The sequence below is a fragment of the Patiria miniata genome, unplaced genomic scaffold, assembly GCF_015706575.1.
Source record: "Patiria miniata isolate m_02_andy unplaced genomic scaffold, ASM1570657v1 HiC_scaffold_24, whole genome shotgun sequence".
NCBI classification, from domain to species: Eukaryota; Metazoa; Echinodermata; class Asteroidea; order Valvatida; family Asterinidae; genus Patiria; species Patiria miniata.
The window spans coordinates 2,969,076-3,109,243 of record NW_024037063.1 but is presented as its reverse complement, the minus strand read 5'-3'; the positions used below and the strand labels follow the sequence as shown (position 1 = coordinate 3,109,243).

Genomic DNA, 140,168 nt, shown 5'->3' with positions numbered 1-140,168 from the left:
TGGCATTTGGGTTTTTACACTGCTGAGGGCTTTGGATGGATTAGTGACCGCACATGTTGTAACGACTTGTGTTTCTTGCAAGACTTTTAAGTCTTGTGAGAAATACAAGTCATTGAAACATGTGTGATACATTCAGCATATCTTGTGTATTGACATCCAGCTATATTTAATGAATGGCCGATCTTGCATTTGCGGAGCCTATCTCAATTCTCATAAACCCAACTGCACGGTTTTTTTTCTCAAAAGATAGGGTTGCATTTGTGGGGCCCATCTCATAAACTTAACTGCACTTCAAATGAAAAAACTTTTTTTTTCAAAAGATAGGAACCAAATCTTGCACTTCATTTTTTACAGAGCCTTTCATGAAAAAAAAATTCATAATTTGCTTAATTTAAATTAGCTGTATCTCTATAGGATATTTCAAGTCATAACATTTTCAAGGCTCAATCACAATTTCAAAAAGACAATCCATCTCCAACTAGCAATCACTTCAAATGTACAGTGTTACAATAACTGAATTATAAGAATATAATTCTGACAGTGTTACAATCACAATTTCAAAAAGACAATCCATCTCCAACTAGCAATCACTGCAAATGTACAGTGTTACAATAACTGAAGTTTAATTTACAATAACTGAAGCTTAATATCAAGACTTTCTATGAGAACATTTTCAGCTAGCCAAAAATGTAAAAATATCGAGTGTTACAAAGAAGTCAATGAACTCTAAAGGAAACAGGTGTTCTTTTGTAGTTTGTGTAGAAAGCATGTATGTGTAAAATTCCATTGACATTTGAGGCAGACATTGATGTATTTTATACTCAACAAGAGAGTCCACAAAAAAATACAGAAAATGTCGCAATGGGTTGGTAACATTGGAGATATATAATTCTTATTATTCCTCCATGGGATAGGCCTAAAAAAGCTCATAAATTTTAGTGCACTAGTGTGAATTCAAACACAGATGGTTGACTAGAATGGCATTCATTTGTTCATTGATAGCCTTTATCTAAAAGCTTCTACCTAATCCAGCACCAGGCTAAACACAGACAGTTGTAAAGACTTGGCTACCCTATCAAACAGGTATCAACAAACAATGTTGGTAAACATCACCAACAAGAAAACATTCCAGACTGCTTCCTAGAAGGTGAGATTTTAATGACTTTGTTTACCTGGGTCGTTAACTGTGGAGTTTTTTCAATAAACAGGGCCAGGCCCACAATTGCTTTTGAGGTGTTAAACCAAGGGAGAATGTCAACCAATAACTGGAGGTCAAGTGGGTCAAGAAGTATGGCAGACTTTGACCATCAACAAACTGATCTATTGGAATGGAACCTTGAACAACTGAACAGAGGAATTTCAAATAAGCATTGAAACCGCAGGCCTTAGCACCCTCTTTTATAGCAAGGATTTTAAATAGGTCCCCAAAAGTCATACAATGATTCAGCACTGCAGCCTTGGCTTGTCTGGTAACTGGAAATTTGATCATTAATGTTGCCGTAAGGGTTTAAACATACTGATCTAAGTTTAGCGACTTGTTATGGTTGCCAAAATAACAAACCTCAAGATCAATTTTCATAACACTTTCCAAGTAGAGGCAAACTTGAAAACAGCTTTTGACCAAGAAATCAGCACCAATACCAAAATTATCTTTGAACCACTTTCTAAAGATTCACCGCCACACAAAAAGACATCCAGTGGCCAGATGCTGTCATATTTTCTGTGTCTGTAGCAGTTCCTAGATCTTATTTCAAGCCTGTTTCCTGTATGGTCAGACCGCAGACAAATAAAAACCGAGCCTCAGACGTAACTAATCCCTCGAATTCGGATCACAAACCATCGCTTCCTCGTTTGACCTTTATTAAATAGATTTGTTGTCTTAAATTAGTGAGGGCGGTGTTTACTACTACAAGGACAAGAATTTTGAGTGCGTGGTACTCTGAGAGTTGGGAATTGGTTGGGAGAGATACCGGTACAGGGGGATACAACTTCAATTGTGGTCGTTTTTCAGTGCTATAGCCAAGTCTATTTCACATCTTCACAAGTCCTCACAAAAAAGTGTCATCCAATCCCAAGTCAAGTCACGAGCTGTTCAAAAGATTCCAGACAAAGGCAATCCTTTGCTATTGTTCTCCCCTTCGAATTGTGACCTGCACAGCCAGTTTTATAAAAAGTGATTGGCACATTTAAATTAAGCTTGCATCTGGCAATAGAAAGTTGGGAAGGGGCCGAAGTGCATGGGCGCTTGCCCACCCTCCCCAACTTTCTGAAGATCATGACCCACCCTACTTTTGAATTCCATAACAAAGACATTTTACTGTACTCCCACTTTCAGAAACGCAATGCATCAGCTATGTAATTTCTCAGTGAACAAGAAATTGGACTCTTTTTGTTTTGAAAGGCACCAACTCTTAAGAGCAACATGCTGTTTGTGTAAAGTTGATTGGGCGACTTGATTGATTGATTGATTGATCAAGTGCAGGAAAAGGTGCCAAGTGCTTTTTGGAGGTGCCAATGGGCAGGGCAAGACATCAAAGGTTAGCACATAGGCCAGCCTGGGTGAGCACAGGGCATGACAGAGCATTGCATGTACATCCATCACTATACAAGCTCTCTGTAAACATGACGTATGGTGCGTAGTTCATGACCGTCTAATGACCGCTGTAAATCAGCATTCTCCTGACATGTTTGTTTGGTTCAACATGGTTAGGACTCCAGGCTGTGACACATTTGTTTGGGGGAACATTCCAGGGTTATGTGCTTGCCTTAAAAACCCCTTTTAATTTTTGTCAAACCATTCATCAATGGGTAAACAACCCACACTTCACAGGAGGTGTCTGATGAATTGGACTACATGTATGTTATATTATACTCTATTCCCCCTCCATTAACTAATTAAACACCAGAATTATAATAAACGTATCTGAAGTTCCATGATTCTTGGTTTTCAAAACAATTTGAAAAAAAAATAATCATACAGGGACTTGCCAGAAATTATCTACAGTTTAAACTGACACTTCTGAAGTCACAATGATGCAACATTAGGAAAAAAAGATTGAAATTTCGAAGTGCATTCTCACTTAAACAAATTTTGCAAACATTTGCAAAATTTGCAAGAGGACAGTACCCAAACACTGGCAATATTGACATAAGCAAGAGTGGACCCAAATTTCTCAAAAACCTACCGGTGTGGTCTCATCTTCGCAGTGGTTCGTCTCAGCCGGCTGCCCGTTACATTGCTTACTGCTGGACGACTCTGTGGCCAACTTCTCAGCAAACATGGCCGGCAGGCCCGACGTCTGTGGTAAACTCCTCTGAAATACCAAGAAAGAAAAAACCCAGACACTGGTTACTCTGTGATTCTCAAACAATCTTTACAGTCAAACTGTTCATGGTTCCGAGTACTGTGCTCTATAGTATTACAAAATTACGAGGTACATGTGTACTATACAGGGGTAATTTGGAGTCAAAATTGTCATAATGAAAACCTTGGTGATAAATGCAACGGCTTTGAATGGGAAAATTGTTGAGACCTTCGGATGGAAATAAAATCGCAGACAACCTTTCGCTTGGTGTGCTTTGTGTATGATTTATTCTTCCAAGGACTTGTTGCCACTGGGCCTGTTAGTCCCATTAACTGTAGACATGCACTTTTTATAAAAGGTGAGATTTTATTGCATCTGCAAGTATGATGAAACACAAAATTACCATAGTTTAACCAAAATCTTATATAAGATGAGCATTTTAAAATTGTGGCCACATTCAGCCATCCTGCTCCACTTAAAAAAAAAAAAACACAAACAAAACTAAAAGACAATTTAAAATAAAGAAAGATGATCCTTTTTATAGCAAACATTTTCCATTCAGGTTCTCAGAGCTTACTGAAATCAAATCTACATTTTACAAATTTATAGTACATGTACATAAATTTCTGGATAATTTTGAAATTAAGTCCTTATAAGGCAAAGTCAAAAATAAAGTTACTCGTCCAGGCTTTGTGAAAAAAGGGAGGAGGCGCCCTATCTTTTTTCCCCAAAAAGGCGGATTTTCCAAGATGGATTTGTCGGTTTTCTCGACTCCTTTGCTGATGCTTTTGTGCCATAAGGAGCTGTCACCCGTTCTACCAGATTCTTAACTTGCATGCATACAACGTAGCTACAATTTTGCTGGAAGCATATAAAAAGACAAATTATTTTGCAAACGTATTTTTTTTAATGCAAATCGCCCATCACAAAGCCAAAGGCCACTCAAGGTGTGGGCTTCAGAGCATCGAAGAGCCAGCTCCTCACACTGAAACAAGACAAGATAATCTAATCTCTTCACAGTATAAAGAGGGTATGAATTTTTTTTTTTAATTTTTTTTCAAAAGAGGCTGGCGGGGGAAAAAGGAAGCGGGCGGGGACTAAAAAACTGGTTTATTTTTTACTTGGCCTGAAGACGATTGTGGTAAAAGTGAGTTTATAAACTCATTTTTATGAAAACATGTTTCAAAGGCAAATCATAAAGTCTGAGCCCCATGCCTCACAATAACAGCACCCCCTCATAAACAGAACTGTAAAAGTCAGATAAAGTTTCAAAAACAAAATTCATCATCAATCATATTTTCCGTATCGCGTTTCTTTTCACCAGTCAGCTTATGCATTCCATTAGCGCTCTGTAATCACATCCACACTTGTAGCGTGGGGCACGTAAAATTTACTGTTCAATCATTTCCCCCCATTTCTCTATTTACTGTGGTAGGGGTGGGAAGAGGTGTTCTGCTTCACGTCAAAATTTGTCACATTTTTGACAACTCCTAGGGAAATGCCAGCGGCTCTGGGCTCAGCCACAGGAGAAATATTCCAGACGGGCAGGTAAACCGACTTCAGGGAATAGGTGCCATGCACGTTGAGTTTTTGGGGTTGTAATCACCTAAGAATGTTTATGATGTGTGGGGCAATGTAGATTGACAGCCGGGTATTAATCATGTATTGGCAACTTGGTTGAGATTCAGTCAGCAAATTTTTGCTTAGTGCTAATTTTACACCGATCACGTAGTCACGGATTTATAAGTTCATTCGATTTCAGAAGGAAATTAAAAGGAAGGAAGATCAAATATTGAGATGTATCACGAAAATGTTGAAACTTCACACAAGGGCAAAAGAACTGCTGATTCACGGAGGGTTTTTTTGTCAGAAAATCACCAATTCCTGGCAGGAAACCATGAAAAATGGCAGTCATGTCCAGATATAAAAATAAAGCCTGATCTGCTTCCATGCATTTCTGACGTTTTAGTTTGTCGTAAAGATCCTGTCAAGGAAACACGTCTCTTATCGCGGACCCCAAGAAAACTTCAAGGTTTCATTGATTCATGACCGCACTTGTCTGGAACATCTTAGGGAAGAACCCCCTCAATGATGACTACTGCCTTGGATTTCCTCCCTTGCATCCCTGAGGAGGTGAGTGTTATCCTGATACCATCGCGCCACCATGATGGATGGGTGGCATCCAAAGCAATGATATATCCTCTCTTCAAACGTCCTGGTTCCAAGACCCCAGAGAATAATTTAAAGCTCCCTGACTGTGGCCATTCAAGAAGCTGCTCATAAGCACATAATACTGCTAAGCAAATCTATGTATTTAGCATGGGTGGCTAGTGCATTATACTCGCACACACTGCTCATTCGCACCCACTGCTAACCTTAAGCACTATTTCATGGCATGGTTGTTCTAACGGTTAAGCGCACATGGAGATTTCTATTGTTGCGTCACTGATTTAAGCAACTTTTTCCTCTGGGGTTAAGCATGCTTTTGCTGTGCTTACTGACAGTCTCCACAGAAAAGATGGATGCTCTTTTAGCAGAAAAAGCATGTGGGTATTTAGCAGGGCCATTAAATGGGGCCCTGGTCCTAGCCTAAGTACCGTTAGGGGTGAAGTACTGCCCAGGAAAAGTACATGTATCACTGCCCGATTGTAACAGCCCAAGTTGTAGCATTAGTCTTGCTCAGAATTGGTGCACACTTTCTTAACATTATAAGTAGCCAAGTAAATAAATCCATCAACATGCCTGTAAGGAGTTGGATGGCTGCTTATTTGAAATATTGTAAATTCACACAGATTCTTTAAAACATTTTGGGGCAGGTTTGCACATGTTAAGTGTCTTTGTCACCTATTGGGTATATATACCAGTACCTCTAGCTGCAAAAGGGGGTCATGCAGTCCTAGCTTCCAAGAGGGTCTGATGACAGGCAAGAGTAAACTTAAGAACTACATGTGTACCTACGTTGCCGATTGACAGAAAAAGTACACAATTTAAGCTAAAATAAATTGAGTTCCAAGAATAGACATACTATCCCTCATCCATCCAGGCACTTCTAGGTTTTAAATGAAAAAAAAAACACTTCTCATATGGACAGATTTTGCCTTTGAAAACACCAGTTGCCACCCTGCCCTTCAAAAAATGGAAGGCCCACAACATTGGCAAAATACTACCTGTTCTCGACTTCCTGTACGCATTGGAGGAGGAAAACTACAAGAGATTGTGGTGAAAGTCCCAACCTGAGTAAGTCCTTGGAAACTTTCTTGGGAAAAGTGTCCAAGAATCTCCTACCCCAAAAACGCTGCCTCATATTATCCGAACGGAACTACCGACCACCCGCAGTTAAGTGGCGAGAAAAGTGAATTAGGAAACCGGACGACATGACAAATGTCGCTCCAGTCTCACTCCGACTTCCACATCAATTTGTGAGAGAAGGGGACATTACCACCACCTTGTGTCCCCGGAATATGGGTTACCTTCATATGGATCTGATGATAAATTTGAAGGAATCCCAAGCTGCATTTGAATTACTTGGCTACGACTGGCAAATACACATGAGTCTATGGAAGACGCCGCAGCCACTTTTATGCTGATTCATGTGTTATTGCTAGCCGGAGCCAAGTAATTCGGATGCAGGCTTCAGGTACATGGGGGGAGGAGGTGGGGTGGGGGGAGGAGATGAGGTAGGGGGGAAGGGTAAGGGATCCAATCTGTAGTGAAGGGGCTTTCCTTCCCCTGCCCACAACCTATCCCAACACTCTCAGCAAGATGCGTACTATAGGGTCAAACTTTTTTGGGGGGGTGTCACAAGGGCACCTGAGGATGCATCAACTTTTTCCAGGGGGACACCAAAGGCAAATAAAACGTATCATTTCAACAGTGCAGTATATGTTTTCTTTTTTCAATTCAAGATTTCAAATGGGGGCACCCGGGGGGAACAGGCATCGTCTCCCCTCTCCCCCTCCCCCAGTGCACCTCAGTAGTTACGCCACTGCTGTCCTTAAAGAAAGCCATGTTTGTTAGAAGTTGCATTTGCTGAGACGACAATAAATATGACATTACACTGGAGGCAAAACATATCTGAAACTGACAATGGCGGGAAGCAGGGAGCACAGAAAGTGAAGGGGGCACAGAACAAAGATTTCTGTGGCGCAGCTAGGGATCCAACAAAATTGTGGGGATCCCTTCCCCCCTCCCCCCCCCCCTCCCCCCCCCCCCCCAAAAAAAAATCCCCACCCTGCTTCTGCCACATCTGGCCTTTCGCCTTTTTTTTGCCACACTGTCGAAGTACACATCAAAGCATCTTGAAAAGTTCTGTCTGTCCCGCCTCGAACCATGAGTTGTGATCCAAAAGGGGTGAATAAAAGTGATGAAAGGGGGAAAATTCGGCATGGGATTCAACAATCCCTGCAACGAACAAAAACGGCATTATAGCGAGGGAAATTCAATCTGTTATTCTGCGGTTACTTATGAAGCTGTCAGACCGACGGACAAAAATGAATTCACAAGTCGGTTCGGCGCAAGAGATTTAATTTCCTCGTCTAGTGAAAAGTTTGAATGTCGATCTGCTTTTCCTTGCTCTATTGGTACATCGCTATAAAACATGATGATGTATCGTACTCGTACAGTGTATCACCACCGCTGTCACATGCAGCATTATGCAAATTAAAATGACTGCGCCCGATTCTCGCATGAGTAGCCTCAGAGTGCGTTGTCGCATCGTGTGCATGTGGGCCAGGCACTCCGGCGTCTTCATCAAAATTATATAAATCATGCATGCGTGGTTTATCGTGCCCCGCGATGGACTCACCATATGCTGATTAACACTCCAAACAGTGCTGGGGAATCATAAATGCAAAACACATACATGGGGCCCCTGGTGGGTAAAACGCCATGCAGTCCTATCACTGCAATATACACAAGGGCCATCGTAAAGATGTACACAATTCAATTCCAATAAGCTACAGGTACCAATAAATGTACAGTGTGCATACATTTGTGGAAATTGAGCAGCAAGGGTAGCATAATTTATAGTAAAATCGCAGAGCTCCACACAATATTAACTACATGCATATATATATTTACTTGTAGGCCTATGTAAACTGTATCTTAAAAGAAATGCAACTAAACTTGATGAAGAGTGAAATGGTATTTGTAAAGAATGCTAAGCATCTACATATACTTCCTTCTGAAATTTGTTCGGTGATCAGAAATTTTACGCTTCAGTCACGATATGTTTATTAATAACACCAGTTAAGCAACATCCATAACCTCCTTGGATTTTACCCATTGATTAAAAGAACATGGCCTTGGTCCATTGATCGTAATGATTTGTGTACAAGACAACTACAAGTGCATGTTCATGCACCTTGAGGAGATTGTACTTTTACTTAGGTGCTATCCCTCTAAAATATACACACACACCTAAAATATTATGCAATGAAATACATACAACGGCCATTTTCATTTCACAAGACGGAGCAGTGCACTCATGCTGATTGTATCAATACATCCATCAGTGAATCATCGCCATCTGGTGCTCGCATCATTAAAAAACAAAGAGCCATGCATCACCCCTTCTTGCCACGGTCAAAATCATCTCCCGCATCTTCTACAAGTTGATGATGATTATGATGATGATTACGATGACTACCAAAGATAACCTACGTACCATGTGGTCCTCCGAGTCCTTCCTACATCCCTGGCCGTGCTGGCAACACCGGCAGTAGCACAGGACGCAGTCCACACCACTGGGCTTCTGATTAACAGGATAGTCTGGCATCCACCACCTCAGATGCACCCGTGCCATCACCCCTCAATCAATTAAAATACACCCCTGTGCAGATCAGAACAGGTACCAGCACTACACCATCCTCATTAGACGCTTGTTAGCCCAAGCTGTCAAAAATATCCGCAGTAAAATATTCCAAGAGGTTTTCAACATATCATCAGCATCTCCCAGCATAGTGTCCCTCCATCTCCGCGTTTATTTTTTTGTCAGGCTGACACAGGCGAGATGATGAAGATATTTATAAACAGTCATTTTACATGATGGTTGTTTTGCGAGTTGAAGCGCGACTGGCAGGTCAGGTTTTCCTTTTTTACTTTTTTTTGTTCGCGGGCTTCATGCTGTCAGCTGATTGCCATTCCAGGCATGTTTGGGGCTCCAGGCTAGTTGGTTCTCTGCTCTGCTCTGACTCTGCCTTACTCCGCGGCTAGCTCCAAGGTTGAATGATGATTCCTGGAAGCTGTTCCCATCCCAGGGGGTAAGGTACCATCGTACCAGGCGGGTCAATGGGAGAACAAACAGGCAGATTGGCATTGACACCTTTGCTTAGCAAAGGGAGTCCCGGATTACCCATAATTGATTTCTCAGTGGCTGTTTTATGTGCTGAGTTCTTGAAATTGACTTTCGTTTTTTCTTTAAGGAAGTTGTTCATTACAAGATTCAAGCCATGATTCAATTTATATGAGTTCCAAGAAAATTGTTTTTTTCATTATGGGAAAGTTTTCCAAATGCAGCTTTTTAAAGAAAAACCAAGATTCACAACATGCTTCACGGTAATCAATGCTATTTTTAAACTCATTTTATCACAAGTTCAAGATAGCTTTCAAAATATAATGATAAATGACATACAAAGTCAACATTTTTGGAAAGCTTCTCACAGTATTCATTTTTGGGGATTAACACTTTAATAGTTTATTATTTATTCTCCTTTTTAGTTCATCCAAGAAATAGTTACTGTATCCAAGAAATAGTTACTCTGATGACCATAATTTTGTACACATATCACAATGCAGTACTCTTTACTGATTTTTCAAAATGTTTAATCTCATCTTAAAGATAACATTAAAGTAAAAGGTGAAAGTCATTATTATACTTGTGTTGTCATAAGATGAGATTAAATACCTCAACTGTTTCATGTGGTGATGTCCTCTCTCAAGCCATCAAGCAAGAGATGTACATGTACTACTGAGTTAATTAGTGCAATTTATCAACCTCCCCGTGGAATCAGAATGGCAGCATAGATTGTTGTTTTGTTTCAATGCCAGTTGAGTGAGCATCAGAGATAGCCGTGGCATCATCCGAAGATGCTGCTCCATGATTGGTCGCCGGGCTCTCGCACGCACGTCCACATGTCAACTGGCATCTCGCCAGGCCAAGACAGTGATGCTGACTATGATGATGATGCTGGTGTGGTTGATGAGGGGCCACGGATGGTGCTCGGCAAATAGCCTCAAGACGTTGTTGTTTTAAAGGCAACAGATACACAACGTCTTGAATACTAAAAGGGTCTTTTCTAAAAGGGTCGTGTTTGGATGACACTTGCTAGTTTTTCTTGAGCTTCGCTGCCAGGTCACAGCGTGTGACACATTTTCTGAGATGTAATTTATCACGAGAATTAATTTCTTGTCCTGTATCTGTTTAGATTTCATTTTTATATCTGATTATTTACACTTGTATTAAGTTATTCTTGCATTGAAATGTGGAAGTTCCTTTTAATAAATAGTTACGACAATACATAGATCAAAGCACAAAGATGACAAAGAAAGGGGAAAAAAACATTGAGCTATGCTCTTCATTAATTACTTGTAGCATGAGAAGCAACATTATCTAATTTCAAATAAGATTTGAAAATATTTTTGCTTTGATTTTGGGATTACTACAAATGTGTTCCTCTTCCTGAATCCAGATTTACTGTTTTGAACAATAATATATGGATCAATTCAGACAAAAGGGCGTGTATTTTTGTTGAAAACTGAATGTAGTTCCCAGTATACAACTACAAGTTACCACATTGTGTCTCGTTTACCCGAATGTCTGACCACAAATTGTCTTTAACGGTCACCGACCGCAGGTCGATCAAAACCAAGAAGAAAATATATCATCCCCGATGACAAATTCTCTATTTACATTTTTGACAAGTACAAGATTACTGACATTTTTGGATCATTGCATCAAGCCACAGTCCACATACAGATAGCTCTGATAGACTCAGGGGGGGAATATAACAATTTTTTTTACCATGTAATTTATCCGTTGATTAGGCGTGATCTATTGACCACAAAACATGTCCTGGGGTTACGGCAAACACAGCAGCGGATGTTAAATTTTCAACCCTCTAGATACAGTCGCCCGGTCGTTACACTTATCCACCAGCTCCTGAGCATTGCTCTTTTCTTTTCAAGCTCAAAAATAGACCGCAGATGGCCGATTTAAAAATATCTCTTTGGATATAAACATCCTTGGAAGATGCCACTTTACGGTAGGTATCTCCTGAAATGTCCTGATGATGTCAGCGTTCTTTTTTTGCTGAAGTATTTCAATATGTTTTAAGATTGTCCACAGTTATTTACCACATGTCTTCTGAGAAAGCTGCTTCGAAGCTGCTTTGTATTATATTGATGAACGAACGTAATCAAATAGAATAGAACAATTTAAATACAGTACAGTTTCTTTGTTTTTAGTTGGTCAATAATTTGAGCAGTAAATCACGTTTTGGTGCATTTGTCCAACTTTTAATCAATTTTAAAACAGTAAAAGTTGTCAGCTTACTTATTCTCAAGCAAGGAATGCTTGTAATGAATTTTCACAAATATTCTTAATTGAAATGCAGGAGCCAACCATTTCTTCATGAGCCAACTAAGCAGGGAAAGGCCTGCTGAACTTGGCACAAGTGCAAGACCCAAGCAAGAATAATCCTCAAGGCAGGCGTCTTTCATCTGTGGACACTGTTTGGACAACCCAACTACAACTTGCCAGGGGTCGCTAAACATGCTGTTGCCATGGCAACTGACCACATCAAAGACATTCCTACCCCATTAACAGCAGGCTGATAAATGTCACCCACAAGAAGGACAAAATATTGACAGAAAAAAAATTCCAGACAGGAAGTCTCAATGTTGAAAAACTGCCCAGGGAGCAGGGCATTATGATGAGTGCCAAAACGTCAGGGTCAAGTTGTCCACATTAGGTTTAGAATTTGAAATTAACCTTGCTGATGAAACAACCGGTCCCCGGTCCTCTGCCTTGCTAACCTGTTATTTCTAAGCCAGGTTACCAGCTAAGGTTCTAGAGAAGACAGTGTAGGGAGGGTTGCAACATTTTGTTTAAAATATTCAATTTTGGAGGAATTTATTTTCAGGGTGACAAGGAAAAAATGACAAGACCAGGATTCCAAACTGTGACCTCTAGAATTCCAGATGATGTCGCGAGTTTGGAATGCAAACTCAGAATTCCAGAGCGGCAATGCGGCATCCCAATTTTGCTGCCTCAAAATCTGAAAGTGACTTTTTAGCCCGAAAACCTACTTCTAATAACCCCGACTATCCTGGCTAAAACTCAATAGTCTCTTGTAGTTTCTTTACAGATTGAGAGCTATCATGATTTTATGCAGTCAGAAATTTAATGGTAGACTTCATTGGCACAGTAGTGAAGGGATGAATCATCTACCACCCAGTGAGTTTACACCTGTGAAACTTCAGCAAAACACCCTCTGCTCTGTAGTGACAGTCTGGTCTGGTGCAAAATGCCTCCCAAAATCGTAAACAGGGTTGTAAATTCTGTTCACAACATGAAATGAAGGGGCTGTCTTCTGACTCCACAATGCTGCTGAATGTATTAAACTTAAACAAAAATGTCTTTATTTCCAAATTTAAAAAGTTGATTGTCATCTATTCAACGTCCTCTAAAATGTTAGCAATATAGCTTGAACAATATTGTGTATTCTGCAAGTCTTGGTTTAATACAAGTTGTGTAAAATAAAATTTCAATTTTAAGTCAAAGGGATGGACGCTTACACGTTCATGAAAGCAAAATGGTTTTAATTTAATACACCCTGAGAACCATTAGCGGACCGGGGGGGGGGGGGGGGCAGCCAAACAATTTTTTTCCAAGGAAATAAATTCAAACATTGCATATCTCACTCTCAATTCAGCCATACTTTTTAGTTTTAATATTACAATGTATGTGGAAATAGCGCATAATATAGTTACTCCCCTTCCCCCGTTTGAAATGTTTTTAGGAGCCCTCTTGGCCCCCCCCCCCAAAAAAAAATGGTTCTTGATCCGCCTTCCCTTACATCAGGTTTTGGGGTTTCCCAAATAGTCCCCAAAGAACCACACATAGGACATGCATACAACTCAAGATTAAATGGATCATTTTTTGCCACCTTAAGTTACATGTACATCATTTCAGAATGTACACGCTGTGGTCACAAAGTAAAACGTCTCAAGATTGAATGACTTCATTTGATCTGGGGAATGACTCACTCAACGTGGATATTTGTCAACTTTGGAAACCAAAGACTCAAGATTCTCTTACATTGCTGTTGTCAACGAAGGAAACCAGCAGCTTTATATATCACTTGAGCAGAACACTTGTGTAAACAACATCTTAAAATAACTCGTGACAACCATCACACAAAAATGGTGCCATTTTTTTTCCTGGTGACTAATTGCACGGCCTAATGACGCACAACAGACTCATGAAAGTGTTTATGGGTTTCACTTACTGTGGTGCAGGAAATTTGTCCTTTTTGTTCATACTTTTGAGACAGTTGTGAGAAATGTGTGGTTCTAAGAAGGACTCAGGTTGTTAAACTCTTCTCAGAACCTCCCATAAACCACAAAAGAGATTTACTGTCACGAGATGTCGCTGCAAAATTCCACGTATCGCTGATCTCACTGTGCAAACTTGCAAATCTTATCTTTCATGCTCTTCACTGCCAAAATAGTTTCATTTTTAAGCATCCCCCTGCGTCCCACTTTAGGTTACATTACTGTTAAATTTATTTCAAATTAGGTTTTGCCCTTCACCGACATGTAAACACTGTATACTCAGTGTGTTACCTCCCGAGTGAAAGTTGGAAAAAGTTAACTTTATTAGCAAAATTATTTTTAGATTGTACAGTACTGCATGCTGTCATAAAGATCCACACTTTCACAGAGGAAATTGGCCATTTTGTTTTGCATTGGCATAAAAACAAGCAGATTAAGGAAGTTTATTTAACTAGCTGTCAGCTATATTTCCTTCATGCAAGTGTTTGTTTACAGGGTTTGTAAAAATAATTGACACATGTACACTGTACATTGAAATGTAAAGGGCAAGGCAAGTGGCAAACTACTCTCTATGTATTGGACGTTTGCAGCTCCGGCGGAACAGTTTTGAAAGTGGGGAGGGAGGGGGGAAGCACCAGCGGTACCTCCCAGACCTCATTTGTTGATAGGATGTGCCCTTTCCTAAGTTTTTCTTTCTGGTAAATGTTACAACCCTACAGAGACAGTAGACTAGAGAACTTTTTTTTTATGTTTTATGTTTATCCAGATATAGGGTCTAGAGGACACTAATTTGGGAACTGCCAATGTCCTGCCCTGTCTAACCGCACCCCTCCCCCCCCCCCCATGGCTCCCCAGGTTACACTGCCATTGGATGTTTGATGTATCGCCCAATAAGCATCTGAGGCTTTGAATTTCATAATACGAGACAAACTCAACAAAATGGCACAGTCCAAGCTGCCCAAAAAAGAAAACCACAGTTAAATGTCCACTTCTTCTTCAGGTATAATGGACACTGCCGATGGAAGTTGTGGAAATCTAATTTTCCCTTGATGGCTACCATAACGCTTCTTGAAATAACAGTTATCTAGACGACCTAATAACAAAAACTCTTCAGATTTCTCAAAAATACCTTTCTCTACCAACAAGTAGGAAATAACAAGTTACTGGTCACTGAGCCATAACCATACCATTACCAACTGGTCAGTAGTCAAGCAGTCTTGACCGCCAGTCAGTGGTCAAGCAGTCTTGACCACTTCTTGACCATAAACTAAAGACAACCGCTGACCAAATCCTCCCACACCCATGTGTCAATGACCTCAGGAGAGGAAGCAGACTTCTTAATAGGTGTCTGGTGGGTTGGGTTCAGTTACTGGTTAATTAGCTGGAAAGTCAACAGGGTGCTGGTGGGGCCACTGATACTGTGAAGACTGGGGAGGGGCGGGGATAAGCCATGGCGAAAGGTGTTTCCTTTCTCTATGGATAGACTCAGGAAGAAGAATCTGGGTCCTGTTCTGGAAAATATTTTGGTTGGGGGTCAAATTTATAGTGTCTATAATTATTTGAAAAATTAGTCATTGTGTCGATTAATATTTGATGTAGCTTTTTGAAAATTATTAATGCATTTTTTTTTCGTGGTGAAAACGAAGGTTTTTTTTATAAGGGGCAAGACTAAAAGAGCATGCCAAACATTCTAAAGCACAAAAACCTCAAAAATACAACTCTCAATTTTTTTTATTTTTTTTTAATCATGATCATACACATAATTTGTTGATGATATTGACAGCATTTCCTGTTCATGGCTGGTTGTCAGAAGTCGGTCACATGTAGAATTCTTTACATTTCCCTAAGATGACCTACGGACATCTATGAATATTGTCTTGAAATAAATTTTGTTTTACGCACGCGGACTCTGTGCGCGAATAGGAGATGACGCTTTTGGACAATTTTCAAGAGGCCAGCGGACATGAGATACGGCATGTGCATACAGGTTTGCGCCCTTATCACGTGAAGTACGCACGACTGATTTTATTCTGTATGTGCGCAGACCCATAGCGTCGTTGCAGAAACACACTGACGAGTGTATCTATTTGTAATTTCCATGTCAAAAAGATGTCAAAAACACAAGAATGTTTACTCACCCTTTTGCTGTCATCTTTAGGCGTCTTCTCCTTGGTGAGCGTCCCAAAGATGCTTGGCTGAAAAAAAAAAAACCAAGAATTGAGGATAGTTATTATTCCAATGTAATCATATAGACAGGAAATCTACGGTACCTGCAAACTGAATACCTGCAGTGAATAATTGTTGAATGTAAAGTCAACACTTTCATTCCGGAATTCCTGGAGAAGAAAGCCATTGCAGGGACACTGTGCAAAATGCTTCCCCTGACTTTTTTTCAAACCTAGATAGTTCACAAGACTCTGCCATATACATGTACATGTACATATGTACAAGTACCACAAGTCTAGCTAATTACATGTACATCTGCTGCAGTGCTTTTTTTTATTCCCGTAGCTTCGTTTTTCCTGCATTCTTCGTACCTTCGGCAATTCTCCGATTCCGTAAAGATTCACGCGTCTCAAGAGATTCTCGGGCAACCCGTTCCTGCCACGGCTACCGCTTATTTTCCTGACTGGGCCATTCTTCGGGGCCAAGACCACATCATGGAGCAGAGAGTATGCCATTCTAATACATTCTGGTATTGTACGATCAAACACTCCATGCAATTATCTAATGTAACTGATCTTCAGTCCTAGAATGATATTCGACTGTTTGGGGTATCAATAGCTTCCTGGTGCAGTAACTGTTGTCGATGAACACATCTCAATTTTTCTGGTGAAAGTGAAATCTTAAGAAATCTTTAAAAATAAACAATGAAAGTACATGTAGGTGATAAATTTGAAAAATTTGACTTTTTTATATACATATGTGCAGTCAGGCAATCAATTTTTAATTTTTTTCCTGACATTCTTGACATTCAATTGTCATCTTTGTACCCAGTTTTTGTTTGATATTTCAATTGTTTGAACAATCTTGCATGGCAGGGTTTTCTTTTAACATTCTTACATGTATAATAATACGATGTGTGTACCAGGAATTTCAACAATTTATAACTTATATTTTGTTTTGTTTTTCATGATGTCCAATCCAAAATATGTTTTGACTGGTATGACTGGAACGTACATGTATAAACAAAATTATTTTATTTTTTATAACAAAGCCTACAATCAGCTCCACATACAAAAACAAATTGAAAAAACGATTCTGAAACTGTTACCAGAAATCGCATACCTCTACAAATAATACTTTTATAAACAAAACACCTAACAGTACATGTTATATTGTCAATTAAATATTGATAATTCATTGTTATTGTAGACGTGATCATGCAGCATTTCCAAAGGAACTGCCACGGAAACAAATACTGCTTTCCAACAGGAAAGAGTCTGTACTTTCATAAACAAACCTCCATCACAATTAAAGAGCCCTAGTCCCCTCTACGTGTGACCCATTTCCAGCTAAAGACTTCCTCCTTTCATTTGAATGCTAGCAATGGAGAGTTGCACGCGGCATATGGACAGTGGGTTTTTCCCTGATACAGTTGGCATGGCAACGATCAAATGTCATTAGAGGTGAGCATTAACTCCTCATTGCCCTGATATTTTTTAATGAGGCAATGTAAAACTTAGGGATTTCAAGACAAAATATCAGCCACAAAAAGCCACTTGACAATAAGGCTTTTAACAAAGTTTTTACATAACATTTACAACAAGAAGCAATGTGATTGGCTGGATCTGGTACAATATGCAAATGAATTCTAAACTTGTTGACCAATCAGGTAATCCAGATTACATACATATAGATGCATGTACCCATTTTCAAGTTGACCCAATTTCCCCAGTAATCTCAATACCTGACAAGGTAGTAAAGGCAAGAAATAGATCTTAAGATCTGTTTTATTCTTTAACCCTAAACCTTCCTAGGGTGTGTAAAAAAAATTATATTACAATTGCAGGATTCAGGACTTGTACCCCAAGTACCGGTACAGAGTAAAAAACGTATAATGACAAAACACACTTTCAAGGGAATAAATAATTCCTAAATATTCACCTCATCCTTCGGCACTGTGCATTTCTCTCCATTAGTTTTCACACCTGAGTGAGTCAAGCTTCCCTTGTGTTGATTCAGCTTCTCACCACTGATGTGATTATCTTTCAACTCCGCTGATCCAGGCTTGGTTGGGACCTCAGTAACGTAGGTCTCCTCAATGCAGATCTTCCATCCTTTGGGACTCTGACCTTTGACCGGCTGAACTTTGACCTCTGGACTTTGTGTCCGACTTGGAGTTGATGAAGGAGGAGGCTTTGTTAGTGGTTGGAGTGGTCTTTCGCTGAGTATGCTAAGCTCTTTTAGAGGTGCGACGCAAGCTTTTGGTTTGATGTCATTTCTTCTGAGATCCTGACCTTTGATCTTTAAGCTGCTTCCTGGAGACTTTGCTCCTCTTGCATGTAACTCACTTGCAAGAGCATCGCTGGTCTTGAGGTCACCGTTCTGATGTCGTGACCTATGCCCATTGAAAAGAGCCCTGCGCTCATGAGTAGACTCCATGGGCTCACAAACCGGTTCCCGCGCTCTGTCGTCGTCTGTTGCCGTTTCCACAAAAAGCGATCTCCAGAGATCAGTCGGAGCGCTGGAATTCTCCCACAGGAAAAGAAAGGAGTAGAAGACGAGCATCCAGACTAGCCCGCACGTTAGGAGAAACGCCCTCCACACGCCATGGAGACCTGTTCGGACGGATCGCAGCGTGGAAGATGAGGCGAATGACGTTGGATTCATTATAAGGACAGTAATCAGCAAGGCTTGGCCGCCGATGCATGCAAAGCCTACTCCGAGGGTTTCTTCAATTTCACCGTTCACTACTCGCCGATCAATCACAACATGTGGATTTGGAGAGAGGCTTGGAATATTGGTATTGGCCGAGCGATGATGGAAGGGGGAATCCCTCACATGGAAAACTCTAAAAATAGAGTATACATGCAGTAGTTTGCAAGAAAAAAACCAACAAGCTTGAGTTCGGGGACCAAGGACGTAAGATATTTACGTGCAACACCAGTCACAAATTATCATTCAGTGAATTTGCGCACAATTCACTACTAAAATTAATCAAGAGGCTGGGAAAGAACACTCTTGAAGCCAAGATAAATATTGCTGCTGAATCGACTTTGAGGAGAGCTTTGCAAGTGCTAGGATATTCCATCCACGTCACCCTCATAGTTAAAGTGCCTCACATGTTTTTGGATGCTACACGATAACACAGAGTTTCGTATGGCCCTTACTTCAGAGAAAAGGGCTTAGGCCACTGGATTTAACTCCCACACTATGTCAATGACCTACACTGTGCCGTCACCCAAACAAAACCAACCCACTTGGGTATCCGATCAAAAAAGAAAAGAACTTGAACAGCTGAAATTTTATCTACACAACAGATTTGGAGCCAAGCCTTCTGGTGGGATTGTTGATTCTCTGTGAGGTTTCCTTTGTCAGATGCGGTCCCCTACAGTCTCCATAACAGTAAAAGAAATCCACAGTGCAATTTGTGATTGTCTGTGGTTGGGTATAGTGGTTTAAAAAGAACATCCACTTGTGAATGTCAGGATTAAATGTTATCGCATAGTGATGTGGCAGATGAAAAATAACCAGAGGCTGGTCATTAATTGCTGTTTCGGGCTGCATCAAAATGATACAATGAGTTTACATTTTGATGAAACGACCTGTGCAAAGGTATCATCCGTGGGGGATTGGGGGGGGGGGGAAATGACATGAGAATATTATATCCCAGAAAAAAGCCTTGTTTCGATTTGTCTCAGCAGAACCAAGAGAAATTCAAGCTCCAGGATTTCACCTTTGACCTGTAGAGGTCTCGGCGGAGTTCACATACAAAACCTCAGAGTCATCAAAACATTCTGAGAACAATGATATCAAGAGACGGAACTCAAGATGATAAGGTGAGGAGCATGGGTGACGAATTTGAGATCCTGTGTCATGTCACATGAGGTAATGTCATTCACATGTCATTCAGATGGTAAGCATTGAACCATCTCAGGTTTCAACGACGATGCATCTTCTTTCTTCTGGAGGTGAAGAAAATCGGAGAGAAACAGCTGAAGGTAATCAAGACAGCAGCTGAAGGTAGGATAACGTTGCTTACTCAAATTTGTCCAAGTGAAAGGAGTCACTTTTAGATGTATTTAAAATCCATGTCAATGTTCTTATCCACAGCTGGAAATTCTGTTAAACTTCCTTTCACTTTGTTTAAATATTGCAAAATGCTGTCGATCATATAATATTTTGCAGCAATTTAGTTTGTATCACTGAAGTGCTCAGTTGTGCATTCTGATTGATGATCACTATCAGTCTTGCTGATAACAGCAGTTCATCCAGTGTATAACTTGATGCCAGTCTCAAACAAAATTCAAAGTCTTGAAAAAAAATCACCACATCTGTATCTGGTAATATCCAGGAGTTACAAAGTAGGAATACAAATTCACTTCTCTGGAATCCACTGGGTGTTCACTTGAAAGGGGAATTATGGAGTTTTCAAAAGTTATAACAGAGAAAGAGACGTCCATATTCATCATCAAACTAAGTTTATAGGGTAAAGCTATAAGCCTTCAACATCAAGTCTTGAGACCAAAGTAGCAAAAATTATTAAGTTATCCAGAAGACAGGTCCTGTGCATCAAACACAACTTCTGAAGAAAAACTCAATCAGCTCACTGCATCCACTTTGAGTTAAAGCAGAGATGGTTGTAGCGAAATTTATAATCCTGTGGCACGTGCACGTCGATGTTGGAAGATGATAGATGCTTTCCTCGTGGGAAAACTCTGAGTTGTCTCCCTACAGCTGCTCCGGTTTGAAGATGCTGTTATCTCCAAAAAGAAGACCTCAGAGGAGACAGTTATAAGATGCAAATCCTCCAAAGCTGCAATAACCCAGATACAATACAGGATGTTTCTGCAGTTATTCAATGCACTGTCCTCAAGACTCCGATATAGGAGAAATGCCTCGGATGCAGATTACCAAAGCGCCAGAAGAAACCGGAAGAGGAGGGCATCCCACTGAGATGCTGCTTCGTTGCCGGGATCCGGTGTCCTCAAAAATAAACTCCTCCTTCCTCTGCCCTGGGATGAGGAGGATACATGACATACCTCAGTCACAGCTTGCTTGAAAGAAATAAATTATGCAAACATTTCCCAACACCATGTCCATCTCGACCTTACTCCATCACGGAATCTTTTTAATAAGATGCAGACAGTCATTATTTTTTTCTCTCTCTCGTTATGAAAGACAGTCAGGTATGCTGACAAGCATTCATCTTATCGCATGAGCCCCGCTTTAGTTTATTTTCACAGTCAAATATTTTCATGTGGCATTCATATCTAAAGGTCTTCTAGAGTAATTTTCCAAATTGCAATCGGCGCTGGCAAAACATTTGGAGAATTGTTGGCTCGGGTTTGCTCTGGAAAAAACAAAGATAAAGTTGTGACTGATTGATTCAATTCTATCCCTCCTCTGTTTTTGATAAAGACATCCAATTGACATCCCAGTGATCCACTCTGAAAAAACAAATCTGGCTCCAGTTTCTGAAGAAGGATCAAAGTCGATTGCAATGGTCCATGAGTTGTTCAAAGCAGACAAGTTCTTTCAAGTGCCCCGTAGTTGTTATTTCAAGCATAGCTTTAAAGTTGATAGCATTCTAAGGCACCATTAAAATGCAACAGCCGAAGGCACCAAACAGTCAAGACACATTTTCACCGTCAAAGGTAAACAATCCTGCTTTCCGGCACATTTAAGCAACTCTCCAGAAGAAGAAGTATACGTGCAGGCATGTGTGTATATTCCTCAGTTAAAAACATGACTGCTTGAAAGTTGGCATTAGAAAGTTCTGGTAGAGTCGACACATCATCCGATTGTGGTAATATCCAGACACAACATGGACTAACAACACTTTTTCCAGGTGCATTATTCTTGGTTACCATAGCAACTGTATCAACCCAACGCAGTCACATTCAGTCACATACGCTGTGCAGAACTTTCTTGAAAGCAGTGATTTTTCTGACCAAATATCCAATGATGCCCACACCGAGCTCTGTAAGAAGAAAACTTTTCCCGAGTGTCTAACAAAGCATTTTTATTAAAGATAAGATACAAGATGACTGCAAGATAAGTTTTGGCAAAACTGCTTCGTATCTAAAAGTCGGTTGATCATTTGGAGACCTGTGTACACTTCTGCCATAAATCAATACATAAATATATCTTGCATCAGACAGTCAGAGTAATCTCTGGGTACGAACGTGACATTCTTGAACAAAGCCAGGCCTCCGTAGACATTTTCTGCTCCCAGACTGATTTATCTGCTCAACTCTGCCTCTGAAATATCTTGGCAGTCTTTTTCCTCCTGTCGGCATCTTCAAGTTGGGATGCAAGCCAAGATGACCGCATTTCTCTCTGAGTTTACACCCACGCGAATCACTCCTCCTCCAAGAACATGAGTAGAATTGTTCCCCCAGGAATATTTATCCATCAGACAATACACGATTAGGGGAAATTAAATCTATTGGTCAGGGTTAAAATGAGTGGCCTCTTTCCAGTAAATTTTGGGAAAAATCGCTCTGAAAGTTCCAGGATGAAACACGGAGAAATGGACACAGAACTACAACCTTTTGTTTTGTTTTCCTTTACATTTTGACTGTACATGTATTATTGAATGACACTGTACAAGTAGATGGTTTGCAGATGGTTTCTTTTTTGTGTTCTTTTAATTTTTTCTCCATACATATTTTAAAGAAATTTAGATAGCCCTTTTCAACACTTTAGATCTGGAAATTCCTTATTGTCACAACGAAATATGACCAATTTTGTTAGGTTTGCAAAAGCAACTTTAATATCTATCTCTAGAAATTTATCTTTTAATGCAAAATGTAATCCATAAAAACTTTCACGACCAAACGTTTTTACATTACTTCATCCATGTCAAGACAAACATGTGCATACACGTATGTTAAAAAGTTAAAAGCTATGAACTACAATTTCCGCATTATCAAAGAAAAATAACAATTTGGTTAGTGAGAACGTATTAATTCTTAGTTTCTATCAACACGGTTTTTGGCCTACACTTACAAGAAACTGGCGAAAGGTCGATGAATGACATCATCCCACCTTCCTCTCAAAATTAATTACCCACACCTTAACTTGAAAACCCATAAGTTGTCACATACTTCTCTATGACGTCAACCACAAGACACATCTTGAGAGTTGGTGGCTAGGAAACGCCGCCTCAAGATGTTATCTCTGGTTGCCATGGGGTTTGTTTACATCTAAAATTGACCTAACCATGTCAGCAGCGCTTAAGAAGCGAAGATTATCGGTTGGATGACGATCTTCGCAAATGCCAAGCATTTGGAGTATTTAACCCACGTGTCAATAAATTTCACGTCAGGCTGCCAAACATTCCCTTCCTTTCTGATGCTGCATTACAGCAATATTTCTCAGAAATCGGGCTTTAATTAAAGTTTAAGTTAAAAAAAAAAGGATTGGACATGTACATTGTAGTCTTAACTGGTTCCATATGCCAATATCAATTTTTTGAGAGAGAGAGTGACATGTATGGCTGTATGGGATTAATTAACAGCAGCCATCTAGGTGCCATATCAAGGACATATCCGTTAAGGGGATGAAAGTGTGATGACCTGATTATTTTTCCCATCATAAAAGATATTGATTGCTGTCCCTGCTGTGCATTGGCCATCAGTTGACCCTGGCAAGCTTGAAGCTTGAATCAGAGGGGGATCCAGGGGGATGCTGATGGGCACCCCCCCCCCCCCTTCCTCCCGGCAGTGAACGAAATTTTCTCAAATAAGGCCTTTTTTCACGCCCTTCCCCTCCCCCTTCCCGTGCAGAAACCTCTTTGGATCCAACCTTGTGAATGGTAAGAGTAGTATGCAAGTAGAGGGTCGTGGGTTCGAATCCCACCTGAGTTAGCTTGTGAATTTTTTTGGACAGCGTTGAGGAACCCAGTCATTATAAAAAAAATTTAAAAACTTTAACATCTCCCAATGCAAAAGCAACTTATAAAAGACAATTGAGGTGCTTCTGGCTAGTTTCGACACTGTTTAATGTGTACGCCATTGCCCAATGCCTTCTAAAGAAAATAGATTTATGTAGAAAATTGATTTTGTTCTTAAGGAAATATTAACATAACCCAACACTAAGAGCTGCCCTTTAAAAACTGCCTGATACTTCAACAATTCTAGCAAGGCAAAGCAGTTCTAAAGCACAGTCAAGTTACAAATGGATTACTTATATCATGTACTTACTCTGACTTTGTGGGTCTGTTTAATTCCCAGGTGAGGTAAACTTCTTTGCGACTGTGAAAGTTGAAAAGAAAAGACAAAATACAAATTCAGGAATTTTGACTTGGGCACAGTGATACGATTTATATAGAATTACAAACAAGCTTTTAATCTCATCAACTATACAGATGATGTCAGAGTGAAAATCTTGTTATACAAAATGAAATGATTTCTGACAAATGAAATTGAAAAAGTAATATCCCAAAATGTATTAGTCCTGAGGGATTCCTTTTTGATAATGAAACAGACTCGGAGGGTTTTTGTGAAAATAACTTGAGCAGGGATTTCAGGCTGACCTTTGCAATTATCTCTGATCGTAAAAATACTTCAAGAAATAAATATGGAAGAGTTTACAGCTCCAAATTTATTCATACTTCTTATTCCTCCCTAAACATGGGACAATCTCTTTCATGTGGTGTGCATTTTTATACGAACGCCTAGCAGTAAACATTCAGTTAGTTTTCATTTGTCAAAAGAGGGCAGCATAACAGCAATAAGCTGTAAATCCTAGGGTAAATGAGAAAGAATAATGAATGCTCAGAATCAGTGGATAGTCTGCATGCAATCAGCCTGAACCAGGGACACAATGCACAAAGGCTTGGGGTGTTAAAGACTGCCCTCTGTTGCTCAGAGTCAGACATTTTCAGTCAATGGCTATTTGTGGTCCATGCAGCAGATCATTATCCTCAAACTGTTGAGTTTGTTTCAATTTTTGAAATGGAATTGATGTTTTAAAATGTTTTTGTTTTTTAAATGGGCTGTTTTACAATGTCAGCTGATAAACACTTCAATAAAATCCTTCAACCTCTGAGGTGAAGAAAGTATTTTGCAATCAAACTTAGACCGAGTTGGTTTCAATTTGTCTAAAAAAGTTTTAAAATTCCACTCTAAAAAGTCAAAGGCTACGTGTTAAATCTAACGACAGTGTTATTTTTAGGACACTTTAATCAAATCTTTCACTAAGACACGTTCAAATCTTTATATTTCCTAACACACTGGAGAAGGCCAAGGCTTCAATTATTCTCAGACCGCCTCAGGAATATTTGGTTAACCAATTAAGCCCAGACGCATTCAAAGCTTCAGTCAATTTCATAAAATTGCCCAGCCCACCTCTTGATCCGAAATTGAACGCAAAAAGAAGTACATAAAAATCAGTAATTTGCATTGACCACTAGACTAATTTTGGACTATCCCCTAGAGAATGTCTGCATTTCTAATTATGTCCAAACCAATTCCTACGGCAAAAACAACTTTGTCAGGATCAAAACCTCGTCAAAGAGAGAGAGATTAATCGGAGTGTCAGCCTAGATTTTGTCTGATCCTTCCAAGGGCTTGTGCGCAGCCTCCTCAAGTCAGGACGGGCCGATGCGAGGAGATCGCGACGGTGCAAGTATTGAGATTGTGATTCAGACCACTTCCTGTCTTTTCAGACAAGGGACGCTGAGGGAGTAAAGGAAAACTGTTGAGTCATGTGACTGGTAGCCCAGCGTACCACAGAGATCTCAAGACACATTATCACCTTGGGCACACAACAATATCCTGTAGGTCTGACTAGACATCTCGAAAATCATACTCACTAGGCACTTTTGTAAAACCTGTACAAATGCATGTTGTAACTTTGAAAAGCAGCCAGATCTTCAAAAAGTTTCTGAGACTCAACATTCTGCGAGAATTACAATGAGACTGTTTTCCTTCCATTTTACTCAATGAGGCTTGCATAAGCAAAATTAATTCATTTAATGTAGATTCGTAATAAACCAATTTAAGATGTTAATGCTTTATTTCTCAAGGACTTTTCCAGTCTCTTTTTCTGGGCCTAAATGATAAAATGATGTCCTCCAATGGTTACTTTTTACTTCGAAGCCTACAGTGGAATCCGGCGACCAAAATTAGAAGCTGTAGATTAGAAGCTGTAGTGGTGCCACGCTCACGCGAATGCTGCAGGCGTTCTTCAAGATGAGGCGCTCCTGCATTTTGGCAAGGGCGGATCCAGAACACAATTTTTTGGGGGGCCAAAAAAATTTAATCCCCAAAAGTTACGACGTGGGGTTCGGGGCCTGCTTAAGGGCCCCAAAACAAATTTGGATTCTAGATGCTCTGTGGTGCGATCTGAGGCAATTTCTGACCACTTTAGCCAATGTTTTTTTGAGGAAAAGATGGTGGTGTACTCATTGCCTGCCTTTATTGCGAAGTCATCTAAAATAAAAATTGGATTTGTTTTTGGGGGAGCCATGGCCCCCTTTGGCTCCCCCCTGGATCCGCCCTTGCATTTTGGTAACTCTATTGGTCGAAGGAGCCCAAAAGTGCATGCGCACAACCTCAGCGTGACTCGTGCGAGCCCGGTGCCAGATTAGTCTATTCCTGCAAAAGACACTTTGCTATCCACTGACTTTTTTAATTCATGCAAAGAGAGACAAAATTACAGCAGGAGTTGGATTTCAGCCGTTCACAGCAGATTTTTGAGCCAGGGATACAGTTCAAAATATGTTCCCACTGGATACATCATCAGACAACCAAATTTTAATTTGGACGGTTGAGACAATCAAGGCAACTTAGATCCAGACGAAAGGGTATCACAAGAGATTTGCTCACCTGGGAATCTGAGCAGCGCCTGGAAGGAATTAATCAATCGTAAAAGTCCAGTAAATTTAATTTTAAAACTGAAAGAAACTTTTTGGGGGTATGTACACGCATTCCTGTTTGCAGGAATAAATTCATATCACATCATGAGAAGTTCATATCACATCATGGGAGGTTTGAATACAAACTTGTGCACTGCGTGTACTGAAATAATAAGGTGGTGCCTATATAGTGCTTTATACCAAAGGTCTCCAAGTGCTTTACAATCTCAGGCTTTACTGCGTATTTTCTTCTTTTTTGGGGGGGGGATTGTTTTCTTTGGACAGAGCTCTCCAAACTTTTCTTCCAACATATTAATTGGCATTTCCTTCATTGTCTTCCCAGGAGAGGGTATTAGCTACACTGTAGCGCAGTGACTAATTCAAAGAGTTACTGGCTCATCACCATGAATCAATTAAATCATAAATCAAACAAACTGCTGCATTTCTTATTTCGGCATACTGGCAAACTTCAAGGTTTTTTTCTTTTCGTTTCCTTCTTGTTTAACCCAGACCCTGTAGTAAGGAAAGATTCTTCGCTTTCATGTAGGCCTATGCAACAGGGTCCACAAGTGTTCACAAGTCCAGTCATAAGTCCAGTCACAAGTCCTTTCGTATTAGTCCAGTCACAAGTATTAACGGGATGAACCATGACAATGGAATGCTTTTGTAATTTACTTGAATGGCGAGTGACTTGACTTGAGACTGAAGGACTTGTGATGGACTGCGATGGACTTGTGACGGACTTGTGATGGACTTGTGATGGACTTGTGATGGACTTGTGATGGACTTGTGATGGACTTGTGACGGACTTGTGATGGATTGTGATGGACTTGTGATGGACTTGTGATGGACTTGTGATGGACTTGTGATGGACTTGTGGGGACTTGTGATGGACTCGACTACCGATACAACACTGATACGCTAAGCAGCCAATATTGCTTGGTAAATTTATGTGCTAAGTTAAAATTGCTGAGAACCAGTCAAGAGCCAGCTTAAATGCATGACATTTGGCTGGTATTGTTTCGGCTAAGGAGAAAACACATGATCTCAGCTGAGCAAGTTTCCGTGCTTAGCAACTCTCTGACATCTGGCCCTGCTTATTTCTACACTTTCCATGCTTCGCTGCATATCCTTTGTCTGTCCGAAACATGCCACCAGAGCCTGCGGGTGAATCCTTCAAGGAATAACCTGTCGCTGGCAACATGACAGGTGTCAGAGTGAGTTGAGAGATGATGACAAGAAGAGGAAATCCCGTTAGCAAGGCTCAGTTATACCAGCTGCCATCCTCCCTCTGTGATATGGCGAGGCAGGTGGGGATCGTTGGGTGGGGGAGAGTTGACAATGGGGTCAGGACTCCATCAGCTTAAGAAAGGAACCCCACCCAATTTGAAGAGTTTCTTTCCACAGTGCAAAATATCCACTTGAACAAAGGTGGAAAATTTGAATGGTTTTGAAAATTTTTGAAAAATGCTTTCTTTGCTTTATCATATTCTTAAACTGTCTTTAACTATAACAGCTGTTGAAGCTGACTTTGGGCAGCCAGGAGAGGATGGTATTCTAAAAGGTACCAAAGCGGCATTTGTCGCATTTTGGAACCACGCTCTGCATTTATTTCTCAAAGTTGGCAGGTTTTCCTACAGGTAAGAGCACATGCCTTTTCTATTATGCTGAGGACCAACTCCATGATGAAATGGAAAACACACAAGTAAAACAGTCTTTCAATTTTAAATTGATTTTCCTTGAAAAATCAACTTAAACTTTCAAATCTTTGCAATTTTAAAGATGAACCTATGGATTGGAGAGAAATGTTGAAATTTGCGCCCAACAAATAATCAAACCAAACTTACAATCAGATGCCCTTTTCATTCCTAAGATAACAGAACTGAGGCCAATATCATAGACCTACTGAGCGCAAAATGTGGCTACGTACAGATTAGTTAGATGCCTTTCATTCCAATCTTTGCAGAATCTTTCTCTTCCAGGCAACAATTTTCAAGTGCTTGATTCAATGCATAAGAAATGATGCGATAGAAACCCAGCTAAAACAGTCCCAAGAACACAGTTACATGATAGGTAACTTGTCTATCACAAGAACTATTGATTTATTGTAAGTGATCTGTGGACTTGTGTTTCTATTAGTAGCAGACGCAAGGTGGAAGTATACGTTAACTAGGAATCTAATTTTAACAATGCTGAAAAAATAAGGGAGCAATGACTGTAACACGCAGCTGTGAACAGTTCACATCTGTTGCATTGTCACCGACAAAACACACGTTGCCAAAACAAACGTTGCGTGTAGTCAGCATTGCGTGCAGCCGTTAGTTGTCAATCCTGTTGACAAACTAACGAATGACTCGAATTCCAAGAAACTGAAGTTTCCTGAAAAAAAATTCTACTGTTGGTGATTCCCCTCAAGAGTCTAACTTGAAAACATTTGCCAAGTCAGAAAATAACTCTCATGAATGTTGACAAATGAGTAGCAAGGAAAATGCAAAGAAACTTAGTTTATTTAACTAAACAACCATGATTTTTTTAACATAATGGCTTGTGACAATGACTGATGTTCAAAACGGGAGGTCTATCTGGAACTATTCCAGAAAGCTGCAAATTTGTCTTGAAATCAAATGTAACGTTGACTAGCGGAAGTCATTGCACACATATCTTTTCCTTTGCAGACTAGTTAAGTTTCAAAAAGATGATAACCATCAAACATACCAGTTGACATGGTTCTTTCGGAAGTCACGTCAAGACTTACAGTACATAAAAAAAACCTTGGCAAAGTACCCAAAAAAACTTGAAGATGGCGACTGAAATGTTGATTTCAACCGTTGTTCTCATCAAGAAACTTTGGAGCAAAAAAAAACTTACCTTATCCTTGGATCCTTTGGAGGATTTGCTTCTTTTCTTGGGCCGTTTGACAAACATTACAAACATATTAAGAGCCATCATTACAACTGAATCCGTTGCTTTTTTTTTTTCTTGAGCCCAGTTCTCTGGTTCACACAGGAAATGCTCCCTCCTTGTTGACTAAACTTTGCAAAAAGTGTCGGCAAACACAACCGCTTTGAACCCGCGCCGCTGACCTAAATCAGTGCACCATCAACTGACAGTGACTCCCACTTATACAAATTAGTCACTTCTGATTGGTCGAGAAGTTGCAGGCAAGGAAACTGATTGGTGGATGAGTCAATGCAGAGTCAATGTAGACTATATGTCACACTGTGGCAGTGACTTTTGGGTACGCAAGTGGCTGACTGATGGATGAGGTACTACTAGAACTTGATTGGTCAGCCTCACCTTCTCATGTTTGTGATTGGCTAGTTTCACCTTTGCATATGAATATTCATGACCTGCACACTACACGTTTAACAAGAACAGATTTCTAAGTTGTTTCCACCTCAGCGTATGATTTGAGTTAAAAAAAAAGAAATCGGTTATGTTTTTCTCGTAAGTTGACAGCCCATCCTTTAACAGGCAACAATTTCATTGGCAGATAGATGACTCACCGCAAGTCTGTGATTGGTCAGAGCCTCCTGGGTTTGCACACATTTGTATGGGTCCCTAGACTACATCACAAGCTAATTTACATATTCATGAGTCATCAAATGTTACACCAACTGCAAGTGATCCTATGCACATACATGCGTATCCTGTTTGTTGTTTAGTCATATAGACTATCGGTACATGTAGTTTCCTAAAAAGAAATACATTTTACATCCTCTACTTTTTAAACTTGCAGGGTTAAGAGTTAATCCGTCTTTGACCATAACTGTTACAATAGAACTTGGCATGCCCATAAACTGCAAGAATATTCAATCGTCTCTTTTAAACAATTTATACCTGATGTTTCCACTTTAAAAAAAATACAAAATTTGCCTGTTTCTACGTAAGTATACAGTACTTTACGCTGTCAGTTACAAAACAAAAAGTGCCAACGCAATCAACCTTATCCAAGCAATTTTTCAGTTCCTTCATTTTGTTTTTCCGCTTTAATTGATGTCGCCTTGAAAAGATTAAGGCGTTGAGAGAGATGATTAGGAAAGAGTGAACGAACCCGAAGCTAAAACGTATCACGGCGGAGGCAGGCAAAAAAAAAGAAGTTTTAGTGAAAAACATTTTTAATCACAATGAAGAATGCAAAACATACCTTGACGTATCGGTGGTAACTCTTAAACATTCCCATGGCTGCTTCTTGGTATTGTTTCTCAAGCATGTCATGCTGAAACTGGAGACGACTGTTTGGATCCAACAAAAATGAGAACGTCGTCAAATCAATAAATTCCTCAAGTCAAACATGCTTGTATTGCACAAATCTTACTATACTGATATTTCTTGTTTTAGAAATCTACTTAAAGCAAAGTCAACTGTTTGTCAACGCCAAAAAATCTCTTAATCTGTAATACCAACGAGAGTGCATTGCTATGAGATCAAATTGTTCACAATCTCAGAAAGTAATATTTTGTGTTTTTTACCAAACCAACTAGGAACATACCTGATGACAGCTTTCTGCCTTTCAAACTCTCTTTGCTGCAAATTGAACAAATCAGACAATGAATTATTAAATAAAAAATAAACAACAGATATTGGATAATTTTATCTTAATAGATCTTATCCTTCTTTTGGTCCAAAACGAAAACATTTTTCAGATATTTAGCAACTTTGAACAAATTGTAGAATTTCACAAAATGCACCTTATTTATAACAGATCTGAAACTTCCATTATGTTTTATATTATACAACACCTGAATAAATGCCCGTCATCTGATTGGTTGGTTGTGATCATGTGTTATTAAATTATTCATCCCAGTCCACAGCCCGGCCACACCGCAAAAATAGAAGTTTTCTTCCACGGTAAATAGAAGTTCTATGCACAGTCAAACTATTTACCAATCAGATAACTAGGATTTATTCCCGCATTGTATATAAAAATGCAATGGACAGAATCATTTCATTTTGGTGACTGATGGCATGTACCATTTTATCTGTCACCTTGTTAAATTATTCCCACCATTGCAATCATAAACATTCATTATTTGTACTCTAACTCATGCTTTTGCTGTCATAAAAAAAAGTATGCTCAATATAACTGGATTTAGCAGATAAAGGATTTGTATAAAAGCCGGAAGTTTGAGCCACATGGCAGGCGCTCCTTAGCTCCGGGGTCCAGAGACTGACATTTTCTTATGGGGGTCGTTTTTGACATGCAACAAACTAGGTCAGTTCACACATCACGGCTGAAGTTTCATAATTCCAAATTTTCATTTATATTTTTTCTCTGACGTTGGGGAGGCTTTGTTCCAGTCAAGCCGGGCCTAGGGTATTGGACGCACGGCGGATCAGTTTGCACAGGATGTATTACAAGTTGTTCCAATAATAGGTTCCATGTGTATCGGCCGCTGATGCGTCACATGCACTTTCGGTTCACAAAACCGGGTGCTGGGAATAATTTGGTCGGACGGCGACAAGTGGAGTTGCCGGTGACTGTGTCAATGTAGCGAGTGATCTGGGGCGCCCTGCCCTTCCGATTGTGGACCCCTGGATGGTCACTGAGGGTGTGGGTGGGGAGAGGGTCCGGACAATTGATGGGGAGGGGTTGGGACAATCGATAGGGGGGGAGGGGGCCAGAGGGGGCGGTTGGAGGGAGGTATGTTTTGGAGGCCTGGGTGTTGACAGGATTGTTTCTGGATAACAACAATTGACTGGAATTTCCTTTGACAATACCCTCAGGCAACTTGCAGAGTAAATTACCCGCTATGAGTGTTTTCGAAACATAGGCATTGTCTCCAACTTTGGCTTCAAGAGGTTTCTGGCACCTTTTCTTGGGGGACACCTGTTCAATATAGTCCATGGTTTGTCTTAGGAACACTAAAATAAATCTTGTATTACCTATTAGGACACCATACAGTTTCCATTTTATATGGACATTCCAGGATTTTTAATTGATTCTGAGGCCAGAGATGTAGCCAAAGCCAAAGACGATGCCTGGATTTCAAACATGTCTTGAATGTTTGACAGGTTCATGTTCACTGTCGGTGAGCATGTACAGTGTACATGTAAATGGAATATTCTTCAGCTTTAAGATAAATTCATCTTATTTCTTGTTCCTTTTTTCCCCTGTCACTCCAGCAAGTTCAATTTAACTTTGTTTCAGTACTCTATGTTTATCTCCAGAACTTAATTGTCAAATAAAGAAGGGAAATGGGATTGTGACTGGCATACTTAACTAGCCTAAACCTGAAACCTAAAAACAATTGCCTTGCTCAAGGCTGCAATCATGTAAATGATGCCATCTCTTTGAGATTATTTTAGTCTTCGTGGGGTATCACGACCGTGGACAAATAAGAAAACTGACACTTTCAAATTATTTTTCTTCAGAGAATTATCTTCAAAACCGCTTCATATTCAGACAAATGTATTGCCTCTTATCAGTCGCAACATAATTTATCCATCGTTATAGTACTCTGTCATCTAACAGTCCCTCAGGTCATCTAACCCTAGTTATATTTACAACTGATCCCCGACAGCCTCCCCACAAAAAGGTCATCATGATGTGAGATTATGTCACTTGAAAGATGACGAGACTACAATGCCTTGCGGGTGATCTATGCAGGTCAAGAATCTTTTCCCAAGGCAGACATCAGTGAGTGATCAAAAGAGGATACCAGACATTGTCATCATGTGGACAACATTAAAACCATCCGGAGAATTAAAGTGGACACAAAGAAATTTGAATTTCACAGGGAATTTGGAGCAGATACATAGAAATGGCGTTTTCAGTTTGACATTCAAGGGTTGGGGTGGGACACGTGAGGCCACGGAAATGGAGCCCAGAATTCCTTTTTGGTATCTTGACAACCAGGCAAATGACCTCGGTTTCTGATCCAGAAAGGCTAGGGGTGCAACAGGGGGCCTGAAAGCTAGGGGAGGGAGAGGGGGTGGGTCGGAAATGGGTCAAGTAAGAAATCCAAATCCCCTGGTGATTGGCCCCTGCGCAGGAGACAAATTACCTAGTGATGTATCAGATGTGAAGGGGGCAGCAAGGGAGTGGCTCAAATTTTCAAGAATTACTTCTGTAAAAAAGGGGAGGGGGTGAATGCTCTAGAGAGCTCCTCGGAGATTTCATTTCTGGCCTTTTTGGGAATGAGCAATTGCATTGGTGGATTTAACACAAGCCACCTATTAAAAAAAACCACCTGACTTACCCTACTGTCCGTAGATGATAGCGTGCCACTTTGCTTATTTACTTCTCGCTGTAAAACATGTAATCTTAGCCCCTCAGCATCCAACAGTCGACTTGTCACCTGCAAACAAACAAGTATGTGATACATCAAGACAATTAATGATTCATTTGAATATGAAATATGGATATTGGAATATGGTTATCATTTTTAAATTGTTGTACTGGTTAACCAATTCATCAATTTTGACTTTTCTGAAATCAGATAATGGCAGGTTCTATTTTTAATATACTTCTTTTTGATTAATTAGTTCTTTTAAGATTATTTTCGTATTGTGTATTTCGTCGGATATATTATTTTTTCAATCAATCAACTCATCCAAGGGATGTGTATTCATCTTATTCATGAAAGATAAGAAATTGTTGGAAATGGTCAGTACTGTTAAAGATTTGGAAGAGATACTTTTTAATGTCCTCAACAATCACTGTGACAGGAAGTGAGTACCATCTGCATCACCTGAGCCAGTCGCCTAGCAACAAGATAATGCTTGCCAAAGCTGTTGCCTAGCAACAACCACCACCAAAGGTCTGAATGATTTGCATTGGGGCTTTCATTTATGATTGAATTGGAACGACATGGCATATCAGTCACACATCACTAGTTTAAATAAAAATCACACGAGTAATTCCCCTAATTAATTGTCAATATGTAATTGGTAGTTGTAGGGTTATGTAACAAGTACTATTTGATACTGCAGTTATCCATCATTATATTTCATTTTTCTGCAGAAAATACCAGTTATTGAGCCGTTTGGGACAAAAATACAGGCAAAACAAGCAGGATAATTATACAACCTACCTCTCTGGCTGGCAATTTCAACAAGGCCAGCCCAGCAGTCAAAATACATCAAGTGACTGTTTTTAACAGTTGACTGCTCCCTGCCTTCATAAAGCAGGATTGACTGACTGTAATTGTTATGAAACCTGATATACGGTAGCTATGCTTTGACTGTAGGAGATTGATAAGCCAGCTGTGCCTATAGTCACCTGCTTGTGTCTGTTGGTGGAATTTGACTGTCACAGTGCCTACAAGAAAGATGATCTGGCTGTTGGTGACTAGCCTGCGTAATTTTTTTTAAGGCATGGCAAGGCAAGGAACGTTTTTGACTGTCTGTGACTGATCAAACAAAAGGAGGGTTATATAATGGAATCTGACATTTAATTGCCTCATCAAGGTGGCCATTCAACCATGGAGGCAACCATGCGGTGCTTGACCTACTGGATCAGTGTTGTGCAACAATCGCAATAAAATATAGATCACGCATTCTAACGACAAGAATTTTTATTTGTTATTGGTGCGATTTCTTTCTGATCTCTATTAGTCTGTATTGTATCTCAATATACTTGTTTCTCCATGCAGATCCCTAACTGAAGTTCAAAGTAAATTAATCACCTACCTTGACTTTTAAGTTTGAATGTAGGCAAAGTCACAATTAAAAAAAAAATCTTCAAAAATGTCAATAAAAATTTGTCTAAAAAAGAATTCCCAGTGGCTTAAATGCTGGCCTAATACACAGGAATGATACATGCATACTGGTACGGTAGGTATTGAAACCGGGGAAAACAATTATCTGCCTATCAGAGAAATTTAGTTATGAAAATGTACACAGCTTGTGAAAATTGTGGGTCCGCATCCTATAGTTGAATGTTTTTGTAGACAAAGTTTTTTTATCCTTCATTACCTCCAGCTGAATCCCAAAGATGTCTTTGCCCTGTTTGTCTGTTGCCCTTGACGACGAGGTTTGAGTCATTATCTCTGGAAAAATAAACAAAAACAAAAAAAGGAAACAAATTAAGTATCATTATGTTAACATTTTTATATTAAATTTTAATTATTTTAGACAGTGTTTTATTGTACTGCCATTTTAATTCAGCGTTAGGGCTACAAGAGTGGCTTTAATATACCAGAAATGGCTGTAATATACCAGATGCCACTCCGACTGACACAAATGACCAAGATTATGTTAAAAAAAAAAAGTTAAATAAGCTCTTCATTTGTTTCAAGTGAAGACTTACTCATTGTGAGATTGGGCAGATACCAATCACCCTTTGTTTCTGTAGGATATATTCTTATTTTTTTTTCCAAGTACAATAATTCTCCGCAACTATTCTTTTAAACAGTACAAAGCACGAACTTGAAACGTGGAACAAACATTAACAACGAATGCCAAGAGTCTAGTTTTAAAAATTATATGGATTAATCTTGTTCCCTTAGTGATTTTTCCTATGAATTACGATTATAAACATGATTATATACATTATGTACTTGTGAATAAGATGTTATCAGCTATACATCCGGAATATGATTATAATTTGTGTACATGATTCTTTTTCTTTACACAGCTTGGCTATACACATGTACACACGTTACGACAAAGAGATGAAAGAATAATACCTAATGTACACGTAGCTTATCCAGTTGAGTAACAGAATCTATCATCCCCATCAATGAACTTTTTTATCTTTGTCAGTGGGGACAGTATAGTAGGGGCTCAGGGGTCCGAGGCAAAGGTTTCTTGGAGTCAGAGTTGAAAATGCCTCTGGCAAATGTCAAGAAGTCGAGGCAAACATGAAGATTTCTCCGAGATATTAAAACTTGTCAAATGATGGAAATGATGACATGCTTGTCTGGAAAATATTTTGAGATTCTACTGAAACTAAAATTATTAAGAAATAATAGAATGAAAATATTAATTTTTATTAGTCATACACAGAAAAGTTAAAGGCAAAAGTGTAAAGTGACGAAATTTCTGCTCTGTCTTGAAAATATACAGCAAGTTCTCAAACAGTATCAGGACCTACTGCCCAATTCCACAGTCCACTTTTATTTTTAAATGTTCGCTTTAATTTTAGAGCTCAATACTGAAATAATGAAACCAAAGCATTCAGGAACTGTTTAATGATTTTAAGGGGGCAGGATGTTTCTTCAGGTGTGCGGGTATAGTAAGTCTCCTTCCTTTTCTATGAGTTTTTTTTTACCAGTCAAGGTCGTCAAATAGCCACTCAATCATCTAGAGGAAATTGCCTGCAGACAAAAACAAATCCTTTAAAAAGACCGATGATAAAATACATCATGCAGTATCCTTTAAAGATACAGGACCAAGATATGGTTGTATGATGATCCAAGAAAATGACAGATAATCTGCTGGGATTATGTCAAAAATTAAAAAAAGTTATCAAAAATTACCTGTTACTCAAAAATTTTGAAACCCTCACGTTTGTGCTGGAATATCTTTAAGTTATCAAAAAGTACCTGTTAGGCCAAAAAAAATAAATAATCGGTCTCTGGCCAGACCGAAGTTCCGGAATTGATGCGGCGACGCAGGGTTTTTTTTTTTGGTGTTTTTTTTATTTCAAGCTTGAATTGTACGGACAAGGTGGGTACTTTGCTTTTTTGTGCCCTCATTATACATTGGTGTCCTCCATAATTTGCCTTGGTGCCCTTTATCATTTGCCTTGGTGCAATTTCCCCATTCCTTGGTGCTCCTTGGTACAAAAATTTGAGGAGGGGCGGCAATAGAGGGCGCTGTTGTAGCTTCCGTGTTTCTATGAAGAAAAAAAAAAGGTTGACGCGCATCGTTAAAATCGACGCGTGCGCTGACCAGAGACCGGAGTATTTTTGTTTTTTGGCCTTACTGAAACTTTTTGAAACCGTCACATTTGTGCGGTTTTAACGATACAGAAAAAACAGATATTTGTATGACAATCCAAGAAATTTATTACAGCAGATATCTGGTGTGATAATGTCATCTATAACTTATCCAAAGTTAACTGTTATGTCAAAATTTTGAAAACCACATATCAGTTTGTTACATTTTAAAACAAATTGTTTTCAAAAAGAAATCACCAAATTATAAACATGCATTACAGAAGCAAGTCAATTAACAAGAATTTCATTAAATTGACAACAAGCCACAAATTGACACCTGTGACAGAAAGCGTACAGAAATAAAATGATATCACTGCCTTGCGTCATCATAAAAGCAGCAGCAGCACAATAATAAACCACAATGTAAACAAACCTTGCCAGTTGGCCTTTAGACTGAACTGACAAGCAGTGAATATTTGCTGTTATCATTACTAAAAATCTGGCCTATTGTGTGTTATTTGTTAAGTGGTATTGTTATATTGTTTTATTGTTATATTGACTGTAACAATTGCAGACGCTTTATTAGGCATGTGGGCGCACGCATTGACAAACTCAGACTGGAACTAGATTTATATTTTGAGTCTTCATATAAATGCTAAAATATATAATGGTCTTTAATGCTTATGTCTCAGTAAATTAAACTTGGCATTAAAGCTTTTTTCTAATTTAATTTTTTAAAAATATACGAAGAACTTTACCTTAATCTAATGACCTAAATGCTTGATTTGTTTTCACAACCCTTTGTTTTCACAGCATTGATTTTTTTTAAAAGAAACTCAACAGGTTTATAACTTTATTTTTATTTAACTTTTCATTTTGCCAGGGTAGCCCATCAATTTTCAAAGAAGTGTTCTTCCTGGGGCCCCGGACTGTAACAACTGATATAGAAATTCCATCTTATACACAATGACTTTGATTGCTGAAAATATCTTTGTTTTGTTTTTACATTTTTGCTCTGCATATTTACTCGTTACCAATGATCTTACAAGCGTTTTCCCTTGCATTTTGGTCCATGTTACTGAGTTCAACTGCTCCTTTAAAGCAGTCTGTTCCAGACAGTAATTAGTGCGAGGAAGCAAACTTGCCTATTAAAATCTATTGTTCCTTCCTGAGTGCCTGTTATTTTGACCATGGAATTTAAACGAGCAGTATATAGACACATGTTTTGTTTTCTTTAGATTATCCAGCAGTAAACCCAAAATTTCAATGATTGACACTTTTTGACTGGGTTAACCTTAACCACAGATATCATTACAGAAGCAATTAAAGCAGCTTAAATGTATGCAAAAGATTTTCTGGAAACATTGTCCTAAATTTGAGATGGCAGGTTCACATAAATGGTTAGGCCTTGTGCATTATGGTGAAGTGTAAAGAGTAGGGCCTAATGGTTTTGTTTCACTAGGACAAGCATGAAACGTTTTGTACATTCATTGCTAATAAGCTAAAATAACAAAGAATAGCCGCAAGACACCTGCAATGTTTAAAGGGAATATACAACATTTGCAAACATCGAAAAATAAAACTACCAAGTTTTTGCGAAATACCTTAATAGGATGTTGGTAAATGACAGTCTAAAGCATCCTGTAAAATTATGGCACCTGGTATACTGTCATTTTCAAGAAAAGTGGTATTTTTGTATCAATTTCCAACGCTGATCGGCCGATCAGCGTTGGAAACAACTGGCTTTTTTTTCAAATACTGGCCCCAATTGACCATTGCACTTGTTTGCAATCGATTACAAACCTATGAACGGGTACGAGCCAGCTAGACTGGTTCCCTGACCTTACAATTCCCCAATGTATGTAAACTGCTCTGTTTCTTCTTATATGGAGGCAGGGGACCAGACTACAGGAAAATGATCGTTTTTCTTGGTTTTTATAGCATTTTCAGCAAAAAGTCAGTGTAACTATATTTGCTTTATATTTCCAACCCCCCAATTCCATCCATTTCTGAAAATTACAGCAAAAGCAAATGATGTATATTCCCTTTAAGGTCTATTTGCCAAGCATGGCGCAAAAAGGTTTCGCTAAGCAAAAAGAGGCCAACAGACCTGATCTCTCTGAGTCCTGATTGCATCTTGACACCATCCTTTAGGCACTTTGGACTGAACAGGGTGTAGTTAAGTCTAGATACATAAAAGTCAGTTGCCCAATCCATCACCATTGTGTGTCCTGGTATGCACTGATAAAGGAGCATCACAATACTCCAGGCTTAGGGGGATTTCAGCAGAGATTATCTGGATTTACACTACTTTTCAAGGAGGAATCGGGACTTTAATGTGTAGCACCAGAAGAACTTATTAGCACCTAGCGCATGTGAAAAAGTTCAACAGAAATGCGATTGACCTTAGGCTGACAAAGTTTGTACAGACTGTTTTCTGAAAAAAAATGAAACAAAAGTGAGCAAAAAAGAAATGAGATACAAATGTGTAGATGTAGCTTCACTTTACATGTTCCGTTACTTCTCATTACATTTTATGTGGTATTGACACCAGACACACAATTTTTACATGGTGAGGGCTAAACTAGACTGGTCTGCTTAACAGCGAGCAATTTTCCACAATTCGCATTGGAAAATGAGCTACAATTTTAACTTTTTGCTCTAAAGAATTAAGGAGAATACTTAACAAACATGTGCTTTTGCTTTACAAAATATAAAAACTCAGCATAGCATTGAATTCTGTACTACATTCACATATCCTGTACACACCACACAAAGCATGTTGATGTGGAATTTTGCACAATGGATACTTGACAATATATTGGATTGTTCTTTCCATCACAAAGGTTCAAGGTTTACACATCAGCACTCTTTCCATTTGGAAAGTCACAGCCCCACACAATGGCGATATTATCTACAAACTTTTTTTTCCAAATTTACATAACGCTGTTCAAATAAATCTGCAAAATAGTCAGTTCTTTGCCTTAAGCCATCCCCAGTCCACACTGTTTTCATTAATCCAAGCCTTCAATAAAAGTCAACTGGCGTGGAACAGGCGGAATTTACTTAAATGGAATGGCTACGTGTGCGAAACAAAACAGTCCATTTTTCCCACGAAGGTCTTCCTGAACGGTAACAAAAGCGATATTGCGGTGTGATGAAATGCTCCAGTGAACTGTGGAGGTTCTCTTGCTGAAGTCTCTGCTGCTTCCAGTGCACAATGACTGCACAGTTTGTTGTCCCTAAAAGTTCCAGCAGTCATTATGTGATCAAATTTGCATACTTTTCAACTTAAGAAATGGATAAAAGGAATTGTGTGGTTGCAAATTCCAGAACTGTGATAATGGGTATACATAAGCTACATTCTACTGCATCTATTGAGGACAATTTTCAAGAGAAGCAGTAGCACTGGTTAGGAAATTCCGCTTCAGTGAAGTGGGCAGGAGTTAATTTACAACTTTTATTTTTGTTATCTCCTTTTCTTATAAAAGATTTGGCCTTTCATCACCTGGCTCTTCAAATGTGCTTTCCTTTTATCAATATCCAAATAACTTGCTAAATGATCTCATCAAAAAAGTGAATAAAATCTTGAAAAATACATATGTAATTGTACATTATTCCACAGTCCTACTAGCCATAAAAAATTGCAATTTGCCATACAAAATTTCACATGAGTTTTTTTTTTACAAATTACATGATCAGCCTCTCAGAATAATGGCTTCACAACAAAGTTCTATTGTGTTCTCTCGTCCAAATGTGTTTATAACAAAAATATTAAAAGGTTCTCGTAATCAGGTCAGTATAGTTGAAAACATGAATGAAAAATAGACAAACTGCTCAGACATATCTATGTGAAAAGTTATGCAACATACCGGTACCTTGCAGTCTTAGCTGTCCCAACACAGAAGTTTTCATCATTTTTGTTATACGCTGTCTCAAGTTGGAGTTTTGTTCCCGGCAATGTGCAACACCTTGTGAAGGTATGCTGGAAGGCTATTCCGTTATCAGCATGTTCAACATATCTGACAGAGCTCAAGTTCAACAGGTATCTGTTTTCCCAGACCATGGGAATGAAGGACAGGGGTCAGCTAAGGTCAGAACACCTGTAGAGGCAGCCTTCTCATAACAGTGTCCATAATTGCCTAACACCAGGTATATCATGCTCTATTTAACCCCCTAGGCAGACTTATACAATACACAGCAAATGTAATATGTTAGTGCACAATATGTTTACTGCATTATTTCCAGACTCCTATTAAAACTTGTAGCCGTTTGACTTTTATTTCATGCCGTAGTACTCACTTTGACATTTACAAAATGACGTTCTTTTCAAATTAGTCCCCTCTCTTTTTGAACTGATGGAGAATATTTTAACGAAAATTTAAATTATGATCTTCCAGAAAAAAAGGTTTAACTGAAGACTCTGGTCTGAAAATCTCAGAAAAAATAAATGCACTTTGAGTGCAATGGCCTATTTTAATTCATTTTAAGAATAAATTTCTTCAAAGCAAACAACTTGCTTGTGTCTAAAATCAATTGATTGCTTCTTAATAATGATATTTCAGGAGAGGAAACTTGGATTAACAAACAAAGAAATTAATGAAACCATTCTTAACATCAACATCTCTTGACGTAATCTTTAATTGCAGAGGTTGAGGGGAAACACCAAGAACTGCTTCACTCACCCTGTGACTTAAGATCATGTCATTTTTTTAAGGAACGTACACTTGCACGGCAAAAAGATACAGAGTGAGGTTCTATATGTAGCTGAGCCGTTTACTATTCTGATCCAATGTTGACATACACCTAATGTAGTTTCAGATTTAGTTTTGAATGGTTAACATAATACAGGTATGTTTGTATACATTTCCTCTCAATCCACCGATTGAACAAGTAGAGTAATATGTTTTGATACATTCACTCATGACACACTTCCACTTTCCGTCATGTTGCAGCAGGAATTATGAAAGTTAGGGATAAACACCTTAAGGCCAAAAAAAAAAAGTCTCCGGTTTCTGGTATGGAGCTTGCCCCAAAAGTGGTGCGGCGACGCGGCTTTTTTTTTTTTTTACCTGGTTTTTTTTTTTTTTTGGGCTTCAAATGTCGGCTGATGACTGCAAATGGTGCCCGACTAAACTTAGTGCAAATATATGGGAGTCCAGAGAGGCCACATAAAGCTTATTCTCGATCATAACCCCATCTAAAAACACGTTAAAATTGTGCAGCAGCAGAATTCCAGTCAAACCAGTGAGTTTGGCGGTTTTGAGACATCATCTTGTATTGAAAAAAAACATTTTTATTTTGCCGACGCGCATGGCTACGGCGACGCGCGCGCATACCAGAAACCGGAGACTTTTTTTTTTGGCCTAATGCCAAAACACAGCATTACCAAAAATAGTTTGCTCAATGAATTTATGACGATCAAAGGTAATGATTTTAATAGCTCACACTGGCACAGTCAACAAAACAAAGTGCTTTCTAGGGGGTAAATCAGACAATGCAAAGTGCACATGGTTTTCTTGGTGTTGATTCAATCATGCTGGGTTTTTCCATTTTATTTTAACATGGAATTTCGAACCTCCATTAACAATATCATCTGGACTTAAATACAGCCATTTTTATTTGAAGTGTTATCTGTTAAAAATGATTCTATTTTTATACTAGGGAGAATAATTATAACCCCTTGCTATGGCAACGAAATATGTCCCTATTTTTCGTTCTTTTTTTCTTTCTTTCATTTTTACTATTTGACGTCATCAACATTGATAACATCTGGTTGGTAGCTGTTACTGACTGTTGGTAGAATTCATTTCAGGGAACCTGTGGAATTAATCAAGAGGTATTAATCAAACAACAGCTGGGTCTGCCTGTGAAATTCTCAGCAAATTGGTCTTTTATGTAATTTGGATGTATAACTTCTCAAATTAAAGGGAATATACATCATTTGCTTTTGCTGTAATTTTCAGATATGGATGGAATTGGGGGGTTGGAAATATAAAGCAAATATAGTTACACTGACTTTTTGGAGGTTTTGGGTTCGAAAATGCTATAAAAACCAAGAAAAACGATCATTTTCCTGTAGTCTGGTTCCCTGACTCCATATAAGAAGAAACAGAGCAGTTAACATACATTGGGGAATTGTAAGGTCAGGGAACCAGTCTAGCTGGCTCGTACCCGTTCATGGGTTTGTAATCGAATGTAAACAAGTGCAATGGTCAATTGGGGCCAGTATTTGAAAAAAAGCCAGTTGTTTCCAACGCTGATCGGCCGATCAGCGTTGGAAATTGATACAAAAATACCACTTTTCTTGAAAATGACAGTATACCAGGTGTCATAATTTTACAGGATGCTTTAGACTGTCATTTACCAACATCCTATTAAGGTATTTCGCAAAAACCTGGTAGTTTTATTTTTCGATGTTTGCAAATGTTGTATATTCCCTTTAAATTAATGGTATAGCGGTAGCCACAGGTGACTTTTCTCTGTGCCAATACATGTAGTCTAGCAGACCTATAAAGGCTTATCTTTTAAAACTCATTTTCACCAACTATGAAAAACCAATTTTTATGAAAGCTTAGAACTTACACATGTAAGAAATGATAACATCTACTACGAAAAGAATATTTTGAATGAATTGATAAAATACAAGTGTCTCCGTTTCAAATTTACTTAACATGTAAGAACAACATCAGAATATGATGGGGTAAAAAGGAATTTCCAAAGTACCTTAGTTGAGTCAGTAGGATTAAATTGAAGGGCTCATAACAAATTAAAGTGCACCACAGTGCAAGGAAAAAAAGGAGCAATTTAGACACATGCATGATTAAAGACTAATTCATAAATACCTCAGACAGTTTAGCCATTCCTATTGGTCGAGAGCCCGTCACGTGGCCGGTATTAAACGGATGATAAAGACATGGCTAGCTGGTCTTAAACACTTTTCCAGTGTCACAATAAAATGTGGACTCCTAAAAATCCAGTGCCTCTTATCGTTTCATTGGTTGAACGTTCACAATCCTCACGTAGGCATGCGCAACACCACCAGGGAGTTAGAATTTTATAGTTCTAAATTCAAAACGCAACGCGCCAGGTGCGTTCTGCGCGACATCGCGTAGAACATGATACGCGCGCGTCAATCTCCATAAAAGGGTTGTTTTCATCTTACTCGCCAGCTGAACACTCCATTATTTTGCAGGAGGGATGTTTCAAAAAGCATAAAGTGAATTTGTTGAACAAAATCGGGATGTTTTGAACGAATTATATGATTTTTTTTTACCGAAAAGGTATTTATGAATGGGAATAAATATGTACTCCGTCGGTATTTATCACTCTGTTTAATACCACTTAGAGTCTGGGTGCTGATAATTACCCGAGCCGGAGGCGAGGGTAATTATCAGCACCCAGACTCTAAGTGGTATTAAACAGAGTGATAAAAACCTCTGGAGCACACATTTATTCCCTTATTAAAGACAACCGTGGTTCATAGCAGGTCAAGGGAAACAGAATGGAACAAACAATATCCGGCCGCGTCTTAACTTTGCCATTATGGTTGGCTTTAAAAAAAAAAAAAAATGAATGCAGAGAACAACGGTGGTATGGGTCGTGGAATGAAGCCCTGACCTTGTTTTGAAAAACCTTTCATGAGAAACATGTGCAGTGTGTTCTACCATGGTTCTACTTCTGTTGACATACAAATCTTTTGTTTTCACAGCCTTGTGCAACGCACAGAATCAAAATACGTGTATACACTATACCACATGTTGTTCCCAACAGCCAATTACTTAATTACTTACAACTATTTAATTACTAGATTTAATAATCAGAATTTTTTTAATTAATGGAAATTGATACAAACAGCAAATTGTTGAAGTTATTAAGAAATTGTCTGAAAACGAGGTGCAAAAATATACCCTCTCAATTTATTTATAATTTTATTTAAAAAAATGTAAATCTATCTAAAATTGTTAAAAATGAAGTGTCTAACACTAACTAATCAGACATTTAGGTTTCAAAAAACTATTTCCACAATTCTTCAAAATATATTTAAATGTAAGGTGGGCCTACCTCAAAAACAAAATCTTCACACAGCCTTTGGGCAAAACAATCTTAAGGAAATGCTAGTCAAGTTGAATGAAAGCAAGATTAAAACTTTAAAAATAAATGGAAAAGGAGCCTATTAAAAATTCAGGACTTAGTTTTACAGAAGCCAGTGGCCGTATTATTACTGCGGTTGACACCGCTAAAACCTTTTCACAAACAACACTTAACGGGCCACCGTTTTATTGATTGACATCGGTCCGTCTGTTGTGTGATTAACACGCAATGAAAATCAACACACAAAACGACGGCGCAGCAGCGCATGCATGGCACATTTCGACCAAACACTACTTCAAACATTTCAGGTTAACTGAACGAAAACGACGTAACACCACTTACCTATCTCCCCAGTCGACATAACAACTAGTATTCTATCAAATTTTGGCCCGTTGAACTTCACATGGTGATTCAAAAAAGATGAAATAATCCGAATTTCATGGCATACCCGCGGCGGCTACTGAACCAGACGACAACGTCAGCTGTGAGTGTTTATAGACTGGCACCTGCTTGCCTGACATCTTTATGTCCAAGTGCGCGTTTGTGTTTTGGGAGCCAGACTACATAATTAGCCGGTAAATAAAATTATATAGGCGGGCTAAACGTCGTTGCCTTCATCGGATCAGGTGATTTAATCCGAAGTATCACTGTCCAGTTGCTCAGTAAGTTTAGGCAAATAACTGTGGGTTGGTTTCTGGTCATCTGCAGTCAGTGTAACCTTGTTTGGCTGGTTTATCAAGCCGCGCTGGTTTATCAGCGTCAAACATTTCGGTTTCTACATCACTAGTGACAGTCAGTGAGATTCGCACTGCACCGAATGACGCGGCTAGTCATGGCCATGGACGGTTCAATGCACTGTGCAGTTCAGTCCAAGCGCATGGAGGTAGAATTCTACCTCCATGGTCCAAGGCACATTTTAAAGTAGCTTTGAGATATCATAGATGGCAGTCATAAAATAATGTAGTACTCTATATTTACTCTTTAAATAATCGAAATTATTTAAACAGTAATAATTTAATTATACTTTATACTATAGTGAGTGTGAGCTAAAATAAAAAGATAACTGGAAGTCTGTGGAATACAATGTTTTTTTATTTTACATTGTCATTATAATGTTGATGACTTAAGTTTGTTGAGCCAAGAGTAAAAATAATTGCTTGAGTGATTTGGAGTCATTAAGGGAATCTAAAGTAATAATTTACACTCAGAGTTTGTTAAACTTCTGAAAATGTATTTAAAAAAATATGAATAATTTTACACAAAAGTATTCTTCAAAATGTAATCACATTTTGAAGAATACTTTTGTGTGAATATCCTGGCAAACGTCTTCAGACATGAGACCGCATCCTGGTGGCTTAGACAAACTCGGCCGATATGTTATCCGAGCCTCCCTGCTCGGTCTGGGAGTACCATACTGCCTCGTCATAGCTCTGTACTGCGTAGTGGGCTGGCCCAATACTAGCCAACCAGGGGAGGGCAAATACCAACGGGCACTGCACCCCACCAGGGTCTTGAACCTGAACTATGTATTCATGCAGCAAGTTGGAATGGTGCGCTTCCTCCCCCTGTACTACCGCATCAGGAAGTTTTACAGTGACGCGGAATCAGTTGAAACGGTGAAGTTTTGATCCTGAGGACTTTTAATTATGTTTTATACATCTAAAGATTAAATTAAATTTGTAATTTGTAATTCTTTTGGCCATCATCTTGTATGGTATTTGGCATTTGTTTTGCGAATTTCATAAAAGAAATAAAGAAAATTGTAAACTTAATTTTCTTTCCTATAAAGCCTCTCAGATTTTTATTGGAACAAAAACTCTTTAATTTATTATACCTCTTTGAAAACAGGACGTCCCTTTTGGAAGAAATGGAAACACTCTCGACGTTTGGTGGCCAACGGACACGGATAGTTCTGTCAATGACAAGGACCCTTCCCAACAACGTCGCAAACCGATCCTTGTGTACGTGTACGGAGGTGCATGGATGGCTGGTGATAAAAACCTGTATGGATTGCTTGCTCAGTCTCTGGCCGACAAACTTGGGGCCATTGTGTGCGTACCTAACTACAGTATATACCCAAAGGTACTGCACATGTGAACAAGTTTTTGAGAAAAAAAAATTTGTCATTTTATTTTTTATTATTATTATTTTTTTGTTTTGCAAACTGCTGATTTTGTTCATAGCCCCCAGTGAAAACAGTTTTCTGATAACTGACTGTTCTTCTCTTCTTGTACAAAAAGTACAATAAAATGTTTGGTCAATCAAATGAAGGGACAGTTCAATTTATTTAAGTTATTGATAATTTTTTATCAATCCACCTATCTATCACTTAATTCATCAATCAAATATCAATCTGTTAACATTGAAACATATTTTCTCATTTGACAAATACACACTTGTGAGACACTTTGTTTTTTTAATATTTAAAAATATTATTTTTTTTTTCAATGTTAACTCGAAACTTTTGTTTTTATCTTTTTTTATCAAAACTTTTGTTTAATAAAAAACTTTTGTTTAATAAAAAAAAAAAATGAGTCTTCCACTTGTGGTCACTCACATAGCAACTGATGAAATTTTTTTCATTATGCAGTGAAGCAACAAGAAGCCTGTATGTTAAAAACTCATGAATACCAAAACAACAGAAATTGTCAAACACAGCAGTCTTTTTGTTGTTGATGACCAAAGTAAAGAAATAACCTTTCTTTATGATTTCTTGTTTTCCTACAGGGTATTGTGACCGATATGTTAAATGACTTGGTGGACACCATGGCCTGGATCAAGACATCAGAGTTGATCACATCGCTTGGGGGTGATCCAGAACAGATTGTCATGTGTGGACACTCTGCCGGTGGTCATCTCTCTGCCTTGGTGACTTTGAATTTGGCTCAGAGAAGTGCGACAGAGGTAAAGTGGAAGTCGTTCCCCTTTCTCCCCCCCCCCCCTTCCCCCCAGCGTCGTAATCAAGTTTCGCATAAGTCCTCATAACTCTATCACCAGTCCTCCAGTCCCAAGTTAAATCACAAGCTATTCACATGAACTATGAAAAAGGTTGTTTTTTTTATTATTTATCTGCTGTTACTTGAGGCCAGACTATTGATTTACTTGTGACCAGAATTGTAATGTACTCGTTTGATCTGTCAAAAGTATTTCTACAAGAAGACTGTGTCGAGACCACCAAGACACACTGATAAATCAAGTTGAATTTTCTTCCTTCAATGTCTTTTCAGGCAATCAATTCCAAGGCCAATGAATCTGCTTTGGAAGCATCAAGTGTTCTGTCTTCCATCCGTGGTGTTATCGCCATCAGTGGTGTCTTTGACATCAGGGATCACTACGGGTTCGAATCCTGGCGCGGCGTGGAAGATTTATCCGGCATGTGGAGGGTCATGGAAGGCCGGGACAATTTTGACAAGTACTCACCGACGTTGGTGCTTAAGGACCTGGACACGCAGCAGATTGCAAAGTGAGTTTGTTAGTGTCTAGAATACTGTACTTTCATCGGTTTAAGGGTTAAGCTTTTATAACTTGAAATTCATCTATTTGGTCACCCGTTCTAGGCTGCCACCGTTTGTCCTCGTCCATGGCACTGAGGATGGCACTGTCCCCCTATCTGCCTCGGAGAAGTTTGCTGCTGCTTTGTCTCACCATGGAGTCTCCGTTGCCATGGCGATCATACAGGGAGGAGGCCACGCCCCCTTGGTGCTGGACATGATGGAGGAGGGACGACATTACCATAAGGAGATGACGACAATCGTTGTGGAGCATGCTCAACGGTTGTTTCAAGGTGGTGAAAGTTAACGGTTGTTGACTCAGGTTGGGAAGGTTATGGATTGTAGACTTATAAAGAATGATATTATGCAATTTGTGTTAATCTCGGTTTTTTGCTTCAACTAAAACAGTGTCTTGGCGTGGGGTTTTACATATTACTGATCCCTTATTTGACCTAGTGCAGGTAATCGGATTTGTTTTATTTACCACGATTTCCGAAAATATTTTGTGAAAACAAAAACTTTCACTCAACTGAAATGCAGTCAAACTGAATTCGAAATTCAATGTATTTTCTTATTTTTGGCACTAGTCTAGTTGAAATACTTTTGTTCTACTGAAATTATTTAAGATTGCAAGCTCTTCGTGCTAGTATATTTTCAACCTAAAACAAAAAATGTTTGGGTCCTTTGCAATAAATGGTACAAAATTTTGTGAATTATAATTTCAATCTTTTATTAAGATCTTCAATTTTGGCAATTTTCCCGAAGCACTAATACAATATAAAATATTGCATTTAAATAAATCAAATTTACAGATATTTCATAAATTATATCGGTATCAAATAGTCATTTTCATGACAAGTGAAGGGTAAAGGCTCATAACACTGCCAAAGATGCAAGAAATAATTTACACTTTAACATAATTAGCTTGACAAGTTCTTGCCTCAATCACATCAATTTAAAAAAATGTTTGCATCTTAATAAAAATTGTGTCTAATTTTATAACAGTCTTTATATATATCTGATTGGGCATGTATAAAGTGCGTGGGAGAACGTTTGAAATAAAAGTTTTCAGCAATAAATTGTACTCTCTGCCATCACATTGGCCGAATATTTTCTTTCATAACAAAATGGGTCTTGTGTGTCTTTACACTACCAACCTAAAGATGTACATGTGTGTCCGGCTCCACACAAAAAAGGTATTAAGTCGCACTGTACATTATTGTGTAATGGTCCGTTAAACATTGAGAGGGTTAAATTTTTGTCAAAATGTGACTTTATTTTTTTGTCATGAATGACATCTTTAATACCTACAGTTTCAGATTTCTTCCACATAAATGTTGATTTTGATGAACAAAGTTGGAAAAAAACAAGCATTTTGTGTGCATCATTCTGTTGTTCTACAACAAAGCTAACTATTTCAAAGCCTGTTTTCTCAGTCGTGTAATTTGAACTCCAAGGAAGTTTTATATATGTCATATCTCCAGAACGGGAGGGGCTATGGAGCTCTATTATTTACCAAGCTAACGTTGTGGGCTTTCCAACCATGTATAAAACTCAATTTCACTTTTTGTGACATAATAGCCTTTTTTGTGGAGCCGGTCATGTGTATTTTGATGGGTTTTCTCTTGTGACTCGACGCAGCAAGTTAGTAAAAGTGAAAAACTGGTTCAGTAATGCGAGTCCGGGTTGTCGGCAAGATCTCCAGATGAAAACTTCCAAAGATCTGCACTGCAGTTTGGCTCTCACGTCCAACACTCGCCATCTCTCACATTGCTATGAAAACTAGGCTTTAAATATAGCTTATTGCAAATATACATTATTATCGGCCCTATAGCCAATCTATGGAGTATCTACCTTGTAGTCGGGACTCAGGCTAGCGTCATCATCATCTGCCTCCCTCCCCGTAAGCCCCGCCCCCTCCTCCTCTTCCTCATCTGTCGATGACTCGAAGTCATTGTACACCTGGTAGATGTAAGTGTAGAGGTTGGTGAAGCTTTTCTTGGCTTTGCGTTGGAGGACTTCTTCACGGTAGCGCTGTAGGACCAGCCACAAATCACCTGTCAAACAAAGTTAACAACATTAATAAATCAAATTAGGTTTTGCCCTTCACCGACGTTTTTTAAACACTGTATACTCAGTGTGTTACCTCCCGAGTGAAAGTTGGAAAAAATCACTCGGGTGGGACTCGAACCCACGACCTCCTGCTTTCTAGTACAGATGTCTTACCACTCGACCACCGAGCTAACGGAATCAGTTGGCCGGTTCGAATCTGATGTAAATAGCAGCTGGCCAACTGATCCCGTTAGCTCGGTGGTCGAGTGGTAAGACATCTGTACTAGAAAGCAGGAGGTCGTGGGTTCGAGTCCCACCCGAGTGATTTTTTTTTCTCCAACTTTCACTCGGGAGGTAACACACTGAGTATACAGTGTTTAAAAAAAAACGTCGGTGAAGGGCAAAACCTAATTTGATTTATATCACCCCGACGCAAAAAAAAAAAAAAAATTCCATCTTATAACATTAATAATTTCATCCAACTAAGGATGTGACTTCCTGTTCCATATCTGTTTAATTACAGATCTGTATATTTAAATGAAATGGGAGCAAAACAACATCCAGCCTTTTGCACATCATAAACAATCATTATAATTTTAAATAAAGCATGTTGCAAAAATATGTATGAGTGATCATAGAAATATCTAGTTCATTCTGTAAAAATGATTCAGGAATCTCAAATTAAATGGTCGGTCAAGTTTTCATTAAAAAGATAGTGTTTACATGATTTACAACACTTTTCATTTTTGAAATCATTTAGTTATTAAACTGATTTTTTTTGTTTTGCCTTTGTTCAAGTACTCACCAACACTGACTCCTTGTGATACTAGGAATTCATTCATCTTGTGCAGCTCGTAGCAGAGCCGCTGGTCTCCAAAGGTGAAATAGGCCAGATCTCGTTGACACTCCGCCGCTACCATCATCTGCAACAGACCTAAAACCAACATAAACAAAAAGGTTTATTTGTTTGTTTATGTTTACCGAACATGGTATGGTTTCCCAATCATGCAACTTGGAGACCATACACCGAGTGCCTGAAGTCCAGGTGCAATGAATCTGGTGAGAATTTACCACAGTAAGCCACAAAATCATGACTGCTGTGTACCCACGCACGGTATCTCGAAGACGCGTAGATTTCAAACTCCGTCTTTTTGCTCTCAGATTTACGTTCAATGGAACATTTGTCAACATCACAGTTTCTATCCGCGTGTGCCCCCATTACAATCACAATTACAGTTCATGTGATGAACGAGAATAATTTAAGAAGTGAGGACAAATACCGTTTACTCGAGACCAACCTTTCAATCTTGCATCGCCGCCGAATGCCCCACAACCCCAGTTTCCCGTGGCAACAGCCGGAAGATTTACAGCTGGTGTACCGTCACCATAGAAACCGCAAAACGCCTGAGCATAGAGATCAGAAATCCAATTCAAAACAAAAAACAGCTGTGTACATGTAATTCAACGTCTTGACAAATATACCTGCAGCTAAGCTAACTCTGCGAGAAAGATTTTTAAAAATGATTGATGAAATTTTTTTAATGAAGGAGACAAGTTTACCTTGTTAAGTTCTCTCTTGAGGGATTGCGGTTTGAATTGATCTTCTAAGCGTCTGAAGACAAGCGCATCAATGGCCAGTATTTCAGTTTCTTTACGTCCCCACGCATCCCTGTGAAAAGAAATTAAAATACAAGACTGACATAATTGCTTTCAAAAGAGAGAAGTGCCATGGCAACAGAGGTAGAAATTTAAAACCAGCTCATGCAGAGGGTCCATCATATCAAAATATTTACCTTGGGATCACGTCTTTATAATCACCGTTCCAGCGGAATGTACTTGCGTAGCCTGTGTAGTCACTAAACCTCTCCGCACCTGCATAATCAGGATATCAAATCAATAAAATATCAAATATGTAAGAATAGAACAAATCATGAATGTCAAAAGAAAAGAGATGATACATGTACCTTCCTGTTGTTTGACCTGAAATCTGAACGTGATATTTTTTTAATTGGTTAAAGTTGAACAAAGAAATTGACTGGAGCGGGGTTTGAACCTGCAACCTCCAGTGCTCTTCCAACTGAGCTATCCAGCCCTATGTAGGGGGTTCCCCATTTTGTCAATATCTTTGTTCAAGGGGCGCTTGTCAGAGGCCATAAACCTGTAAAGGGCCTATGCCATGTAGCCAGGAACCAAGCCCAAACTCAGGATGCTAGCAACAGGCATGCAACTGGGAATTTAGAAAAAACAAGGAAATTCCAAAACACACAAAGACTTTGTACAGTGTTTTTCAGTTTGTAATGACATTCATGAGAAGCAAAAAAGAGGAAATCAGCGGATCCAAGGAAAAGTTGCACGCCTGTAGCAACATTAGCAATCCTGCAAGCGAACCTGGCAAATAACAAACGGGGATCAGAATGCCTCCTGAACTTGTACAAACCCTTGGTGCGAATGTCCCCTCCCCCAACACTCCCTTAGCCCTAACCCCCTAGTAGTTCCTCAGGACTACCCTGCTAAATCCAACAGAGTCCAACCAGAGTTTCCTGCTCAATCAACTGTGCCTTATTTGCAGTTGTCTGCTGAATCCAACATAGTCCAACTTGGCATTATCATGCGGTTCAGTTGCCTGCTGAATCCAATATTTTGCATTAGGAATGTACACAAGGGGTTTACTGCTCAATCCAACAGGCTCCATCGGGTATATGATATAAATGGATCCTGTTGGATTCAGCAGGGTTAGGGTTAGTAACTGCTGAAGGGTTTCTTGTGCATGGAGTACATAACAATGACCCACCTTTCATCAGGAGGCATTCATTAGCATCTAGTACTTCAGTGAAGAGTCTGGATACAATCAGCTCTGGGCAGATCATGAACCTGATCTCCTCCTGCACCAGACCGTGGCCCAAGACCCCACCGCCGATGTACATGTTGGCAAAGTCCAACTGCAGGACAAACAGAGAGACAAGAATTCAAGCAATTATTTCTTGTCAAACTTGGTTTTTCCGACAAGCCTGAGCTATTATGCACATCGCGCATTCAGGATGTAGCAACTTCTGCCTTGCTGGAACATTCACCAATGACAGCAGTTTATTTTGCTCATGACTATTCATACAGTATAATAGACATTATCCAAATTGATCTAGCTAATGGCTAATAGCACGTTCCCAGTACCTAACTTCTGAACTGCAAAGGTAGCAATCACAGGTTAGATTGTTAGTGGTACCATACTAAAATCTTCACAGCAGACAAAATACACTGTTAAGAGAGTCCGATGATTACAAGCATTCTGTGGGAGTTTTCTTACTTTGTCAGAAAACGCAAAACAAAATGTGCCAAACACACGTACAAGCAAGCGTACCAGATTCTAATTTTACTAACAAATGACATAGGTAAATCTAAAAATGCTCATTCATTTTACAATTAAATTAAAAAAACAATTACCTTCCATTTTATGGGCACCGAACCCTTTCCCTGGTAGGCAAAATTTCTTTAAAAACGGTTTTGATTTTTTTCTTCACCTGTAACATTCCTTCTCCCTGATCTTCAATGGTGCCATACACGTTGCCATGGAATTTGGTGAGTGTCTTGTTACTCTTGTCCCAACTTGGCAGAGCAGTGACCGCTCTCCTAGTGAAAGACACGGTACCTGATGGGGCTTTGAACAGAAGAGGAAATAAAAAAGGACTTGAAATTTACACAATGCAGAGTACATTAATGATGAGACTCTATACTAATACTCAAAACAAACGACTTCAGGTGTAACTTTACGTCAAAGAAATTTTTTGGTATATTGAGTTTTGCCTTTACATAGTTCTAAAGTAATGTATTACTCAGTACAGTCCAAGAACGATTTATAAGCTAACTTCAAAAGAATTTCAAAAAGCTGGATTTGTATTAAATGTTTGGATGCGCAAAAAACTTCAGTAGACGAGAGCTGTGAAATTTGCATAGCTTGTCTGCAATCAACGGTAATGGTTTATAACTTAGAAGCCTTTTGCGACCTATCCTTTTGGTAAGTCAATTTATTGGGATTTATTCTTGGTCAGTTGGATCTGCATACCTTTCAACGCCACCCTTCGGAAGTAGTTGATGATGCATCGCATCTTCTCTGCCTTTCTGACGTTGGTACTGGACTTCTTGGTTGATCCTTCAAACAACCTGGAATTTTGGAAACAAAAAGTGGGGAAGGTCAGTTAATAAAATATGTGCAAGAAAGAACTCAAGATGGCTAGTTGCAACCCTAACTCCCTAGGGGGTGTGAAATATTGTATTAAATTGGAGGATTCAGGACTGTAAATGCTTCTGTAAAAATTTCTATTCACAGTGTGTGCCCATAAGATAAACCGAAGCGGATACCTAAATACACCGATCCAAAAAGCCCTGCCAGGAATTTTGACCAATTGCAGCCATGATAAATTAATGTCTGATACGAGTCAACAAACGTCTGACGTGCGTGCATACGCACATGATGCGTACAGCTCAAACATGCAGTGTGGCTTAGGAGAGGCGCATGTGTTGCTGCCCCGCCAGTGCGCAGTGAGTAGAGCCAAATGGATCGGTTTATTCCCAATTCAGACATCCCCACCACTTCCACCAGATAATGTATTCACCTGTTGAAGTTGATGTCCGGGAAGCGCGAGTATTCCGATTTCTTCTGTTGAGCATTCCGGCGCGGGAAGGTACAGAAGAAGGCATTGGCTAGCAGGCAGGCAATCTGGAGTTGGGTCAGGGTGATGGTGTGCGACTCTTGCCTCCTCAAAAGAGGAATGGCCTAGAAAAAAAGAAATATTCCAAATGTTCAGATATTTTCTAATCTAAACGGAAATGACAGCTTTTAGCATTTCAACTTTGTAGTTCCAACTGTTTAACAATTAAATTTTACTGTTCCTCTACAAATACAAATGTCCAACGTCTTCATCTATAAGGCTCTAATCTGCACTTTGCCTCTAGTTACACAACACAGAAAAACATCTTGTCTTGTCAAAAAGTAAGCCCAACCCTCCAAGCTCCTTCCAAATTAACCAGGTTTTTGAGAATTTTGCAGGATTGAGTGAAGTGCAACTCAACAACCATTACTTTAAATGCCTCTTGAAAGTCAATAGTCAAAAAAAGATGCCGTCGGTCTCCTGCATGGAAGAGCATTTTTGAGGATACAGGAGGGTTACCAGCATAATTTGCATAATTCCCTTCAAAAACTGTAAGAATATTTTACTTCAATTGTGAAGGAAAATATGACTTTTTTTATTCTTCCTTCATATTTTGTCCAAAGCTTTGTTATACCTTACCTGAGTGCAAACCTTGGGCAGCATTAAGGCCATCTGAACCATCTTGGGGAGGAGCTGATCAAAGAAGTGTCTGGACTCCTTGCGATCGATCTCCTCCGTGAAGAAATGATGCAAGCCGGCAAAGTTCCACTTGCTGCAGTAGCGGGCGTTGTAGGTCAGGATGGCTTCCTGGGAGGATGAAAGGGGATTAGGAAAGCAACACAGAATTGGGAAGATTAAGAACATATTATGGGGTTTAAGAAGGGATTAAGATTGATTTAAGAGATAAAGAAGAGATTAGGGTATGAAGATGGTGTTAGGGAATTTTTATTTCCTTTATCATTCTCGTAAAAACACAAGACACAAAATATGGAAATGACAGAGGATGAAAGACAGGATTGATGAAGAAGGGATTAAACAGATTAAGGGATTAAGAAGAGATAACCTCATTGAGAATAGGTAAGGGGGTTTGCTTTTTTTGTTTTTTAAGTACCATTCATACAAAACTTAAGATATCACATTTTTTAAATATATATTAAAAGGATTAAGATGAGATAAGATAAGGAAGGGATTAGGCAAGAAATAGATGTTGGATGTTAGAAGATTTGGCAGAATTTTTGAATTTGTTAACTGGAATCTTTTAAAAAAAAACTTACTTCCAAATCCCAGGAATTCTTGATAGGATTCTGAAGCGTTGATTCAATCAGCTCCCATCTGCTCTGAACCTTCTTCTGTCCGTTCTGTCAAAAGCAGAAATGTGGGTAAACAATTTTTAAATTTGCCTGAAAATTATCAGTAAGGATGACACATTCACATGTATAATGACAGAGCAAAAAAAAGGTTTTATTAAAAAAAATACTCACTTTGTCATCAACTGGGTAGAGATTTTCCTCGGAGCATGGCATGCGGACATGGTTTGCATCCCATGTGTCACGGTATGCGTCTGGATAAGGACGAGGCGGGGTGCCAGACCTTACATGGGGCTGCAGAATGATAAAAAATTAATAGGTGCACAAAAAAGCCTACTGGGCATCCAACAGACGCACAGACAGTCTTCCGGCTAAAATTTTGGTCTCAAAATCATCTGATACTGAAAATTTGGTATGTGTAATGGCCCCCTCCCCTCCCCGCCTTCCCCTCCCCTGGGTATCCTTACCCTGAAGAGAACAGTATGCTCATGGCTGGGCTGGAGTTGAGGCAGCGGTCGACAGCAAGCAGGGGCTCGATTCAACTCTGACGGATCCACTCCTCGCCACTCGATCCTAGTGACGTCCTTGTTGATCGTAACCTCATCGTCCTGTGAGGACTGAGGCTCCGAACTGAAAATAGGAAAAGAGGTTATTTATATCATCAGTGCAATCTGGTCTCTACCTTCGCAGGTACCCATTTATGCTCATGGGTGGAGAGAGGCAAATGTGATAAAGCGTCTTGCCCAAGAACACAAGCAACGAGTCCCCCTTCATGGTTTGGACACACATACCATTGCACATGAGTCGAAACACTGTAACCATTGGACCACAGCGCTCAACAGAGGGCACTAGTATAGCTTTCTAGGATGGTTAAAGACCTCAAACTAGAACATAAGATGTGCTTAGGATGTATACTGTGCTTCTCTGAAGTTTCCAGACACTCAGAAAATACTCACTCAGAAAACAACGGCAATGATGCATCGTACTCCTGCGTCGGTGAGACGTCTCCCATAGCAACTGCTTCCTCATCCTCTGCATCGCCCAACGCATCAGCTGCAAGATTTGTCCTGCGAGAAGATGAGGTTTCAGGATCGTCTCGTTTACTGGACGTTGATGGGGACGACTCCCCAATCCTGCTTCGAGTTCTGTTGGATGGGTATGAGCGACTCGTGCTCGTGGATGCTTCTCCAGATACATCCCCGTCCTCTTCAAGGTATGCAAATACAGACTCAACGTCCCTGCTGCCGTTTCCTGCGGTCTTCATGTCCCTACTGCTGTTTCCTGCTGCACTTGTTGATGGTTTATTGGTTGCATCCTTGCTGGCTGTGTTCTTCAAGGATTTGTCTGTTGATGTGATGGTTGGGACTTCACCTTCAGGTGATGATGGGTTGTCATGGGGAGGAGTGGAATATGGAGACTGAGATTCCCTGAAAATTCAAGAAGAAAATATGTTATGAGCCAAAAAGTGAAACTTCTCAGTTTTTGTTTTGTTGCCATCTTTTTCAAATCTGATATATTTTCTTACTCTTTTTGCAAATTTCCAAAAGGCAGAGCATATTCATCAGGTAAACAAAAATGTCCAAGGTAACATTCATGATCATAGCCAACTCTGTCAGTTAATGTTCACAGTTCCTGAGCCAACTTACCTCCTTCTCTCGGCAGCTTCGGCCACTTTCTCTCGTCTCTTTCTCTGTTCTATCGATTCTCCTGGAGGATGGGTGCTCATGCTGCCTCTTTCTATGTCCTCCAAGATAGATGCTTCAACTGACATTTAAGAAAATTAACTTGAGTGATTAACACATTCAGTCTCATCATACTTGTTGTTGAAGACGTGAACATTGTCTGTTTGTTTTTCGTACCTTGTTCCTGTATACTCTTCTGGCGTTTGACACCAAAACTGAAGCAATCCTCCAGACTAGTCTGCCTCAATCGCTTCTTGCACGATGGCTCTTCAGGTTTCTCCATGAGATGATGTCTTGAAGGAGACTATTTTATTAGTAGTAATGCTTAGATGTATAACATCTGCATAAAAAAAGACCGCAAAAGCATCATGAGGGCTACACTGGAAAAAAAAGTCGCAACCTGACGCCACTTCAGCGGTTGTCATGGATGTGTATAAAGTCTATGGAGGCGAGAATTTTTTTAAGCAGACCTATTTCGTAACAAAATTGGAAATGTTTCTCAATCTCAGTCCCAGATACATGTCTTATCATCATTTTTGCAATGACTGACCTTCATTGAGATGACATATGAGGAAAAAAGTGGCGTCAGGTTGCAACCTTTTGTCCAAGAGCTGAATTTGTTTTCTCCAAAACAAGAATTTGTGAAACTGAGTGAAACTGAAGTGATTTGAGAACAATGTTCCGTTGTTCGCTAAGATTATAAATAATATCGTTATACGCAGCGTTTGAACACATTTTAAATCGGTTAATTGAAAATGAGCCCGAGTACTAATGGTATTTAAACTTGCCTGATGCACAAAAGATCGACCAGCAAGTACACAATCTTGATAAAAAATAATAAAGGAGCAGATAATGTTATGAATACGCACCGAGTTTTGTTTGGCTTTCGCGATGTTCATGTGTGCATAGTGTTAAAGGTCAAATGAAGCTTCACGGATGAACAAAGTACCCCCTCAACGGTGACTAAGGACGGTCCGCTCTTTATCTTCCCATCCCATCATCATGCACCTCGTTTTTCGTTTTGCTTTATTTGTGAAAAAAAAAAGGAAATGGGTTTGTTTCTGCATGTTTCTTGGTGTTCAAAAAGGAAAACGACTTTTGTTTCTCCTTTTTCTTTTTGCTTTTTGCTGTCCAAAAAGGAAATTTGAGTTTTGTTTCTCTTCTTGCTTCTTCATCTCCAAACAGGAAAATGAGCCTAAATGTTTGCATCGCTTAAATTGTTCCCTTTTTTTTGCTGTCCGAAAAGAAAAATAAGTTTTGTTTCTATTTTTGGTTTTTGCTGTTTTCCTTTTCTCTTCATGTCGCGTAGAAGTACCGTTAGTTTGCATGTTGTACAGCTGGATGTAGAGGGCGTACTTCTCGTGACAAGCGGAGGGCGGTGTATGAGTGATATCCGTGAGCTAGAATACGAGCTATTTGGTTTCCTTGAGGGTCTTCATGGTGTTGTCATAGACGAATATAAGGGACAGGCCCTAATCCAAAAGACTGCATGCTCAGACAGGAGCTTATTCTACGTCGATCGTTGAAAGTGTTTGCATAAGCTTGGTTCCCAATACTTACCTCCAGAATGCAACGATTCTTTGCATCATTATGAAGAACTTTGTTTGCTATGCGCTTGTTATGAATGGGTTGTTTTTAGAGCTGAAATGTTAAAGTGCAAAAGGGCTTTCGTTTTGGATTGACACGATTTACAAATCAGAAACAAGTTTGCACAAGAACATGAAGTAGCACCACTTCAAGGGTCGTACGTACGTTGCACAATACAATGACGATTTCAGTTTTCGGGAAAGGCAGTTTTAGGTGAGGTGTTATTTCCGGCATGCATGCACAATCCTTGTTAAAATTTTAGCCCCCCTTTTTTTTTGGGGGGGGGGGTTCCTTTGTGGTCAAAATAAAGTGCAGCATCACATCCCAAAAAAATGGGGCAGCTTTTTATTCAGAAAAAAACACATCCCTTCCTTTCCCGGAACTAACCCTTGATACGCCTCTCAAACATCTACTTAAATCGGCTTTTATTTCATTCAACGACATCAAAAACTTCTGGTTAGAAAGTTAAAGTAACCTCTTTAGAATTAAATGTTGCTATAATGTTTATAGTGATTGATACCCCTGATAGTTACAATTCCCGTCTTCGTATCGGTTCAATTTGCTGTGTGTGCCTTCGGCTCTCCCCCTCTTCAAAAAGCAAACTCTTTTCATTTTGAAGAGCTCTTTGTAACTAGGCGAAGCGAACACGCTCGAGGTATGCAGTAGCATCTTGAGTACATCTAGTGTCAACAACTGGTTCTAATGAGTGATTAGAGGTACTGACCGTAGCATTAAGTCAGTCACTCTAAATCATAGGCGAGAAAACCTTGCAGGCTGAATTTTTTCATCGAAGGAAAAAGATCTGAGCAATTTTACCGAGAGCACAGACAGCAGGTTCGTTTCCACTTTCTTCAGCACGAAACATCAATTAAAGCTTCTTCCTGCATCCCGCCCTCAACTTGAAGATTTTCAAGCTGCCGACTTAGTACTCTGGTGAGAAAGATAATTAAGCCATCAAACTTCAGGTTGTCAACCAAAAGTATGGACGAACAACCACCTTTTAAAAGTATATCATGGCACAGCAAGCGTTCTAAAAGATCCACCCAATGCATGCTTGCGAATACACGAACTATCTGTGATTCAATTTTGTTTTCAACAAATGCTAAATGTCCCGTAAAGTGCAGGCTGGCAAACGGGGGACAATATTGCGGCAAATACCATGAGTTCAATGGAATTGTTTCGATGCCCCAAGGCGATAGCTATTATTCCTCCGATACTTGTTGATACTGTCCGACCCACTTTTCTGCCTGCCAAATGAACCTCGACCGGCTCTTTTTATTACAAAACTGAACCGTTTTCGATTCATAATCCGTTTATTCATGGAGCTATAATAGCATAATATGGCGCCTACGTGTTTTCCGTGCCCGCATGCCAACCGGGCATGCGCACTTTGCCATCAGACTTCAAAAGTTCACAGAGCATAATTGCAACGAGGTCAGCATCAATCATATTCGTGTCACTGTTGCCATGGAAGCCATTGGCTTCCCACCACGCTTGTGACCTTTGACCTCCAACATGTACTGTAAAAATACTTTACGTTATTTCCGAACGAAGGGTATGAATGAGTGAACAGCCTTCAAGATTTGAAAGAAATGTGGGTTAAGCGTAGACCAATTTGTTTCTTCTTTTTCTGTGATAGATCTCTTAAGCGGCACCAAAATGGTTTGACATGTCGAACTTTGGAACCAATAACGTCTTTCGGTGAGTTTGTTCTTGTCAAGTTCTTATCAAAACGGTCGTTTTTATTACGACGAATCTTTACGAAGACGAATCTTTATGGAGTAGTTCTGAATGAGGGAGATGTTGATTGTACAAACATGGAGTTACCCCCTGCCTCAATACCCCAGCTTCGTTCGTGTGTTACACCAGAGTGCATTTATAGCGCATTGACCCCGTACAGGAAAACTCCCCAAAAATCAACCAGGAATAAAGCAGCTATATAGCCTTCATATTGTACCAATTTTACCAACCGTGTCAAGTGTGAAAGAACGTCATGACTATTAGGGCAGGTTCGCTTTTAGATCCAGTCAAAGTGATAAACAGTCGATTTTTTTTGCAGCTTGGATATAAGCTGTATGTGCCAGGCTCTCGCCATTTTTGAAGCTTTGCAAAGTACAACGTCGAGTGGCGGTTCGCAAACTTAATTGCAGCACAACTAGTTCAAAGAAAACAACTTTTTTTGTAGCGACCACATCAAACAGGAATTTGGAACCTTTTGGACTTTCTATTTCACACAGATGTACGGACTACTTTTAGTGAATGTGCACTGTAAATGGTAACGCACGACCTATGGTATATGCAGCGAGCTGTGAATGAATGTATAACCATCACCGACAGGTGTCAAGGAATAGCCGTACGTACGTGTTGCTCAAATTATTGGACTGCTGTTACCTGGCCTCCAATTTCCTGCCTTCAACCATCGTCAATGATCAAAGATTCAGCTTCACCAAAGACCGAGTCTTGATGCTCAAATTTTGATTTGCTGATTTTTTTTTTTGATTTTTTTTTGCGGAGTCTGGATCGCAGTCACGATCATGAACAGCTCTGATCCCCTCGTGCGGGACCGTGGCATCGTCACCAACCGAGACAAAGAGACATCCCTCAGGCTGCATCGGAAGAACTCCATGCAACAAGATCATCTGGATAAGGAGCTGAAACGACTTGACAAAGAGCAGCAGAAATGCATCAGGAGGACGCATCTAGAGAAGTGCGCCATCTCGCGGGACCAGAAGTGCCTCGTGAGCGATCTTGGGAAGTTCACTATCTCAGCAGATGATGCTCCGTCTGATGACGAGGGGGTCGCGGACCAGACCAGCAGTGAGGAGCCACCGAAATCTCCACCGGCTACCAGACGAAAAGAGGCAGTTCCAGAGGCGGTTCGAGCGAAGCAGAAAGTTCGCACGCGGCGCGTCTCACTTCCTGATGAGTTGCCCGACCACCCGAGCGTTTCCATGGCGACCAAGAAGGACAAGCAAGAGAGGTTTATCGACCAGAGGATGAGCCGAGAAATCAGCAGGCTCAAGAAGGCCTCCATAAGAGCAGACTCGGAGAGCAAAGAGTCAGACGACAGGAAGGGAAAGCCCAGGATACCAACCAACGCCTGGTACCATGACAATCAGAACGCAAAAGCGCGGGAAAGATCCTCCTCGGTGTTTGATCGCCTGTCAGAGGGCAGCAAAATTACTTCAATGTCCTCTCAGCAATTTCTCCAGAAAGTGAGGAAACAAAGGAGCCACACGATTTCGACATCATCGCCTACTCGAACAAGAAGAGCTGAACGTAGATAAGGGTGATGTGGATTTGAAGTGACGATGGCGGTGTAACCGTGTATTTGAGAGGGAGGGTGGGTGCAGGGTGGGTGCGGGGTGCAGGGTGTGTGCGGGGTGGGTGCGGGGTGGGTGCAGGGTGGGTGCAGGGTGGGTGGGGTTGAGGTGAGGTGTAAATACTTCATACCTCCTGCAGATGAATACCGGAACGCTATCACACATAACGAATGTCTCCTTCAATGGCGAAAGCACTGTGCTAGCTATTGTTCACGAGGCAGTAACTTTGCACAATAGCTTGCACAACAGTTCGCCATTGAAGGGGGCCTCGTGGGTGAACAGTGATCACGTGCCTGGACTCGTCTTTACTTTGAAAAAAAAAAGAAAGAATCGTTTCAATTCGTTGATCTGAAGTTCCATTATCTCAGCAGTCTCCCTAAACACTGTAAATTTGCTTTATTGTTCAGTTGCTTGTTTGTCTGTGTGTTTCTGCTCGTTTGCTTGTTTCCTTTTTGGTAACTTGCATGTGCAGATTTGAAATGAGCTAAATGCGGAACTTAGTGTTTTCGCTCATTACCGTCCAGTCACGTGACACAATTTAATCAAGGATATAATTTTGGCTATAATGCAGGGGTGTGTTGGCAAAGGTTTAAAAGCTGGCTGAAGAATCGAGATGCAAATTGTACCAAAAATGACTCACGTTTTAAAATGTGGGGTCGGGATATTTATGCAAAAATTGAAACAAAATCCATTTAGTACGATTTCGTTTAGTTCTTTTCTTCTTAATACTTTTAGGGAAGTTTTACAAATTTCATTGTATCGGATTGATATAATTTCCAAATTTCCGTCCATGCCCCCATTATTGTTTTATTCCGAAGACAATTTAAGTGACTATAGGCCTGATCGTGTGTTATCATTGCACACTGCAGAATGCCAAATATGAAGATGTAAAAAATAAAATAAAACAATAATGTCAAAGTCATTTTGTGAAGCAAGTAGAATTTATTTATTGTTGAAATGCTACATACATTTGTAAGCGCTTAATTGAGTATCTTTGTGCCATCTTGGTCAACGCACGAGACGCTTAAAGATGCACCAAAGTATTGCATATAGACCAGTGCTCGTGCTCATCAGAAACATAAAAAAAACCAGGGCTACATACTTTCCTTTTGTTTTCCGAAAATGAATGACCAACATATTGGCCGACTTCAACAACACCTTTACCTTAAAAATCCTATCCCAAACTTCCCAGTTTTAATGTCGAATCTGCAATAGTTTTTCATGATTAATGAATCCATTACAGGTGTATTTTGTTTCTGCTTCTCGTTAACTGCAGTGATTACTTCTGAAGCAGGATATGAATATCTCTAAGGATGACTGTAATGTTTCAGAAAACATTGTATCTGGCCTCATTAGGAGAATGTGAAGAAACCTCACGCATGTAACCTTTCGGTTGGGTGAAATAACATGTAAATGCATAGACTTGGTTCAAGACTAAATTGTAGATTATATTCCCTTATACAGCCGGTTATCGTGACAAGCGAGGTCGCTATCAAGCTGAATTAAATCCAGTCTTTGCAATATTGGCAGCGCTACCCAGGAAATTCCGAGCACGTACCTCACGCGCGTGCCGTTAGCTTGAATACAGCGCGCGTGAGATATGCTCTGAATTTCCCGGGTAGTGCTGCCAAGTGCCAATATTGACAAGACTGGGTTTGATCGTCTCTATTGCATTTTGTTACGTCACGGGACTGGCTGCAAAATACGGAAATAAAAAAATATACAGTCTGAGACCAAGACTAGCAAATGCATTGCAAAAGAAAATGGAAGACACATATGGGCACTACAAAACCTAATTGTTAAACCTTAATTCTTAAACGAGTACGTTTATTTAAAAAGAAGATTGAAAAACAAAAATTGGTCAACATTCCATTCACGACTGCCAGGTTTAGGTTAAAAAAACGTCAATGGTTCACGACGCACATGTATTATTTTGTGTAGAGATTTACAAACCAACTGACCTTGTATTATAAGCACATAGGATAGTTTGCCTGTCATGTATTTTGTTCGTTTTCAATAATAATGCCACTCAAAATCCAAAACCTAGGCCGTTGAAGTTTCAAATTACATCTTTCGAGAACACGGTGAAGAATTATGCACATCTATTTGATCACGAAACACGATTTCGTCTAAATCAGTCAATTGACTGATCGTTGGAAATCAGCTATATTTCTTGATTTTATTTAAATTACAGCAAGCCAGAAGGAATAAGTTCACAGGGTGTTTAGTACGATCTTTAAGCCAAGTAAGCTTATTCGGTAGGTTACTTTTGGGATAAATACAAATGATACTACACGTGTACCGTTTTGTTTACCTGACATTTCCTTTTCATCAACACTACTCCGAGAGTCAATCCGAGCCTCAGGTGCTTTTGACATCCGTACTGATGATCTGCATTCGAGATAAAAAAAGAATCGCGCACTAATGAGGCATCCATTGGCTTCCCGAGAAAACAAAAAATGTTTATGGATAATGATGATTCACTACTGACTCATTAAATTCACGCAATTTTGAATAAGGCATCTTTTTAAGCATACCGTTGTTCACCATGTAATACGGTTGTTTTGTTATTTACTGTAACAGCACAAGACAAAGGACTCTGTTTTGTTGTCTCAAAACAAAAGGTCCTCATTTGATCCCAACTCCCCACCAAAAGTACTACCCAACCGAAAGTGCTAGGCCTCTTTTCAGTTATTATTTTTAGAGCAACGATGAGTATTTTTTGCTGGTATGCGATGTATGCAAGCAAGTAGGACAATGTTTCGTAACAGAATAATGTATCATAAATAACACTATTGTAGTCCTGCTAAAGCAGCTCTTGTTTTTGTTCAGATGTATTTATATTTTTTCCCCAACAAGAATCTGCAACATTGTCTCGCGTATTCCTTTTACTTTTTAGTTCCTCTCGACATTTTTAAAACATGGATAATTCCAGTATAGGGCCTTCCTAGTTTTCATTCATCAAAAGCCTGCACCTGAACCGATCTTATATTATGTCTATCAGATAGCCCTGCAATAATGGAAAGATGTGCTTGCCTTGTGGATAGGAAATTAAGGAGCTAGAAAGTATAGATATAGGTTTATAGCCGCGGCGTGTCACGGGCAATGGGAATAAACGAATAGAAACTGGTTTCCACATGTTGTGTGTGTGTACGCACACTGCATAAAGGCGCCAAACGTTAGCAATGAGCATCTGACGTCATCACGACGGACAGGAGCGCGACGTGACATCGCCGTGGGTTTTTTTAGGTTCCCATATCACGAAGGAAACAGCAGACTGGCAGGATTTGCCCGACGGGACCACTATCGGCGCGTATCCGTCACAATTCATCCGATGCATGCGAAGGTTCCTGGATAGCGAGTTCATACGGTGAGTTATTATTCCGAATGTTGGTAACAGTGCAAATATTATGTTTATGCCAATGAACAGTTGCAACTTGCAACCCGTCATCTTTAATCGCTGAATAAAATATCGCGTAATAAGATTGACAGTTCTGCTAATAAACTACTGACAGCTGATGGGGAAGACAAAAAGTCATCGCTTATTTTATTTCCAACAAAACCGCCATAAAAGGAGAGGATAAAATGCAATATATGAATATGTATGAAAACAAAAAGTCAACATACAGCAAAATACATACTAAGAAAAATAACAACATTCAAGTTGAAATCAGGATATTATCATGACACTCACGAGGACGGCCGCCTAGATCATCCAGACAAACAAAAAGATTGTCAAAACGACCTGAGCAGTCGACCAATAGAGTCAAGATCATCACCATCGAGAAATTGGTTACGGTATAAAACTGTTTTGACACTATCACAAACACCATGATTGACACAGTTTCCATTCTTATTGGTACAGGTGAATCTTTGTTTGAACTGACAATGCATTTTAGCAACGAGAAATCATCATGATGCATGCTAAAACTGTTTTTGACTCTATCAATTAAAGTATTCTTGTATGCAAAATCATCATCATCGTCGTTTTCAGTCCGGCTTTTCTTTAATTTGATCTCATTAGATTGTGTTCTTCTTTTTTGTTTTCTGTGCGGGACTGCGCGATGCATCGAGGTTTATTACCGCAATAATGTATGATGAGCACATTTATATATCAGTTCGGCGCATTTCAGATTCAACTGCATATGGTATTAATTCTTGGGCTATTCACATTCAAAATTCAGTGATTCATTGGTTATAACCAACAGCACAATATACCATCTTAAAATCGGAAAGTGCGTAAAAAACGCGATCAGTCGGTTTCTACGTGTTTTATATTAGGCCTAAACACAAATTAAGAAGACAATTAAGCAAAAAATAAATAAATTTTAGAAATAGCTGTATATTGTTTCTGTTCTTTAAACTTTGATAAACGTGCATTTTTTTTTAATTTATTTACTTTTTCAAATGGATGCACGTATATCGCATTTTGGAAATAAAATCTTCATAGTGGTCGCATAAATCAGGTAAAGTTGCAGGGTTAAATTTACAGAATATACAAAATATCTTCCATATTTAAACGAAAATCAGATCTTTCATCTCAGATCGTTCACTCTGACGGCATCATGGGCGATGGATCCAGCCCCAGCTACGGGGAAAGTCTGACGTCAGGATCCAAGGCTGGGTTGGGTGGTCTGATGTTTATTCAGTGTAAGTATCATGGTGTCTCATAATTTCTTGCGCAAAAAAATTCAGAAAAAGGGCACGGGCAACTTGGTGATGACCAGTGGCGTAGCCAGGAATGTTTCAGTGGGGGGGGGGGGGGGGGGGGGGGGGGGGGGGGCGCTGGGGGGGCTGGAACATTTCATGGGGGGCGTCAAGCAGGGGCGTCAATCGCTTCTCAAAAGTGGGGGGGGGCATACCTTGATCATAACTGATGCAAGCGCGAAGCGCGAAGCCCTTACGGCGTGGGGTTCGGGGCCCGCTTAAGGGCCCGGAAAAAAATTGGATTCTAGATGTTCTGTGGTGTGATTTGAAGCAATTTCTTACGACTTTCCTCCATGCTTTAACAAATATTTTCTTGGCAAATGATAATTATTTGAACATCGTTTTCGAGGTTGGAGACATTGAATCAGCTATCGGTATTCTGAGCTATTGGCGTGGGGTTCGGGGCCCGCTTAAGGGCCCCGAAAAAAATTGGATTTCGATGCTCTGTGGTGTGATCTGAGGCAATTTCTTACCACTTTAACCAATATTTTCTAAGCAAAAGATACATTGTAGTACATAATAGGGCTCATGGCGTCATGTAGATCAATGATAATTTTTTTAGAAACTCAAAATCTCAGTGGGGGGTGGCGACTGGGGGGGGGGGGGGGGGGCGACAAGGTTTCATGGGGGGCGGTCGCCCCCCCCCACGCCCCCCCGGTGGCTACGCCACTGGTGATGACATAAACACAATAGAATCCACGAGTGACGTAGTTAGATTTAGGTGTTCCCTGCCGGTGTAAAATATGAATGTTACTGTTCCCGATTCCCCCTATAATTTGCTCTTTTCACGCTCCGCCATTGGGCATGAAGAGCCTGGATCTGGCAAAACTTTACACAATAAAAATAGCCGGTTCAGTGATCTGAACCCCGACACGGGAATCACTGAACCGGCTATATTTAGGCTATTGTGTAAAGTTGCCAGATCAAGGCTCTGCATGCCCATGGCGGAAGGGTGAAAAGAGCGAAACATACAACGTGCACATTAATTGCCACCAAGGGTTGGATTACCCTCACGGTTTTCGAAAATCGAGCCGAAAAAGTTCAGGTCTATATTTGGTTTGAGAGTTTATCCCACCCAACCCCGACCTGTAACGCGATAACTAACCTCCGCGATAACTGACATTTCCGTTATCATCCGTTATTTCCAGTCCTGGTTGGTATTTTTGGTAACTCCGTCATTTTGTACATGTTCTGGAAGTTCAAACAACTGCAGACTCCTAGCAACATCATTTTCATCTCTCTCCTGATAGCCAACTTAGGTAAGATACCATTTTACGTACTACATTTTATGAAATATTTTAAATAATACACATTTGGTAACGTTTTGTACCCAGTAAATCTGTGGAATGTTTTGGATTGACTTTATTTTACGCGACAGTCCATTTTCTTCCACGTTTCGGGGTTTTCTGTTCAGTTTGTAGGTGATTCTTTAATGGTCATATATAGTACTGAAAATTCAAGTTAAAAAAATAACTCGCAGCCTCTTTGCATCATCACTCTTTTCAACACTATCAACGATTGCAAGGCCACAGGGTGTAAAACAATGATGCAGTGCAAGACAACTGTGAAATTGATATGAGGGAAAGATAATGCGGGGACGAAACCAGCCAGTGATGGGAAAGCAAGATTCGTTTCCCCAGAGGACAATGTAGATTAAATTGACAGATTGCGGTGCTTAATGGAAACATGGCGCAGACAGGCTGGTTAATAAGAAGAAGCAGCAGCAACAATAAGAACGTTAATCGTCTGAGCATGCACTTTCAGTATTATGCAATTTCCATCGAAATGGTAGAATTTTGATTCGTTTTGCTTCATTCTCACGCTTTTATTCCAGGTTCGAGAGAAGTCTGACAAAATAGATTGCAATCTGTCAATAATTCACGATTCACGAATTTCTAACAAACAAAAAGAAGTGTGTGCCTGTATGAATGAATTGCGGAAGCAATTCTTGAAAACAGAGTAATCATCTTGTTGTGTGCATAATGTGTTTTTTTTTTAATATTATTTTATACATTTATGTAATTTTATTTTATATACATGTACATGATTTTTGGGGTTCTGTTCATGCCCGTACATCAAACTAAGAAGAGTGATTTTTGCCATTGCTAACTATTACCAATGCGGTAAATTGTTAGTTATTTCTTAACAATTTATTTATGTTTTGTATTGTTAATGTAATATTGTATCTTTGTATAGATTGAAAAAAAATATAACGAATATATTTAAGATCAGAACGATGATTCAAAGATTGGATTTTCTCATTATAGCTTTTACTATGTATTACCTTTAGGTATGTGTTTTTGCATCCCCTTCTCTGCTGCCTCTATGCTGGCCGGTAGCTGGCTCTTCGACTCGGCTGGATGTAAATTCTACGGCTTCGCCAGCATGTTCTTCGGGCTGGCGGTTATAGGCCTCCTTGCCTGTCTCAGTATCGACCGATACATTGTCATCTGCCGACCAAGCCTGGGTAAATTTGGAGTAATTTTTCCATGAAACCATTTGTTTCCATGTTATCTTACTATGGATATCTACGTCTGTGTCAATACTGACGCCAATGGCGTATACTTTCCGTGTTGGAGTTCGTGAGGAATTGTGGCAGACTGACATTTTGTTGCTATAGAAATCCAATGCTACACGCACAGCAGACTACGGCAAGACAATGAGAATGCTTAGAATTAACAGTCGTTTGCGCTTGCAATGGATAATCCGAGTGATATTCGAACTTGCATGTAATTTTAATAAGTTAAAGATTTAGGGTAAAGCGCCATTTGACAATCTCTTTTGTGAGTTTGTGAGGTTCTCAAAAGACCCAACCTCACAAACTCACAAAAAGGGATTTGTCACACATGGTGCTAATCTAAATCCTAATCTTATTGCTACCTTCACTACGTAAAACTCCAAATCTCATATGCTAATTGATGCTAAATTTAATTAGGCATGTGCTCTGACAGTTGCGATAAAGTAGAATGTTACATAACTTTCCGAAAAGAAAGTAGTTTAGCAAGTCCACATGGGGAGTTACTGCTTTACATTCCTCTTGTGACGTGACAGGTAGTAATAATCATTATACCAACATTAACAATTATGATTATGGCAGTGGCGCATATAGGGTTCTATTGAATTTTATACTCACAAGAGAAATGAGAAAGTCCCGCTTTTTTTTAGGGGGGGGGTACTTTACGAGCCTGAGGGGCAGGATTAATAACTATGAATTATTAAAGCGAGTGTAAACTTTATTTAAAAAGGCACAATAATTATTATATACTGGCGATTTAATGCTTATTAATATTAAACGGAGCATTTTCATCTTCAGCATCAAGCCTTACCCACTCCCACTACACCTACATGTCGATGGCCGCCTACCTGAACGCCGTTTTCTGGGCGATCATGCCCATCTTCGGCTGGGCCCATTACGATGAGGTCGGCACCAGCGGCTGCTCCGTGGATTGGACGAGGGCAGATGCGCCGTACATCTCTTATCTCTTTTCCCTGTTCATGGTGAGTCAACAAACAAACAAATAGTAGAAGCAACAACAACAACAGCAACACAAAGTAACATAATTGAGGAAACTGCGCAACAGTAAGGACTGAATAAGTTTCAGGTGCTGCCAGCGTGGTGAGTGCAAACAAACACCGAATGAGCAACCATTTTATCACTAGAAAGAGGCATTTATCTATGGTGCTATCGCAATTCCCTAACGTTTACCGGTCCACTATGCAAAACTGCAAATCTGACCGTAGAAGCGGATACCAGGGAAACTCTATTGAGACAGTATTGTTGATGTACCCTAACGTGGCGCGGCCCCCAACGTGGCGCACTTTGATTTTTCGCCTGTAGCGCCTACCTAGAGCAAAAGTTTTAACTGAAATTTTACAGAAAGTGCAATTTCATCAAGTTCTAAACTCTCCTGTTCATAAATCGCGAGTTTATTTACCCGTAACAAAGTTACAAGAAAAAATTATTTTGGCGTGATTTTCCTATTTTATTTCAAGTGCAAAGTGAACCCTTTGAAAATGCCCCGAAAAAAAAAAAATTCTGACAAACATCTGGCTGGGTATGTAAGTAGAGATAATAATTATTTATCAGAATTTATCAAGTTTCAAGAAATTCTTAAATGTTAATCTGGAATTTTCCGAGATTTATTCAAGTGCGCCACGTTAGGAACACTCCGCCAATTTGTGCCCAATTTCCGGACGCCACCGTTTTTGAATTTCGGATTAAATTTTATAAAACTGAAATTGTTCACAGAGGTTAAATAACAAGCATTAATAAGGTAAAAGTACTAGTATTTTACTGCATGAATTTGAGGTTTGTCAACAAAGAGGTTTGGCAACACTATACGAGGAAATTTGGGTAAGCTTCGAAGTGCGCCACGTTAGGGAACACGACTATATAACATCTGCTTCATGGATATTTTTGTATTTGTCAACATTATAGTGTCAGTGACAATTATCTACATGATGATGAAGCAAATATTATTTTGCTAGAATGCCTGCTTCACAGTTTTACATGGGTGTTATTTTCCCCTGTATGTTCTAGGTTTGCTTCGTCTTACCCATTGTCACGATGGTGTTTTGTTTTGGACGCACTCACACGGTACTCGTCATGCGACAGCAAGTACAAAACATCGGCAGTAGGGACAACCTCAGCCCCGTCAACTCGGACTGGGCCAATCAGAAGCAAGTTACACAGGTACGTCATCGTGATGTCATAATCGTCACATACAATATAAAGGCAAGTTCGAGCGAGGACTACAGTTCGATTAACTTAACACTGCGACGCAGGATGGTTAACTATTTTATACTCTAGTCGACAGGAGTATTGTGGTACGGTTTCATCGCTGGTTAACAGCAGCACACATCATACTGCACAACAGGGAACCAGGACCAAGACGTTTTGGGACTAGAGCGCTCGCGCGTTGCTGTTAGTGCGCAGGCGTCAGTTACGTCACAAATCAACCACTAGTCCTCGTCCGAACTTGCTCTAAGCTGGTACTCACATCTAGATCTGTGTGTACTCCAAAAGTATCATTACTAAAAAATGGCGGCCTTTGATTGATTAAGGCCGTGTCCGAAACGGGCTTCCAGAGCTACGGCTACGTCTATTGTCAGCGCGTCTCCGCGTATTTTCAATGGGCACAGACCTAGACCTAGCTCTAGACAACTGATTCGGATGCAGCCTTATTCTCGATACCTTTTCGCAGCTGGGCGTGGTTCTGATCGTCATTTTCATCCTGACCTGGTCACCCTTCGCTATCGTCTGCCTCTGGGGGGCGCTCGGCGACCCCCAAAGCATTCCCCTCTGGCTGGCCACACTGGCGCCTTTCGCGGCAAAATGTTCGCAGTTTCTGAATCCGCTCATGTTCGTCGTGCTCATCAAGCGGTTCCGAGACTACGCCGTGGTGATGCTATGCTGCCGAACGCACGTGGAGACCATCGAGTTGACGCCCTCTGCCGCCCAAGATGATCGAAATGAGGGGGAGTTGTAAGGAAAAAAGAAGCATTGACTTGTCTAAGTCGGTTGTTGACTCGTTGCGCTAGACGACGAAACATTGATACCGTGATAGGCAGTTATTTATGCTTAATTTAGTTTTGCCTACTTAGTGTTGTACGGCAGAAATCAAATTTAAAAAATGAAATATATGTTTTTCCTTCACTAATCAACAAAATGAATATTGCATTAAATACAAAATTCATACAAAATGAAAACATGCATGTTATTCCTTATTTGCTTATAGCAGCAATTATGCATTCTTGCAGTATTTTAATGTAGTAAATATTATGTCTGTGTTTAAAAGTTCATTATATCTTACTTGATGGGTGAAAAACCACACAATAATTTCATTATTTTTCTCAGTTTTATTAATATAATGAACGTTGGCCAGTTTCTGCAATACATGTACCTAGACACTGTAGCACGATACAATAACATCGACTCAACAATACAAGGTTTTCTTCAGTCATCCTGGAGAAAGTATTTACAGAGGTCGTTAATTTAACGGGTAACTAATGTACAAGTTTGCAACTTTTTTCTTACACTGCACCTTGTATAGTATACAACACAGTTTAGTAACGTTTTGGTTAAATGTGGTATACTTTTGCGACTATTAAGAAAATGGGGAAAAAATATATATATATATACTTCTGTGACCATAACAAAAATGGGAAGGAACGGGCTGCAGAGGTATAGCCCAAGATCGCATGCGTCAGTTCCATATTTGATTGACTTGTGACCTTTCATGTATATTTTGTTCCTTAAATCTGTCTATTATCCAAAACGAAATGCCCCTTTTAGATCGTATACATTCCAAACTAAACTTCACTTAACTATCTGAGGGATCTTTTTGAGTCCGCATTTTTGAAGCCAGTCTACTTTTGAGATCCTTAGAAAGTGTCTCAAAAGTAGTGTCCTAATCCTGTTTTGTTTTTGTGTTTAGGTAATGACTCTGTGGTCCGTGAGCATCTGCTGAATACAACATTGCAAGAGAACTCAGGCGGGAATCGAACCCACAACCCCCTGCTTATTTGAACAGGTGTCGAAACCATTAGACCACTGAGGTTTCTTGATTGTGTCCTTCAGATGCTCACAAAGTAAAAAACCACTCAGCAAAACTCCTCAACAATAAGTTAGGAATGCCTGAAGATAATTGCAACGAAGCGTTACCATCCACACACCCCTCCCCTCCAATACAAGTAAACAATGTTTATATTTTCCCTGAAAAAAAAAACCCTTACATATTCACCTCAAATACTTGCGGTATTACTGACCATAGATCTAACCTAGTACCAACTTTGAAGTAATTCTACAGTAATTGGAAACGGAATGATGTATATTGGCAATGCTTACAATCATGAAAACTTAACGTTAGGATATAAAATAGGTAACCACGTCAAAAAAAAAATGTCAAAAAAGATGGTATGTTTGTAATGGAAATCAATTTGTTTTGATAAGTAATATCAACGGATTATTTGTTCATTTCTCTGTGCGTTTCTGTGGTGCAAATATTAAACAAATAACTGTGCTATGCATAGAATAATACTAGGAAAAGTATAACCTTACAGTCACAGATTTTCTTTAAGGTAGATTATTGGAAATACTCTGGAAGGGAATTAGTTATCCTTGATTCAAAATTCTACTCAATAATTCTTTATGACAAACGACACTTTCTTTACAGCTTAATTTGTTTTGTACTTGAACTGATATGTACATGCTAACTTCACTTTTGTAAAATACTCAATCTCACAAAAATAATATTCAAATTGTTACCTTGAAAAATTTGAAAGCAAAATAAAGAATATCAAATCACCACACTTAACGTTTTCTTTTCTCTTTCTCAAAGTTTGCACGATCCAGTGTGGCCTTTCGTATCAATCTTTTTTAAGCAATAATTTGCTAATATTTTTTTTTTTTTACAGTTATTTGATACCGACTCTGATAACCCATTTCAGCCAGTATAAAATGAAATAAAGTCAAAAAATCCAAAACAAAAATCTATAGAAGGGAATAATATACATCTTTGCATACATGAATATTAATCACTTGATTACCATACCATTAAGTAACATTGCACATGAATATTTAGCAGTACTGTACACTGGTTCATCTCTGCCAGATGAGGGCGCCATAATGGTGGTTTATAACACTTTCTCTGTTATTCAGAGAGTATGCTTTACACATGGGTGACAACTATGTGATATTCTGATCGTGGTATATTTTTAAAAAGCTGCACCTCATAATATATTGGTCACGTTTGTATACTTGCAGTGACGAACAACAAGCCATATAATCAAAGTTATACAAAAGTATAACTTGGTTTTCAAATTACTATTGACGTTATATTGATATAAACATTCTGCCCAAAATATAAGATTACAGGCTGGAATCTCTCAACATATCTAGGGGCTTTCCTAAAAAGAGGATAAATATCTGGGTATCTCCGAACTTGGGAACCGACATGAAATTGAAAGCCTGATAAGGAAACCACCTTCATTTGCACCAAACTTTTGGCGTAAAATCTTCAAAACCGACACAACAATTTCGCACAATTTTGCCAGCAATACTCTTTGTTTTCAATTAAACTTGTTATATTGCAAGACATTCGCATCACAGGGACCAGAAACCATGTGACCCGGTGTCCACCAATCACAACCAATTATTTTACAGCTCGCATATATGTATAACCCAGAGGAACCGTACTTCCTCGTTTGGCAAGAACCGACGGAACGCTTACATTGGTCTTTTTTTTTTGCATGAAACTTTCATATTTCTTACTATTCATATTTACAATAATAGATATATACAATTTTATTTTTAATATATACCACTGCTACACAGCTATATACAAAAGGACAGTTTCGTAGCCCTTCTACAAACATGGCACCTTTTTTTGTATACAGCCATTGCGCATACATTATTTTGTTTAACAAGTTTTCAACAAATACCAAAGATGAACATTTTGACGTGGATGTCAAGGGGTTAAAGGTTGGAGGTCAAAGTTCACACTGCTGACCTCAAAAAGGTATGTACAGGGACCCGACTGTAAGGTACCATTGACTGCTTAAGAACCCCAGATTGAAGAAATAGACTCCTTCATTTCGCAATTTGTCAAACTACAGCTGCATGACGGAAACATCAGACGCACTCTTTATATACTGCCCTCTTGTGACACACTGATGTATTTTTTTAGCACAAGTACAAGTAGCCTGCAATTTCAAATGGGTGAGCTTTGCAGAACTGGAGATGGTTCAAAAACATGTAGGAACATCTGGTCTGAGGCATTTTCCAAAACAGCTTTTCGAATCTTTTCTGAATCGAGCTTTTTGCAACAGCTTTATGACAGTACACTGATAACTCCGATCATTAACATTTGCATTATGTTTAATTTGCTTAATTTGCCTTAGTGAGTTGGCCCCCATCTACTGCCTGAAAATCTCTTTTTTTCTGCAATCAGAACCTTTTTTCAACTCTTCCTTATAAATTACAAAAAGTTCAAACACAGAACCACTGAAGTGTAGAAGCAAAGCTTCATCAAGAACTATATCACTCTCAATCAGCATGTATCGAGTTGGTGCGCTGATAAATATAAGTAAAATAGTAAGATACCTGCTTCAAATAAACATCAGGGCCAAAGTTTTACCAAACTGCTTAGCAGATTTAAGTGCTAAGTGATAATCTGCTGAGGACCAGTAGCCAGCAATGTACAGCGAGTACATTTTGGCCGGTAACCTGTTAAGCTGAAAATATCTGCTAAGCAGATATTTTCTGTGCTTAGCAAACTTGCGTGCTTAGCAGTCCCATGAAATCGGACCCCTGATCATCTGCAGAAATATTCAACGTGGCTAAATTTGGTGTCGATTCTGAGACAGCTGTTGTTTCAGTCCGTTTATAGTCTAAAGAGCGAGTCTGGTTCTTTGGGAAGCCTGAGCGTGTTGTAGCAGGCCTGGCAGACACGGACGGGCTTGTTGATGTGGAGTCGCGGGACGGCCGATTCAAACCGACTGCATCTGCAAACAAGTGAAAACAGGAAAGTAGTTAGTATACAAACACAACATGGTTTGAGGAAAGAAGTTTGAAATTCTTGGTCCTGATGTCCTTGGGTGAAAAAGGCTTGACCACCTACTTGGAGCAGAAGAGTTTGCCGCAGCTCCGGCAGTGGTGTCTCCTCTCTGTTAAGCTGAACTTGGTGCCGCATGCCGTGCAGGAATCACTGCTCTCATCCTTGACCCAATGGTCAGTCATCAGTTTGCCCTGGGGGTCACCGACTGACCAGCTGAAGACCCGGCCACGCTCGTCCCCGACAAACACCTTCATGTGGTCTCTGTGGGGGTCAAGACAGAAGAGAATCCACATTGAGATGGAACAGAATAGACCCTTTGTGCTCAGCAGCCATCTTGAGGTATTTTGTATTTTAAATCAGGCCACCTTAGGTATGAGTTCCCGTTAGACCCGGTTCGAGGACTGATGTGAATATCATACATTTTTAGAGACCCTGGAGTAGTCCAGGATTCTTACAAGCCACTCTGTAACTCCTCTCTCTTACCGTGAGATCGCCAGCGCGGTGACTGCAGCGGGCTGGGCATTGTCCTTGCGCTCAAATGCAGTGTGCATGGTCAGCTTGCTGCGGAATACTAGCTGTCTCTGCCACTTGAAACCTAGAAAAGAGAGAAGAAACACACTTGAAGCCTTCGAGTAAGGAATTAGTATTTAATCTTCGTCTTCCTGACCATCCTTGTCACTGTTAATGCCATTGCAAATGTGAGTATCTGAAGCCTTACCTGGCTTGAGCTTATTTCTATGAGAAGCTGACATCTTCTCCCTCTCTCTGTACTCATCTTCGTACTTGTCAAAGTCACTCTCCGACAAGATGACGTACTCCCCCCGCTGCATGGGGCTGGGCGGTGACACCTCGTTCTCGACCCTCAAGCCCTGGTTGCCAAGATGACGGCTGCTGATGCTATCCGTGTCATCCCCTTGGTTACCGTTGATGATGTCACTCATGTCATCAGCGGTGGTGAAGCTGGTCTGGTCACTGCTGGAGTCTAGGGTATCAGGCGTGGTCGTCGGGAGGTCACCAGGCTGGGTTAACGTTATCCCCGGCCCCTGCTGGTTATCCACATAGTTCCCGTCCACTGGGAGGCTGGAAGGGGGCGTGGGCCGGGAGGTATAGTCCCGACTCTCTTCCAAGCTGATCTTAGAGTTCCGATTGGCTTTCAAGGTCCCATAATCTGGGGCGCCCTCACTCAGGTCATCCGGGCTCGAGTCCGACATGACTTTATCCACGCTGTCCTTGGTCGGGGTGGAGACCTCGCTGTCGTCAATGAGGGCACTGTTGACGCTTTGGCTGTCCTCTGATTGGCTCTCGGAGGTGCAGTCTTCGTCTTTGACCTTGGGGGCCAACGCTTCGACTGCTTGCGGGATGTTTGAGGTCGAGGACCTCTTGGAGTTGGAGACGTCAGGGACCTGTACGTACTCGACACTCCACATCTACCAGTCAATCAACCAAGCAAGGGAGTAATCAGTCAAGCAATCAATCAATTGTTTAATCATTCAACTTTGGACATAGGCTTTCATAAAAACGGTTGTAGTTTCCCTTGACATTTTTGCTTAACCTTCTAAAGCATCTTAAGTTTAAAATGATTTCACTCTGTCTTTAAGGACAGCATTATTTCCCTTGCCTGCTGCGTATAATCTTTAAAAAAAAACATATCAGATATTAAGAAGATGAATCGTGTATAATTACCCTGACAACGCCATCACTGGAACCTGTCATGATGACATTAAGAGGGTTCCACTCAACCAACTGTCAGAGAAACCAAGAAAAAAAACAACAATAACATTAAGAAGACTTGCCTTGAACGTCAAAAAAATACAATGAAGGCATCCTAAAAATGTAGGATATACACCAAGCAAATTGCGATCTTAGAGTGTTTATCAATTTAAGTCTGAAATCTGCATCTTTCAAAAGCTGATTTTAACCAGATTCTCATAGACTCCACACCAAAAACCCTTCTGAATGTTCGCACCACGTGTTTTGTTTTGAATAGAAGATAGACACCAATATCTGGCATTATGGGTGCTTACCTCCGATATGGCACAGCAGAGTATCCTCTGGTCTCGTCCCGTCGATGTATTGACGCTAGCCACCGGGTCACCGTTGATGCTCCAGAGGTACAGGAATGCACCCGCGCAGGTGGCTATGTCGCCCTGTAGAGGTGTTAAAAAGCCATGGACAATCCATCAATTAGGCCTGGAGGAGTTTTGGAGGGAATTCTAACGCCCGCAAAAGGCAAAATTTGGGAACATGGTGGAGGCAATGAATTACTTGAATTATTTTCTAACTTTGAAAATTCAACAACCAAAAAAAAGGGAGGAGGGGGAGCTGGACAGCATCTGTCACTGTTCTTACGGTGAGGTTGTTGATTGCGACGGCAGACACCGGCGCTCCGAGATCCCGTAGCTGCCTGACAAACATGAGCCGATTGAGATCCCAGATGAGACAGGTTTGGTCCTTGGAGCCGCTGACGATGATGTTGTATGCCGTTGAGACCGCTAGGCAGGTGACGGCATCGTTGTGGCCGTACAGGGCCTGAGAAAATCACAAAAATGCAAGGCTCTTCAGAAATTGGTGAGTGTTTTACTTGGAGGAAAATGGGGATGGGGGAGTGTTTTACTGAAAATTGTTTTCCAGGAATTGTTGCATGTCCCACCTGTTTTAGGTACAGCTGCTTTGTTCGCTCCTTTCGCATCTCCAGCTGCCATACATGCACCACCTGAAACAAAAAAAAAACAGAATGAATCTCTTCAATTTGTGCAAAGACTTGTGAGGACTTGTTGGGAATAATGAGGACTTATGAAATGTGAGGACTTGTGGTGACTTGCGAAGACCTGTGAGGACTTTTTAGAGCTTGGGGGACTTGTTGAGATTCTGGGGGCTTGTGAGGACTTGTGAGGACTTTTGATGACTTGTGAGGACTTGTGAGGACTTGTGAAGACTTGTGAGGACTTATGGGGATTTTTGAGGACTTACAAAGACATGTGAGGACATGAAGGGCCTTGTGAGAACTTTCCAGGACTTGTGGAAACTTTTTTTGACTTGCCAGAATTCTGAGGACTTGTGCCGACTTGTGAGGACTTGATAATAACACCATCACATACCGTACTAGCCCCTCCAGTGATAACCATTCTGGTATTCGGGCAGGCAGCACACAGTATCTGCCCACTCTGCGTCCCCTCAAACACCGTGGTTGCCTTGTCTGAGTCGTAACTGCCAATACGCAGACTGAGGTCGGCGTAACCGAAAGCCAGGAAGCGATTGTAAACGGGCGGAATGAGGACCTTGTTCTGCTCTACAGCCAGCAAGATACGATCCGAGGGGATGATTTGGCCGACAGGACCCTTCAATTCTGCAAAGGGGAAAGCAAATACGGGCCAGACAATATCATTTACCAGATTTATGTGTCACGCAAAAGTCAGCGGAGAACCAGTGAATGCCAATGTGCATCATATGAAATTTAGCTGGTAATCCGTTTCCACTTAGCATGGTCTTTCTGTGCTGAGCATATGGACCTTTCTCGATTGACCCACCATTGGTTTGTGTACATTTCTCACAGTTCTTGTGACCATATTTGACTGAGCTACTGTGGTCACATGACGAAAAGTTGTGATCTAATTGGTCAATGCACACTGTTCCATTCTTTGCTTAGCAGCTCCGTGAAATTGATTCCAAGGAATCGTCAATTTTCTTTGTTAAATCTTGAGCGAGGCCTACCTTTGAGAGGCTGCAGTGATGGTCTGAGCGTGTCCAGGTTGTTGAAGAACAATCGCCGGATGGGAATGACATTGCCGCTGGAATCGCCAATCTTGTTGCTCACTTTCTTCTGGGGATGCGGCCTCTTGAACAACTGGAGTCCAGATGAAAAGTAAACCCAAAAAATTAGCAGACGTAAAGAGAAGCATGTCTGTGGCAATTGTCATTTTGAAATTGTTGTGACCACCTACAAAGAACAGAAATCTAATCTGTGAAAATTGCATGAAGTATATATTTGCATCGTATGTTAGGTATTTACTTGAGTCTGTAAAAACAAGTTAAGAGACTTGCTCGGATGGGACTCGAACCCATGATGTCTTGCTTACCAACTCAGAGGATGACCCTCTCAACCAATGAGCTTACCAGAAACACAACTTTTATCAAATATTTGGCGACAATGAGCGTCCCTGTCGGTTCCCAAACTTCCATGTCCCTTTATGCCAAGCACTAGTGCCGAAATCACTTTAACAATCAATTTCTATTTTTTGAGGACCTCAACGTGTCCATCACAGTTCTTTTAAAACAGACTTTCCTAAAACAATACCTACCTGTTTCGGTATCTGTCCAAAGTTATTGATGAACCCGATGGTGGCGTTCTTCTTGAGCGGATCGTCGATGCTGTAGATATCGACGTTGCCCTCGTAGAAGAGATGGTGGAAGACGTTGTGGGCCTCGGCGGCTTCCTTGCCTTGCTGCTTGTAGCCAAAGATGAGATCTATCCACTCGTGTAGATGCATGCTGACAAAGTCGCATTCCAATGCCTGAAAAGCATGATGGATATCACAAAAAATGAGACGTAAATAGGCAAAAGATGAACACCATATTCTGATTGTGGCGTAGATTGCAGTAAGAGCCTTAAATCTTTAACTAAAGGGATATTTACAGATTTTTTTTTTCTGAGCATGTACATTAGGACTTTCAATAACAGGTTAGGTAGCCATTCATAACTGAGACCAGTGCTTACCTCGCGATGCATCCTGATAAATTCTCTTGGGTCTCCCTTGGCCCACGGCGGTAAAATGATGTCACCCAATTCAACACCATTCTGCTTGATACCTACACAGAGCAACACAAAAAATATATAATAATATCCATCAAAGTCGATCCTTCAAGAAATTAGTCTGAGAAAATCTCACAATTAGCAACAACATGAAATTGGATCCACACCTGCAATGCAACATATTAAGTAAAATAAAACCAGAGTTGAAAAAAATATGAACATACGTTTGAAATTTTAAATTTCATCATCTACTACACAGCATAAATGTAACCATCAACTGCACGGCCAAAAATACCCTCATTAGTTAACCCAAGGTCATGAACCTCACCGAGGTCAAAGTTGTTGTGATTGGTCAGCAACTCCGGCAGATAGAAGAATTCCGGGGTGAGCTCCTTGACGTCTGCGATGTTACGCTCAGAGGCCGATAGCCAAGCGTCCTTGATGCTGTGGAACATGCGGTCAGCCAGGTCAAAATGGCCACCCTGAAATCAACAACATCATAAGCTATCATAAAGCCATACATGAACACACACACACAAGATGCTTCATAACAACAGCATGCAAGGGCGGATCCAGGGGGGCCCAAAGGGGGCCATGCCCCCCCCCCCCAAAGGAAACCAATTGGGTTTTTTTATGTGACGTCACAATGAAGGCAGGCAATGAGTACACCACCATCTTTTCAGATGGTTAAAGTGGTCAGAAATCACCTCAGATCGCACCACAGAGCATCGAGAATCCAAAAAAATTTCGGGGCCCTTAAGTGGGCCCCAAACCCCACGCCGTAACTTTTTGACCCACTTTTTGGGAGGCACAATTTTTATTTTTTGGCCACCCCAAAATTGTGTTCTGGATCTGCCCTTGGCAGCATGAGCAACTAATGAACACCTTAAAAGTTGCACCTCTAATCAAAGATTAGGGTAAAAAAAATAGAAATTCAATTCTGGACGTAGTCTCCTCGATGAAAAACCTTCTACCAACCTGTAACCGGAGGAAATGCTTGGTGAAGGGCTCCATTCTGACCATCATGGAGGCTACGATCATAGCGCAGGAGTAGTGGGTGCCGTAGTAATAGGGCGGGGTCTCACCTATTGGTAGAGAAAAAAACTTGTGTTAAATTTCAAAATTTTGTAGAAGGGAGAGTTCTGGTGAAAATGTGATGTCTGGAGTTAATAATGAACAGATGAGCGGCAGAAGATTCTAATTTTGAATTTCTGAAATGTGCTTTGATTTCTACAAATGTCATTTTGTCATTTCTACAAATGTTATTTTGCCATGATGGAGTAAATGAGAACTTTGTAATTTTGAGGCAAAAGTAAACTGGGCCTATGAAGTTGAAAACAAAATTAAAAGGGTACTTCTTTATATATTTTTGTACCTTACAGTAATTCTGGCTACCTGTATCGTTTTTTTTATACCTGTTTTTCAGTTCAACAACCATCTACATGTGTATTGGTTATGTAGTTATTAGAAATGTATGCCAAAGTACAAGAAATAGCAAATCAAAATCTTTGAAAGACAACCAAACTTTTTCCTTTGTAAAGTTGTCGGGTAATTAAACATGTAAACCCATAACAAAACAGAAAGATAATTTTCACCAGGGAAGTAAGAATTTATTCAGAAAAAGGCCAACAGAATTCTGCACTGAAAAACAAACCCAGGGAAGTAGCTCCGGGAATAGAACCTGAAAAAAAGGACCCAGATAATAGTCAGGTAGGGGCTCCAAATCCCACTGTACAAAGTTGACCCGAGGCAGGGTGCCAGATCAGATTAAAAACTAACCAAAAATCCCCTGGATAGGCAGAATCAAGGATTTCAATCGCAAAACTTTTTTCAAATATGATTTTCTTAAAAGATGTTCCTAAAATCACTCCAGGCAGTACTGAAAAACCAAATTAGTTGAAATGACTTCTATGAAGAAATATATTAATTCAGAAATTTGGAATGTATTATTTTGACCAACACAGAAACAGTCCAGTGAATCAATAATGTAGTTACTACTTTGATACATTTTGAGGGCGACGATTTGATAGAATGTCAATGTATGTCTTGTCTTATGGATTACGTTTCGTTTCATGACAAATGAAGATCTGATTAACATATTTTTGAAGAATATGATGGGAAATCTAGATGTCTGAGGTTATTGGAAAGGATATTTAAAAAGTGACAGTTTTAAGTTATTAAAGGAATCTGTTTATTGAGAGAAAAGTATTTAATATATGAAAACAGTCAAGTGAGCATGGATGTTATTTTCACGTATCTGTTTAATATGTTGCAATTATGTTGCATATGATCACATTTCCAAAACATCCCTCACCCTAAATTCAATGCACCATCCAAACCATCAGGAAACCTATAATTCTTATACCAAAAATGTCTCATCCATTTTTCTAAACTTGTGCAAAAAAACCATATGTCCCTTTCCATCCACAGAAGAAGGATCCCAAAAAGAAAATGTCCTTTTTGTATGAACACATTCTCCGAAGGAATGTCAAGTTGAAGTTCAGATAAGTTCAGTCCCAAGCAATCTTCCACCAAATATCTGCAACACCCCGGAATTTTCGTGCCACTGAGACCCCAAACCATAAAAGACTCTTATCATACCAAAGCAAACTATATCTAACCCTTCAGTTACTGTAGCGCCCGAAACCTCCCCATCTATTACTCCCTGTTGTGCCCGAAACCATCCGAGCACTTTATGCTTTCATTGATTCGTCAGTGCACAAACACAATGTAATACAGTGTGGTACAATTGCTAATGGGTTAACTGAGAATCTGTCCTTGTTGATGAGGTGCACGACAGTCGTGTCTAGATGTTAGATGTATGGTAGTCCAACCCTTCTAGATGAGACACTGCAACAAATTCAGCCCCATGGTGACAATTTTAAGAGAGAAATAAAAAAATGTGCTGCACGTCAATGTAAAATGAGGGTTTGTAAACTGAAATCTAAAAAAAAAACTTGATCATTTTCTTATTAGCGGCAGACGAGGCAGGGAGTTTTGCGGAAGAGCTTCCCTTGGATTTTATTCACATGGGCCTGCTTTGCTTAAGTGAAAAAAACTCTGCTTCCTGGTAAAATGCATTACAAGTAAAAATGCAAAGAATAGAGCCAGAAGAAAAACCATGAAATCAGTTTATGGAAGGAAAAAGGGATTGATTTTTTTGCAAGCATTGTGGCTGAAGCACAACAGTCCATAATGCAAAAGCTTTCATGAAAGAGCTTTTCACTGTTTGAAAATATGAACAGTTTTGTATCCCAAATAATGCGTGAAAAGGAGAAAGAACATCTATGTGTGCAAAATGATTGTGTGAAACGGTTTTGAAAAAAGTCTAAGGAAACAACCAGCTGCCCATTTTCAAGTTGTTTGGATTCACAGAATGACTAGTTTCAAACTTTCAAACCCTCAATGAAATGGTAAAATAAAGAGTTTGATGCACTACGTGTATGACAAAATATATTTCTCTTGCCAAAGTTTTCCTTGGTTCAGAATGTACATGTAGTTGTGTTGAATTGTTCCCATGAGGCTGAATTTGCAGGGTTTTTTGGTGTTAAGTTGAAAGCTCTTTTGCACCCCAGTCAGAAAAATTATGGCAAAACTACCTTGGAATTCGCCGACGGATCCGGCTAAAGAGGGAGAAAAGGCTTCAAAGCGGACAAATGCAAAAGTACATCAGTTATCCATCACACTAACCATACCAGGGGCCAATTTCACAAATATGCTAAGCACAAGAAACTTGCTAAGCACAGAAAATATCTGCTTAGCAAAAATAGGTCATCAGCCAAAATGTCATGTAATCTTAACTGCTTATGACTGGTTCCCAGCAGATTTTTGCTTAGCATATTAATTTGCTAAGCGATATTTTCTGCTTAGCCGCTGCATGAACTTTGACCTGGCTTAAAATGCTTTGCAATAAAGAAAAGTGTTCAGTTTTCCAGCAATAACAATCAACATCACCGAAAGCCAAGTGAAAAAGGCCAAGTGAAAAAATAAACCAGTCTCTCGTCTCTGCTGGCTTCCTTTTCCCCACCTGCCTCTTTTTTGTTAATACATGCATTTGCAATATATTTTGCAAATGTTGTCAATATCTTGTCTTTTTCTTTGTTTCCAACAAAATTGTCGCTGATTAGAAAAAAACGAAGAATCCATCTGCCATCTTGGAAACTCGCGATCTTGGAGAAAAAAAAACAGGGGAGGCGCCTCCTACATTTTTTTTCAAACAGCCTAGACGAGAAACATATTTTTTTTTGTTTACTCAGCCTAATAACTTTAATACAAGTTTTATTAACACCAAGCTTCATTCTGGGTAAGCCAAATTAGTTAAATCTTTGTACATTTCTTCACAAGAATTTGCTGTTAGTTTTCAAATTTTGGGTTTTAGCCGATCCTATTTTCATGTATTATTTACTGCACAGCAAGCAATTTCGCATATTCACGTTTACTCAATGAATATTCATGGTCAACCTTTGACCTCTCACCTGTTGGGTCCTCCCACTCATCGTAGCGTTTCCTGAACTGTTGCAGTCTGGCCTCTGTCTGTGCTCCCATTGGCTTGCTGAGGTCCCGAAACGTCGAGAATTTGTCCAGACGCAGCTCCTAAAATAACAGAAATATTGGGGTTTTTCATTCAAAGAACCCATAACAGCAGAAAGCTGAAAGAAAGCATTTGCACTTTCGAGCCATCTCTTATGCGTAGTGTTTAACAATTCCACTGATGAAGTTTGTTTACAAAGTGTGTCCGTGAGTCGGCCACACAGCTTCATGTCCTTTTTCAAAAACAAACCAAAAAATCATAAATATGAAGCCTGTTTACCTCAGAATCGTAGTCGGCAAGTATCCACGGGAACACCGGGTACTGCATGAGGTCGTTATAGCTCCGACCCGCTATGGTATTCAGTGCCATGAGATACTTGAAGTTGGATATCTCTCCTCGCTGTTCAACAAGAAAAATAAAAAAGAATCATTCGGTAAACATTTCATACATGTAAAGTGTGATCCGGCGAAAAAATTAGAAGACGTCTTTGAGGAAGTGCCACGCTTGCGCTCATGTTGCAGGCATTCTTAAAGACGAGGCGCGCGCACATTTTGTTTAATAACCCTTTTGGTCAAAAGAGCTCGGAGTGCATGCATACTACCTGAGCGCAACCTGTGCAAGCCTGGTGCCACAACAGTGCCACCTCAGAAAATGGCTGTCGTCGAATTAGTATATATGCTGTCATAAATGTTTATATGACCATCTGGCAAAAAGGAAATTCAAATTGTTCAAAACTCTCCTTATTTTCCAAATCATATAAGATTTGAAGGTTTTGCATGGTGCAGAGAGCAATAAGAGTAAGGTTGTAGTTGTGACTTTGTGATGTTTTGAAAAGAAGTGGGGGAAAGTCAATATTTCAGACAGCATACTCAACCCGTCGTCGGGAGACTGGTTGAGTACCTGAGTGTTGATCCAGGCCACACAAAGGTGAAAATCAGGAAAGAATCTCAGCTCTGATCTGATTAAACATAAAGAAATAACGGACTCTTGAAAATCTGATTCGTACCTCCCAACGCTGTGTGACGGTCGTTTCTCCAATAAGATTGCCAAGTCCTAAGAAGCTACTCCTACAACAACAAAAAACAGAACCAGAAAATGTTGAACACTTCAAAAGTAATATTTCTGTCAAGTGTCTATAATTATATCATGATAGTTAGTACATGCCATTTTTTTCAAACACAGTTCAGTCTCAAGAGGATTCTGTGAAGTAGCCAAAACTTGGGAAAAAAAGTGAGAATCTTAGAATCTTGGAATTTGTCACAGTGTCTGACATAAGTGCGATGGTATGTAAGTTCAAACCTAACTCCAATATGGTGTTTGTGTCCTTGGGCAAGACACTTTACTACAAGTGCCTCTCTCCACCCAAGAGTGTAAATGGTTACCTGTGATGGTAGCAAATTCAGCTAATAAAATCTGATCTCAAGTCATGATGGAAAGGATAATAATTGCTAAACATATGTGAAAAAGGAATTTTTTTACGGCAACCTTTTACGCTGCTTACCCTCCTTCCACTTGTACGTTCCTCTTCTGTCCCGCCACGGACGTCGTGTCGTCTGTAAGCCTGGGTGCCTCGGCAACAAACCTGGCATAAACCTTGTTCTTGACCTTGCGAGGGAATGCCAACAGGTAGTTCCGGCCATCAGCAGAGAAGACTTCAATGGCTGACGGCTGAAGAAACAAACAAAGTCAAACAAAAACATCAAATAATTGAGAAAAACAATCCTGGTCTTTACAAAATCACAAAATGGACCATTCCGAATTTTGCCATAAGACCCACCCACCTTTGGTGTGTCTTCTTTTCGCAAAGTGCTTGTGAGCTTGGCAGAGCTCCTGCGATCACCTGACCAAATGTTGTGATCTAATTGGTCAATGTGCACTGTTTGATCGAAAAGCAGGAACTGTATGTAGTGTACAGTCGTTGAGGCACAATAAAGGATTATCTTTGAGACTGGGTGATGTATTAAAATTTAATAGTGTTTTTTTTTTTCCTCCCCATGTGATCAAGCTTCGTGCTTCCAACATGGTTAATGTACCAGTAAAAAAAAACAGGGGACTCTCTGTCTCTCTCTCTCTGAAAAACCTCATTAAATAAAATTCTTATCGAACAATATTAAAATACAAATTCAAAAGAATATTAAGTCTGATATAAAAGAGCCAAAGGCTTTTAAAAATCCCCCAAAGGTTTTAAAAATTATTTATTAAAAAAAAATTGAGCAAAAAAACACACCAAAAGCCAATATCTTTATCAAAATAAAAGTCGGGTAGGCTTACAGTTTCGCCCTAATAGAAGCAAATTGATTATGTTTTTACGTTCGCAACCGCTAGTCCAACTTAGCCTAAATACAATCCTTAAACCAAAACCATCAATGGAAAAAAGGGATAGATTTATTGGTTACCGAAACTGGTAAAATTTGAAGTAAAAAACAAAATGAACAAAAAAATGGAAACAACTTTAAATGACCTGTTATTGATGATTGCAAGAGAAGCTCATCCTTTGGCCTTGTTCACAGTTTTTTAAGGGCCGAGAAGATTACAATAATCTTATTTCATTTTACTGCAAATTGGTTTCGGTGAATCAGCGACCAATATGGGTCAAAAAGTTCCAAGACACTTAGTGTCAGGCAGCTTTTAAAATCATTTAAAAAAATGAGCAGGAAAAAAATCTTTAAAAGAGGATGATTTAAAAACTGAAAATTCAGCGAGTGCCATATCATTGTCGTGGGAATGCTTTAAACTGACATCACTGCTAAATTTGTTCCAACTGGGAACTGCTTGATGATTTCTACAGACGCTCCAGCCGTTACACTTCAGCATAAGGTATGACGCATGTTTTACAGGATAACCACATTTTTGTTCACACAGTACAAGTACAATATATTAATATGTTGCTCACAAAATTTTGTATACAGTGAATTTAATGATTTGCCTACGATCTGAAGTAATCTCAATTGAAAAAAAAAATCATATTTGTCAAATCAGAAAACTGTACATCTGTAGTTTTCTGATTTTGTTGTCATTTGTTATAAATAATCTTAAACATGAAACCTATTTTTAAGACATTTCAGAATATCCATAGATTTAAAATGAAAAGTAGTAAATTGAAACAACTGCAAACCACAGTGCTCTTTCATATGGTATGTACATTTATCTTCAAGCAAACTTGAATCCTCGATCCTGATTGGTCGATCCATGGCAACAAGCCGTGCTACATATAACCATACCGCACAGCCACGGTCCATACCGCACTCCGCGTATTGCGCTATTCTAAGCCTACGTGACGCAATTAGTGCTGCACAATTCACTGTGAATTCAAAAGTTGCGCGTAGGTTACACAGCATGCGTGTTCCAACTTTACTGTGCGTCAAGTTTGCTTGAAGATAAATTGGTTATCACGCTCGCGCTCGTGGAACACGGAAAATGTAGTGCGTTTGTGTCCCACATACTGGGACACAGATGCACTACATTATTCCGTGTTCCACGAGCGCTCGCAAGATAACTAATAGTATCTTTGTATTTTTATGGATATCTTCTTTTTTTCAAACTGTAGGTGACAAATAAACTGAAAAGTACGAAGGATGCTACTCGGTCACTAACATAGAGAGATCAACTTGGATCAGAGACTTTATAAATAACAAGGACAAATATTCATAGCAGTTGACACTGCTGGCGAGTTTAAACAAACATCAGGAGAACTTGTTGAGTAAACAACACCATAAGAGATTTGTTTGTACTACCTTGTCTTTTCACAATGAGCGTTGTCATGGCAACCTTGCTTCTGGCCTTAATGGTCCAACTTTGCCTGAGCATGCATCCAACAAAGTTCACGCAAATGTTCTACTTGGCCAACAATCGGGCTTTGAAACACCATGTATTTCATAGGAAGACTGTGTCTTCTGCTGTGATCTGTGGACGAGACTGCTCTATGGACCCACAGTGTGCATCATTCAACTATGATGCAAGCAGCCATCTTTGTGAACTCAACGACGTAACCAGACTCCATGTTGCCAGTGATGGCTTCGTTGCCCTACAGGAAAGTGCCTACTTTGACTTGGATATTCATACTTCATCCATGTCGATTCCTTCTACCACAGAGCAAGGCCCCAAGTTTAACAACTGCCAAACATTACAGAAGGCTGGTAACCAGGACAATGGTATCTATACCATCTATCCTTCTGGCATGGCTGAGGGCTTACAGGTCTACTGTGACATGGAGACCGATGGAGGAGGCTGGATTGTCTTTCAGCGACGTCAAGATGGCTCTGTTGACTTCTACCGTAACTGGGCTGACTATCAATCTGGCTTTGGTAATCTATCTGGTGAGTTCTGGCTGGGCAATGAAGCTCTACGCATCCTGACTGAGACTGGACAATGGCAGCTGAGAGTAGACCTTGGAGACTGGGAGGGCAACACAGCTTGGGCAGAGTACGGTGAGTTTAGGGTCACAGGTCCAAAATATTCCCTCCATTTTGGCTCATACAATGCCGACAGTACAGCTGGCGACTCACTCTTAGGAGGAAAGAATGAATACCCATTCTCAACAAAGGATCAGGATAATGAAAGATCAGCACCTCATTTAGCACAGGAATATAAGGGTGGATGGTGGTTCCAGGGTACAAGTGTCTCCAATCTCAATGGCATATATTACACTCCAGGTACAGCAAATAGTGATAAGGGCATATTTTGGTGGTACTGGAAGTCTGGTGACAGTTCCCTAAACCAATGCAGCATGAAAATCTGGCAAGTCGAGTGAGCCAACCAAAAACAAAAATGACTCATTATTCAACACACTGGGGAACTATCAAACTTATACCATACTTCTACATCAGAACTACCAAAACTGCCCTGTCGGTTACTCCTATTATCGTCCTTAACCACCCCTGAAGTGACTGGTTTCACAGATCATATCAAGGAGTAGTGATTCAGTCATGTAGGTCGTTGTATGGCAAAGGTTGTTCAGGTACACTAAGCAATGCCATTTTTATTTCAAATGAGTTTGATATTCAGTGTTACTAGCTCAACAACAAGCACTAAAACCTTCACCGTTTCAAATGGATTTACATCCATCTTGATGCTGGCAGATTGCTACGGAAACCATTATGCCTCTCCATATTATAGAACTCACGACATTTGTACAGACACCTTCAATGATTGGTTTAATCACAACGATACACTTTCAGGCAGAATAATTCACAGGGCATTTGGAAACAGTTCTTTTCCTCACTTTGAGCTAGGTTTCTTTAATTTAATTGTAAGGTTCGTTTTGAATCAATTGTCAATGTGCCTGGTGTCTAGTTGTCATGGTTACCTCTGCCACAACAGCAAGCAATGAAGGCACGGCTGTGATGTGTAAATATTGCCTCAGTAAACTGTCATGGAAACCATTGTGCCTGTACCTGCACTAGTGCTCCCAACAACTGACAGATTCTCAATACATTGTATTGATTTTCTTGGGAGCCAGTTTTTAATAAAAACTCAATTGATAGCATTGTGCATATTCCTTACGTACATATTCCTTACGTACATATCCCTTACTTGCACAGTCCCAGACCAACAGTTAACAGAGCAGAAATGAGCAACTATGTACTGAGCTACTTCACATATACCAGCAAACTATTGGTGTCTAGGTCTCGATTACTTTCTGTAATAATATTGGATGTATTTTGCCGGAAACTGTATACTTATCTAATATATTCAGATACTCTGAGTGAAATCAATGCAGTAGAGGACTCCAGATTTTTAATTTGAACAAGACCGGCAAATTGAACTTTTGGCATCATCAAAAACTCACCAAAGGCAAGACATACCCGAAGCAACCAGTGGATTATTGGAGGTATTGTTGCAGACACTTATTATTCCATCAACTTGGTACTTTCATCAATTGGTAAACGCTCCAAGAGGTTTTGCCTTTTGTTGCTGTCACTTTTGCAAGTCTATGATATAAAGACTAGGCCAAAGATGAGTATCTCTACAGCAACATTGTTTCTGGCTTTGACAGTGGGACTTCGTCGCTGTGACTGTCTCATCAATTTTACTCCAACTTTTTACTCTGCGATGAACCAAGAACTTCAGGGTCATGTTTTTCAAAGGACAACTCCATCTTCTGCTGTAATCTGTGGACGAGACTGCTCTATGGACACAAAGTGTGCATCATTCAACTATCATGCAAGCAGCCATCTTTGTGAACTCAACAACGCAACCAGATTGCATGTTGCCAGTAACAGCTTCATTGAGGTACAGGGAAGTGCCTACTTTGACACCGACATCCAAACTTCATCCCTGTCGATTTCTTCTGCTGAAAAGTTTAGCAACTGCCAGATGATGTGGAAGGCTGGTACCCAGGACAATGGCATCTACACCATCTATCCTTCTGGTATGGCTGAGGGCTTGCAGGTCTACTGTGACATGGAGACTGATGGAGGAGGCTGGATTGTCTTTCAGCGACGTCAAGATGGCTCCGTTGACTTCTACCGTAACTGGGCTGACTACCAATCTGGCTTTGGTGATCTATCTGGTGAGTTCTGGTTGGGGAATGAAGCTCTACGCATCCTGACTGAGACTGGACAATGGCAGCTGAGAGTAGACCTTGGAGACTGGGAGGGCAACACGGCTTGGGCAGAGTACGGTGAGTTTAGTATCACAGGACAGAAATACACACTCCATGTTGGCTCTCATAATGCAGAGAGCACAGCACGTGAATCACTCTTAGGAGGAAAGAATGAATACCCATTTTCAACAAAGGATCGGGATAATGAAGAATCAGCACCCCACTCAGCACAGGAATATAAGGGTGGATGGTGGTTCCACGGTACAATTGTCTCCAATCTCAATGGCATATATTATGATCAAGATAATGCAGCAGTTAGTGACGATGGCATATTTTGGTTCTACTGGATGTATAACTACAATTCACTAAAGCAATGCAGCATGAAAATCAGGCCAGTCAAATAAGCAAACCAAAAAATTCTGTGAAAATACGATATTGTTGAATGACAAGCAACTCTGCTCCTAAAGATAAAGACTAAGAATTTGATTTCATCTATGATCCTAAATGAATATATTAGACTTCAACCCTACGTCACTTGTATACTGCCATCTGAGTGCCATACATGTAAGTCTCAGCCTTATGTGCCTATCAGTTCTCATCTATCTAGTATTAAATTGCAACTGACAATCACTGTCAAATTTGCGTCGGCTTGATTCAAATAATGTCATCTGCCGCTAGCTGTCTTCAAGTCCAATATGAAGACTGACAAGACGGCAATTTGGATGGTGGCAAAATCCCTATTTTGAGCGATGAATCTCACTCTTGTTTATCCTGGCTGATACAAGCCTTAGCATTATTCTGTGCCTGTCTATTCTAATCTATAGTCTTTAATTCCATCTGACAATCATTGTCAAATTTTACCTTGTGCTTTTTAAAACTAATAAGACCAACAAGGTGACAGTTTTGATGGTCATTTTAACCGGCATCTGCAACAACAGGAAGGACTACTTAATCAATCCATTCAATGACAGAACACTTAATTAAGAACACTTAATTGATATTCTGGAAAGAATAAGGGACAAACCTTCTACATCTTTGACCCGTTATTAATTTCCGACATGGATGAAACATGGATGGTCAAAATCCTGCAGGTTAATTAGACAGGCACCAATGCCTAAAGGCAGGATTCCTACTGAAATCTTACAATAATATTCTATGAATTTTCCAGGAGGATGGTATGTCGATTCATGACCAATGCCTATGCTCTTTTGGCATCCAAGGGGCCTATACACTGGCCAGTCACCACACTGAAAATAAAGATCTACTCTATGTTTATTACCATAAAAAAATGGCTTTTTCGCTCCTTCACAGCCAACTGATCCTCAAATATTTTAGTTTACATCTGACCTTTATACACAAAAACTGGGAAGAGCTAGCCATTTTTGCATCTTCACCAAGTGTATACATCAACTAACACTTGGTCTCCACTCTAATTAAAATGGTCATCTTGCGTTTGACTTCACTTCTAACGGCAAGTGACTGTCTCTCCATTATCAGCTTGAGCAGACACCTTTTTTCACAGTCGATGACTTTTAGCAAAAACTGTCCTCGAGATGACGGAAGTCTTTGTTCCTCAGTTATTAGGCATGAGTAGACACCTTTGGTACTTTTATGTTGACTGAATTTACCAATATCTGGTGGCCACAAGGGAGGGAAGTCCATTGATAACTTCCAGAGTCGCTTCAGCCTGCCTTTTTAAAATTACTTTCGGTCTATCTATAACCAATCTTAATTAAGTCTACCTCCAAACGGTTGCCATGACTGTTACACAACGCGTCACCAACAAACAATCCAGGCAGGTAGCAGCAAGATATTAAACTGAGCGAGTTGCTGGGGAAAAAACAGACGTGTGTGTGTGGTGGCAAAGCAGTCAGCCACACTACTGTTCACTGGAACAAGTAAAACTGTTGGTTTCTTTATTGCCATCAGCCTGTCTCTTTATGCTGGACCATTTACGATGGACACTGCATTCTTCTGATTTTTTGCTGATACTCTGACTGTGAGTGGAACAAATGCAATCTCGATATACAACTGTCACTTGGTTTCTCGGACTTAGCCGAGACCTGTAAACTGAACACCCACTAGACCTGTAAATTGAATGCCAGATAGAGTCGCAGCGTTCAGGAAGCAGTAGGTGGAGAACTCAAACACAAAACTGTCCAAGCTATAGACATCAACAGAAACACCTTGCTACTAAAGCACCAAGTGACACAACCACGCTACCCGTCCTAAACAGTCTGACGTACCAACGGAAGAGCATTTTGTTTAATTTGACATCACCATGAATTTGTTTAATGTCTTGGATACCACTACTAGATTCAAGATGGTTGTTGCCATAGCAGCATTTCTTCTGACTCTCATGGTAATCAGCTGTCACAGTGATTGTTCACCTCGTTTGACGACTTATTTTTACTTTGCAAACAACCGCGAACTTCAAGATCATGTTTTTCAGAGGAAGACTGTATCTTCTGCTGTGATCTGTGGGCGAGACTGTTCTATGGATGAACAGTGCGCATCATTCAACTATCATGCAAGCAGCCATCTCTGTCGGCTCAACAATCAAACAAGAATCCAGAGTCCTTTGGCATTTGTGGAGCAACAAGGAGGCATCTACTTTGATGGCAACTATGACACGCCATCCTTCTCGACAGCTAACACTGTACAGTCCACAAGTTGCCAACAGATGAGTGGCGCTGAAAACCAAGACAACGGGATCTACACCATTTATCCTCCTGGCATGGCTGAGGGCTTACAGGTCTACTGTGATGGAGGAGGCTGGATTGTCTTTCAGCGACGTCAAGATGGCTCTGTTGACTTCTACCGCAACTGGACTGACTACCAATCTGGCTTTGGCGATCTATCTGGTGAGTTCTGGCTAGGCAATGAAGCTCTACGAATCCTGACCGAGACTGGACAATGGCAACTTCGTGTTGACCTGGAGGACTGGGAGGGCAACACGGCTTGGGCAGAGTACGGTGAGTTTAGTATCACAGGTGACAAATACACACTTCATGTTGGCTCATACAATGATATGAGTACAGCAGGCAATGCAATAAAAGGAGACCCAGGTGACCAACCTTTCTCCACAAAAGATCAGAAAAATGATATGGTGCAAGAAAGCTTGGCACAGAAACTGAAGGGTGCATGGTGGTTCACTGGTATGATTGTCTCTCATCTCAATGGCATGTACCACATGAGCTCTACAGTAAATAATGCTGATGAGGGCATCATGTGGTTCTATTGGAAGGGAGGTAGTTACTCCCTGAAGCAGTGCAGCATGAAGATAAAAGAAGTTCAGTAATTCATTTTAAGAAACCCATGCGCTCATCATACATTTGATTCACATCAGGTATTATGCTGTATAACCAAAAACCTAACGTCTTTGTACAGGTTTTTTTTCCAATTTACATTTCTGGCTGTTAAACTCTTGAGCTTTGTTGATACAAAAAAATATAATCTTTCAATTTCTATCTCAACAGTTTCAGAAAAACAGTAAGGATGTAAAATGTTTCCCATGCTCACTATGCTTAACAGTTTACCATATCATAAACATCAAACATAATTTGGAGAGTTTTTCTCGTTGAGTCATCCACACAAAAAACCTGGCAGAAGACACCACAGCATTATTTTTTCCAACAAAACAAAACACAAAAAAACCTCCCATAAAAAAATGGCATAACTGTCTTAGGCACAAAAAAAAAAGTCTCCGGTTTCTGGTATGCGCGCGCGTCGCCGTAGCCATGCGCGTCGGCAAAATGAAAAAGTTTTTTTTTCAATGAAAGATGATGTCTCAAAACCGCCGAACTCACTGGTTAGACTGGAATCCTGCTGCTGCACAATTTTAACGTGTTTTTAGATTGGGTTATGGTCAAGAATAAGCTTTATGTGGCCTCTCTGGACTCCCATATATTTGCACTAAGTTTAGTCGGGCACCATTTGCAGTCATCAGCCGACATTTGAAGCAAAAAATCAGGTAAAAAAAAAAAAAAAAAGCCGCGTCGCTGCACCACTTTTTGGGCAAGCTCCATACCAGAAACCGGAGACTTTTTTTTTTGGCCTTAGTCTGTTATTTGTACATAAAATACCATTCCACTTCTATACTTTTCAAGGCTGTCATCAGCATAAAGCTAACAACTGGCACAAACCTAGGCTTACAGGCTGTTAAGATTATTGATTTTCATCTACAGGCTGTTTAATTACTGACCACAGCCAGGCATCAATTTTAAACCAACCTTTGTAGTTCCCTGCCATGAGCTTTACACCTTCGACCTTCAGTCTTTTCATATCCTTTCTATATTTTCTGTATTTTTTTTTAATAAAACGTTACACCAGTATTAAATTAATGCCACGAATTGGGCCAAGCAATAAGAAGGGTACAAGGATGCCTGCATTTTTTATAGTCAGTGATTGATATCACTTAATGAGTGACCACACCAACAGGTAAGTAGCTTAATTTCAAACGAGGATTGGTTGAAACCTTTATAAAACAGTGGCTATGCCAGACCAGACCAGTGTTTGACTGCACGCTAACCAGTAACGTGCTTCACAGATTCAAGGCACGCTACGAACATCACTGCAAATCGAATTCAACTTTCGACTTCTTGTTATGCGATGATTGATGATTCATTTTGGATCATTTTCAAAACCAAGTCACTCTGGGTGGAACTTTCAGACAGACCCTTGCTTGGAGTGGGAAAGATTCAGATCAATCTGGCGAACAGTGTTTCCTTTCTCATTTCTATCAAATTCTAGATACAAAGGTAAGGCTTTCTTGCTAGCAAGTGACAGTCAAAATGAGAGATACTTTCTAAATCTGTAATCAAATGAGTGGTGCAGCAAATCTTTTTCTGGCAAATTTTCCATGGGAATAACAATCATCATGATTAGAGTAGCCATAGCAGCAGCAATTTTCGCCTTTACGACTGGACTTTGTTGGAGCACTTGTCGTATTGACTTTAATCTCAATTTTTACTCGGCTGAAAACTGTGCCTTGTACAATCATGTGCTGGAAATGAAGAATGTATCTTCTGCTGTGATCTGTGGGCGAGACTGCTTTATGGACACAAAGTGTGCATCATTCAACTATCATGCAAGCAGCCATCTTTGTGAACTCAACAACGCAGCGCGACTCCATGTTGCCAATGACAGCTTCGTTGAGCTACAGGGAAGTGCCTACTTTGACTCGGACGTCAATACTTCATCTCTGTCGGTTCCTTTTGAGGAGAAGTATAGCAACTGTCAGAAGCTGCTGAAGGCTGGTTACAGCGACAACACCACCTACACCATCTACCCTCCTGGCATGGCTGATGGGTTACAGGTCTACTGTGACATGAAGACCGATGGAGGAGGCTGGATTGTCTTTCAGAGACGTCAAGATGGCTCTGTTGACTTCTACCGTAACTGGACGGAGTACCAATCTGGCTTTGGCGATCTATCTGGTGAGTTCTGGCTGGGCAATGAAGCTCTACGCATCCTGACTGAGACTGGACAATGGCAGCTGAGAGTAGACCTTGGAGACTGGGAGGGCAACACGGCTTGGGCAGAGTACGGTGAGTTTAGTATCACAGGTGACAAATACACACTCCATGTTGGCTCATACAATGGTATGAGTACAGCAGGCGATGCAATAAAAGGAGACCCAGGTGACCAACCTTTCTCCACAAAAGATCAGAAAAATGATATGTTGCAAGTAACCTTCGCACATACACTTAAGGGTGCATGGTGGTTTACTGGTATGCTTATCTCTCATCTCAATGGCATGTACCACATGAGCTCTACAGTAAATAATGCTAATGAGGGCATAATGTGGTTCTATTGGAAGGGAGATGGTTACTCCTTGAAGCAGTGCAGCATGAAAATAAAAGAACTTCAGTAAGCCAATCCAACAAATCCATGCACTCGTATTTTCTATCCATTGTCAGGTATTTCTGCTGTGTGCCAAAACACCTGCTGTTGTGTACAGGTTTCTTTCTGGCTGTTAAATTCTCGAGCCATGTTGAAACATAAAAAAAAACCCACTTTTTTAAACATCCATCCACAAAAAAAACCTGAAAGATATTTTGAGTAAAAACATTGCATGGGAGACTTTTCTCATTAAATTATCCACAAAAAGCATGTAGAAATGCAAAGACATAACTGCAATAATTTTTTTGAAAAACAAAAAAGAAAATCGACACTCACCCACCCCCAAAAAACAACACCTTATCTGACTGCCTTACTAGTACACAAAATATTAAAAACTTCTGTATTTTTCATGGCCATAATCTACAAAAAGCTAACAACTGGCACGACTCTACATTTGATGGCCAGTGATGAAAATATTGATTTCTGTATTGATGGAACGTTCGACTAATAACACTGCCAGGCTACACTTTCAAACCAACCTTTATTCTTGACTGCCACGAGCTTTATACCTTCGGCCTTCAGTCTTTTCTAATTCCTTTCTGTTTTTTTCTTATAAAATGTTACACCAATATTTAATTAATACCCCGAACATGGCCAAGCAAGGAGGAGGGCACAATAATACCTTATTTTCATAGTCACAGACTGGTTTCCCTTAATGAGCAACCACACCAACAGGTAAGGAGCTTAATTTGAAACCAGGAGTGGTTAAAGCGTTATGCTGGGAGATCTTTTAAATAGTGGCACTGCTTGCGAATGGGCAGACCAATGTTTGACTGCACGCTAACAAGTAACACACTTCACGGGCATACTCCAAAGGCACGCTGCAAACATCACTTCAAATCAAAGTCAACATTCTACTACTTCTTATCCGGCAATTGTTTCTTGATAAGTTTCAATACCAGTTGGAGAAGTCACTTTGGGCGCAACTTTCACATAGACACTCGCTTGGAGTGGACAAAAAATCAGATCCGTCAAAAACTCTGTAGTTGCTCAGAGGTTTTCTTTGTCATCACTATTAAATTCTACATAAACATTTTAAACTTTCTGGCTGGCTAGTGGACTTCTTCAGCAATATTCAAACTATATTCTCTAAGAGATTGCTTTGATCAACGAGGGATCCTTTCTGCATCTTCAATCAAATGAGCGCTGCAGCAAATCTTTACCTTTTCTGGCAAATTCTCCATGAGATAGCAATCATGATTAAAACTGCCATAGCAGTGGCAATTTTAGCCTTTACAATTGGGCTTTGTTGCAGCAACTGTGACACTGAGTTTAATCTCACTTTTTATCCTGCTGGAAACCGTGTCTTGAACAATCATGTACTCGTAATGAAGACTGTATCTTCTGCTGTGATCTGTGGGAGGGACTGCTTTATGGACCCACAGTGTGCATCATTCAACTATGATGCAGGCAGCCATCTTTGTGAGCTCAATGATGCCACACGATCTGACAGCCCTTATGACCTTGTCAACAAGCAGGGAAGTGTTTACTTTGATGGAAACGGTGAAACATCTTTGTTTTCAATACCCAACCATGAAACATACACAAGTTGCCAAATGCTTCTGGGTGCTGGTTACAGCGACAACGGCATCTACACCATCAATCCTTCTGGCATGGCTGAGGGGTTACAGGTCTACTGTGACATGGAGACTGATGGAAGAGGCTGGATTGTCTTTCAGCGACGTCAAGATGGCTCTGTTGACTTCTACCGTAACTGGACGGAGTACCAATCTGGCTTTGGCGATCTATCTGGTGAGTTCTGGCTGGGCAATGAAGCTCTACGCATCCTGACTGAGACTGGACAATGGCAGCTGAGAGTAGACCTTGGAGATTGGGAGGGCAACACGGCTTGGGCAGAGTACGGTGAGTTTAGTATCACGGGTGACAAATACACAATCCATGTTGGCTCATATTATTACGAAAGTACAGCAGGCAATACACTGTTAGGAGAATCAGGTGATCACCATTTCTCTACAAAGGATCAGCAAAATAATAACTTGCAAGTAAGCTTTGCACAGAAACTGAAAGGTGCTTGGTGGTTCACTGATCCGACCAACTCTCATCTCAACGGCATGTACCAAATGAGCTCTACAGTAAATAATCCTGATGAGGGCATATTTTGGTTCTATTGGAAGGAATACCATTACTCCCTAAAGCAGTGCAGCATGAAGATGAGAGAAGTTAAGTAAACCAATCCAACAAACCCTTACATTCATACAATCAATTCATGTCATTTGTTAATGTGGTGTCCTCAATCACCTACTATTTTTGTCCAGATTTTTTTGTTGCTTCCTTTTCCTTTTCTTGCCGTTTAGCTCTTGAGCATTGTTGGTTAATACAAAAAACTTAAGTTTAGACACCCATACACAAAAAGCGGAAGACGTTTTGAGTAAAAACAACTAAGATGTAAATGGTTTCACATTTTTGCAGTTTACCATGCTTTAAAAACCCAACATAAATTGGAGTCTTTTCCTGATTAAATCATCCAAAACACAGGCCCTAACATTAGTAGAACATTTCTAAAACAACATGTACAAATGCAAACACATACGTATCGCTGCATTACTTTCCCACAAAGCAAAACAACAAAAACACCCCCCCCCCCTACTAGTATTCAAAATACCATACTTAGTATTTTTCAAGGCCATAATCAGCAAAAGTCAAACTACTGGCACGAATCTACATTTGATGGCCAGTGATGAAAATATTGATTTTTTTTTAATCTATGGAACGTTTGACTAATAACACTGCCAGGCTACACTTTTAAACCAACCTTTATTCTTGGCTGCCACGAGCTTGATACCTTCGGCCTTCAGTCTTTTCTAATTCCTTTCTGTTTTTTTCTTATAAAACGTTACACCAATATTTAATTAATACCCCGAACATGGCCAAGCAAGGAGGAGGGCACAATAATACCTTATTTTCATAGTCACAGACTGGTTTCCCTTAATGAGCAACCACACCAACAGGTAAGGAGCTTAATTTGAAACCAGGAGTGGTTAAAGCGTTATGCTGGGAGATTTTTAAAATAGTGGCAAGGCTTGCGAATGGGCAGACCAATGTTTGACTGCACGCTAACCAGTAACACACTTCACGAGCATACTCCAAAGGCACGCTGCAAACATCACTTCAAATCAAAGTCAACATTCTACTACTTCTCAACCGGCAATTGTTTCTTGATAAGTTTCAATACCAGTCGGAGAAGTCACTTTGGGCGCAACTTTCACATAGACACTCGCTTGGAGTGGAAAAAAATCAGATCCGTCAAAAACTCTGTAGTTGCTCAGATGTTTTCTTTGTCATCACTATTAAATTCTACATAAACATTTTAAACTTTCTGGCTGGCTAGTGGACTTCTTCAGCAATATTCAAACTATATTCGCCAAGAGATTGCTTTGATCAACGAGGGATCCTTTCTTAATCTTCAATCAAATGAGCGCTGCAGCAAATCTTTACCTTTTTGGCAAATTCTCAATGAGAATAGCAATCATGATTAGAATTGCCATAGCAATGGCAACTTTAGCCTTTACAAATGGGCTTTGTTACAGCAACTGTCACACTGAGTTTAATCTCACTTTTTATCCTGCTGGAAACCGTGCCTTGAACAATCATATACTTGTAGTGAAGACTGTATCTTCTGCTGTGATCTGTGGGCGAGACTGCTCTATGGACCCACAGTGTGCATCATTCAACTATGATGCAAGCAGCCATCTTTGTGACCTCAATGATGCCACACGATCTGACAGCCCTTATGACTTTGTCAACAAGCAGGGAAGTGTCTACTTTGATGGAAACAGTGAAACATCTTTGTTTTCAATACCCAACCATGAAACATACACAAGTTGCCAAATGCTTCTAAATGCTGGTTACAGCGACAACGGCATCTACACCATCTATCCTTCTGGCATGGCTGAGGGCTTACAGGTCTACTGTGACATGGAGACCGATGGAGGAGGCTGGATTATTTTTCAGCGACGTCAAGATGGCTCTGTTAACTTCTTCCTTAACTGGGCTTACTACCAAGCGGGTTTTGGATATCTTTCTGGTGAGTTCTGGCTGGGCAATGAAGCTCTACACATCCTGACTGAGACTGGACAATGGCAGCTGAGAGTAGACCTTGGAGATTGGGAGGGCAACACAGCTTGGGCAGAGTACGGTGAGTTTAGGGTCACAGGTGACAAATACACACTCCATGTTGGCTCATATAATTACAAAAGTACAGCAGGCGATACACTGACACATGAGGCTGGATCTCAATTCTCAACCAAGGATCAGGACAATGACAACAACCAATGGTCAAATTGTGCCCAGGAGTTTGAAGGTGCATGGTGGTTTGACAATTATTGTTATCATTCCCATCTCAATGGCAAATACACACAGCCTGGCATTTCTGAATATCCTGGTTTACCATCGAATTCCTGGTACACATACATGTATATGACTTCTTTAAAGAAATGCGAAATGAAAATAAAAGAAGCCACATAAACCTTACACCTTAATGTTCAAACCCAGGCAATTTCTCACAAAAGATTTAATAACATGGCTTAACTTTCCACAAATCACAGTCAATTTCAGATTCCTTGTTATAGGCAATTGGAAATCTGTGGAGATCAACACTTTTCTTTTTTTAATTCTTTTCCTTGTTGATATGCTGTTGACAACTTACAAACTATACTTCACATGCGACAAACTATAGCAGACACAATTAGTCAGAACTTCACTACATGTAGCTATTTTACACATTAGACCATGCACTACATTGTATTACATTGTATTACATTGTATAACATTGTATTACATTGTATTACATTGTATTACATTGTATTTATTCTCTGCTGAATCAATGAAACCAAAGAGTGCTCTGATTGTTTCAGGTGTAGCATGAATTTAGGTTTTATGAAATACGGACTCATTGGTGGTATTGCGCATGCTCATGCGTAGATAATTAGGAGAGGGACCGGTCACGTGAGAAGGTTTAACCAAAAAAAGGGAAAAAGAGTCAAATTTTCATACGAGTCTGATTTTCATATGACACAGGTATTAAAGAGGGTGACAGGCAGTGCGGTTTGGGGAAGTACAGAGACTATAATGGGTTAATAGCTTTATGGGCTCTTACATGTTAATCAAAATGAAACACATTAACCGTTTTTTAAAATTAAATTGCACGTTTCTGTTTCGATATGACACTTTGTCATAGTGCCGCTGCTTAGAAAAAAATATCTGTTAATTTTTAGAGTTGGACCCACTTAGGATCTTACTTAATTGGGGGCGGAGCTAAAGTTTCTGAAAAAAAGAGAGTACACATGAGCCTAATACAGAAAAGGCAATCTTTACCATTTACATTTCTTGCTTTTTCATACTTTAATATGAAGAAAATACTGTCGGTTTTCTGCGGGCGTTTTTTTCTTTTGTCCACTGTGTGGGCGTGGCTTATGTAAAGAGGCAGTATATTACACTGGAGCTGTTAGGAAGCAGTTTAGGCGCAAATTTGTGAATTTTGTGGTACAAATATGACAGTTGTGTGCATTTTGTGATAAAAAAATATGACTTGTGCAAGAGATTGTACGTAAAACACAAGCAGTTTGAGCACTTAGGTAGATCTTGACACTTTTTGAGGCGGAGGTAAATTTGTCAAAGTGGAAGGTAATAATTGTCTGAGCAACAAAAAGGGTGTTTTATCACCTGTTGAATGAGAAATTTTGAATGATGTTCCTTTTTGTTTAGAAATTAGTATGCACATATAAGTGAACTCATCATCAATGAAATCATATAGATGACTGTACATTATGAATGTGTAAAGTTGTAAGAATAATTTTGTGGAAGGTTTGCGAAAGTACAATGGAAGGGGTTTTCTCTTTTTTGATGGTTAAATGGTGGTTCTGGGAGGAACTGGTAAGCACTCAATGTTTCAATCAGTATGCAATGATCTTCTTTGGAGCATACTGGTCAAAATATTAAGTGCTTATCAACTCAGATATGATAAACTAAATATAAAACAATAGTTTTGTCAATGTGTTGTGGAGAAACATGTTTACAGACTTTCTTAGATACATCTTGAGTGATTTAATTTTAAAAGACCTGCTTCATTAACTTTTAAAAACATTTCTCGTTTCAGTAACAGTTCTCTTAATTATATCTAGTAATTTATGAGCAACACAGCTTTATCAATGTGAAACATACTTTGTGGATATTATAAGGAGTTGTGCTTAGATAATGGTAAATAATTGTGCTTAGATAATGGTAAATATCAATTTTATTGCATTACAGATGACAAGTTGCATCCAAATCAGGAAAATGTTATGGCAATTAAGGAAAATCAAGTATTACCAAAAATCAAGTATTACCAAAAATCAAGTATTACATGTACCTACAAATTATCCTTTTCATTCAAAACTTCCAAAAGTAAAGAGCAAATTTTAATTTCGTCAAAAAAGGGGTTTTTGGTCAGAAATTTGCTGAATGTTGGAAGTATCAAATTGATCAGTAATAATGATGAAATCTGACTTGATGAGAATTTTTCAACCAAAAAGTGACATATTCCTGGTTTTGATGGAGCTTGTCAGATATTGTGTCATGAATAAAGTAATTGTCAATTTATTAAACATTATCTATTTGTTGTCAAGACTGTGAAATGGCGTGTTAGGAAAAGGTCCATAGTATCATAAGTATTTCGGGAAAAATGTTGATCAGGTTATCAAAAGTATCCACTCAATTATTTTTTTAAATGCATAATTTCTTTACTTGAAGCAAACAAATTCAGAATCTCAAATCTGACGACTGAATTCAGAAATTGGTTGAGTTTACCACCTGGCAAATTTCAAATTTCAAAGCTCGACACATCTTGGAAAATAAGCTACAATGATCGTTTCCTTCTGATAACAGATAGATTAATTTCACGTGGCGTTTCGTACTCGTGCAATTTTTACTCCAAGCACAGTTTCTGTCAATTTCTTGAAAGTTCCTCAGGCAATTGCAAATAAATACTATGGACCTAACAATGTCAACAGACTAGATAGGCATGTATGTGAATTTATTGTGTTTGTGATTTTAAAGCGCATTATTAAGTAAAAGTGGTATTGCCCTTGAAGTATAAAGTAAATATTAGTTAAAACAATTAATTAAGATAAAGTAACTATTATCTAAATGGACATTCCACAGACTAGATAGGTATGAATGTGAAATTATTGTGTTTGTGATGAATGCATATTGCAAAAATGGTATGTAAGCAAAATTGGTATTGTGATTTAAGTATAAAGTAAATATCATTTATATCAATAAATTATGGAAACATAAATATTATCAAAATGGACATAAAAGAGGGAAAGATATCAAAATATATCTGCTAAGAAACAAAAAACAGCTCAAGGGACCAAGTCAGCAGGGGGCAGTAAAGCACTTTGATTTCATTGTTACGCCATTTCAAGATTTTCGTTTTTGGATATTATAAAGGGTATTTTATAAAGGAAATCAGTTTCATTAATCAAAAATAATCAATTATTATCAATTGTTTACAAATGGCTTTTGATGGACAAAACAGAAATGACACAAAATCTGGTCTTTAAAAATACGAAATTGAGACTTTATTAAAAATTTAAAAAAAAATTGTAAACATTATTATGTTCAAAATTTGAAAAAAGGTGTGAAATTGTAGGATATAACGTTTGTGTATTTCGATCCGATTTTATCTTTTTCGATGTGTAAATTGATCTTTCTGAATATCAATGATGGATCCAGTTTCAACCTGCTTCACTGAACATTTAAAAGAAAAGACAAAGATTGGTCTGAAATGTTTTAATAACATTTAAAAGAAAAGACAAAGATTGGTCTGAAATTGTTTAATAACTTGAAAAAAAATATTAAACAATTATTTCAGATATTTTATGATCGCAATTAAAGAAATGAGCTTCTGTCTGCATCCATCAATGATCTGAATTATATGAATGTGAATTGAATGTTAAATGTTAGAGATAGTACCCCAAAAAAAGGAAGGGTCTCTAAATAAATCAACAGAAATGTTTGCTGAACTGGGAAAAAATGACAAGATAGTATCTTTAAGGTGAATGAAGGTTAACCACCAAGTTGAAGTTTGAGAAGTTTAACAAACTACAGGTGGCAACATTTTGGTCGAAACATTTCAAATTCATTATTGTAAAACACATCTTATGTAAAATGTTGTACCCACAAAAAAAAGAAGAAAGAATCATGTATGCTACATAATAAGTTCAGAAGTTGAAAGCATGAAATAAAACAAGGATATGGACCCTTCCTGACAATTTTTGTTCCAGATTTTATTTTATTATTCCTGTTTCTTATTATTTATCCGGCTGTCCCTCGAAATAAATCCTGCGGTTGATATATCGTTGACACATCTTTGATACATAGTTAACAAGAAGTATCAAACCTCATGAACATCCCATACTACTAATACATTTCTCTGGCCTCAAAGAATATTCATATTCGTTTGAATCTAAACCAATCAGATTGTCCCATTGCAATCCGGTAGCAAGTCCCATAGATGTAAAAGCCTAGAACATTTTAGAAATCAGTGATTGGAGTCGACGAGTACACATCTTGGTTTTGAGGAAGACAAACCATCCTGTACCCCACCCCCCGCCAGACCCTCACTCCTGATCCTCCCATCACCCCACGTCCCAGTGATGCCAGTAATTGTTGCAACAGGTTATCAAGGCCAGAGTAACAAACAATCACAAACCTGGCCAATTACAAACTAGAAATCAAGTCTATTTTCTTCAGATGATCCCTCTACCATCCAAATCAATCCCATGAGGATCACACTTACCTGCAGGAGGTATCGCCTCTTGTGAACCTCGCGGATGTCCTCGTAGGCAAACTTGCTGCAGGTCCTCTTCTGGTAGGTTCTCTGACCTCGCGAGGCTCTCGGAATGATCGGATCCTGATGTCTACATCATCAGATAAAGGTTAAAAAAACAGTAAAACGTAAGCATCACATGCTCAATTTATTGTTTTCAATTTGGTAAGGTATTAAACTATATATCTAAAACCCAAAACTTGCAGGGCTGCCCCAGTACCCTGAAAACGAAAGTTTGATAAACAGAGCCAAATACCCCAAATTGTAAACTAGTGAAGCTTGGAGTAGGGCAATCAGACAAAAAAATTGATATATATTTTAAAGAAAAGTTCACAAACCATGATAAATTAGCATGAATGAGGGGGATCTCCTATTGAATGCTATAACTGAAGGAAGTTAATCCCAATAAAACTTCACTTCACTAAAACATACCTAACGTGAACATCATCAAATGGCCTACAATGGATCAAAAAATAAATCCGTAAATTCCAAATCATCCACAAAACTGAAGTTGATCTTACTGTGCAGGGACGGCATCAATGTCGCAGATCTCACGGGAGCTGAGTAACGTGAATCCATCCACAACGTAGAAATGCTCCTTGCAGAACAGCAACAACCCCTCACTGGTGTCCAAGCCCTGGATGCGGGCGCAGCGGAACATGTGACGAATCTGATGCCAGAAGGGCAATATGCCAAAGGTTATTCCTTAAAGTTAAATCTTGTGACTGAACAGGTATATGTAGTAGAGGTTGGACAAAAGAATGGAAATCCCACCCGACACCAAATCCCGCCCCTGACACCAAATCCCACCCCGACACCAAATCCCACCCCTGACACCAAATCCCACCCCTGACACCAAATCCCACTTGTTAGACCAGATTCCATTTCTGAAATTGAATCCCTCCTTCAAACACAGGATCCTACTTCTGACACCAAATCCCACATCTCGTAAATGTACATTACTCTATTGACTGAGCTATCTTGACAGTACACACTGATGTGTAGTGCTTGCGACTTCAGACTCAAGAACAAAGTTCGACATTATTATATCTCAGGGCTCATATCTCTGTACATGCCAGACCAACTTCTCTTATTGCATATATTGTGTTTTTTTATATATTCATTCCTACCTTTTCCCCTTCCTCCATGAGTCGTAGTATCATCTGATTGTCTGTCTTGGTTTCCTCTGGCTTGTCCACTGGGGTTTCGATATCTGGGGTCTCACTGTCTTCCCACTCCTTGTCTAGCCTGGAGTTGCCTTGCTTGGTCACAAGGGATGACGGACACAGGCCTAGACACAGTGAAACAAACAAAGTAAAACTGACTAGAATAAGACTTGAACCAGCAACCTTAACAACACCATACTGGTACTCTACCAATTGAGCTATTCAATTCTTGAGATGTAAATTTTATAAAATTGATTTTTTAATTTTATTTTTTTTTCATCCAAAGAATGAAATTCTTGTTACCTTCCCTAGTGCCTGCTTCTTCCTCAACCCCCTCCATTAATATGTCAGTGTCTATCACCGGTTCTGTCACAGGCCCCTCCCCTCTATCCAACAAGCTCCGCCCTCTCTGTCGTAGCCAGAACTTCCGGCTGTCAAAACTGATTGGCTTGCGGCCTTTCGACGGCTTCTTGGAAAGAGAAAATGACAAAAAAATCACATCAACATACAAATTCAAGCAAATTTCTGAAAGCACTTCACAATTATTACCCCTGTTCATCAGGACACTCACATTTTCCAGGGTATCATACTCTTGCTGATGCGGGTAGTTGACGTAGAACATGTCATTCCTCAACATCTTTTTCCTCATCCTACAAGGTCCTTCAGTCATGTCTAAGATCCACTTGTCCAACTCTGAGCCACACGGGGGGCCCCAGAGACCCCTCTCCCTGGTCAGTTCCATTTCCATCTGGGACCACTCGTCTGTGATGTACCGTTGCAGATGCTGTTGGCTCTGGAAAGAGTCCAGCAAAAATAAGCTCAGTTAAATATTGTGAATTAAGAGAATTACATCACATAATTTAGACATGGGTCCCCACTTCTGACACCACATCCCACTTCTGACACCACATCCCACTTCTGACACCACATCCCACTTCTGCCACCAGATCCCACTTCTGACACCAAATCCTCATCAAAGAAAACAAAGCAAACCCCTTATGTAAAGCTAAATACTGACGTCAAATCCCACCGGACACAAAATCCCACTTCCAACTTCAAATCCCAAGTCTGATATCAAATCCAATTTCTGACATTGAATCCCTCCTTCCAACACCAAACACTACTTCTGAAACCAGATTCCACCCACACCAAACCCCATCTCCGAAAACAAATCCCACCCGACACCCTATCCCACCCTCTACATCAAATCCCAACAGACACCAAATCCCATTGCTGACACCAAGTTCTACTGCTGACCCCAAATCCCACTGCTGACACCTAATCCCACCACTGACACCAAATCCCACTGCTGATAACAAATCCCACGACTCGCATCAATCCCAATGCTGACACCAATTACCACCTCTAACACAAACAGAGACTCTTCATGCCTCTCCAAGGTGGATTCCATCACTCACCTCTAGGTGTTGGTTGAACTGCAGCTCCACTAGGTCTCTGGCAATGGAGATGTGTGTGAACGTCCACATGCTAGCCTCTTGGATAGACGGCAGGTTGAACTTGAAGGATGCGCTCTCCCTCTTGCTCTTCCGACTTGAGGACAGGAGCTGGAAGCTGGTGCTCACTTTACTTGATAACCGCTGAAAAAAAACACAATTTTGAAAAATAAAGCAATCCGAATGGAAGAAAGGTTTGTAGACCTTACATAATTAAACATTTGAAAGGACGGACAGAAGCGGTGAAGAGAAGAAATTACGGACGTACCGAGGACACTTGTTGATCACGTACTGAGTTCCTCTTCTCTGCTGTGATGTAGCTGTTCCACACCTTAGAAGCAGTTTCACCCATGGAAGATCTACAAACAGAAAGGGTGAAGAGTTATGTTGGTATAACACATTTAGTGCAAGTTTCCAAAAGTAATTTCTATGACACATTGTGCATTCAAGAAATGGAAAAAAAACTGAATAATTTTGATACTGTTTGGTTATTCAAATTTCATACATCACTCTCAGAGGGAATTGGTACCCATTCTTAGATCAGACAAACATAAAACTTTACATGGCCTACCTTGCAATTTTAAGGTCTACTGATACAGCACCCTTAGTTCCAGCATTGCTGTAAAACAAGAAATAACATTCAGAAATTATAAACAAATTTACAAACATGTAAAAGTTCAAAGCGTTCAAATTGATCACACAAATATAGAAAGGAACAAAATAAAAAGTGGAAAGACTTACGAGTTTGGCAATGTGACTTTGAAGATCTCCTCAACGAACTGGAAACAAGAACAAACAGATATACATTCACCTTTCCTCAACCAATGCAGATTTCCAAAAACAACAATATATGATTATTAACCTGCACAACATCATTACTTTTAATTTCTTTTTGAAATGGCCTTATCTAACCTGTTTTTTGCTTGCGATGAGTTCATCCCAGACTCTTCGTGAAGCCTTGCGGACTAGTAGTTGACCTTCTTGAGCATGGGTGCTCTCACGTTCTTGACAATCCCCCTCAGAGTGGCTCCCAGGGTACATGGGGTCGACGTGCCACTGGGTGGTGCGATTCACCTCGGTGGATTGGCAGTGTAAGCACATGCCTCCAGCACTGAAATGAAAAGACAAAGTAAATAAGCTTTTCAAAAAACTATTGATTAAATACGATCTAGGAATTAAAATTACATAAGGACTCTTCAAATTCAGTCACCACAAGAGGCAATGGAATCGTTAATCAATTGGTAAAATTTCATTCCGGCACCATTTTTATGTACAACTGGTCTCGAGACTGAGACCAACTTGAAGTTCAGACACTGGGCATTGGTGACTGGAAACACTAAGTGAGGCCATGGCTAAGACATGAATATAAAGTGAACAAGGAATAATATAAAGTGCCTGCAACCTTAAATGAGGTCCATGTCAAAAAAGTCTGGTCCCCCAAAAAAGTCTGGATGTGCATAAACCTAACCCAAATGCTCAGGGAACCAGACCAAGATGGCCGTACCTGAGATCATCGGTCAGGCTGAACAGCAGGTGGCAGAGACAGATGCCAAACTCCTGCTCCGAGTTGCTGTGTCCAAACAGCAAGTTGCGGTTCTCGGTGATCTGATGCAAGGATTCCAGCAGTGAGTACTGATCTGCAGCACGAAGATCAAGATGAAAAGGTTTTCTGGTTTTAGCAGTCGTGGTATAAACAGGTAAAGGGAACGAACCTGTGTTCACAGAAACGGAGTGCCCATCTCTCTTTCATTAGCGACTGGGCCAGACTCATGTGCTGCTGTGGGGGGATCGCCACACCTCCTCCACAGCGAGTCTGTTACCTTCCCAGCATTGAATAATGCAGGTACCCATTTAACAACTGGGTTGAGAGGAGTAATTGAGGTAAAGCGCCTTACTCAAGGGCACAGCACGCATGGCCACGGCGGGGCTTGAACCCACAATCCCACGATCATGGGGCATGTGCTCTACCGCTAGACCACACGTGCCCACTGGGTGGTATACCCAACACATTTATTTCCATGTACTTCAATAATCAAGTCTGTGGACTGAGGAACGATTATCAGACTTAAGATTGCCACAAACCTGCGACTGTGTTGTGCGGTCTCGACAGCTGGTACAGCACAGTTCTGTTCATACAGTGATAGATGGTGTCCCATGGTATGCCATGTGAACCTGGATCAAACAGAAAACATGAGCAAAAAGAAAAATAAGACATTGCTGCCCCCCGAAAAAGGGGAGTTTCCTGCCTTACATGGACCAAGATATATGAAATGTGTAAACCCAAACGGATGGAATTGATATTCTTATTGGGATTCATCACTTGAAATGTACACCAATGTATGAGCAAAGAGTTCTTAACTAATTGTTTTTTGAACATCATTTTTTTGTATTGTTTCATTATTTTCCTAGTTTTCCTCAGCCTCAAGTCAACAATTAAACCATGCACTGACATCCTCTCCATTCAAAGTAACAAAGTGAAAACTGGCTTTCTGGAGAATATCGATAACAAGCTATATTAAAAGTTGAGCAACTTAAACCTGATTTTCAAACATGTCCAGCTGTAGATTACTGACTGATTTATTTCATCTTTACCTCTCCTTTTGGCCTGGTTGATAAGCTGTACCACAAACTCAAACACATCCTTCGACTTGTGGTTGAAAACACCTGTACAAACAAAAAGACAACATTACCTTCACTTCCGAAGCTTTTTTATGCTTTAAACTCAATTTACTTCTCCACTATGCAGGAAACTAACGGCAAAATGTCTGTGCCTGAACTTTTACGGGAATCAAACCTCATGAGAAATAAAAGTTGCTGGGCCGTATCTTCCTCAATCCTGAAATATCCTATGATACTTCAACTTTTAACGACAAAATCTTACCCTGCCAGAGTTTATCCACGACCCTGGAGCTCAGATAGAATACATTGTTGATGAGGTTGTTGAAGCTGCCTCCCGCCGCTATGGCGAGTGCGCCCTCCTTCTCCAGCAAGACGTCGCCGGCCACCAGCCGCTCCATCAGATTGGCCAGGACCTCCGTCTGGAACTCGCTGGTCTGGGCCGGCGAGGCTCGAACCGGGGACGCCTGAAATGAGAATGGGATGTTACAGTTGTGGTTTTCAAGTGAATATGCTAAGCACATAGTATAATTGCTCAGCAAGTTTCAAAGCAAGGCTGTCTGCCATGTCTTACCTCCAGAAGAAGATCCAAGACCGGTGGAGTTTTGCTCGGAGCAGGGAGAGACAAACTGTCCATGACGATGACTCGTAGGAAGTCCATGACGTAGCGCCTGCCGGGATGGTTGGCCAGATTGCCTAGAAAGGAAGACAATAGGATTGTATGAGATAGGTAACCACTCCAAGTCACAAGTGACAATCAGTCAGTGAGTCAGTCAGTCAGTCAGGTACCTTTGTACAAAAGGATACCACGCTGGCTCTCTGGGACAGCACACATATTTCAAATGCCACTCAACTTCACAAGGTGAATATCAGTGAAAGAAAAACAACTTGATATGAGTAAAAAAAAAAGCTTGAATTGAGTGATTTTTTTCTTACCTGATTGATTTGAATATCTGTCAGGGCTCTTTATCCCGAAGACAGGTATGCCCAATCCAGGCAGGTACTGTCAGGAAACAGAAACAGCACATAAAACAGTGAAAAAAAGACTGGCGTTAATGGGTTCGGTTAAACAAAATCAAATAAAACAAATTCACTCTGACATGCTACCGCCAAGTAAATAATTATAAAAACTGACTGGGCAGCGTTAGTATTCTGCAGAAGACTGGCTTCTCTGACTTACTTTGATCTCTTCAGATGGCGAGGATAATTCACTGCTGTCTTCACTCGGCTAGATATGAAGAGAACAAAACAAAAACTAATTTCAAAATTCAGCACTAAATACTTCATTTTTCAAATGAAAATGAGTTTTTAAGATTTCTAAGTGAGTAAAGATTAAGAACGGTAAAAATATATAGCCATAAAACCTGCCATTATTATGATCAGTGTGGATAATACTGGATTAATATGTGACTGTGTGCTGTGGTTACAAAGCATTCGTAGTTAAAAGAAAAAAATCCCCCCAAAGATGGTTAGATCGGAACTCAAACCAAAACCAAGACCAAGACTAGAAATTAAACAGAAAATACAAACTCAAACAAAAACAGGTTGATCATTTGAGCAAATGGACAAAGGCATTCCTGGAGTCAAAGAATTGAATACAGAACCAGAACTAAATGGATGTTAGGTATGTAGTTGATCAATTCATGAATATTCAGTCAACAATTCCTGAATATTTGGTGAACTGTAAGAAATGTGTGCCGCTGTACAAGAGAATTCAAAAATGCGAAAATTTGGCCAGTTTCATTTCTTCATAAAGCTTGAAAAATAACTTCTTTTAAAGTAACTCAGCATTTCTAGATGAAGAACGCATTGAGGGAAAACTACAAAGATTTCTCATTGTGATGGGGGCTGTAAAAACGCTTTATCTGAGGAGTTTTACGACCAGGAAGAAGGTGACAGTTTTTTTTTACATTGTGTCCTGACAGGATTCGAACCCCAGACACCAAGGTGAAACAGAAGAAATGATCTATATCCCAACAAAAAACTTCCCAAGTTTATTGCAAAGCTTTGACTCCAACCACTGTTCGAATTTGCTAGTTGATTTTGAGTTCTAGTTTTTAGTTGGGGAGGGGTCAGAAAACCACTATTTCTACTTTAAGATCAAGTAAGAAAGTGACACTGCGGCCTTGCAGGATTCGAACCCAAGACACCACAGGTCAAACGGAAGATGTAGGTGCCAACATATAATCCCAATTGTATCGCAAAGCATTGACTCCAGCCACTGTTCAGATTTGCTAGTTGATTTAGGAGTTATAGTTTTGAGTAGGGGAGGGGTCAAAAACCACTTTGTCTGCTTAAAGATCAAGTACAAAGCAACGGCTATGTCTATTTTGTGCCCTTGGCGGATTCGAACCCAAGACACCACAAGTGAAACAAAGGAAAAGAAGTATGTGCCAACTCAAACCTCCCACGTTTAAAGGAAAAATGCGTCCAAATACTGCTCAGAATTGACGTCGTTTACGGGAAAAAACACACTTCCTGCAGCCTTGAGTAGCAAAGGCAAAAAGACACTCTGCAATCCCCACGCAACAGACAAAACAAATCAACAACAAAAAGGACAAACATGACTGAATTACTCCATACAGGTGAACGTGAAATGAAACTAGTTATAGTCATTTTGGAAACGGCAAATGAATACATACCACTATGACATATTCCTCAACATGGATATAGTCCTGGGAAAGGGAGTAATGGGCGATGAGAAAAAAGAAATGTACAAACCGTGCTGGGGGTATAAAAGAGGAGGGCGGGGCAAAAGGGAGGGAAAGGGGGAGGAGAAGCCGTGTGCAATCATCCATGTGTCAAAAATTCAAATCAGAAAAAAAATTACCTTTACAAATATCACAAATTAAAATATCAAATATGGATTTTGGTTGTAAAATGTGTTCACCAAATTTTGTAATTTTGTTGAGCATGTTTGTCTTTCATTTAGCAAAAATGTAATTGATACATTCTTCGTGTGTACATTAATAGGCTATCCCAAGTAATGTATGCAACAAAATGTTTATATCAAGCCAAAAGTCTTTGTGTATTAAAAATATCTTGTGGTATGAAGTTTCAGTCCGGTTACTTTCTAAAGATTTTCCAAAGATTTGTTTGTAAGCATTCCATGAGGAAGGAATTTTTTTCAAATCGCAAATTTAAAAAGGACTTGGAAATGCTCCTAACCGAAGAAGAAAAAAAAATCCAATCTGAAGAAAAAAAATATATCTTTTTGATTTATGGTCGAATTTTTGTCAGAGACATGAGGGATTGCACACAACTTTTAGAAGAGATGACTGAGAAGAAAAAAATTGACGTATCCAGAAAAATTCCAATTGGAAGAAGAAAATGGGAAAAGGTTTGAAGGACAACAGAAGGAGATAATTCTATGGGAAGGTTAAATGTTGATGTAGAGTGCTGTGAAAAATAACTAAAGGTGCACAAAAATGAAAACATCACAAAAGAAAACCCTAAGATATGTACAAGTATTAACATTACTTGGATAAATTAAACTTCAAAAATAATATTTCCTCTTTTGTTGACAAAAACCTGTATATACCCTACGAAATATGCTACTATTTTTTTTGGTAAATGCAACACAAGCATATTAAGAAAGGGCTACACTTTTTATCAATTGCTGGAATTTGTTATCAGATAAATCCTGCAACAAAGCTGAAATTCACGATGCCCCAAAAATTAAGAATACAATTTCTGAAAAAAAATCAGACAAATTAAAATAAAATGCATTTTTTTCTCGGTTGTTGGAATTTTTTTAACAACTGAAATTGAACTAGACGAATCCAGCAATAGTGCTAAAATAATACAAAAATGAGAATAAAAGACTGAAAATCCACTGATTACAATAAAATTTATCTTTCTCGGTTGTTGGAATTTTTTTTCAACAGTGTTGAAACAGTAAAAAAATAAAACATAAAAGGACTGAAAAATCAGCCGAATTACAAAAAAAAACATTTTTTCTTGGTCCGTGTGGCGGTCTGACCTGTTCAGTGTTGGCAGTATACGGGAACATGGTCGACGCTAGACCGCACAGGAACGGCGCACTCATGCAGACCGGTTTGAACTCAGGGACGTTGTGATACAGGTAGAGCAGGAACTGAATGAGCGTCACTGGGTACTCCTGGATCCATGGAATATCCTCGTCTGGGTCAATGGTCTTTTTGGAGGAAAAAAACATATTTGGATGAAATAATTAGTGGATTTTGTTTTTCTTTGGAGGGTAAAAACTAAAATTTTGTCCTGAGGTAAATCTGAATCAAAGATTCAAACAATCAAGGAGACCTTACTACCAATGGTTCTGAAACAATCATGAATACGTATAATATAGATTTTGAAGCATTTTTGTGGTTTATTAATTTATCATAATTTTTCAGACACACACAAAAATTGTGACTTCACTTCTGGTATTAGAATTATGAATTTACAAAAGGAGAACACATTTCAATTCTTGGGAATTCGCTAAGAACCGGAATTGGCCGCTTACGTGGTTGAGCATTGCTCTGATCTGAGCCAGTATGACCAGGATGGCATCGGTGCAGATGTTGGTAGCCACACGGCCAGAGAGGGGCTGGTTGGTAGGAATGCCGAAGATGAACTGCCACATGGAATTCAAATCCAGCTGTTGGGGAAAGCATAGAATATCAGACTGATTTCCATAACTGGAGCTCCTTGTAATTGCAGGAAAATTTCTTTTGATTATCAATAAATCAATGAACCAAAATTGATAGATATTTATACATTGATTTTTCCCTGCAATTGTACAAATTCAAGTCTACATGAACAGATTGAATTCTGTCAAATTAAGGCAATTAATTTCCACAATCAAAGAGAAAAATCCATTTTTGACGGGCATATCTGAGGTAAAAGTTACATCAAAATAACTTATTCCGACAAGTGAAATCAAGTTCAACATTTAAAACAATTTCGAGTGACTATTAGCAAAAATGTTGATTCTTGCAGTCATTCAAATTTGATTCCAGAGTCACAGCAACGGAAAATTATAACAAAAAGTTTGCGTGTTGGAAACCAAATTCTCTTTGGGTCCAGTCGAGGTTTCTAAATACATTTTGGTTTATTGCGACTCTAGAATGCCAGTCTGAAAACGGGTGTTTACTTTTTGGGCAACAAATTGTCTTAACTTGGACAGAATTGAAACAATGCATTATGACATTCTAGCTGATATATCATCTCGGCATCTCTAGGTGGCACAATTTTGAGCTGATGGCTTGTAATACGCAACAAGTTAGGTCCCTCACCTGACAGTTTTCAGGGAGTTCTCTGACTTGCTGACCCAATGACATGGCCATCAGGAGGAAGTAGATCCCTGGTACGCTGGCGTGCCTCGGCAGTAGCCACTGGAGCACCGTGAAGCCCGGCATGTGGCACGTCTCCTGGTTGATCTCGCGGTTCTGCAGTCCCTTTTTGCCCTTGCCCAGATTGAAACCTACAAAGGCAAAACAAAAGAGTTGTGATGGACTCAGTCACAAGTCATCACAAGTTAAAGGGAAAATACAACATTTGCAAACATCAAAAAATAAAACTACCAAATCATTTTGAAATACCTTGCTGGACTGTTAGTGAATGACAGTGTAAAGCATCCTGTAAAATCATGGCACCTGGTATACTGTCAGTTTCAAGAAAAGTGGTATTTTTGTATCAATTTCCAACGCTGATCGGCCGATCAGCGTTGGAAAAAACTGGCTTTTTTTCAAATACTGGCCCCAGTTGACCATCGCACTTGTTTGCAATCGATTACACACCTATGAACTGGTACAAGCCAGCTAGACTGGTTCCCTGACCTTACAATTCCCCAATATATGTAAACTGCTCTGTTTCTTCTTATATGGAGTCAGGGAACCAGACTACAGGAACATGATTGTTTTTCTTGGTTTTTATAGTATTTTCGAACCCAAAACCTCAAAAAGTCAGTGTAACTATATTTGCTATATATTTCCAACCCCCCAATTCCATCCATTTCTGAAAATTACAGCAAAAGCAAATGATGTATATTCCCTTTAACCACTAATCAATCACAATCACTAGATGAAAAGAGTCAAAATCGAGGCAGAAGCACGTCATCACCAGTTACCATAACTCATTCACAAGTTGATCGTGAGTCATCCATGAAATACTCAAATTTTGAGCAGCAGATGTGCAGCAAGATTACCAAACTGCTTTATTCGGGACCTTTCCAAAATCTGTCATCCAGACCCCCAGACCTACCTAGCACCACACCCATCCTATTCTGCAGCACAGCTTCCGTCTTGTCCAGCCAGCCGCCACCGAAAGTCCCGTCCCGGAACTTGCTGATCGCTGATTGGCTGTACAGCATGGTTACTAGGATACGCAGTCCCATGATGACCGTAGTGGCGTGTACGTGGCTCTGCAGGAACAGCAGCAGCCAATCGTAGCCCAGGATTTTCAAGATCTCCTCGCACATGCTACCGAAATGAACAAGTAAATCACCAGTTCACTGACAAAAATTTTATTTTGAAGCAAACATGCAACATGTAATAAGTTGTGGTAGTGCACCACAAAATTGGGCCTTACAGCTATTCATGGCGCTGCTAAGCATAGTTTTCTTCATCATTTTAGAGAGACCATAACAGCAAACAAAGCCAGATGCAAATTCAGATGCAAAATCTGCTTAAAAAGCAACCCAACCAAACACAATGAGTTGAAAAGTCACCAGAGTAACTGTTGACTAATTAAAAAATTTTTTTTACAAATTTTGCACAATGTTACATCAATATGAAGTGCAGAACATGCAATAAGTTACAAATATTGTTAAGTTTTCATTTTGTGGGATCCGGTTCCCTGGTCAACGGAAACGTTGCCTGCCAAAGAACGAGCAAGTTAAATTCTCCAAATAAACTACAAGGGGAAGCTGACTAGGTGCATTATAACAATTGTTTAAAGTTGAACACCGATCCTCCGTCAAAAGAGCACCGGAACGGCAATCCGGAGGTTGCAGGTTCAAAACCCGCTCCTGTCAATTTCTTGTTTTCAACTTTAACAAATGAAGTTTAATGTGTGTACGTTTTCAGGTCTAACTCTCATTTTCGTTTACCTTGGACTGGCGTTGTGCGTGTTCGGCGTGAAGAGCAGTTTGAGGATGACATCCATAAGAACATTCCTCAGGTGGATGTTGTGAGGGGATATGGTGCCTGTCCAGTCTTCAGACATGCTCTCGTTGTCTGGGTCGAGAAACAAGGAAAACATCACTAAGAATGTTACCGCGGAAATGAGACCGAGTCAGGTAACTCCATAAAAAGTTGTCCTTTGAGGATGAATTCTCGTTATTTGAAAAAGAGAATTATTCAGTTGGTGAAATTTTTAATTTATAAAACTTATTCTGTATTGATGAGACAGATTAAACGTAGTTAAGTCTATGGAAAGTCCATCACAAGTCTGGTAACAATTCAATCAAAAGTCCAGTAACAGACCACAGTCAAATTTTGTCACTCTGATGTAATTCTGTGTTGAAATATTCAAACATGCATAACTTTATCAACTTGGTTCAATTACTACACGAAAATGGAATTTTCATTTGTTTCATTGGCTTTTATAGTTGATTTTTTTTTTAAAGTTTTCCTCCAGACTCACCCCTGCTTCCTTTCTGGGAGTCAGTGTCCGAGACCAGACATTGGAGTTCATCCAGTGTAACCATCCTCTCATCGGCGGACAGGTTGGGCAAGGTGGACGCCAAAAACTGACCAACTCTGGAGAAATCAAAACAGCACCAAATGGAAAATACTTCAGTTTGAATTTCATTTCTTTTCTTTTGACCATTATCACCCAAACACAAGGCCAAGAGTCACTCAAGATGCAGGCTACAGTCTTGACAAAGCAGAAAGAACAATTTCTTGACAAGTAAAGATTATATTAGTTATCCCGCGACCGCAAGTGAAACACGAAATTAACTTACGACAGCAAGTCCGCGCTGCTGGACCCGCCTTGCAGCATGACGCTGATCAGGTTAGCGATGGACTGGATGGTTGCGTGGGTCAAGGTGGGGTCATGGAGCATGTACAGTAGCCGGTTGACCATGCGCAGCTGTCGCATCATCTTACGGTTCTTGTCGGCCTCGCTGGAGTCCGTCAGGAGCTCGTAGAAGTGATCATAGAGGGAGCGCTGGAGGTCGTAAGGGGCATTGTGCCAGACCTACAGGAAGAAAGAATTGATCCATCAAATGCATTTGTGAGCATTTTGGGGAGTGAACACTGACAAATGGTACATCTGAAAATCTGGAATCAAAATGAACTCGAACTTTTGCAAGCTTGCGAGTTACACTATGACTCTTTTTTAATTTGGTTGTTCAGGGCTTGTGCCAAACTTGTAACGGAAGAATTAATTCGACAAAAGCTCATTGTGATAAATGAAATAAGCAGAACATTGTTCCTTTGTTATGGAGGTTCTTTTAATGGATCACAAGTAAATCACAAGTCCAGTCACAAGTAAATCACAAGTCCAGTCACAAGTAAATCCCAAGTCCAGTCACAAGTAAATCACAAGTCCAGTCACAAGTGTTTTCTACAAATTTATGAAATTCTGTACCTCCAAGTCACACAGTAGGTCTTCAAACGCCGTCCTGTGAGGGATGATGGTGGTCTCCCGGCCGCTGTCGATGGTTCCAACCAGCGAGAATGTCAGGTGAAGGATGTGGCTGTTCAACAGATGCTTCTTCTTCTTCAGCAGGAAGGCAAGAATCTGGGATGAAAACAGAGAGTAAAATCATCAGCCAGTCCCGACCAGCAAAATACGATGGGTAATATAATGTAGTACAGGTGCTACAGAAAAACAGACAAACCCGAGCAATTTTTTTTCTGACATGTCAATTTTAACTTTTTTTTGTTCACCTGATATCCTCTTGTCCGTTCCATTTCGGCCATGGCCGGACTGTTGTTCTTGACCACGCAGACAAGCGCCTTGACCGCCGCGTACAGCCCCTCGACGTCCGTGGACATGGCTATCAGGCCTAGCAGCGGGGCCGACCCGCCGATGTTCTCAAGGGTACTGGCTACTGGTTTGGGGCAGAAAGTTCTCACACCTGTGTAAACGGGGAATAAATGTATAACAGAGTTTGTGTAAAGGCCTTGGTGACTCCAACAATTTTTAATCAATTTTGATTCCGTCACAATCAATTACAGGTCAATCAAAAAATTGGGTAAAATTGGGTCATTTCACTGATGAACAGTTGCACTCAATCATAGGCATATCAGAATCGCATGGAAGCAAAAATGCATGTAGAGCAACCCAAGTCAACTCAAAATTAATTTGGTTTCTGAAAGGCAATTCCTTGAGGTGTTTTTTTGTATATGGTTGCTCCTAGTTGTTTCAAGCATTAAATGCAATTCTGATTTTCAGAAAAAATTGGTTCAGCGCAACTCTGGCACGCTAGTAATTTTTTAAGATGCAGTGGCAGCTTGGGACAAGGTGTTTCATTTTACCAATGTTTCCGATGAGAACTGCCCCGAACGACCGTCCGCTTCCGCTGAGGTGACACGCCGAGTTGTGGATGATGCGGATTGGGGTGGAGTTCTCGTGGGTGGACAGGCCCAACTGAAAAACATAAGATGGAAAGAAGGCAAACATAAAAACGTCACCATATTGCACAAGAGAGTTAAACAAACTGTGAATTGCTTGAGCACAAGTTCGAGCACGAAGTATTCAAGTAACATCACTTGAACCTACACTAGTCAGCTAAGTTGGGCTAGTGTAGGCAACTATGCAGGATTAGACTACCAAAGTTGCTGACATGGCTAATTACAATAGCCCATTGGCAATTGTGCAATTGCCCATCCTTATGTGCAGCAGGAAGCCGAGTATCGCTATGATGTATTACCATGGTTCGACGACAGGCTTCGACATTTTCCTATAAGTGCAGACGAAAGTTATTTTACAAATGAACCACTGAACGACCAACTCCTACTTGTTGACAACAAGCCTAATCTTTGGTTTTACCTGCTTAGCCACAGACTTGCTGTCAAACTTGTTGAACGTCTTCCTGATCTTGGAGATGGTCAGTACTGAGAGGGCGTGGGCGTGGATGCCGATGACGATCTTCTCCTCTGGGATCTGAAGTGCCGACAGGTCAACCCTCACTGAACTGAATTCTGGAATAAATGTAAAACAAAACGCTTGTTGCTAGAGCTTTGTGTTCTTGGGCAAGACACTTTACTACAATTGCCATTTTCCACCTCCCCCTTAAAATCATATTTGGCCACACAAGCTAGAAACATCAATGGTTATGGTGTCCAACTTATGTTGAATAATTGTGTGGTTTTGTAATCTGACTGTGATCATGTTTGTGTTCTTGGGCAAGACACATTACTGCAATTGCCTTTCTCCATCTCCTCCACCTTCCCACATCATTTTTGGCCACACAAACCAGCTACCTCAACCTTCTAATTTCATCTTCCAGCAAATGGGGCCTGCTTGCCTTGGTCCTTATCATTCTCCATTAAATAATCAATCCATGTTATGCCTTCAATCCTCCAAAATCCTCCAATACTATAATTTTTAAAGCACCTCAATCCTTAGAAATCCTCCAATTATGTAAAGAGTGTATTGTAGTAGTTGGGATCGTTATGATTCAGGGAGAATTTCGGAATAAGAAAGCCAGCAAAAGAAGAACACAGCCCGAGCCTACAGATCATCTACCACCATCCCAAAAAACCTACCCTCCTGCCTCGGAGCCTGAAAGCTCCCAACGTTGGTAGGTCCAAGCAGGTAGATTGCACAAAGTGTTGACGCCGCCAGGGGGTCCTCAAAGAGGTGGGTGGGGCCCAGTCGCCATAGCAACCGAGACAAGCTCTTCTGGGGGGCCAGGGTGCCGACGTAGGCGTAGACGGAGGTCAGGTTGGTCGGGGAGCTGGTGGTTCCGGGCAGGTGGGTCTGGATGTACGGCATCTTGAGATAAGAACGATCAAGCAATCTTAGAGATTATCTGAACATACTAGCGTTTTAACAAATCAACCTAATGTTCTTGCTTGTATCAATTCTGGTGTTTAACTACCCTCCCAACAATCTGTTTTTGTGGGTGTCTGTCACTGTTTATGTCAGTCTGTCTGTCTGTCTACGATTCTAACAGTGGCATGGTGCTATTGGTCAGTACTTAACACCACACTGTATGAAACTCCTTCATTCCTGTGACATGTGTCATCGTGTGCTTCACTATGTCTGTCACAGTATCTTGTCTCCACTCCCTTACCTTGTGCGAGTGTATATGCGTCCCGTCCACATACAGCGATACTGAGCTGTTCTTGAGCACGGCTTTGTTAAACACCACTCCCAGATGATGCCACTTGCCTTCCTGGGCCAGCTCAGGGCAGAACACCCTCACAGCCGATGGGTCGTTGTCTGGCCTGTCATCTGTTGAGCAAAAACAAGACAATCAATAATATATTCGGAGCAGGACGGCACAAAATCCTTGGGTTTTTCTTTCGGTAGTAGGTTAAGCTAGACATTTTTCAAAGACCATCGCATGGCTCTCAACAGACTGGTATAAGGATATATTAAGGGCGCTGATGTAGTCAAGAAACCAGACCATTTTTTCAAACATGAGATTTATTTTGACATTTGAAACAATTATGAGCACCTACTAGTAAAAGATTGACAAATTCAGTTGTTCAAAATGACTCCAGAGCCCACTCAATAGCAAATTAGTTTATAAAATTTGCCTGTCTGAATTCAATTCTATTTGAATTGACTTGAAATGCTTCAAATGCATTCTGGTTCGGCACAATCCTGGAACGATGTTCCAGAATTTGATAGTTTCTAGACTAGAGTCCCAAGGCCAATTCCATGTTTAATCCAATGAATTCTGTAAGGCACAAGTCCTTCTCAGCTTAGAATATGGCAACGTGAATTTCTGTCCTCACCAGCTTTCGATAGAGGTTCCTCGGACGTATTAATGACCAGTTTCCTCTCGGGCCCCTCGATGCTGATCCGGAGACACGTCGAGTGGTTCTCGGTACTGATGGCGTTCCGCACGATGGTCAGTAGGCGTACCGGGTGCGTGCTGGTGTCCAGCGTGCAGTAACGGTCGACGCAGAACCAGACGGAGTAGGTCAGGCCGGTCTGGGGCGGGAATGCTCTCTCTCCTGGGAAACAAGGAGGATAGGCATAACGATATAACTAGATTCAAACCTCTGGGAGAGTTAGGTAGAAGCAAACGACCCTTGAACAAAAATTTTTACAATTCGCCAAGACACGCCACAGTTTTTCTGGAAATTTGTTCGTCTTTGACACAAGATTTGTTTTCTTTTAAAAAGAAATGTACGGAAAACCAAATGGTTGTTTACTTAATCAGCTCATTGCATGACAAGTCTTGCACAATTTTTTCAAGAAATCGGTACCTGTTCCAACTCCGCTGATATTAGCTGAATCACCGGTTGTGGCCATTCCTACGCTGACCACCGTCTGGGACGGCGTGGACTGCGGGGCGATGCTGGGCAGGTACAGGCATCCGTAGCCCTCGGCGCTCATGTCAAACTCCGCAAACGCCGGCGTGACCGACGTGCTGTTCAGCCGGACGTCCCGGGGCGTGGTCATGGAGACCAGACACTTGACCCGGGTCAGCGGAACCACGCTGCCCTGCGTGGTGCACAGATTGCACGAGCATTTGCCCGAGAGTTCCGAGGTGGCGCTGTTCGTGTCGGACATATCCGGCGAGACTGCGGGGAATGAAAATTGCTCCGGGGTGATGATGGTAGCTGGGCCGGTGGCGCTCGGGTTGCCCGCGTTCACGTTAGATATTGCACTGACGGGGATGTCTAGGTAGCCAGACTGGCTGGCTGGGTTGGGGCATTCGTCTAATGGTTTGCAGTTGAGGGGACTGCCAAGCCTCAAGAAATCCCTACATACAAACGAAAGAATTCCATCCAGTAAATTCAAGGAGTTAATTCACACTGATTCGTAATCAAATTCCGGGGGCATGGGGTAGGGGAGGGGAGGCGAATGGGGTAGCAGCATGGGGTGGGTGGCAAACAAAAGTGACCAACATTTGATCTTTAGGGCTAGTTCCTGTGAGGTTTGAGGTTTGAGGTTTCAGATCACACACAGAAATCAACATAAGATCTTTGGGTTTTAGAGTCTGTGAGGTTTGAGGTTCGAGGTTTGAGGTTTGAGGTTCAAGATAAAACCTACGAACCAACTTTAAATCTTTGGGTTTCAGTGTCTGCGAGGTTTTAGTTTTGAGGTTTGAGGTTTGCGATAAAATACAGGAACCAACTTTGAATCTTTGGGTTTCAGTGTCTGTGAGGTTTTAGTTTTGAGGTTTGAGGTTTGAGATAAAACACAGGAACCAACTTTGAATCTTTGGGTTTCAGTGTCTGCGAGGTTTTAGTTTTGAGGTTTGAGGTTTGAGATAAAACACAGGAACCAACTTTGAATCTTTGGGTTTCAGTGTCTGTGAGGTTTTAGTTTTGAGGTTTGAGGTTTGCAATAAAACACAGGAACCAACTTTGAATCTTTGGGTTTCATTGTCTGTGAGGTTTGAGATTTGAGGTCAAAATCCCGGAACCAACCTTAGATCTTTGGGTTCCAGTGCCTGCGAGGCCAGCCTCTCCAGCATGTGTTGTAGGTTACTATGCAGTGGATGCTCCTCGTCAGCGAGGGCAGCAGACGCTAGATGCAGTAACCTCTGCGGCAGGCCGTTCTCACACATGACCTGCTGATTGCGTTCACTCTTGACCAGATCCTGGATCACGTCGGCTATGTGCATTTGTAGACGGAGGGCCAACTGAGGAAATATACACAGGTAACAGGGTTGGTTTCTTGGGCGATAGAAGAACTTACAGTAAAGCTATTCGTAAGGATCAGAGTAAGGATAGCGAGGATCAAAGAACTGGCTAATATGATAGTACTCTTCAGGAAATAGTGGGTGAAATAGCTAAACAGGGTACTATAGTAATTTGAGCAACAGTACAAATAAATAAAATAGAAGCCATACCTTTCGATCTCTCTCACACTGCACCGACGGCAGCAGGTCCAACAACGCCAGCACGGCTCCGGGATGCACGATGGTCGGGTGGTTGGGCGGGGGTGGGGCCGATGGCGACAGAGGGGATGACGCACTGGGTGGGGAAGCCCCCGCCGAACGCGGCGATAACCTGCGGACGGTGGACCGGGGTTTGCCAGGGGAGGAGGGCGGGGTTGGCAGAGGGGTGAAGGCGTCGTGAACGTGGTGGCTGGACGCTGGGGAATTGATGGGCGTCTGTGCTGATTTGCTGTGGTCAGGAAAAAATTAAGATTTTTTTACTTCTTTATTACTTTATTTATTTGTTTTAAACCACATTTTATGGGGGTAACCTTCCAGCTTGTGCTTACATTGAAAGCCCAATTGATGAATTAAGTGAATATCTGAGGAATACCAGTGAACAGCAATAAACATTACAATGACAATTTGACTGGTAACCTGTTTTTGCTAAGCTATTTTTTGTCTGGTCAACAATTCCAATAAATTGGTCAGAAAATTTCCAATGTCTGCCCTTAAGTTCAAATGAATGTTAGCTGTGTGAATATGTCCAATTAATCTCAACTCCCCTGAACACATTTTAGGTTGATCTTTAATCCACTTTACTAGTCGCAAAGGTTTAGCAATAATTTTTCAGTTTTTGATGCAACTGAACTCCAAACCAACCTGCTGAAAGCATCAATGGCAGTGTCGTACAGGCATCTGAGTAGTAGACAAGAGGATCTCAGGCCATCGGAAATGTGGTCGGGATTGCTGCAAATATAATACATGTACACCAAAATCATTTTAATACCAATGTCTGAAGTAAACGAAGTCAAGTCTGTCTCGAGCCAATATAGCTCCGACCGGTGATTACCTCTGGTTGGTATGAAACTGAGAATTTTTTTTGCACCTCGATGGGGTGCCAGTCCATCACAGGTTACTCCCTAGCCAATGTTAGAACTAATACCCTAGATTGAGAGAGGTAAGTTGGGGTAAAGTGGCTTGCCTATGGACACAATGTATGGCCAGCAGCAGGATTCATACCCCTGACCACGATTCAATTCAATTCAAATCAATATCAACTTTGAAATGATGCTACGTGAAAAATACTTTAAAAGACTTACAAACATACACAAATTATACCCCACATTGAAAGAGGCAAGTGTGGGTAAAGTGGCTTGCCTGAGAACACAACGTATGGCCAGCAGCAGGATTCGAACCCCCGACTCTCTGATCACAATTCAATTGAATTTAATTCAAACTTTAAAGTGACACTACATGAAAAATACTTTAAAAGACTTACAACCACGCACAAATTATACCCCAGATTGAGACAGGTAAGTTGAGGTAAAGTGGCTTGCCTGAGAACACAACGTATTGCCAGCAGCCGGATTCGCAAGCACTACCCACTAGGCCACCCTCCCCTTGAGTTGAATTGCCCCTGAAACTATGTAGATGTGCTGAATCCTTACAAAAACAATTTTTGGAATAAAAATAGATTATTAGGGATTTGAAGAAGTTTGGAGATAATAAGAACTTACCCGCCAATATCGAAGAGGTTGTGGAATGGTTCTGTGTTTGACGAGCCATCGTTGCTCACTGCCGGGCAGTGAGCCTGGGGGAGCAGTTCTGTGACGTCACTGAAACAGCCGAGACGTCTGATTTCCTCGGTCAAAGTTTCATAGCGAATCTTAAAAATGCAATAAATTGAAACTAATTTTGGCAACTGCATGGATACAAATTAATGATCTGTCTATGCAATTGTGTTAAGGTTTGTTGAAGGTTTTTTCTTACGGAAAAGACTACAGTCAATAATTAACCATATTTTGTTTTGGCTTGGACAGCATGACCAGAGGAGAAAAAAAAAGGTTCAACATCCGATTGCCAAAAAAGGCTGGGATAATTTAAGAGTGGAATAAGCAGACAACCCGGGCTTACCTCCGAGGCAAAGAATTTGGCGTTGGCTGGCTCCTGTCTCATAGCAGCTGCGAGGGTCTGGAACACCACGTGGAGGAGGGTGAAGACTTGGTCCTTGGGGGCTGGAGAAAAGGAGGAAAAGTTTCAAGAAATGAACCAACTTCTTGGAATTTCTTCCTAGATTTGAGGCAGTGGTAAGAAAGAAAACAAGCATTACTAAGCATGTAGTGGCCTCAAACAAACTCATGAATAACTAAACTATATGTCGTATGCTTGAAAGAAAATATTTTGACAGCCCTCTGACAACAGTGTGTATATTTCAAATAATATACCCATGATGTTGGATCAATTCTGACCTGTATCCCACGGTTCTCTGAGGCTGTCACTCAGACTTGCTTCCATGGCAACCAGCACCGTGGTAACGTACACAAAGCCCCCGACTTTGCGGAACACCGTCCTGGAGCGGTGGCTGTCCCTCAGAACATTCAGTAACGACTGATTGAAGCAAAAAAAACAAGAAAAACAGGAAAAAATGGTACATTCTTTCCCGATTAGAAGCAAAAATGAAATCGAAAAATCTCTCTGGGATAAAATCGGAGTAATAATCCAAAATGGCAGCGTCCACTGAAAGCCTTGTATCTACAGCTAATTTTGCCTGTATGCGCACGTGGTGTGGCCCGTCTACTGGGCTCTTGAAATTGGTCAAAGAGCGCCCTCCTTTGTTGGTGTACAGAGCCCATACCTGTAGGATATCCGTCTTGAGCTGTAACTGACTGGCCGGCGTGGAGTTCATGAGCCCCAGTAACGTGCCCATGTCGTCCTCACCGTCCTTGCTTAGGATCAGCTGCTGTACGATGGCCAGGGCATGCTGCCTGCACTGGATGTAGGGACCTAGGTTGTGTGAGCACCGGGCACCGCCGTACTCACGAAACACAGCTGTGAGAAAAAAAAAATGAACTTTTTAGTTTAAAAATGTGAACTTTAACAACATTCAGAACTTTGTGATGGACTTGTGAAGGTTTTGTGATGGACTTGTGATGACTTGTGAAGGGCTTGTGATGGACTTATGATGACTTGTGAAGGGCTTGTGATGGACTTGTGATGGACTTGTGATGGACTTGTGAAGGACTTGTGAGGACTTGTGATGGACTTGTAAAGACTTGTGGGGACTTTGTGATGGGTTTGTGATGGATACAATCACAATGGTGTTACCCGATAACCCTTGGTGTAATGTTGGACGCAATTTACAATCACTTACTTGCATTGTCGTTGTTATCGTGCAGCAACAGCGTCAGACAGTCCATCACAAGGAAAGCAAGCTCTTCATCCAGCTCAGGGACATCTACCTCGGGCACCGAACCTGAGAAGCAAAAACAATGGTTCGTCCTCATGAAAGTCATCAAAGCCATTTTTATTCTGTGTTTTTTTCTTCTTCTGATTCAAACACCGTTAACAGCACAGAACATAGACATGCAACAATTTGGAACCTTAAATCCTCGGGGGAAAAAGGCGATTTTTTTTTCGATGCTTTTGCACACAAACAGATCCCCCGTGAGTAGACTGGTTTCCGGACCCAACATGATTGAAACAAGAAGGGGGCAGGAACCAGTCCACCATGAAAGAACTGAATTATTGTCTGTCCACTAATAATTCAAATTTTGTAAAGTTATTTTCTAAAAGCTTGACATAAGCTGACGTTTTCAGTCGATGTCTCATTCTGCTAGAAAAATAGCAATTTAAACACACAATCTTTTTTTCGGAGTCAGACTCGAAAGTAGCAGAGACGGTCATCTTTAACTCACATATGTCCTCTTTGTTGTCTGGCTGGTTATCCTTGAGTGATGCGGCGTAGCGATGCAGGCACGTTACCATGACGGCAAGCAAGCCTACCTCCCTGTACACATCCTTGTAGACACCGCTGTGACGTAGGATCCGAAGGAGGCATTTAATGGCGCGGATCAGGCAGCCGACATCACTGCGGAAGATGGACACCCAAAAGGGTTAAATTATTTTCGCTGGACCGGAAAAGGCCAGTCTACTGACTGACTGAGTCACTGACTGATCGACTGACTGAGTGACTGAGTATAAACAACGTCAAGCTGTGTCTGTTCAACTAAGACTGACAAACGTAAGGCCGGTTCATGCAAACTGCAAGCAAACGTGAATTCGAAGTAATTTTGACATCATGAGACATTCGCTGCGAAAGTCGCTGAAGTTGAGATGTGCTCGACTTCACAAATTCACAGCGTTAAAACATGTCGTGACATCACATGTTTGCATTCGCGTTCCCTTCTGCGCCAAGTATGAATGGGCAGGTAAGACTGACATTTTTCAGGCCGAGCTCAACTAGACAAGTTCAGTTTTGTTCATTTCTATCTGATTATGAAATCCTTGAAAATAGCTACAAACCTGCAAAGCCACATGCAGATGTAAATTTTGTAAGGTAAAAGCAATACATGTAGATAGAAGTGGTTTTTAGAGATGGCCAAAAAACCTCCTACATGTTCCAAAGAACCCTCAGACAGTGACTAAAAACCTACTCCTTGTCTACTTAACTGGTCAAACGTTGGTCTGAGAAATGAACGTTGAGGAAAGTACTTGTGCGCCAAACTGAACCACGATAGCAGCGTCCACATTACTAGGCTACATCTGTCAAAAACACACGTGTCTATGAGAAATGGATTCAGCCGTTCCATACACGCATGCACAATTGCCGGCTATGGCCAACCAATAAGGGTGCGGTCTAAAACTCACCTTCCAGCCTTGATCAGGAGACTAACGCTGCTCAGCTCCTTGTATGGGACAAAGTTCAGGTTGAAGACGACAAACTCCAAGAGCTCGAAGATCTTGAGCTGGATCTCGGCCGACTTGGTGGTGGCGCGGTCGATGAACTGCGACATCGTGTGTTGCGGCTCCAGGATGAAGTAGTTGGCATTGTCCGAGTTGTAGATGTTGGTGATGACCTCCAGAATGACAGAGCACAGGCTGCGCGTGTTGGCCTGGACATCAAAATACAAAATGCGATAAATGTTTATAAAGGAATGGTGCAATGACATTATAAGCCATCAAATTGACTTCACAAATATGCACAAGTGGCCACAATGGACTTGTGGCCAGAATGAAGACGTAGACAAACAGACAGAAAAAAAAAGTTAAAATGGAGAGAAAAATGAACTGATGGCCATAATGTAAGGTGGCCTTGATGGACATGTAGCTACAATGGACAGCTATAAAATGAACAGGTGGGTACCGTGGTTAGTTACCTCAATGAGCATTGGTTACAATGAACAGGTGGTAAAAATTGGACAGGTGGACAGATGGTGACAACAGGTGTGAGGCCATTCAGGCAGGTGGTCACAACCAAAACAAAGGAGTAGTCACAATTAACAGGTGGTTACAATCTGTCTGTCACACAACTACAGAATAATTTACCTTTAAGAATATCGTCTGTAGAACTTGGAATGCTTGAAGATTTCTGACACTATTACCTGCAGAAAATAGACAAAAACATCAGTGTACTGCAAGTTTTGTAGCCACGTCTTCTCCAATACATGAAAATTGTGGCAGGCTGCTAAATGTTATTTGAAATATCCTGGAAGTAAACAGATTTTTACTACATGGCATGCTTTTGAAAAAAAACATGTATTGCCCGCCATGTTGGTCTTGTTTGAGGGGGCGAAAATCGTTTGGAACTTCTTTTCATTATTAATGTTGGAATTAGGAAAAATAATCGCAGGATTACTCTCATGGAGTTTGATTTTTTTTGTTTCAGAGGTAAGTATTGAATTTGAGGACTAAGGTCTCTCTTTGTGTCTACAGGGTTCCATCTCCCAAATTTCCCTCCCCCAGGGTTCCCCTCCCCCAGGGTTTCCCTCCCCCAGGGTTCCCCCTCCCCCAGGTTTCCCCCTTGTTTCGTCCCATTCCTCACCATTTCCGCTCGGCTGTGGTAGCGTGAACCCTTGGACCTGGAATGGCGCTTCGTAGATGGCCGAGTTGGGCCTCAGCTCGCTGTAGCCACACTGAGTGAGCGAGGAGATGAGGAGGACAAGGTTCCTTAACGAGTGGACAGATTCCTGGTCGCCCATTGACTCCAATCTGTGAGGGGAAGTTAAATTTGGTTCAGAAATTGTCTATTTCTCTTGGATGAAGGCCACACCACATCACTCTTCATGAACAAGCTTTAAAAAAGTTTTTCCTGGCCTTCCCTTTGTGAAGACAGCTGGATGGAGTAAAGTGGATTGCTCAGGGACAGAGAAATCTTATGGACATACTAACAAAGTGTATTTTGTGCTAAATTAGGTCACGCAAGTTACGTCACTAATTCATCAGTTAGCAACGTGACTCGTATTTACAAAATTAGCCAATATTTGACATCTATTCATGAACAAGCTAATTATGCCAAATGAGAGAATGTGAGAAAACCTATGAGCTTTTTTTTCTGGATGCTGTAGACACTACACATAATTGATGGGTGACACAACAATCTATACACTAAGTTTCCCCAGAACTCCAGCTGGATGCTACATGTGGTGTACATTCCTGTAAACTAGGTTGAGTAAGGAACAGCACTCCAAGGCATAAATAAGTCACAAGTCAATTACCAACCTTTCTGAGTAGAAAAACATGTACGCTTCTATTTAATGGTGAAGTGCAATTAACAACAAAATAGATTAAGTGCTCTCTTGAGGACTTTGAACACATTTGAGCATTTCCAAAAAGCCCATTGGCCAATAAGTGTTGTGATTGGATGGAGATAGGTTTTGAGAGCCTTCCCCAAGGGCATATTTGTGAAAAATTACAAGTAGCAGGATTTCAATCAATGGATCAAGTATACAGTAAAAAAAAAAACTGTGAAAACTTAAGTTTGTGACAGACTTACTTCAAGACGAAGTCAGCCAGGAAGATATAACCCTGGCAGGATCGGAACTCATCCAGCAAGACCCTGGATTTATCGCTGGAGTCTTTGAGGAAACAGAAGACGGTGAAGCACATCTCAACTTTCTCCAGCGGTGTCAGCTCCTGCACTTGCTGCATGTTGTCCACGCACAAAGCCAGACAACCCTTGTCTGGAAGAAAGAGAGGTGGTTATTTTTGATTTGTCAAATTTTTTTTTTCGAAATCAGAAATGAAATGTTCATTTTCCAGTTAACATCTCTATATTGGCTCAAGTTTCCCAACATAATGCAATAAAGTTAACTGAGCAAATATGATAAGTAGGGCCAATTATTTTTTTGCTTCGGTGGAAATTGGAATTGAATTTTTCAGAATTTCTCTTTGAAATAAAATTAAGCATTTTGGAGAAATCCTAAAGTGTGTACCTATACAGTCTGCATACACAAAAGAGGAACAAAACACTAGAAATTAGAATTTCTATATAGTTGTCAATTTAAATCATGATGTATGGCTTTTGGTGTGGCCTTTTTTAATTCTTAAAAATAGCTCTTAAACATTGGGAAATCATGTAATACCTACCGAACAGGAGATACATGTACCATTCATATTTTAAGCAAGAAATATTTGTGAAAAGAAAAACTACAGTTATGGTACTTAACAGAAACCCTGATCTACTTGCAAAAACATGAATCCTGTGAGAAAAGTAGGAAATTGGCAAAGACCATGAAGACGGGAGAATGCTGAAACATCAAATTTACTTGACAACGCAATTTCAACTGCCAATAGGCATTCCATCCAATTATAGAATATCTCCAGTCCTATCGATTTTTCTGTCTTTTCTCAGACTTTTATAAAAAAAAAACACAACCTACGAGAGATTACTCCCCAGATGGAGTTGATTCATGATGGCAGACCAAAGCAGCCCCAGGGTGGGGTGGGGGGGTAGGGAGGGGAAGAGAACTGGAGGGGAAAAAATCCCCGAGATGAGAGCCTGAGATTGCGAAGATCTGGACAGGAAGGATGGGGAAATTCTTCCGGATGAATTCCCACGGAAACTTGATTTTGACATCATGTTGATCTGGCCCTGGGCAGTGTCGTATTAGGTGTGAAAGCATCAGAGTTTTATCCGCTGCCAATTTTCAGCAACTCTTGGAAAACAGATTTGGAAGAAGTTTCAGATAAAAAAAAAAATCCAAACCTGTGAACTATATTTTTAAACACAATTTCTTATCGCCTTGCTTCAAGGAAAAACACAGATTTGGGAAAGTTTTGGGAAAGTTATATTTGTAATGTAAACTTTAGGATCTCGTCTTTCTAGAGTCTTTCCAGAGTCAAACTCACTGTGTATATACTGCACCACGTCCTGTGTCAGTCCATGCCTGGAGATGGTCGTCAGCACCTCGGCTGCACCTTTCCTCCAGGGGCTGTTGCGGGGAGGACACCAGCTGGTGATGGCGCTGAAGAGGAGAGTCAGGTCGTCTTTCTTGGCAAGCTCATCGGCCGGGCCAGGATGCTTGCAGAGTTTCACTAAAAGCTGATAGTTTCAGGAAAGAAAAACATAAACAACTTGTATCAAGATCATGGTCCAACCGAATTGAGTTTCAGTTCAAGTCTTTGGTCAATGTGAGTCACGTGACTCGAGTCAGGGTCCAAGTCACTTGAGACAGACTTGAGTTTGAGTCCCTGACTTCTCTGCACCAACCTGAATGACGTATTTGTGGAGCAGCTCCCTCCTCTTTGTGGGCGTGATATCTCCGCTGCCTTCCTCCGTCCTCTTTTCCCCCTCCGGCGGAATCTCCGGCAGGTCGAAGAAGAGGTACAGACACTTGACCAGCGTGGAGGGTAGGGCGGCCATCATCATGGTGTTGACGATGCTCTGACCACCGCCGGCCAGGAGGTTGAGGGTGGACAGCAGCATCCAGCCGTTGCTGCTCTCGGCTGTGGACTTGATCTCTAGGTACTCAGCGATGGAGCAGCTTGCTGCCTCTGAGATTTGAAAAAGGGGGTCAAAAATGGGAATGGGGATTAGGAGATGTGGAGTAACTCTTGGAAAATTTGGGGGTGGTTAGCGTCAACTGCTGTTTCTTACTGCCATGGAGTTGACCCCAATGTGATGTCTGAAGATCATTAGAGATGGGTAGCCTCTAACAGAGGTGAAAGGACCGTTTGATAATATCAGGCATTTTCTGACCATTTACCATTTTTTTGGAACAAAAATCAATGTGTTTTTTCAAAGTTTGCAATGTAAGTTCATTCTATTACTGAAGGAATTTGACACTGAATGTGACAGCTCTAGATTGTGCTTAGTTCATTTTATCTATGCTAGAGAATTATTTTTTGGGGGGGGGGTGTCTGATTTCCGCCTTCAATCTTAAACGAAAAGGGTTTCTGAAACATTAAATTGACCATGTAAATCTCTCACTAACACCACAACAGGAATCCAAATCCACATTTTTCTGTTTGATTTCCCAACTCTTTGTCAGCATTGAAAAAACCTAAAATTCTGCTGTAACATGTAATGCGAACTACAGTTTTTAATTTTAACATCTTGTTTGACCTAAAACTAAGCACATGACGATGACTTCAAACTTAAAATAAAATAAAAGTGTTTGAAGAAAGAGATCATTTAATATTGCTGAAATCTGCAGCATGTTTGGATAACATTTAGAAGCCAATACTCCAAGCCACGGCAGTTCAAGTGAATTATCACTCCATGGTCTAGGACATATTAGATTTGAACCCACGTGAGAATACACATTATATGCACTGTGCGTGAGAGCCATCAGGATCAAATGTCCATTTCTGTGTGGGTGTGCATAAGTGTTCCCTCATTTTTGGCCAAAGGGATATGGACCTTTTACAAAATATATGTACACAGCATTGTACACGATGAGAGGGGGCACCGGATATTTTGAGGGGGGGTTGACAGCAGGGTCATTCTCCTCCCATCCCCACCCCCACCCCCCCCCCCCCCATCCCTCACCCCCACCCCCAGTTACATATAATATTTGCTTTTGCTGTAATTTTCTGAAATGGATGGATTTGGGGTTCACTATTTTATTGCAAATATTGTTTACACTAACAGTAACATGTTTAATGTTCATGTGTTCATAGATGCTAGAAAAACCACGAAAAAAAAATGTTGTTCTTGTAGTCTGGTTCCCTGACCCTACTTCAGAGGAAACGAAGCAATTTATAGACGTCGGGGAATTGTCGGGTCAGGGAACCAAACTAGCTGGCTTGAACCCCTCATGGATGTGTGTTTGATTGCAATCAAAATGTGGACAAACTAAATTTGGTAAATTGGGGGCAGTATTTGAAGAAAAGTCAGGTTTTTCCCAACGATTGTCGGCCGACCATCATTGGAAAATGAAACAAAACTTCCACTTTTCTTGAAAAAGACAGCACACCAGGTGGCATGATTTCACAGGATGCTTGCGACTATTATTCACTTACAGCCAAGTAAGATATTTCATAACAATTTTGTAGTTTTTTTTGTCATGTTTGCAAATGTTGTATATTACTTTACATGTACCTTTAATTGGATTCAGCATCTTTAATGCACGTTGAGGGCCCTTCTGCCTTCAAATAACCCCAGGGTGAGTGAACCACTGCTAGGATTATGGGATTCATGGTATACCGCGTTACATGAACCTATAGGAAGCACTACCGGTACATGTAGGAGCACCAATAAAATGGCTCTATAACCGACGGTTCGGATAAAGTAGGGATAAACTGACGTCAATATCTTGCGGCAGACAGAATGATTGCACTTTAAGAGCCAATAAACATGGCAATCAGGCTGCCCTTTTCAAGTACGGGGATACATTTACGTAAATTCACTTTAGTAGAGAATAATGTGCAGCTGTATTATATAAAAAAGTGCAGACTTATTAAAAAAAGTCTGTGTCCTTTTTGGTTTCGGAGTACGCGATTTCTGAAGGGTTTTAGTTTCTTGTATTTACGACACCGGTAGTGGCTCTTCATATGATTTTGTCTGAGGAAATAATATTTCTTAAGAAATATTACTTCATGTCACTACATGGACAAGATGAGAGACTTTTTCTAAATTTGGATTCTTGAACGAATCTTGAGTGATAGGCTATATGCACAAAAAGTATAAACCTCTCAAAGTCGACATGAACCGGTATACATGTACGTAGACCATTTCCTGCACTGTGTGTCATGGACAGTCCAAACCGTCCACATGTAGCTGTTTCCAAATCTATTTTCAACTTCACACTGTTTACGGACAGCAATGACTCATACACAAACAAGTACAGCGTGATACAACTTACCTAACAGGAAATACATATTTGTAGATTCACTGCGGTAGGATAGTGTGGTATTCAACGGAACACAATCAATGTTCATGGACACTTTACAGTATTGTCGGATACCCTTTTATGACAACAATACTATGATGAGAAACATGCCTTTATTTTAGATTTGTACCGAATTGTTTTTGTTTCAGCAAATAAACAGCAATGGAAAAATGACCACATGTATCAACATCAAAACAACTACTCTGAATTAATAAAATGAGGACTGACGAACAAAGAAAGGAACCGGAGTGGGTTTGAACCTGCGACCTCCGGATTGCCGTTCCGGCACTCTACCAACTGAGCTACCTGTATCCAGCCCTATGTTGGAAGTTTCCCAATTTGTCAACACCTTTGACTAAGGCCCTACGAGCAAAGATATTGATAATCTGTTTTTAAAGCCAAGCGTGCTACCTTTTGGTCTGGTCTCCAGTGACTACAGGAAAAGAAGTAACTGTACTACAATGGTCTTTTTTTTCTTCAATAAATCATCGGCATTACAGAGGAACTGATTAATTCCAGGCCCGTTGATTGGTCAAAATCTTGAGGTCAAGAGACAGTTGTCATGCATTTACATTCCCCCCCCCCCCTTCTCTGAACGGCTGTTTCATGGTTTCATAAACTTAAAGCCTAACCCATGAGTCTCTCCCCCCCCCCCCCCCAAGGCCTCCACAAGGGGGCAATTGAGTAATAACCCTGCGGCTATAAATACCCATGATGTATGTTCCCTAGTCACATGTCCGTCAATGCACCTCCTAGCGAGAGACAGATCACCGGAGGGGAACAGGCTCATGCACCCGCCCCCATGGGGGGGAATCTGTTAAGATCTAGAATGACGCATCCTGCTGAATTGTAAAGTGGCATTTGATGTACGGTGCGTGCTAACAACATGTTTCAAAGCAGTGGCAAGAAAACTGCGAGCAAAGATGAATCGTAGATGCACTGCTAATTCACAGTAGTAGGCCTACTGCTTGAACATGTACGTGCCTATATGACTGATTGCTTCATTACTTTTAATTTTCTATTTTTAAAGGAAACATTAAACAAGTCCAAAAAATGCAGTCTATTTAATTACATTAAATAAGTATCTCTACACGAAATATAAGTACATTGTATGTGTAGA

At 40.3% G+C, this 140,168-nt stretch overlaps 8 protein-coding genes across 13 annotated transcripts; 6 read left to right on the top strand and 2 right to left on the bottom strand.

Annotated features, from left to right (window-relative positions):
• The first annotated feature begins 46,059 nt into the window (after window positions 1-46,059).
• LOC119731528 (probable isoprenylcysteine alpha-carbonyl methylesterase ICMEL2) lies at window positions 46,060-50,397 on the top strand. The gene is made up of 6 exons (XM_038204702.1): window positions 46,060-46,471; window positions 47,128-47,425; window positions 47,658-47,891; window positions 48,537-48,713; window positions 49,037-49,272; window positions 49,367-50,397. The coding sequence occupies exons 2-6, from the start codon at window positions 47,144-47,146 to the stop codon at window positions 49,605-49,607; spliced, it is 1,170 nt and encodes a 389-aa protein (XP_038060630.1). The 5' UTR covers window positions 46,060-46,471; window positions 47,128-47,143; the 3' UTR covers window positions 49,608-50,397.
• A 432-nt stretch (window positions 50,398-50,829) lies between these two features.
• LOC119732424 (poly(ADP-ribose) glycohydrolase-like) lies at window positions 50,830-59,904 on the bottom strand. 2 transcript variants are annotated; one of them, XM_038205929.1, is made up of 17 exons: window positions 59,854-59,904; window positions 59,162-59,324; window positions 58,949-59,066; window positions 58,259-58,729; window positions 57,770-57,932; window positions 57,477-57,596; window positions 57,270-57,353; window positions 56,635-56,802; window positions 55,960-56,120; window positions 55,410-55,507; window positions 54,868-55,004; window positions 54,144-54,291; window positions 53,146-53,224; window positions 52,913-53,021; window positions 52,651-52,756; window positions 52,158-52,286; window positions 50,830-51,357 (listed from the first exon to the last, which is right to left on the bottom strand). In XM_038205929.1, the coding sequence occupies exons 2-17, from the start codon at window positions 59,265-59,267 to the stop codon at window positions 51,140-51,142; spliced, it is 2,415 nt and encodes an 804-aa protein (XP_038061857.1). In that variant the 5' UTR covers window positions 59,268-59,324; window positions 59,854-59,904; the 3' UTR covers window positions 50,830-51,139. The 2 variants fall into 2 exon arrangements, with proteins under 2 accessions (XP_038061857.1, XP_038061858.1); XM_038205930.1 differs by lacking the exon at window positions 59,854-59,904 and adding an exon at window positions 59,535-59,554.
• Window positions 59,905-60,916: 1,012 nt separating this feature from the next.
• LOC119731591 lies at window positions 60,917-63,911 on the top strand. The gene is made up of 2 exons (XM_038204785.1): window positions 60,917-61,504; window positions 62,211-63,911. Exon 2 carries the CDS (start codon window positions 63,106-63,108, stop codon window positions 63,856-63,858), a length of 753 nt encoding a protein of 250 aa, XP_038060713.1. The 5' UTR covers window positions 60,917-61,504; window positions 62,211-63,105; the 3' UTR covers window positions 63,859-63,911.
• A 2,807-nt stretch (window positions 63,912-66,718) lies between these two features.
• LOC119732547 (visual pigment-like receptor peropsin) lies at window positions 66,719-75,912 on the top strand. 3 transcript variants are annotated; one of them, XM_038206110.1, is made up of 7 exons: window positions 66,719-67,264; window positions 68,425-68,544; window positions 69,750-69,860; window positions 70,892-71,068; window positions 71,915-72,099; window positions 73,142-73,294; window positions 73,806-75,912. In XM_038206110.1, exons 2-7 carry the CDS (start codon window positions 68,460-68,462, stop codon window positions 74,088-74,090), a joined length of 996 nt encoding a protein of 331 aa, XP_038062038.1. In that variant the 5' UTR covers window positions 66,719-67,264; window positions 68,425-68,459; the 3' UTR covers window positions 74,091-75,912. The 3 variants fall into 3 exon arrangements, with proteins under 3 accessions (XP_038062038.1, XP_038062035.1, XP_038062037.1); XM_038206107.1 differs by having other exon boundaries at window positions 66,721-67,264; window positions 68,439-68,544; XM_038206109.1 differs by lacking the exon at window positions 66,719-67,264 and having other exon boundaries at window positions 67,408-68,544.
• An 88-nt stretch (window positions 75,913-76,000) lies between these two features.
• LOC119732543 (WD repeat and FYVE domain-containing protein 3-like) lies at window positions 76,001-134,890 on the bottom strand. 3 transcript variants are annotated; one of them, XM_038206102.1, is made up of 65 exons: window positions 134,710-134,890; window positions 133,759-133,925; window positions 133,263-133,318; window positions 132,585-132,829; window positions 131,633-131,805; window positions 131,089-131,190; window positions 130,573-130,766; window positions 130,187-130,325; window positions 129,852-129,952; window positions 129,455-129,603; window positions 128,598-128,684; window positions 127,908-128,184; window positions 127,483-127,697; window positions 126,313-126,812; window positions 125,836-126,057; window positions 125,166-125,326; window positions 124,636-124,864; window positions 123,917-124,068; window positions 123,403-123,514; window positions 122,812-123,002; window positions 122,510-122,662; window positions 121,881-122,116; window positions 121,559-121,674; window positions 121,023-121,149; window positions 120,176-120,393; window positions 119,209-119,396; window positions 118,437-118,571; window positions 117,936-118,109; window positions 116,596-116,628; window positions 115,134-115,181; window positions 114,890-114,956; window positions 114,528-114,649; window positions 114,219-114,420; window positions 113,930-114,001; window positions 113,420-113,509; window positions 112,842-112,974; window positions 112,250-112,448; window positions 112,079-112,116; window positions 111,909-111,956; window positions 111,606-111,696; window positions 111,302-111,481; window positions 110,455-110,676; window positions 110,187-110,349; window positions 109,848-110,008; window positions 109,239-109,387; window positions 108,688-108,808; window positions 88,941-89,107; window positions 88,446-88,506; window positions 87,719-87,838; window positions 87,384-87,501; window positions 86,508-86,549; window positions 83,887-83,993; window positions 83,237-83,390; window positions 82,873-82,964; window positions 82,457-82,669; window positions 81,870-82,002; window positions 81,257-81,504; window positions 80,809-80,871; window positions 80,508-80,687; window positions 80,183-80,305; window positions 79,842-79,901; window positions 78,877-79,585; window positions 78,642-78,753; window positions 78,222-78,419; window positions 76,001-78,105 (listed from the first exon to the last, which is right to left on the bottom strand). In XM_038206102.1, exons 1-65 carry the CDS (start codon window positions 134,862-134,864, stop codon window positions 77,985-77,987), a joined length of 10,134 nt encoding a protein of 3,377 aa, XP_038062030.1. In that variant the 5' UTR covers window positions 134,865-134,890; the 3' UTR covers window positions 76,001-77,984. The 3 variants fall into 3 exon arrangements, with proteins under 3 accessions (XP_038062030.1, XP_038062032.1, XP_038062031.1); XM_038206104.1 differs by lacking the exon at window positions 86,508-86,549 and having other exon boundaries at window positions 110,187-110,352; XM_038206103.1 differs by lacking the exon at window positions 116,596-116,628 and having other exon boundaries at window positions 110,187-110,352.
• Window positions 98,733-100,099, top strand: LOC119732546 (microfibril-associated glycoprotein 4-like). The gene has a single exon (XM_038206106.1). The coding sequence runs from the start codon at window positions 98,845-98,847 to the stop codon at window positions 99,856-99,858; it is 1,014 nt and encodes a 337-aa protein (XP_038062034.1). The 5' UTR covers window positions 98,733-98,844; the 3' UTR covers window positions 99,859-100,099.
• On the top strand, window positions 100,486-102,161 carry LOC119732545 (fibrinogen-like protein 1). The gene has a single exon (XM_038206105.1). The coding sequence runs from the start codon at window positions 101,027-101,029 to the stop codon at window positions 102,074-102,076; it is 1,050 nt and encodes a 349-aa protein (XP_038062033.1). The 5' UTR covers window positions 100,486-101,026; the 3' UTR covers window positions 102,077-102,161.
• LOC119732548 (ficolin-3-like) lies at window positions 103,393-104,530 on the top strand. Its single transcript, XM_038206111.1, has one exon. It carries the CDS (start codon window positions 103,398-103,400, stop codon window positions 104,370-104,372), a length of 975 nt encoding a protein of 324 aa, XP_038062039.1. The 5' UTR covers window positions 103,393-103,397; the 3' UTR covers window positions 104,373-104,530.
• Window positions 134,891-140,168: the final 5,278 nt, after the last annotated feature.

Excerpts from the sequence above, each read along its gene's own strand:
- LOC119731528 (XM_038204702.1), top strand. The coding sequence starts at position 47,144 with ATGAGACCGCATCCTGGTGGCTTAGACAAACTCGGCCGATATGTTATC. Across the intron at positions 48,714-49,036 it reads CTCAGAGAAGTGCGACAGAG|GCAATCAATTCCAAGGCCAA; the intron begins GTAAAGTGGAAG and ends ATGTCTTTTCAG. Across the intron at positions 49,273-49,366 it reads GACACGCAGCAGATTGCAAA|GCTGCCACCGTTTGTCCTCG; the intron begins GTGAGTTTGTTA and ends CACCCGTTCTAG.
- LOC119732424 (XM_038205929.1), bottom strand. The coding sequence starts at position 59,267 with ATGGAGAAACCTGAAGAGCCATCGTGCAAGAAGCGATTGAGGCAGACT. Across the intron at positions 59,067-59,161 it reads GAAGAGTATACAGGAACAAG|TTGAAGCATCTATCTTGGAG; the intron begins GTACGAAAAACA and ends CTTAAATGTCAG. Across the intron at positions 54,292-54,867 it reads AGGGAGAAGGAATGTTACAG|TTGGACTTTGCCAACATGTA; the intron begins GTGAAGAAAAAA and ends TTTGTCCTGCAG.
- LOC119731591 (XM_038204785.1), top strand. The coding sequence starts at position 63,106 with ATGAACAGCTCTGATCCCCTCGTGCGGGACCGTGGCATCGTCACCAAC.
- LOC119732547 (XM_038206110.1), top strand. The coding sequence starts at position 68,460 with ATGGGCGATGGATCCAGCCCCAGCTACGGGGAAAGTCTGACGTCAGGA. Across the intron at positions 68,545-69,749 it reads TGGTCTGATGTTTATTCAGT|TCCTGGTTGGTATTTTTGGT; the intron begins GTAAGTATCATG and ends CGTTATTTCCAG. Across the intron at positions 69,861-70,891 it reads TCTCCTGATAGCCAACTTAG|GTATGTGTTTTTGCATCCCC; the intron begins GTAAGATACCAT and ends TATTACCTTTAG.
- LOC119732546 (XM_038206106.1), top strand. The coding sequence starts at position 98,845 with ATGGGAATAACAATCATCATGATTAGAGTAGCCATAGCAGCAGCAATT.
- LOC119732545 (XM_038206105.1), top strand. The coding sequence starts at position 101,027 with ATGAGCGCTGCAGCAAATCTTTACCTTTTCTGGCAAATTCTCCATGAG.
- LOC119732548 (XM_038206111.1), top strand. The coding sequence starts at position 103,398 with ATGGCAACTTTAGCCTTTACAAATGGGCTTTGTTACAGCAACTGTCAC.
- LOC119732543 (XM_038206102.1), bottom strand. The coding sequence starts at position 134,864 with ATGCAGCAAGTGCAGGAGCTGACACCGCTGGAGAAAGTTGAGATGTGC. Across the intron at positions 111,697-111,908 it reads GTAGACCTTAAAATTGCAAG|ATCTTCCATGGGTGAAACTG; the intron begins GTAGGCCATGTA and ends TTCTGTTTGTAG. Across the intron at positions 80,872-81,256 it reads TCACTGGAGGGGCTAGTACG|GTGGTGCATGTATGGCAGCT; the intron begins GTATGTGATGGT and ends TTTTTGTTTCAG.